The sequence below is a fragment of the Myotis yumanensis genome, unplaced genomic scaffold (genome assembly GCF_028538775.1).
Source record: "Myotis yumanensis isolate MYYU_CA2020_CCGP unplaced genomic scaffold, mMyoYum1.0.hap1 SCAF_23, whole genome shotgun sequence".
NCBI lineage: Eukaryota > Metazoa > Chordata > Mammalia > Chiroptera > Vespertilionidae > Myotis > Myotis yumanensis.
The window spans coordinates 12,394,769-12,538,947 of NW_027223774.1; the positions used below are offsets into that span (position 1 = coordinate 12,394,769).

Here is a 144,179-nt window from a genome sequence, read left to right on the forward strand (position 1 = left end):
AAAAATTTTAAAAGCCTGTCGACTACCCCCTGTTTTCTTGACCCATATTCCCAGTTATCAACACTGGATAATAGCAGGAGACAGCTGGGATAACGGTGGGAGACCCGGACCCTGCAGAGCGCAAGCTCCTCTAGCAGGACTCATGCACTAGCGCCGGGACCACGTACTGGCCAAAAAGTTTCCGCCCTGTGATCGGGTCCATGACACTATGCAGGGGCTATTGCCACTATCGGGTGCACCAACACTTGGAAGGCGGCTGAGTTTGTGGCAGGGGCAGCCCTTCCTATGGGTCTGGATCCTCTGTGGTGGCTCCGTTTTGTGGTCAGAATCTTTGGCAAGTTGCACCTGCTGCTTCATTGGGTGTCAGCACCTTCTGGAAAGTCCTGCTCTCCGAAGTGCACCGGAGCAGGTCACGTGGGTGCATCCTTACCTGGAGATTATGCCTGGTAAGACCCTGCCCGTGGCTTGGGGTGGGTATGGGGAAGGTGACAGAGAAATGAGAAGGGCAGTCTGGATGTCTAGGCCACTCATTTGGAGGAATCCTGCCTCTGTCGTCTAATCTCTAGAGGTTATTCAAATCCAATTCATGCCCTTGTCTGTGTTTCATCATCTCTTGGTTCCTCCTTGCAGCAAAAAGACGTTCTCCCGGAGAAAACATGAAAGAAGTTGAAGAAAGATATCCAAGAAAATCAACTTTGACTGAGGCAGCTTGGAGGAGAGGTGGGAGGTGTGTAAGGCCTGATATTTGGCTTTTCTTTTTGTAATGCAGGTGCCTGACTTAAGCTTTGATTGGGGAGGCTTCCACTTCAAAGAGGGCTGCCTGGAATAAACACGTCGCCAGCCACAACACTAAAGAACTGTCCCCCTCTTGCTTTAGGGATCTTGGTGGAATGTGTTAACTGACCATTTGGATTGACTGTTTTTTCCTCTTCCCTTACTTGAAATTCTTGCTCTTATGTTATAAATTCACCATAAAGAGTGAATCCTCAACAGCCTAGACCCCCAACCTTTACCCAAATAAAAGTAGTGTACAACTCCAAACCCATTCTCTCTCTCTCTCTTTTTCCCTCTGTCTCTCCCAGTGACCTGGCTGTCTGCCCCAGGTGTATTATGTAATTTCCAAGTTTTGAAAAAATATTTTCAAAGTTCTCTGGTGGTTATTACTGAAGGTAATCTTGCCGTCATAGGAAGAACCACAGGGCTGGTCTAATGGGTCGGGGATGCCTGTCACTACTTGAGCCAATTATGCAGAGACAGGGTTAAATCATATATGAGCATTCATTCCAATACCGCTGCCAGGATGGGAGAGCAGCAGGTCAACCACAAAATCTGCTCTGGCCCTCACACAAGCCAGCTGCTTATATAGGGTAGAGGAACAAAGATTACATGGGAAAGTAAGAATTACAGGCTTGAGACAGTAGACAAGGTATAATGGTTATAGGTTACAGGCATTGTGGGCTGGGGGGTGACAGAGGGCGGTGCTTGTGGGTGCATCCAGGCCTAGATTGTTTGATCTTTCCATAATGATAAGTAGTTCTCAGGAAAGGAGGATGGATTGCATTCCAGTGTTGGCTCCCATGTGCCGGAGCATATAACTCTCAGCCAGGATAGAATGTGCTTTCTCTAATCAGAACAGAACAATCATGGTTAACAAGGCATGACTAATATTTCTTATAATTATAGCTATTCCCACTGTCCATTTCTCCCCCTAACACAGTCACAACATTGGCTATCGACAGGGTGAGACCTATGAACAGGCAGGTCTCAGAATCTGTGTGTAGGTGAAGAAGCCTGGGATTAATGTTACAACTTCAAGGCCCATGTGCCCGATGCTTCAAAGACCAAAATTAGAAAGGTCAGAGTTTGGAATAAGGGAAGGTTTAATGATTAAGAAGGACCAGCTTGAGAGGATGGGGTGCCTTAGGGATTTCCTTAAATCCATCTTAAGAGAGCCTAGAATTCAAGGGAAGGGAGAATGGGCAGGGCAAGGGGTGTGTGATGACTGCAGACATCTGGGTGCCAACAGGGATCCAAGGAAGAGCAGGAAATCTCTAAATCTTTTTCCTCCAAGTCCTTTGATTCCTGCTGATCTGAGCCCCCCAAAACTTGAGGCTTCTGCAAATATCTGTCAAAAGCTCAAGCTTCCAGCAAAATTAGCATATCTCTAACAGAGCTATTTTTTTTAATTTATCTATTGAATTTTAGAGAGAGAGTAAGAGAGGAAAGTGGAGAGAGAAACATCAATTTGTTGTTCCACTTACTTATGCATTCATTGGTTGATTCTGACCAGGGATTGAAGCCGCAACCTAGACATATCAGGATGAAACTCTACCCAACTGAGCTACCCAACCAGGGCACTACAACAGGAGCTCTTTAGCATGAAGGCCCTGGGGAAAATACAGGCTAGAATTAATAGAGTCAGAGAGCGAACATCCACTCTGTTACATTAATATCTTGAGGGGCCTATGCTGATTGCCAGGTAATATTCCCAATGTGCTTTATTTTATAGTCGGCCCATTCTCTTAGGTATTGCTCCTTAGCTTTCTGTCACTCCATCCTCATTTACCACTCTCACTTGTAAGTTTTACTCAGTTTACTCGGGGGGGGGGGGGGGGAGGACCCTATATTGTGGGTGCCCATAAATTCTCCTTCTCCATGGATTATCGTTTGATGTTAAATGTTGATGGAATTTTGTTGCTCGTATATTTTTTCAGAATCTAACTTATTTAGAGATAAGCATGTATCATATCTGCTTATACTTCTCTATGCATCGTGTCCTAACATAAGAGATATGACAGACGCCAGCAGGCCTTGTTGGGCAAGGCTGGTTACTGAGTTCATTACACTTCACGTCACTAAGGGTCTGTGGGAAAGGGTCTCCACTCTCACAAGAACAGAGTATGAAGGTCTATGTTGTGAGGCTCATGGCTTTTGCCCTTAGAGACGATGCCCAGGAGAGGTCACTAAACGGTCCTGTGTCCAGCCATCGGGAAAGAAGTTTTCTGGCTGCTTACCGTCAACAGTAAAAGTAACAGACATTTGCATCTGGAACATTTGCCTCAAATGTGACACCTCTCATGGGAGGCGGTGGTCAGAGTGAGCACCTGAAAGGACAAAGAGTGGGACTCCGTTTTCTGCTCAAGTTTTTTAGAAACCTGAAATGGCCATTAAAAATGTTTATTAATTTAAAAGTTGTACGTAGTGTAACTACTTGTATGTGTGGTCAGTTGTTATTTGAGATAACTGAGTAAAACTTATAAGCAAAAGTGGTAAATGAGGATGGCGTGACAGAAAGCCAAAGAAGCATTGGCTAAGAGAATGGGCAGACTACAAAATAAAGCACACTGGGAAAATTAGCTGGCAATCAGCTTAGGTCCCTCAAAGGCGTTAATGTAATAGAATGAAATGTTCACTCTCTCTGACTGTTAATTCTAGCCTGCGTTTTACCCAGGACCTACATGCTAATAGCTCCGGCTAGATTGCCCTGGCTGGGTAGCTCAGTTGGTTAGAGTGTGATCCCGATATGCCAAAATTGCAGGTTCAACCAGTGAATTGTTTTCCCCACCCTCTGGATTGATTGTGGTAAGAGAGAAAAAAAACAAGTGGTCCAAATGGCCACTTAACACAATCCACCAAGATCCCTAAAATAAGAGGTGGGGCAGGCCAACACTCTAATCACTGAGCCAAACCAGCTGGAGCAAACCTGCAATTTTTGGCGTACAAGACAACGCTCTGACCAACTGAGCAACCCAATGTCATCAACTGCTTCTAAAGTTAATTATTTTTGATCTACCATTTCCCTATCTTTCTGGAAATATGTACACACACACACACACACACACACACACACATACACACACATGATGGCATTTTTATACACCAGTAATGAACAATCAGATAGAGAAACTGAAAAAAAAAAATCCCATTTATCATCCACTCATCTATTAATGGATACTCAGGCTGTTTCCAGATCTTAGCTATCATAAGTAACGCTGCAATGAACACAGGGGGTACATATATATTCTTTCTGATTGGTGTTTTGGGATTCTTAGGATATATTCCCAGAAGTGGAATCACTGGGTCAAACAAAAACAAACAAACAAAAAAAAATACCAGGTATAAACTTAACCAAGGAGGTAAAAGACCTATATGCAGAAAACTATAGGACATTGAAAAAGGAAATAGAAGAAGACACAAACCATTAGAAGCATATACTGCATTCATGGATTGGAACAATTAACATCATTAAAATATCCATACTATCCAGAGCAATCCACAGATTCAATGCAATCTCTATTAAAATTCAGCAATCTTGAGAAATAAGAACAAAGTTGGAGGGATCACAATACTAGATATCAAACTATACTACAAAGCCATTGTAATCAAAACAGCCTGGTATTGGCACAAGAACAGGCATATAGACCAATGGAATAGAGCAGAGACCTCAGATATCCATCCATGCCAATATGGTCAGTTAATATTTGACAAAGGAGATAAGAGTGGTTCGGAACGAAGGTTGTTCTGTAGTTTAGTTATAACTTTGATGTGGTTGTGAAAGGAGACAAGTACTACATTTACCTACGCCTCCATCTTGACCAGAAGTCCACTATCTCTTTAGTTGGTGCAATTGGAAGCTCCTAACTGAATAAAAGCAGCACAACAGGCTGAATTAATTGCCTAAACTCAGGCCTGTTATCTAGCTAAAGACCTTGACTGCAAATATACTGGTATACGCTGATACCTGCTATGCTTTTTGAGTAGCCCATGATTTGCCATGCTGTGGGAACAAAGAGGTTTCTTAACCTCCTCAGAGCAACCTATTACAAATGGACAACAGGTTGAGGAATCATTAAAGCCGTTCAACAACCAAAACAATGGACAATAATTATGATATCAGGCCACCCTGAATTGGATACTATGGAAGCTAATGGAAATCTACCAGCAGACAGAACTGCCCAGCAAGCAGCCCTGAATGATAAAGTTATCCCAGTGGTTCTCAACCTTCCTAATGCCGCGACCCTTTAATACAGTTCCTCATGTTGTGGTGACCCCCAACCATAAAATTATTTTCGTTGCTACTTCATAACTGTAATTTTGCTACTGTTATGAATCATAATGTAAATATCTGATATGCAGAATGTATTTTCATTATTACAAATTGAACATAATTAAAGCATAGTGATTAATCACAAAACCAATATGTAATTACATATGTGTTTTCCAATGGTCTTAGGTGAGCCCTGTGAAAGGGTCGTTCGACCTCCAAAGGGGTCTCGAACCACAGGTTGGCGACCCACAGGTTGAGAACCGCTGAGTTATCCAGATTAGCAAATATCTACCACACAGAACACATTTAAAAATCTTAAAACTTCAGGAAACTGCCACAGACAAAGAAAAATGGATATAGACACAAAAGGAGAAATTTTAACAGTAATTCACAATTGTGAATTGGACTCAATAAAAGACCTGCTGGGGCCACATAAACTGATGTCATGTGGACATACTATTGAAAACCTCCTCCCACATGGCCCTCAAAATGTATAGCGACAATTCTATTTGCCCTAAATAACTACCCTGAAAGCCCACCCATGGGTCCCAGGGGCATTTCCTTTACCCTTGGGGCTTCTGAGATATGGCAGATGGATTTTATCCGAAGGCCACCATCTCAGGGATGTAAATATGTATTTGTATTAAGTTGTATGCTCTCACGTTGGATGGAGGATTTCCTTTCAGGAGAGCAACAACACAAACTATAAAAGAATTTTTAATGAGAAAATAATCCCCATTTGGGAATTCTCTCTGAGTTACACAGTGATGGGAGGACTCATTTCACTGGACAAGTAATTGCATGTATTTGTGAAAGTTGGCCTATGCTGCAGCATTTTCATTGTATTTGTCACCTCTAATCCTCAGGATTGATGGACAAATCAATGAAACATTAAAGATCTAATGGACAAAGTTATCAGATGATCTTAATCTCTCCTGGCCCAAAGCCACCTCTCATCCCCGTATCTTCAGCCTGCAATCCACCCCTTTTGGGAGACATCAATGAACACCTTTTGAGATGATAATGGGTTGCCCTATGAGACTAGGTAATGGGACTTACCAGCTGACATTATTAAAAGGAGACATCTCCAACTATTGCCAAAGCTTGATAAAGTCACTGCGGGAAAATGCCCATTGGTAACCACTTCCTTTCACAACGAACTCCCAGGATGCAGATGCAAAGACTTGAAAGATCACCCACAGCAACCTGGAGATTTTGTTTATTTGGAGCTATCAAATAAAGATTCTCTACCCCCTTGTTGGAAGGGTGTATATCAGATATTATTAACCAATCCATTTGCAGCTAATTGAAAGGGTGTAAAATCATGGATTCATGTTTCTTATTTTAAAAAGGCACCCCGCCCAGAATGGTCAACAGTTCTTGTCTCCTATTACAAAGGACCAAGGAGCCGAAACCGGTTTGGCTCAGTGGATAGAGCGTCGGCCTGCGGACTGAAGGGTCCCAGGTTCGATTCCGGTCAAGGGCATGTACCTGGGTTGCGGGCACATCCCCGGTAGGAGATGTGCAGGAGGCAGCTGATCGATGTTTCTCTCTCATCGATGTTTCTAACTCTCTATCCCTCTCCCTTCCTCTCTGTAAAAAATCAATAAAATATATTTAAAAAAAAAAAAAAAACAAAGGACCAAGGAGATCTCTGAGGACAAGAGGAACAGGACATCTGGGTAATCAGCTATTACAAGATCCCCAACCAAACCTGCTGAAAGTCTAGATTTTAAGACTATTTATTACTTTTAGATTTTCTAATTTTAGATTTCTTTCTCATTGTATTTTGATATAGAGCTGTTGCTGTGAGACTTTGTTGGAATATATATATATATTGGAGGCCTGGTGCATGAAAATTCATGCACTTGGGGGGGGGGGGGAGAAGTCCCTCAGCCCAGCCTGCACCCTCTCACAGTCTGGGACCCCTCAGTGGATGTCCACCTGCTGTCTTAGGCCCACTCCCTGGGCAGTCAGACATCCCTTTGGCAGCCTGGGAGCCCTCGGGAGGTGTCTAACTAAGCTGTTAGTCGGACATCCTTAGGGCTGTGGCAGAGGCAGGAGAGGTTCCTGCCACTGCTGCTGTGCTGGCCAGCCATGAGCCGGCGTCTGGCTGAGCAGCGCCCCCCGTGTGGAAGCACACTGTCCACCAAGGGGCAGCTACTGCGTTGACCGTCTGCCCCCTGGTGGTCAGTGCGCATCACAGAGACCAGTGCTCTCCCGTCATTCTGCCTTGAAGGTAAATTTACTCTTTTATTATATAGGATGACATTCTAATCATTCATTATGACGATGACACTGATTCTTTACTACTTACCCTCTGGCTTTTTCCAACTAATTTTGTTATTTTTTTACTTACAGTAACATTCAATATTGTTCATTGAAGTTGCTAACTCCCTCTCACTTCATCTCTGAAATAAATTTTAAAAAATCATGAAGGTTACAAACATAGTTCTTTAATCAAAATTTAGAAATGCCCAATAAGGACATGAGACCATTTATAGTTTCTGGGGAGAAAATTACTCAGCTCACCCAGTTTCCAATCAGTATGTGACTTTACATTTCTACGGTTAAATGCTTTTGCCAAATATTTTGTGAGTAAATTTAAAAACACCTTTAAAGTATTTTCACTGAAAAACACTTTAGGGCAGTGGTTCTCAACCTTGGCTGCACATTAGAATCTCCTGGGAATCCTTTTAAAATCCTGATTTCTGGGCCTGATTCTCCGGAAATTCTGTTTCTTTGTTATGGGGTGGGAGCCACAACATTAGTAACAAAGAAACAGAATTTCCGGAGGATGAGGCCCAGAAATCAGGATTTTAAAAAGATTCCCAGGTGATTCTAATGTGCAGCCAAGGTTGAGAACCACTGCTCTAGTGTGAAAGTGCACACATGAAGCAAATAATTGGAAGCCAAAAGCAATGTTTCCCCCCCTGAAAAGTGGTGAGACATTTTTAAAGTCTACACTTCCAATATTTTATGTGTCCACTCTTAGAAGTGTACATATAATCTGATTTAAAATCAAGAACCCAAACCCCAGTCTGATGAGCCCTGAATGCTACTTAAACCCGCCTGACCCCAGGCCCTGCGCCATGCCCGCCCTCTGCACCAGCAAATCCGTGCGCGCCCCGACCACACACGGCCTTGCCACCCACTTTCCTGTCGCCTCTTTGAGGACGTTTCCACTGTCCACGTTCAGCCCAGCAGACGTGGAAGCCCGTCCCGAGGTCCTGGACTCTCCGAACTGCAGCGCACGGGGAAGGACCCGGGGTCACAGAAGCCCAGCTTCTAAGGAGGGGCCGGGTTGAGGGAGGACATTGGTGTCCAAGGCGGACCCCAAGGGCTGGGAGGAAAAGACGCCCCAGAGCCTGGAGGGTCTGGAACCGCCCAGCTTGGATGCAGGGTCTGCAGGCCTTGGGCAGGAAAAGAAACGCCCAGGACCCTGGACAGAGGCCCTCGGGGTCCCAGGATCTTCTCCAGGTGCATGAGCCACTGGAACCTGGGGCTTCCCTGGAGAGGAGGCCTGAGCGCCACCTGCCGCCAGCTGTGGAGACCCGCGCATGCGCACCACAGCGGAGGGCGCCCTCCCCACCCACTGCCAGTTCAGAACAAGATCATTCAGGTGGGAAAGTGCCCACTTCCACACACTCGTGCATTCACCCTGTGGTTGCGGTCAAGTTCCCGCCCACCGCAGGCCAACCACCTGCAGGAGCACTTTGTCCTGAAAGGATGTGGAGTCCCTGGACCAGGGGCCCATTTGGCCTCCGTTCCCTCAGACACAGTACTGAGCTGTGAGCAGGACTTGATCTGGGAGGAGCATCCGGGAGACACACGGAGCCTCTCCCCACCTGGGGCCTCCCTATACCTGCACCTGTAATTCATTCACCCCAGCGTCTCACCTCTGGCTTCCTGCTAAACGACATGCACCTGCGCACACAGGGCCCGGGCATGCAAGCAGAGATGGAAGCCCCGCCCTGTAGAGGATCCCTAGTTCTGCTGGATTGACTCTGAAGCCAACCGGGAGCAACGGACCACTGAACTCTGAGCGGAGGCCGGGTTGAATGAAAGCTCCATCGTGTTGTGCTTTGATGGAGGCCAACAGGAGAGTCTGTCTGAACAGCTCTCAGGATGAGGGACGCTTGCTGAGGGGGCCCTGCACCCATGTCCTCTGAATCCTCATGGCACTCAGCCCTGAGTGACCACAGTTCATCACCGGCTCTGTGAGAGGTGGAAGCTGAAGGCCAGGACATTCTCCAACTTACAGTCACCACCCTCCCTGGGTTCCCAGACCCAGACCCCAGCCAGGCCATGGGCCACCAAGCCGGGAACGTCCCTGTCCCCATCCACCTGGCTGTGCTGAGAATGAGGAGCTCCTGATCTGGCTGTACCGGCTGGGGCCCGATGTGCTCACACACACAGGCTAAAGTGAGCGTGGTCTAATGCTGTGTGACCAAGGACAGGTTTCTAAACACTAACATGATAATAAACACCAGAACCACAGGATTGATTCTAATTCTAGGGTGAACATGTATAGAAGGTAAAGGGCATAATGATATATATGGTTTGGGGAGAATCAGGTCAGTGGTGGGAAGAGGGATAAGGTAAGGGGTCCAAGGGAAGGAACAGGGGTGGGACTCAGACAGTGAAACCACAGAGAGTGGAGGGACTGACAGAGGGGCACGAGGAGGGTGAGGGATCAATGGGGAAAAGGATTAAAGAGGGCAGGAGAGAGATTGGGGCCTTGGAAAGTTGAAGAGGGTGAGGATCGGAAGAAAGAAGTAAAATGAGGAGGGGGATGGTGGAAAGTGAGAAAAAAGAGGAAAGGGATTGAAGTTGAGAAAGGGGAACTCTCAGATATTAAGAACATGTGTTCGGTGAGGGAGTGGGAGCAGAAAGGAGGCTGGAGAGGAGATGCAGACCCCAGGGAAAGAAGGAGGCCAGAGAGAGGGGCCCATGGAGGGCTCAGGCCTTGAGCCCCTTCCATGGAATGGAGAGAAAACCCGGGGCATCAGGCAGAGGGTCACAGGTAGTGACAGATGATAGCAGAGAGGCCAAGGCAGGGGAAGGGTAGAGGGCAGACAAAGAAAACCAAAATGAGGAGGGGTAGGTGGTTGGACGTGGTGAGACGCTGGGAGGCTGAGAGGTTGTGTGAAGGCAGGCCCAGGCTGATGTCAATAGTCACCTTGTCTTCCCCCAGAAGGTCATATAAAAGAGACGGGACTCTCCAGCAGTGACACAGGTACACTGGTGAGACACATGGTCACCGTCATCTCCAGGGTTGCCCACAAGATTGCAGACAGGCCAGAGGGTCTCGCTGGCATGGTGGCCAGCAGCAGCGTCGGAGGCAGGCAGGAGTGTCCTGCTGCACAGCTGAGGGGTGACGATGGCCAGGGCGGTACTGTCTTCCACTGTGCTGGGCTGCATATCTGGTGCTTTGGCCAGACGGGTCATGCTGTGCTGTCTGTTCCTAAAACATATAGATAGGAAGGTACTGACATCAGGCCAGGCCTTGAGATATGGTCTCATGGCCCCTTCCCAGCATGCTGTACTCTCTGTTCCTAGAACACATAGACAGGAAGATAGTCACTGTAATGATGCTGTACTGTGTTGGGAACTAAGGTTTTGTAACTTTGTAGTTTTGGCAAATAAAAACGCTGTAACTCCTGTAGTCTGCACTGCAGTTCAGCCTCTGCTTCAGCAGGGTGCTGTAACTGTAGTCAGCTGGCCAGCTTTATAAAGGCTCTTAAACTTAAATTCTGAGTCGGTGGTCTATCTCGCTGAGTGAACCCGTAACACCACTGGAAGATTGTCTTCTGTGAGCCAGTAGTGACAATAGCAAGTGGGAGGGCAATGGTGGAAGCTGGGGAGGGTGCCAGGAGGGTCTCTCCCACTGGATATTTTTTCCATTGATTTTTAGAGTGAATGGAAGGGGGGGGGGAGAGAGAGAGAGAGAGAGAGAGAGAGAGAGAGAGAGAGAGAGAAAGGGAGAGAGAAACATCACAATCTGTTGCCTCCTGCTGGGTCTGAGGATTAAACCTGCAACCCAGGTACATGCCCTACTGGGAATTGGACCCTCCACCCTTTGGTCAAGGGCCAATGCTCCAACCACTTGAAAACACTGGCCAGGGCTATGCAAATGTATTTCTACCTATAGTTCCACTGTGTCCCTACAGACTTTTCCTTGTTCTTGACAAAAACCTCCATTCTCCTGGCGAGGGGCGGGGGTCGGGGGGTGGGGAGGGGGCTTGCATTCAGTGCATCACATGTCTATTTAGAGAAACGAAGTCCTAATTTAATTAATTCATTTGCCAAGCTTGATTGCTCGCTGTGGCAAGGCTTTGTGTTACCTGGGGTTAGATAACATGCGACCAAAAGAGCTTGACATTTTCTTCTTTTTTCTTTTTTTTATCCTCATCCAAGAATATTTTTTCCATTAATTTTTAGAGAGTGGAAGGGTGCAGGGAGAGGGGAGAAAGAGAGAGAAACATGGACTTGAGAGCCAAACCAGCCAGGGTTCTTCTCCTATTTTCATAGAACTGTATTAAGACTAACTTGAGCCCGGCCAGCAAGGCTCAGTGGTTGATCGTCGACCTATGAAGAAGGTCATGGTTCTATTCCCAGGTCAGGACACGTGCCCACATTGCAGGCTCGATTCCCAGGAAGGGGTGTGCAGGAGGCAGCTGAGCAATGATTCTCTCTCATCATTGATGTTTCTTTCTCTCTCTCCCTTCCTCTCTAAAGTCAATAAAAAATATTTTTAAAAGAAAGGCTAACTTGAATGCCAAATAAATTGTTTCTTTTGGTTCTGGGAGGAGTGGCGGGGGGGGGAGGGGGCAAGGGCTTGTAATTCTGAATATGCATCTCTTGCGACTCAGAAGCATCTGTCAAGGACTTGAGAGCCACCCCTTTGAAATGTAATCATTAAAAAAGATCAGGCAATTATATTGGGATAACTTTGCAGGGTGACAGATTGTTACCAGACTTAGTGTGATGATCACATGGTAAGGTATATAAATGTCAAATCACTATATTGTACACGCAAACTAACATAATATTGTATGCCAACTATACTCGGTGGGATCCTAACTTCCCCGTCAGCTGACAAACACAGCCGGCCTCATATATTTACACTCGCCAGCCCCTTGAATTTTTTTCACATCCATGAATCCACTGCACCCCCCGCACATCCCACCCTGATTCTCCCTTTAATGGAGCTCGGCTTTCCCCCTACTGTCATCATTTACTGAATAAAATCTATTTTTGTCTCTTTCACTAATATCTTGCTGTGTCTACCTTTTGTTGTTGTTGTTTGTATTGTTAATCCTCACCAGAGGATATTTTTTTTCCCATTAATTTTCAAAGAGTGTAAGGGTTGGGGGAGAGAAAGAGAGAAATGTCACTCTAGCTGGTTTGGTTCAGTGGAGAGAGCCTGGGCCTGCAGAACAGAGGGTCCTGGGTTTGATTCCAGTCAAGGGCATGTACCTTGGTTGTAGGCTCCATCTGGTCCTGGGTGCTGATTAGGCTCCTGCGGGAGGCAACCAGTTGAGTTGTTTCACTCACATCCATGTTTCTCTCTGTCTTTCCCTCTCTCTTCCACTGTCCCTAAAAATCAGTGGGAAAATATCCTTGGGTGAGGATTAGCACACACACACACACACATGGAGAGAGAGAGAGAGAGAGAGAGAGAGAGAGAGAGAGAGAGAGAGAAATGTCGATATGAATGAGTCCTGATTGGGACCGCGGAGGATTGAACCAGCAATCTAGGTACATGCCCTTGACTAAGAATCGAATCCAAGACCCTTAGGTGCGCAGATTGATGCCCTAACCACTAAGTGACACTGGCCAGGGCATTAAAGACATTCTTGAATAACAATGTCCATTGGGGATCCTGGGATATCCCCAAACCACTCCCCCTCAGGGGTCCTTAAGGCAGAAAGGCACAAAAATCAGGGACAAGTAATAGGCTGCTTATTTCACCTGCTGTGAAGAAGCTGGAAAACAGCGAAATAATTCCAGCCTCACTCAACTGTTGAGGCGTTAAGCTGTCTACAGAAATATGTTCCTGTCCGAGTAAACCCCACAGAGACGCCATGTTCTTCTCCCAGCTCTCCCCTGCATCCTTCCATCCCGGAATACCCTCCGCTGGTAGAACTCCCAGCCCCTCAACGCCCTGTAACCCTGAGAATACTGGGCCCCCATCTCCAGCAGGTGAAATCCAGGGGCAGCTGGTACCCACTCCCAAGTGACACTCACAGAAGAAATAACACTTGAACCTTGGTCAGGTCCAAATTTCATGACATCACCAAGGACTCTTCTGTCCCCAAAAAAGGAAAGGACACAATTTACCAAACAATCTAGTTGCTCTGGGAGCACACTCCCCAGGATTCTCCGACGTATAGCAACGGAGCCAATGGGTTGGACCTGCAGGTGCTTCCCTTTGATTTGAAAAAGCCAAAGAGATCGACCACCATCCCCAAGGAACTTCCAGCGTCTCAGACTCCCCCAGATTCCCACTGAGGATGGAGAAATCAGAGAAAGCATAGCACCCTTCTGCCTAAGGACTTAAATAAGCTGCAAAACAATAACCTTCCTTCTAGTGGTCAACGAACTTCACAGATATTGAACATACATGGGACGCAAAGCTCCTTAAGGTAGAATAAGGGCCTTTATTCTTTATGTCCACTTCCCAAGATTCGCCAATATCATTTAAAACTGGAGCTATTTGAGAGGCTCAGCCCAGGATCCAAGATTTATGAGATGACAAACTCCTATTTCCCACTTCCAGTCCATGCAACACTCCCATTCTGGCCACTAAAAAGCCAAATGGAAAAGGATATTGGCTAGTCCAAGATCTGAGCTCTATCAATAAATCATCAAGCCCAGATTTCCCCTGGTGCCTCATGCTAACACCCCACCCCCACCCTTGTTGGTGAGCTCTCCCAACACTTGATATCGAACCGTCATCAATTTGTGTTCAGCTTTTTTTTTTTTTTTTAGTATTCCTGTCCATAAAGATTCCCAGTACATATGTACCTTCACCTGGGAAAATTAGCAATATACCTGGATTTTATGCCCCAAGACCCACTGGTGCCCCTGCCCTGTTCTTGCTCACCCTAAATTTAAATTTGAGGGACATACAATTTCCAGGAAACTCCACTTTAATCCAGTATGTGGACGACCTTGTCTTCTGTTCTGGCAGTTCTGACAGCTCACTTCTTGATCCAGAGTACATTCTTTTTTTAATTAAAAAATAAATCTTTATTATTAAAGTTGAAAGTATTATATATGTCCCCATTTCCCCACCCACTGACCCCTTCTAGCTCACCCCACACCCTGCCCCAGGTCTTCACCACCCTATTTTCTTTGTCCCTGGGTTATGCAAATGTGCAAACAAGTTCTTCAGTTGATCTCTTCCCACCCACCCACCCACCCCTGCCTTTCTGCTGAGATTCCAGTCTGTTCCATGCTTCTATGACTCTGAGTCTATTTTTGATCATCAGTTTATTTGGTTTATTAGATTCTACATATGAGTGAGATCATGTGATACTTGTCTTTCTCTCACTGGCTTATTTCACTTAGCATGATACTCTCCAGGTCCCTTCATGCTGTCTCAAAGGGTAAGAGATCCTTCTTTTTTTTTTTTTTACTGCTGCATAGTATTCCATGGTGTAAATGTACCACAGCTTTTTTATTCACTCATCTACTGACGGGCACTTGGGCTGTTTCCAAATGTTAGCTGTTATAACTTGTGCTGATGTGCAATTTGCTGGAGATGCATATATTCTTTCTGATTGGTGTTTCTGATTTCATAGGATATATTCCTAGAAGTGGGATCACTGAGTCAAATGGCAGTTCCATATTAAATTTTTTTTTATGAAACTCCATACTATTTTCCTTAATGGCTGCACCAGTCTGTATTCCCACCAGCAGTGCACTAGGGTTCCCCTTTCTCCACATCTTTGTCACCACTTGTCATTTGTTGATCTGTTGATGGTAGCCATTCTGACAGGTGTGAGGTGATACCTCATTGTCTTTTAATTTGCATCTCTCTGATGGTTAGTGACTTTGTTAGTGAACATGTTTTCATATGCTTCTTGGCCATCTGTATGTCCACTTTGGAAAAGTGTCTATTTCGGTGTTTTGCCCATTTAAAAAAAATACATTTTTATTGATTTCAGAGAGGAAGGGAGAGGAAAGAATGATAGAAACATCAATGATGAGAGAGAATCATTGACTGGCTGCCTCCCGCACGCTCCTTACTGGGAATCGAGCCCACAACCCAGGCATGTGCCCTTGACTGGAATCGAACCCAGGACCCTTCAGTCCACAGTGTGACGCTCTATCCACTGAGCCAAACTGACTGGGGCCCTTTGCCCATTTTTTAATTGGATTGTTTGTCTTCCTTTTGTTAAGTTGTATGAGTCCCTTACATATTTTAGATATTATCCTTTATCAGATGTATCATTACCATATGTTCTCTCATACAGTAGGTTCCCTTTTCATTTTGCTGGTGTTTTCTTTTGCTGTACAGAAACCTTTTATCATGATGTAGTCCCATGTCTTTATCTTCTCCTTAGTTTTTTTTGTTTTTTGTTTTGTTTTTTTGTTTTTTTGCCTTAAGAGATGTATCTGCAAACATATTGCTACAAGAGATGTCTGGGGTTTTGCTGCCTATGGTTTCTTGTAGGATTTTTATAATTTCACAACTTACATTTAAGTCTTTTATTAATTTTGAGTTTATTGTTGTGTATAGTTAAGTTGGTGGTCTAGTTTCATTTTTTTTTTGCATGTATCTGTCCAATTTTCCCAACAATACTTAGTGAAGAGACTGTCTTGACTCCACTGTATGTTCTTGCCTCCTTTGTTAAATATTAATTGAGTGTAATGAGTTGGGTCGATTTCCGGGATCTCTGTTCTGTTCCATTGATCTATATGCCTGTTCTTGTGCCAGTACCAGGCTGTTTTGATTGAAATGGTTTTGTAGTATAACTCCATATCTGGGAATTGTGATTCCTCCAACTTTGTTCTTGGGTACATTCTTAAGGCAATGGCAGCAAAGGGCCACAAGGGGGCTCTCACTCTGCATAAGAGCAGCAGGAATGCAGGTTACCATCTGCACTGACAGCTTCAGGCCTTTGGGGTAGAATAGGACTTTGATGTGTTGCAGTGATGGCGAACCTATGACACGCGTGTCAGAGGTGACACGCGAACTCATTTTTTCGGTTTATTTTTCTTTGTTAAATGGCATTTAAATATATAAAATAAATATCAAAAATATAAGTCTTTGTTTTACTATGGTTGCAAATATCAAAAAATTTCTATATGTGGCACGGCACCAGAGTTAAGTTAGGGTTTTTCAAAATGCTGGCACGCCGAGCTCAAAAGGTTCGCCATCACTGTGAGGGAAACAGAGGCTATTTGATAGCAGCTGGTACCCCAGTCAACAATGGACCCCAAACAGTAGGAATTTTGGAAGCACTGTTATTACCCCAGCAAATTGCCATTATCAAAACAGAGGGATGTGAAATAAATAACTCAGGGGAACCTCAGGGACATAAAGTGGTTACTAACTATGCCGAACTAGAAGCCTCATCCCCAACCACTTGAGAAATTCAAGTCGTTTCCAGACTTTGAGATTATAGCCTCAGGTCCCACTTTGAGGCCCCGGGCCCCTGGTGAGATTATTCACCTTCTGAGAGGAAACACGCTTTTTTTGGATGCCTCCCTACGGAATTAATAAAGGAGATCCTCGTGGCTTAAATAACTGAGGAAGAATTGGGTGGGGAAAGGCCAGATGTTTAATCCACTCGAATGGACTTGGGAAACACCGAGATGGCCACTGGGTGGCGCCCAAGATTATCTCCAGAGTCAGTGTGTACAATTAACATGACTTTTCACATAACATGCGGGATATTCTTTTTTTATATATATAATATATTTTATTGTTTTTTACAGAGAGGAAGGGAGGGGGATAGAGAGTTAGAAACATTGATGGGAGAGAAACATCGATCAGCTGCCTCCTGCACACCACTTACTGGGAATGTGCCCGCAACCAAGGTACATGCCCTTGATCGGAATCGAACCTGGGACCCTTCAGTCCGCAGGCTGAAGCTCTATCCACTGAGCCAAACCGGTTAGGGCCATGCAGGATATTCTTATCCCCAGTTTCATTTTCTGCGGCTTCAGTTACCCACAGTCAACTGTGATCCGAAAATATTGTGGAAAATTCCAGCAGTAAGCCATTTATAAGTTTTCAGTTGTGCAATGTTCTAAACAGTGTGATGAAATCTCATACTGTCCCACTCCTTCCCACCCAGGACCTGAATCCTCCCTTTGTCCAGTGACTCCACACTGTATACGCTACCCGCCTGTTAGCGACTTAGTGGCCGTCTTGGTTCTCAGATTGAATGTTGGGGTATCACAGGGCTTGTGTTCAAGTCACCCCTATTTTACTTACTAGCGGCCCCAAAGCACAAGATTAGTGATGCTGGTGATTCTGATAGGCCAATGAGAAGCCATAAAGTGCTTCCTTTAAGTGAAAAGGTGAACGTTTTCAACTTCATAAGCCAAGAAAAGGAAAATTATATGTTGAGATTCTTCAACCTGTGAAATTGTGAAGAAGGAAAAAGAAATTCACGCTGGTTTTGCTGTCGGACTTCAAACTGAAAAAGTTACAGCCAAGTGTGTGATAAGTGCTTGTTAAGATGGAAAAGGCATCAAATCTGTGGATGAAAGACATGAATGGGGGAGGGAGGGTAAGAGATCAGCCAAAGGACTTGTGTGCATGCAGATGAGCATAACCTATGGACACAGACAGGAGGGGGGTGAGGGCATGTGCTGGAGGGTGGGACCGTCTGGGGAGAGGTCAATGGGGCGGGGTGGGGGGGAAGGAGACTTATGTAACACTTTAAACAATAAAGAATTTAAATTTTAAAAAAAGACATGAATGGAAAACGTGTTTCTATTGACGACAACGTGGTGCTCCACAGAGCATAGGACTTAAACGTCACCTTCAGCAGGGACCTCCTGGAAGGAGTGACACCAAGCTATTTTCTGCCACTAAGGGATGGTCACACAGATTCAGGAATAAAGTGAAATTGAGAAATATAAACATTTCTGGAGAGGCTGTGCCTGCCGATGAAGTGGCCGCTGCCACGTTCCTGGCAGAGTTGAAGAAGTTGAAGAAGTTGATGAGGGCTCGGTACCATCCGTGGTTTCAGACATCCACTGGGGCTCCTGAAACGTATCCCCATGGGTACGGGAGGGGGACCGCTGTATTAGACCAAGACAAATGTTTGGATCTTTTAGCTTTTACTGACCTGAAGGGTTGCCAGTCACCTCATCCGCCAGATGAACATGAACCTAAAAAACCGTAAGGGCGGGACAGGACTGGAGGAGTTCCCCTGGGGCGCTTTCCTCACTGGCAAATAGACTTGGCCCAGTTACCAAAGGGCGAATACCCTTTCTCATGTTATCTCCTGTGAAATATCTCACTCTATAGTGCTTTACCCTTTTATTATATTTGTTTCACCTGTGAGGATAAAATAATGTATCAATGTATTTACATGCATGTTTTTTTTCCTTTCAAACTTGAGAGAGGCTCCATAAGAGCAGGCATCTTGTCTGTCTTATTTCCTGGTTTCCTTGTGCTTAAAACAATGCTGGGCACATAATAGGCACTTAAAAATATTTTTCTTTTTTTAATGTTATTTATTGTTTTGATAGAGAGATAGAGAGAAACATTGATTTGTTATTCCACTATGTATGTATTCATTGGCTGATTCTTATATGTGCCCTGACAGGGGATCAAACCCGGAACCTTGGCATATCCCAGCCAGGGGTAAGAATATATATTTTTAAAAATATTTTTATTGATTTCAGAGAGGAAGAGAGATAGAAACGATGATGAGAGAGAATCATTGATCAGCTGCCTCCTGCACTACTCCTACTGGGGATCGAGCCCACAACCTGGGCATGTGCCCTGACCAGGAGTTGAAACCAGGACCCTTTCAGTCTGTGGCCAATGCTCTATCCACTGAGCCAAACCGGCTAGGGCAAGAATATTTTTTGAACATATAACAAACAGAGAGAGAAGGGATAGAAGGAACATCAACATCTAACTTTCTAATTAAGAACTTACACCTGTCCCTGTGTTGCTTGTCACCAAAATCTATGTGCAGCTGAAGTCCTTCCTCTTGTCTGAAAGCTCAGGACTAGAAACTATTGATGTAGAAAGGGGAATAAGGAGGAGGAAGGCAATGGAGATTTCCATTTGACTTATTTCTCTGCTGGACTTGCGTAAACTGGGGGGAGGCAGGCTGAAGGTCCAACAGCCAGATTCCATGTGTGACCACAGCTGGCCAGAGGCCCTCCTCCATCACCCCCGCAGCCTGGGTGGGTCCTGAGTGTAGCCTCTGAATGGCCCCAGAGCAGCACCCGGGAGAACGGGGATGTCCCCTGCTCCTGCCTATTTGCAGGCACTGTGCCCTGAGGACTTCCTTCCGTGCTGGCACGTGGCCAAGACCAGCTGACTCTGCCACCCAATGCGAAAGTGCTCCTAAAAGACGCCAGAGGGAGGCTGATGCTGACAGTGAGTCAGGTACCAACACTGTAGGCCTTTCCCCCATGGAAGTGACTCCCCACTGTTGAGAATCTGGGACTAACCCTGCTTAGTGGTTCTGCTTGCTGGATTCATAGCTGAGTCACCTCCTTAATCACTTCACACAGGCCTTGAAAAGGAAACTTAAGGAAAACTTAACCCCCTAATCACATATAAGAAACTTAAAAACCCCTATTCACATAAGTATATGTATTCTAAGATTTAAAATATGTTTCAGATTAATTCAGGTGCTCTGTCAGAGTATAGGTCCCCCCTATCAGGTCCTGTGTCTCTTCTCAGCCCTTTATATGCATCCAGCCTTTTAATCATCTTGACTACCCCATGAGTTTAGGAATTGCAGGGTCCCCACTTTCCAGCTGGGGAAATGAGGCACTTAGAGGCTACAGTAACTGGCCCCAATTCACCTGGACCACCCTGCAGAATGTGACAGAGCTGGGATTTAAACCCAGGATGTGTTTGTGCCCAGAGTGGAGCCCTGACTACTGTGCTGTCCTGCTCAGGGCCTGATACCAGCACAGCAGCAGGCCCTGTCCTGCACAGCTACTCGGGCCTCTCTCTGACCCCGACACTAATACTGTGCCTGCACCGAGCAGACCTCTGTACCCATTTGCTCACTGCATGACTTATCTGTCTCCAGTTTTCAGATGGGAAATGCAGGCTTACATTTGACAAGCCCGTGGTCACACAGCTCCGCCAGGTTCCAAATCAGCTGCTGACCCTACAGTGCTCTGCACCGAGCCTCCCGCTGGGGCTTCCAGGTGCTCGTGACCAAGACACTCAGCAGGAAACAAACTGGCCCAGGAGTCTGCCTCTTCCTCTCTGTTTCTCTCTCATTCACTCGCTCACAATCTGTATCCTTCTCCCTCTTTAGTCATAGATGTTAGGTCACCGAAGGAGGAACACACAAGGCCAGAATGGAGAGGGATTGCGAATTTATTCGATCATCCACACACCAGGTGGCTGAGCCTGAATGGCTCCAGCACCCAGTGACGGGAGTCGGCGGCCTTTAAAAGACTTTTGGCGGGATTTTTTTCTGGATGGAGACTTCTTTATGCATAACTGGAGGGGGAGATAATGAAATGTGGTCACTACAAGTGAAATGTGGTCTGAGCAAAGGGAATGTCCATAGTGAAATGACCTGAAAAGCCAGTTCCCAGCGGGAGGGGTATCAATTCAATTGCTGGATCAAATCTAACATTCCAGCCTTTTTGTTTATGGAATAAGGACGAAGGTCATATCTTCTGTAATTGCTTCCTGCTGAGGTGGGACGTCAAGATCACAGGGGAATGGACTCTGATAGTAGTAGGCTGGATGAGGGTTGCAGCAGCATGATTTTCCCAAGAGACTGGTTGGTGAAGTCTCAAAAGTGGTCCTGTTGAGTGACTTGGGAGGTAAAAGCTGGTCCTGAGGCTGCCACAGCCTCACTTGTATACTTTCGCTGCTTTCCTAGGCCTGGAGCTAAAATACAACTGAGATCTTGATGTTATTTTTAGGGGGGAAAAGAGTAGGGGTCTCATTTGCCTCACTAGTGATATGAAAAGGGAGAGTAGGTTACCCTGGGGGTGAGGTTCTTGTTTTCCCAGTTTTGACCCTTGCTGGGCATCCACAGGTTTCTTGTAGGTCCTGAGACAGGATTTCAAAATAGGTAGAGCAGTGGTTAAGTCCCTATGGCAGTTCCAACCCCTGCTGTGATGCCCAGGGTTATTAGGAAAGGGATTATCTGGACTCCTCTTTTGTGTCAGACATGATGGGTTACGGGGACAGGTAAAGACTGATTATTGGGGGCTACATCTATATTGGGTGAAAGATGAGAGTACAGATTCCTGTGCAGCTGATGGAGAGACAGATGTATGTGTTTTCCCCACAGAAGAAGAAAAATCCCTGATCATGGAGACAAGCTGATAGGTGTAAGAAGAAGAGGTGGACTAAAGGGTATGAGGTTCCTTTTTCTAGTTCTGCACTCCAAGCTGAGAGGGTAGTCACCATGGCACTGCCAATAAGGGGTGACAGATGAGTGGTTGAGATTTTATTGCAGTGAAAGTGGGAGCAAATGCTAGAATGGGCTATTATCCAAGGGAAAAGAGAAAAGGAAGGAAAGGAGCAGTTGAGGCCAGGGGCCAGGATGGTTGGATAAGAAGTAAGACACTGCACTCAGACCAGCCAAATTTAGTACTTTAAATTTCCCGAGGTGATAATCTGCCACTCACTGGCTTAACTTCTTATTTTTACTGAACCTTAATCCATGCTGTTTTTACTTTTAAACCTTAAATTGCTGCACTAAAGACTTTTACTTTCTTTCAAGCAGAGCAACCATCTTACTTGCTGTCCAGGAAAATAGGTAGGAGAGAAACATGTTGGCCAATACTGCAATGCATACATCTCAAGTAAAAGTAACTTTCTTTTTACTTATGGTGTCTCATTAATGGTGAGATTTAATGCTTCAATAATAACTTTTAGTTTACTTGGTAAATAGTAGTGGAAGAGATTTTCACATTTCTTCTTTTTTTTCTTTTTTCTTCTTTTTAAGCTTAAATTTACTTCTAAATAGCATTCTTTTTGGCTAGTGCTCATTTGCATATATATGCAAATTTTACTTTGGACTTTACTAGAACCAGTTGCTCATAAAATATTGGCTTTTCACATGAATGAGTTTATACGAGACCTTGATTATATTGTGAAAAGCTAATTTATCAAGTAATTAAAGTATGCTCCTTTATTGAAAAGCAAAGTAAGCAAACCTATACATTTGACCCATTAAGTACAGACCCCCCCTCCCCGCCCCCGCCCCAGCCAATCTGAAGAGCAGGCTGGATGGTGGTCTGAGGCATTATGCACACTCTTATCTTAAAATTCTGCTGCTGAATATTCTGGTTTAGCTTAAGAAGGATCCAGCAACCTTGTCCTGCCAGGCTTGGAGACTGAAACCTCACTGTCTTGATCAGAGTAAACTGGCCCTTTTATATTTCTTGTAAACAGTTAACTTTAGAACTTATTTCTTTCTTTCAACATTTCTCGTTTCCTTCTCATCACATATGCAACCTTCACAAATTTCACACTTTTAAATTAGCCTTCAAACCTTCTTTCTACATCCTTCAAAAATGCATAACCATGCCTCAGACTTTCCATTAAGTATTTCTACTCTAATATTCTTTCTTTCTGTCATACCTTCAGCAACTTGTACAGACCATTTATTTCTTTTTTTCTTTAAAATATATTAGGATTCTTCACTCTTAGAAACCTTAATTTTTCAATGATAACCAAAAAGTAAACAGCCAACATTTCTTAGATTGACATTTAACAACACACTTCCTTTCAAGAAAATATACATTCAACAAAGTACAAGAGACCTTCTGTAATAAAAACTAAGAGCAGGCGAATTAAATTGTGTCTAGCAATCAATGTTTGAGTATTGTATACTATTTTAAAATATTTAGATGTTTATCATTTAACCCAGCAATGCTCCAGCTCCTCAGGGCAACTTCCATCCTCCCCACCTCCCACAGGAGCTGCAGGTGCAGGAACCACAAGGTGCTCTGGGGCTGGTTTATCTCCCCCCACATGGAGAACTATCCACCTCCCCAGCCTCACTCCTTGTGCCCTTGATGAGAGAAGAACCCTGACCCAGAGTAGAGAGAGGACACTTAGGCTGACTGAGGAGACACTGATCACTGTAGGCAGGGGGGAGGGGAGGCTTTAGGGGCAGAGAGAAGTTCCTGTGTAATCATTGCTCAGCACATTGCCACAGGAAATTCAGAAAGAACACATCTAACCTCACCAGAATCTAGGACATGTTTTTATCATTTGAAAACTATGAAATCCACCCATTTCCTCTCATATCTTAGGGTGCGTGCTTTTAGCCAGATGTTCCAAGGTTCCAGTAGGATGTCCAGGTTGTCCCTCATATGCTGCAGAAAATGAAAGAGATGGAGACTGAGCAGTTTCGGAGAGATGCAGACATGGAGAGGGATGGGGAGATGCAGGACTGGGACCCCTATCCAGTAGGGCCCCAGCCTCCAGAGTCCATCCCTGCCTTAGCCCCCTTGTCCTGTTGTCATCTTGAGTGAGGCAGGTCCTTACTTAGGACAGACTCTGGAGATGGGAGAGGTAGAGCACCGTGACTTCATGCCTAGAACCTTCAGTCTCACAACAAATCTCTTTTGGGGGCCAAACGACTCAGGACAGCAGAGCTCAAAGCAGGGCCAGAACGTGCAGCCGGGGCCACAGAGGTTGGTCCGGTTGAAGGACAGGATGGTGTCATGATCACAGCAATGCTCCGTGGGGTTGTACATCTGTTTCCCACATCTGGGTGCTTGCTGGCACAGCCACAGGCCGGAGTTCATGTGGGCCCCTGGAGACAAATTGCTGGTGACTTCAAGGAGAACCAGGCACTATCCCCATCCCCTGAATCAGGATCCTCTTTAAACCACTTCCCAAGGGCAGTCTCATCCCTCTTCATTCTTTCCACCCTGCACTCACCTGACTTTAAGCACAGGAGGAGGAGGAGGAAGGCTAATATGCTGTTGAAACCTGGAGAAGAAGGAAGGAGGGTTAAGGCCGAGGCTGGGGTTGTGGACCCCAGGGAGGGCAGGCCAGTGTGGAGAAGGCTTAGTTCCAGATTTGTTTTAAAGATTTGAGTTTGGGATCATCTCTACGTAGGGTCTAGTTCCTGACACAGGTAAGAGTCCAGAAATCTGGGCCTAAACATACTGGATCCCTTGAGGGGAGAGAATGGGGGGAGGGGGCACTCTTGGAACCATATGTTACAATTGTAAGAATGCAGTGAAGTTTCCCAGGTGGGAGAAAGGCAGAGCAGGTGTTAAAGGTATCAATAAAGTGATTTGGAAGGATGAAGGAAGCTGAGGTTAGAGGGGGGGAGAATTGGGGTGCATGGTTGCTTTTGGGGATATGATTTGGCTTGACTAGGTCTTGGAGTTGGAGCTCTCCTGTATTTCAGCTTCTGGGCACCATGACTGCAGATGAAGTTTGAGAGATGAAGTTCAAAAGGATAGACATGAATGTTTTTTATAGATGCAATAACATGACTATAATATAGGTTAAAGCATACGTTACTTAAAATGATACAGAGAAAGCATTTGACAAAATCTACATTTTCATACTTTTAAAAACCCCAACATAGAAGAAGCTACTAATAGAAAAGAACCTCCTCAACCTGATGAAGGGTATCCACAATAAAGCTCACAACATACCATACTAAATGGTGAAAGACTGAAGGCTCTCCCTTTAGCATCAAGAGCAGGACAAGTATGTCCACTCTCACCACTCTATTCAACAGAGCACTGGATGTTTAAGCCAGAGAAATTGGGCCAGAAAAGAAAGAGAGTGCACTCAAATTGGAAAAGAGGTAAAACTATTTCTATTTGCAAATGACATGATCTTGTATATTAAAAATTCTAGGGAAGCTACCAAGACCCAGCAGAACAAACTGAGAATGTCAGCAGGGTTGTAAGATACAAGATCAACATATAAAAATCAATTGTATACACTAGCAAAAACCATCTGAAAATAAAATTAAGAGAATAATTCTACTTATAATAGAATCAAAATTACATACTCGTGAATAAACTTAACAACAGAAGCGCAGACTTTGTAAACTGAGAACAACAGAACACTGTTGAAAGAAAGTGAAGAGAATACATAAACAAACTGGAATGCATCCATGTTCATAAATTGGAAGACTTCAGAAATCAACTAACTGATTCTAAAACTTGCATTGAAATACAGAGGACCTGAATTACTTCAGAGGATTGACCTTTTCCATTAAAATAGCAAGTTAACCAACTATAATTCAACAAAGAAATTGCTGCTCAACACAGACCCTTGAAGAGAAAACTAGGGATTGACCCATCTAAAGGTGAGCAACTGAAAATAAACAGGGAGAGGAGAAGGGAGGAAAGTGCAGAAGGTCCAGAGAAGCAGCCCTGCAGCTGGAATCTCATGGCTGGACCTGGAGAGGGAGGAAGCGGGATGTAGCAGGAATTCCCTTTGGCTGGGAGGAACAGAGAGCTGCAGGGGGCAGCCCAGCAGGGCTAGTGCCCAGCGAGCACACAGTGTCTGAGTTGCCTGACAGAGCACTGGGTTCTGCCATGTGGTTCTCCACAGTTGGCAGGTGGTGGTGTTCAGACAAAGAAATGGAACCACAGAGCTCTTGGACCCCCAGACTCTCCTCCCGTTACCGTTGGAGTTAGGCCTGGGAGCATATTACCTATAACCCATGAGCTATTGCAGTAGAACCGCTGTTTCCCTCTGTGACAGATCCCAAGGAGGAATGCTTGGGGTGGAACTCCACCACAGAGGTCAAGGGTCACCATTATGTTGAGGGCAAAACAAATCCCAGTCCCGTAGAGCAGGCTGTACTGTCTTACTCAAGTCTTGGAGGTCAAGACAGGTAGATCACAGAGGTAAATAAATAAATAAATAAATAAATGTTTAAAAAATAATAATAAAATAAAAATCTTTTGATTCCCCGCCATCTACTGGAAAACAGTAGAAAGACTTCTTCATTAACATAGATACAAATGTCTAGGGCAAAGAAGAACAGGAAGTACCATGAATAACTATGGTAACAAGGATGATCAGAAAGAAAATGAAAAATCCCCAGAAAGCAAGCTGGAACACATGGAAATATGTGATGTAAATGAGAGATTTCAAGTTTGCAATTCTGAAAATACTCAATGAGATGCGAGAAAATACAGACAGGCAATTCAAATGCACTCAGAAAACAAATCAGTGAACAAAACTAGTACCTTACCAAAGACATTGAAACTTTAAAAGAAAAAAAAACACACAAAAATCCTGGAAATTAAGCATGCCATTAAGGAGATTAAGAGTGAACTACCGCACATAGAAAACAGAGCCAACCAGATGGAGGGAGGAATTAGTGATATCGAAGATAGGAATCTAGAAATGGCACAAAGGGAAGAAGAGAGAGACCTGAGCATCAAGAAAAATGAAAGAGCTCTAGGAGAACTATCTGACTCCGTCAGAAAAGGCAATATTAGAATTATAGGCATGCAGAGCAGGAGGAAGGGGGCATGGAATGGAAAGACTATTCAAACAAACAGTGGATGAGAACTTTCCAAACCTATGGAAAGAAGCAAAGAGAACACCTAGTTATCTCAATTCAAAGAGGCCTTCTGCAAGGCACTTGGTATTAAAGCTGTTAAAAATTAATGACAAAGAAAAAATTCTCAAAGCAGCCAGGGGAAAGAAGGAAGTGACATATAAAGAAAAACCCATCAGTATTTCATCCAACTTCTCAGCAGAAACTCTACAAGCCAGAAGAGAGTGGGACCAATTCCAACATCTGAATGAGATAAATTACAGGCCATGAATAATATATCCAGCAAAATTATCCTTTAGATATGAAGGAAAAATAAGGATGTCCTCAGCCATACAGAAGCTGAGGGATTTTATCACTAGAAAACTTCCATTGCAGGAAATACTCAAGGGAGTTATTCTACCTGAAACAAAGAATGTAAGGTCACAACATCATGAGTAAGATCACCAAAAAACTTACTACATAAACAGGGATAATTTGTGACTACAAAAGCATAAAAGGGGGAGGGGGAAATAAAGGTCTGAACTGGCAAAGGGGGATGAAGATCAGATGCACTCAAAAGAAAAAAAGCTACAGTATAAATGCAGGTTTATCTTTTATAAACCTAATGTTAACCACATATAAAAATCCCCAAGCCAGGACACAGAGCTTAAAAAGGAGGAAACAGAGGAAAAAACTATAGAATATCACCAAACAAAAACAACAGAGAGAAAAATAAAGGAAAAGAACCAATGGAGGCATATAGCTACCAGAAAACAAAAGATAAAACAGCTATAGGGAAATCTTCATACATCAGTAACTACCCTAAATGTAAATGGTCTGGATTCAACAATAAAGAGGCACAGAGTAGCAGAATGGATCAAAAAAACAAAACCCCACCATATGCTGCCTATAAGAGACACATCTAAGGGGCAAAGACAAAGGCAGATTCAAAGTAAAAGGGTGGAAAATGAGTTTCAAAGAAAATAACATCCACAGAAAAGCAGGTGTAGTCATACTTATAGCTGACAAAACAGATTTCAAGATAGCAAGAGACAAAGATGGACACTTTAAAATAATAAAGGGGACACTACATCAAGAAAACGTAACACGTCTTAATATATATGTACCCAACCAGGGAACACTGAAATATATAAAACTACTACTCACAGAACTAAAGGGAGAACAGATCAAAACACAATCATAGTTGTGGAACTTAATACTCCATTGACAGCTCTAGAAAGATCAACCAAACTGAAAATCAACAAAGAAATATCGGCCTTGCCCTAGCTAGTTTGTCTCAGTGGATAGAGCGTTGGCCTGGAGACTGAGACGTCCTAGGTTCAATTCCAGTCAAGGGCACATGCCGGGATTGCGGACTCAATCCCCAGTAGGTCACATGCAGGAGTCAGCCAATCAATGATTCTCTCTCATCATTGATGTTTCTATCTCTCCCTCTCCCTTCTTCTCTGAAATCAACATATATATGAAATATCTGCCTTAAATGAAACACTAGACCAAATGGACATAATTGACATTTACAGAACCTTTCATCCCAGAACATCAAATTACATATTCTTCACCAGTGCACATGGAACATTCTCAAGGGTAGACCATATGTTGGGTCACAAAAGTAGCATCAACCAATTCAAGAAGATTGAAATTATACCCAGCATATCCTCTGACCACGATGCCTTGAAATTAGAAATCAACTGCAAACAGGAAGTAAAGAAACCCACAAATACGTAGAGATTAAATAACATACTATTTTTAAAAAATGCCTGGGTCAAAGAAGACATAAAAGATGAGATCAGAAGATATAGAAAAACAAATGAGAATGATAACACAACATATCAAAATCTCTGGGATGCAGTGAAAGCAGTAATAAGAGGAAGTTGATATCATTACAGGCCTATCTCAAGAAACAAGAGAAATCCCAAGTAAACAACCTAACATCATATCTAAAGAAATAGAAAAAGAAGAACAAAAGCAACCCTAAGTCAGCAGAAGAAAGGAAATAATAAAAATTAGAGCAGAATTAAATAAAATAGAGAACCAAAAGACTATACAAAAAAATCAGTTAAACAAAGAGCTGGTTTTTTGAAAAGACTAATAAAATTGACAAACTCCGGGCTAAACTCACTAAGGAAAAAAGGGAAAAGATCCATGTAAATAAAATCAGAAATGAGAGAGAAGTCCCCAGAGACATCACAGATATACAAAGGACAATACTAGAATATTATGAAAAACTATATGCCACCAAATTCAATAACCTAGAAGGAATGGATAAGTTCCTAGATATATGTAAACTTCCTAGACTAAATCATGAGGAATTGGAAAATCTAAATAGACTGATCAGCAGTGAGGAAATTGATACAACCATAAAAAACCTCCCCCAAAATAAAAATCCAAGACCAGATGGCTTCCCCAGTGAATTCTAGCAAGCATTCAAAGAAGATTTAAAACCTATCTTTCCTAAACTCTTCCAAAAATTGAAGAAGAAGCAATACATCCTAACACTTTCTATGAGGCCAATATAACCCGGATACCAAAAGTTGGCAAAGATAACACAAAAATAGAAAGCTACAGACCAATATCTCTGATTAATAGAGCTGCAAAAATCCTAAACAAAATATTAGTAAAGTGAATACAATACTACATCAAAAAAATTATACATCGAACCAAGATGGCAGTATAGGTAAACACCTATACTTGCTGCCTCTCACAACCACATCAAAATTACAACTAAAAGGCAAAACATCTACCACCCAGAACCGTAGGAAAGCTGGCTGAGTGGAAGTTCCACAACTAGAGAGGTGAAGAAAGCACATTGAGACTGGTAGGAGGTGCAGAGGCACAGAGAGTGCTGGCACCTGGATGTGCTGCTCTTTTAACCAGGAGGGAGATACAAGCTCCCACTTGCTCTGAACTCCAGTTCCAGGCGAGACTCTGGGGGACCCAGACACATACAGGGAGAAACTGAACTTTCTGGCATCAGGACAGGAACGCGAGGGCGGCTTTCTCCCAGAGGTGTTCGCAGTGATCATTGCTCCTGCACAGGGGCGTGGGACGCGGAGACCCGGGGACCTCTCCAGTGCAGGGCTGACTGGCAGCCATTGTTGTTTGCTCCATCCTGGTGATTCACAGAGACCCCGCCCCACCCAATTTACAAGCCCACCCAAGCTGTGTGCATCTGCTTTTGTATATGAATGGCCTGTCCTTTCTGTGCCTAAAACCTGGCATACTGCAGCTGGGTCAGAGAGCCCTAGAGCTTCCAAAAGAAGGCCCACGGCCCAGCAGCACTGGCCTTGCTTCACAGTGGGCCTCGTCTGGGCACTTCCAAACCCCATACAATGAGGAGGAATCTGCAGATCTCTCTGTAGCTCCTGCTGGGCTACCCCAGACAATGGCTGACCTTGCACGTCCTTGGAGATCCAAGAGCCAGTGTACCCAGTGGTCAGTGTGAGACCATACCGGATTACAACTCTTCGCATTCATAAGAGACACACACAAGAGGCAGAAATAGTGAGCACCAAAGCCCCAGTGAAGCAAGTCCTGCCCCATAAGGGTGTCTCCAGACAGTGGTTCTCAACCTTCCTACTGCCGCAACCCTTTAATACAGTTTCTCATGTTGTGGTGACCCCCAACCATAAAATTATTTTCATTGTTACTTCATAACTGTAATTTTGCTACTATTATGAATCATAATATAAATATCTGATATGCAGGATGTATTTTCATTGTTCACAACCCATGGGTTGAGAACCACTGCTCCAGCACAACAGATCTTCCAGTGTAGACACAGCTGGTCATCACAGCCAGTTGGCCTGAAAGTCAATTCCTCCCAATGATATCAACAGCAATAAAGGGTTAAATACAACAAGACTGTGGACACAACCCACAAAGGGGTACACCAAGAACATCCACCTCAGGTGACTGGGGAGGCTGAGACACTGGGCCATATAGGACACCTATCACACAAGACCACTCTATCAACTTAAGGAGACTTAACTACCCAGTACGCAGAAACAAACACAGGGAAACAGCCAAGATGCAGATGAAAGAAATGGATGAAAGCAAAATACTGCATATAGAGTTCAAAACCACGGTTATAAGGTTACTCAAGAATCTTCTAGAAACCTCTGAGAAATTTAGTGAGAGCCTCAAGGATATGGAAAAGGACCAATCAGAAATTAAGCATACACTGACTGAAATAAAGAATAATATACAGAGATCCAACAGCAGACTAGAGGATCCCAAGAATCAAGTCAAAGAATTGAAATAGGAAGAAGCAAAAAACAACCAACTGGAAAAGAAAAAAGAAAAAAGAATCCAAAAATATAAAGATAGTATAAGAGCCTCTGGGACAACTTCAAATGCAGCAACATCCGAATTATGGGGATACCAGAAGAAGAGAGAGAGCAAGATATTGAAAACCTATTTGAAGAAATAATGACAGAAAACTTCCCCTACCTGGTGAAAGAAATAGGCTTAAAAGTCCAAGAAGCACAGAGAACCCCAAACAAGAGGAATCCAAAGAGGACCACACCAAGACACATCATAATTAAAATGCCAAGGGCAAAAGACAAAGAGAGAATCTTAAAAGCAGCAAGAGAAAACAGGTAGCTGCTTACAAGGGAGTAACCATACGACTATCAGCTGATTTCTCAACAGAAACTATGCAGGCCAGAAGGGAGTGGCAAGAAATATTCAAAGGGATGAATAGCAATGACCAAGAACCAAGATTACTCTACCCAGCAAAGCTATCATTTAGAATTGAAGATCAGATAAAGAGCTTCACAGACAAGAAAAAGATAAAAGAGTTCATCACCACCAAACCAGTATTATATGAAAAGCTGAAGGGTATTCTCTAAGAAGAGGATGAAGAAGAAAACGGTAAAGATAAAATAAGTATGAACAACAAAGTGACAACAAATACATATCTATCAACAAGTGAATCTAAAAATCAAATGAATAAAAAACCTGATGAATAGAAGAAACTGGCGAATGTAAATGAATCAGGGGCATAGAAAGGGAGCGGACTGACAATTCTCGGTGTGGGGGAAGAAGGTGTGGGGGGGTACAGGAAGAGATTGGACAAAGAGCTTACACCTATAGATGAGGACAGTGAGGGGGGCAAGGCCTGGAGTCGGGTGGGAACCCGGTGGAGAGGACCTATGCGGGGGAGAGGAACATCTGTAATAAATCTGAACAATAAAGATTTTTTTAAAAATAAAACATCATGAACAAGTGGGATTCATTCCAGGAGCACAAGGGTGGTTCAACATATGCAAATCAATCAATGTAACACATCCCATTAACAAAAGAAAGAAGAAAAATTGTATGATCTTATTAATCGGTCAGAAAAAGCATTTGATAAGATACAACATCCATTTATGATTAAAACACTCAATAAATAGGAATAGAAGCAAAGTACCTCAACATAATAAAGGCTATCTATGATAAACCCTCAGCTAATATCATACTCGGTGGTAAAAAAAAAAAAAAAAAAAAACTGAGAGCTTTTCCTCTAAGATCAAGAATAAGACACGGATGTCCACTTTTACCATTCTTATTAAATATAGTTCTGGGAGTCCTAGCCAGAGCAATAAAGCAAGAGAAAGAAATAAAAGGCCTACAAATAGGGAAGGAAGAAGTAAAACTGTCACTTTTTTCAGACGACATGATTCTGTATATAGAAACCCTAAAGACTCCACCAAAAAAGCTATTAGAAACAATAAATAAATATAGTCAAGTTCAGGATACAAAATCAATGTGCAAAAATCCATTGCCTTCCTGTATACTAACAACAAAACTTTAGAAAAAGAAGAGAAAATATACAATTCCTTTTGCAATTGCAACCAAAAGAACAAGATACTTAGGAATAAACTTAAGAAAGAATGTGAAAGACCTACATATTGAAAATTACAAAGCATTATTAAAAGAGATTGAAAAAGACACAACAAAATGGAAATATATCCGGTGTTCATGAATTGGAAGAATCAACATAGTTAAAATGGCCATGTTACCCAGAGCAATATACAGATTTAATGCAATCTCTATCAAAATCCCAATGTCATTTTTTAAAAGAAATAGAATGATAAATCATCAGATTTGCATGAAACCACAAAAGACCTTGAGTAGCCAAGGCAATCCTGAGAAAAAATAATGAAGCTGGAGGTATCATGCTACCTATCTTCAAATTATACTACAGAGCTACAATAATCAAAACAGCATGGTATTGGCAGAGAAACAGACACACACACACACACACACACACACACACATATGCACGCACACACACACACACACATATGCACGCACACACACACACACACACACACACACATCAATGGAACAGAATAGAGAGCCCAGCTATAAAACCTCATGTATAAGGGCAGATAATTTTTTTCAGAGAAGCCAGAAACACCCAATGGAGTAAAGATAGTCTCTTCAATAAACGGTGCTGGGAAAACTAGAAAGCCACATGCAAAAGAATGAAACTGGATTACGGTTTGTCCCTTTGTACAAAAATTAATTCAAAATAGATCAAAGACCTAAATATAAGACCCCAAACAATAAGTTACATAGAAGAAAATATTGGAACCAAACTTATGGGCCTTGGTCATAGAGAACATTTTATGAACTTGACTCCAAAGGCAAGGGAAGTAGAGGCAAAAATAAATGAATGGGAAGAGCTGAGATTCTGAAATTTGCAGGTTGGGGGAGAGATTGCAGTGCAGTAAGACATGTCACAAGGGTTGTTAGGGAGTAGGTAGCCAATAACTGAGTAAGAAAGAGAATGAAGTTTGGGGTTCAGAGGTACACTACAGGTGTGATAACACATACGCTAGACTTGGGGCTGGTGCCCTCTTACCAAAGCTTCTGAGCACCATGGTTCATGATGACCCTCCAGAGTAGTTGATGGCAGAGCAGCAGGAGGACTGGATGTGGGACCGTATACTGTGACTTATATACGCACCCACATTACACACCTCACATTACAACAGAAGGGCAGGGCTGCCAGAAAGGAGGGACCTGAAGAGTCATAGTTGCATTAAAGAAACACTACATCAATGTTTTAACAAAATGTTTCTGAACCAGTTTCAACTGATTTCTATTTCCCATATATCTCAAAGTCTTGGGGTGAATACTACTTAGGAATCTTTCCAAGTAGACAAGGATTCTTTTTTTTTTTAGGCAAGGATTCTTTAGCACATCACCCACCAAATGCTGCCTCGTCCTAGACTTCCCACACTTCTCATAGACAATCCACATTCAGACCCGCACTGTCTATAATTCTTCTGAGTCTTTTAGGGGAAATTATGAAGTTGCAGTGTGATTTAGAAGGAGAGCAGGGGCTGCATAAACCCCGGTAGGGAGAATAAAAAAGGAACAGACATAGGATAGACCCTCTGGAATTCATAAAACTGACTGAAAGAGCACCTTGTAGAGTGCCCGGTCCAAAGAAAGGCTCCATCCATGATTCTCACTGTTCTTGTATTATCATCACTGTTGTTGTCACGAGATAATAAGTGGGTTATTCCATGGCCCCTCTGTTCTCTGCTGCCCGCCCCCTCCCATGTCACAGTGAATAGGTTGGGAAGGTGAAAGAGAGGAGGCAGAGACTTTCAGACCTGGCAAAGCTCATGGTTAGTGGAGGGACCCCCTCCCCTTAAGTGTGTGTGCGGTACTTCCGTATGAGTGGTCCATGCATTCACGTATGTCAGCCCTCCTCTCTTAATTTGGCAGGTGTCTGTGTGGGTTGGTATATGTGTTGGCAGGTTTCCCAAATGTGTCCTCCCGCCCATGCACCTGACAGGAGTCCCACCTGTGGAGACCAACCTCCCATTTACACAGCACAACTGCTGGGGGCAAATACCTGGAGGGACTACATTCCTGCTTCCTAAGTCAATTAGCTTGGTGCTTCATTCATAATTCTCAACCTATATGTAAGGAATTCCTGACTAAAATTTAAAGCCCTTGATAAACAGTACAACTGGCTATGAAGCAAAATCATAAGGGTATTACTAGAGGACTTCACGTCTGTATAATTAAATTGTCTACATAGAAATCCCACAGAAGCTGCTGTTGAGCCAGAGGCATGGGACAGATTGAGCCAGTCAATCACAAGACAACAGCCTTTTTTAGATTTAGACCAACCTGCACCCTCTCCAATCCAGGACCCCTTGGGTGATATCTGGCTGCCAGTTTAGGCTAGGATCAGGCATAAGCCAGCAGTCAGACATCCCTCTCACAATCCTGGACTGCTGGCTCCTAATCGCTCACCTGCCTGCCTTCCTGGTTGCCTTTAACTGCTCCCCCCCTGCGCTGGCCTGGTTGCCCCCAACTGCCCCCCCTTGCTGGCCTAGTACTCCCAACTGCAAACCCCCCCCCCGCTGGCCTGGTCACCCCTAACTGCCCCCCCCCATTGGCCTGGTTGCCTCTTACTGCCTCACCCCCCGACAGCCTGGTTGCCCTCAACTCCCCCACCTGCTGGCCTGGTCACCCCATCTGCACCCCCACTGGCCAGGTCACCCCTCATGGCCCGCCCCCCACCAGCCTAGTCACCCCATGCAGCCTGCTTGTTCGGTTGTTTGGTCATTCCTCACTAACCTCCCTACCAGCCTAGTCATAGGCAGCTATCTTGTGAAGGCATGAGGGTTAATTTGCATATTACCTCTTTATTATATAGGATTATTTAAAGCTATGAAGGGGCCACAGCTAGAAACTGGTAACAGCATTGGACTCAGGAGTGCAAATGGGATGGAGGTCAAAGAGGAGATGGAAACTTATTTTTCATTAGGAAAAAAAAAAAAGAAAGCATGTTCTGGAAGTTTTACTGTATATTTGCATGTCTCTGAAAATTTAAAAAGAATCCAGGTTGGGCCAATAACCAGGAGAGTCACCACACGCCATGCTCAGCAGGATGACCGAGGTGAGCAGGAGTGCTGTGAGGCAGATAGAGTGGGTCCTTGTGCTCTATCACAGGGGGAAAGAAAAGGTGGGATAGAATCCAGGATGGGAGGTGGGAGAAGGAGCTGCCTGACCTGATCCCTGATGAGGTAACTTTTTCAGGTGAAGGGCGGAGGGCTGCAAGCAGAGATTGCAGGAGCCCGGCTTGGAAGCCTGTTGGGGAATTGCAGGAGAGGCTGTTGGGCAGGGGATGGAGGCCAGTGCTGCTGCCCACAGAGCTGCAGAGGGGAGAGCAGGGCAGGTCATGTAGCCTTGGTGGGCAAGGTAGGGAGTTGGGGTTTCATCCTGGAGACACCCAATGGTTTGAATCCAGATCATGTTGCTGATACACTGCAGTGTCCGCCCTCACACTTGGGACTGTTAGTCATCACAGCACCAAGGCAGTGGTTCCCTGTATCACCCATCCACTCCCTATTATTATCTCAATCGTTCACTTGTCTCTCTGTTACAATATTGTTTGTTGGTGTTGATGAGAGATTCCATGCGTTTCTTGCATTTCTGCTCGTCTTGGAGTGAAGCACTGACTGTTTTCTCCTCCGCCCTCTTTCCAAGGAAGTTTGTACAGTGAACAGCCGTGGCAGGTGGAGAGTGTGTCCCTCCAGAGCACCGGGTAGATGTGTTCAGCGTCCTGTGTAACAGTGACAAGGTCTTCCTCCAGGACAAGGCCAGGCAGGCTTGCTGCCCGATGTGAAACATTCACATTTCCTCACTTTGTGGACGGTCTCCTGTAATGCAACCCACTGTGTGTGCTGGCATCCCCTGGACCTCCTCCCTCGCCGTGTGGGAACTGGGACTTGGGGGACAGGTGCAAATTTGGAGACTCTGGTTACTCTCTGTTGCTGTGATAGGAAACTGTCTTTTGTCTCTGACCCAGAATTCTGTGTCTTCTGGGAGAAGTCATGAAACTATGGCAGCATACAATTAATATCTCAGTCCCTTCCCAGTTCCTGAGGGCTCATTTAAGTTTCTCTTTACTCATTGCCTTTATTTATTCTTTGTTTCTGAAAGGACTCCAGTAGGCACTATATAGCTATTTCTTGTCACAGATGAAAGACACTTACGTAAAAGTGACTTTGCTTTATTTACAAAATTATAATGAGTACTTTTTATTGAGATATAATTTATGCCATTTTATTTTATTTTATTTTATTTTATAGAGAATGGAATGGAGGGGGGTAAGGGAGAGAGAGAGAGAGAGAGAGAGAGAGAGAGAGAGAGAAACTTGGATGTGAGTGACCTGGGCCAAGGACTGAACCTGCAACACAGACATTGCCCTCCACTGGGAATTGAATCCATGACCCTTCAGCCAGGGCGTGTTTACCACTTTAAAGTATACGATTCAATGATATTTTTGCTGACTACATTAAACACTTCTAAATGACATAATGAGACTCCCCAGGAACATGGTCTGGGTGGAGACAATTCCCACCGGGCGATGGGAAGAGGTCCAGGTGACCCCACCCAGAGGGTTTCATTACAGGAGAAGAACCACCAAGTTAGGAGACCTGAACCTTTCTTCATCGTGTCAACTTTATTGACTCAATCACGGAGAGACTCTTTGTATTCTCCTCGGAAGGCATCCAGCCTAGACTGAACACTAGACCCGTCTGCAGCGATGGGCGTGCGCTTTATCTGCACTGTCCAGTGTGGTAGCCACCAGACACATGAGGCTTGTTGTGGACAAAACAGTGGTGCTGTAACAAATCACAAATTCCTAACTGGACAGATCATGATGGCTAGTCCCGCCCCAGGCCTGTTACTTCTTTAGCTCTGTCCATTGTTCTTGTACATCTGCTTAACATGCCTTTAAGGTACCAGAAGTAACACTACTTGAAGGCACAGCCGCCCTTAAGAAAGCACATAATCTTCCTAATTATCCTGTCATCCCATCCCCGCCTTGCTCTCACCCACGTCCATGTGATCTTCCTTACAGTCCCTCCTTAATTTCAGCTGCATACCAGAAGCTGCAAAACGTATTCTCTGGAGTCTTTGAGGCCTTGCTCCCCAGCATATGTTGTCAGTTTGGCTCAAATAAACTCTATATAAAATTATCTACATGTTTGGATGTTTCTTATGTGGACACTGTTAAACACTTAAAATGTGGTTTGTAAAACTGAGACACTGAACTTTGCATTTTGTTTAATTTTAATTCACTTAAAGGTAGCACGTGTGCAGTGGCCGCCGTATTGGACACCATGCTCCTGAGACAGACATTGCTGCCTCAAGAGAGCCCAGGATGCTGACGCCCCCGGGTCCCCAAGGTCACCTCACCTAGAAAACATTGCAGAGCTATGGCCTGGAGTCAGCAGGACCTGGGAGAGCCCTGGGTTTCAGAAACTCACTCTTGGTTCCACTTGCTCTGGCTTTTCCAGGTCTATCACTTCCAAGCTGCAGCTGAACCTGTCCCAGGGGATCCAAGCATTGGTCTCAGTCAGAGGGAGCTCTCCAATGGGACTGAGCCCTGGACAAGCTGAAGCAAGCCTTCTTTCGGGTCGTACCCGGGATGGACATGGCCCCTGAGTGAAAATTGTGCATGGTGAAGGTGGGGAGGGGAGTCTGAGAGCCTGTGAGAAGTTTGCAGAGCACAATGTGTGATTAAACCAATTTATCTTCATGGGCATGCAGACACCAGCTGTCACTCAATGTTCCAATCTGCTGACCTGGAATTTCATATTTATCTTGAGTGAGTGACCACTCCCAGTCTCAGGATGTAAAATGATAAATACATGGGGAGCTTGGTTCCTCCCTCCATTGTGCAAACTCTAATTGAAATATTGGGTTTAGCAACACCAATTGGAATCTTTGGTGTTGAATAAGCTCTGTGAGAGTGCAGAATCTCTGAGGGAAGGCAGGAGAGGGTGGGTGGGTGGGTGGGTAAGAGGTAATCAATCAAAGACCTTTTATGCATATATGCATAACCCCTGGACACAGACAATAGGGTGGTGAAGGCCTGGGTGGGGCGGGAGTGGGTTGGAGGGGACCAGTTGGGGGGAAATAGGATATATGTAATACTTTCAACAATAAAGATTTATTTTTTAAAAATTTCTGTGAAACTCACAGGCAAATCTGAGTGATGATGTAGATGGTAGACACATCGTGGGAGAGCCCTAGGGCGAGGCGAGAGTGCAATCTTACTTTCCAAATGTGAAAACCATATTCACTCCCCCACATGCTCATCTGTAGCATGACCTTGCCGCTCCCATCAACAGATGGAGTCTCATTCTCCTCCCTTTGATTCTGCATGAGCTCCAATGACTCACTTTCCCAGTAAGTGTGGCACAAGTGGTGCTGGGTGATAAGATTACATTGTGTTTATCTTTTTCCCTTGGGACAGCCCTCTGGATGCTGCCCCTTGAGACGCTCCCACTCAGACCCCACCACCAGTAGGTAAGTGCCCAGGGCTCAGGGAGAGGCCAGGTCTCAGTGTTCTGGCTGAGTCCCAGCTGCTGGACGCATTTGAGTCGTCTTAGCCCAGGTGCCAGACACCTGCTCAGTGAGCCTCCGGATGATTCCAGCACCAGCCTTGGGGTCACCCAGCCTTCACAACTTCTCAGCTAAGGCCCAGAGACGTGGGAGCAGGGACACTTCTTTTCCTCTGTGTCCTGTCCAAGCTCCTGACCCACATGATCCATGAAAACCCTGAAGTGGTGGTTTTTGCCACTACATTTGTGGTGGTATCTTATGAAGCAACATGTCACTAGAACAGACATGGGCATATGGCCATGAGGAGCTGCTAAAACAGAGACAAAAGCCACATGGTGTTGGCTTGGGGATGGGGGCAGGGCAGACACTGGAAAATCCTAGAGAAAGTTTAAGGAATCTGGAAGGGCCTCAGATCAACTCTGGGTGCAAGCTGGGAGGACAGGGGGAAAGTTTTATGGCCTCTGAGAGAAAGTAACTCGTATAGTGGCAGAAAGTTTGACAGCACTGATACCTGAGGTGATATTTAAAATAGTAAATATACTGAATAAGCTGCTAGATTTAAGAATATTTCTAGCTCAAGCCGGTTTGACTCAATAGATAGAGTGTCCATCCTTGGACTGAAGAGTGGAGGGTTAGATTCCAGTAAAGGGCATGTACCTGGGTTGCAGGCTCAATCCCTGGTACATTTCACATGTCTGTTCTAGTGACATGTTGCTTCTTTCACATCAATGTGTCTCTCCCCCTCCTTTTCACTCTCTCTAAAAATCAATGAAAAAAAATATCCTTGCGTGAGGATTCACAACAAAAAGACTATTACCAGACAGAATACTAAATGTACCCAGTGGTTTCTTTTAGCCACATGTGATCAGAATAGGGATATGAGAGGTAGAAAAGAGAAAATATCCAGTTTCCCAGCAAATTTTAGAATTAACAGGACTTGCTGAGTACACACACACACACACACACACACACACACACACACACACACAGACGTTTCTCAGTTCCCACCTCTCCAAATAATAAGATTCTCAAATTAAAAAAACAGAATCTTGGCAAAGATCAAATCCAGAGTAAGGCTGTTAGATTCCCTTTAAGACCTCAGAAATATCCAGGGCGATGCCGTCACACAAAGCCTTTCAGCAGAGCATTATGCCCTCTCTATCTCAAGGTCAGTCTCCCAGATGCCGCCACGTAAATTAAAGGGCATCTGAGAATCTGAAGGTAACGGAATATCAAAGAAATATACACTGTGGGTTTTTTATTAATAAATCTTTATTGTTCAGATTATTATAGTTGTTCCTCTTTTTTCCCCCAATAGCTTCCCTCCACTCAGTTCCCACCCCACCCCATGACCTTACTCCCCATTGTCCTCGTCCATAGGTGTACGATTTTTGTCCAGTCTCTTCCTGCACCCCCCCCCATGCCCCTTTCCCCCCATGTGTTTGATTCTATTACATTCACCAGTTTATTCTGTTCATCAGATTTTTTATTCATTTGATTTTTAGATTCACTTGTTGATAGATATGTATTTGTTGTCACTTTGTTGTTCATAATTTTTTATCTTTACCTTTTTCTTCTTCATCCTTTTCTTAGAGAATACCCTTCAGCATTTCATATAATACTGGTTTGGTAGTGATGAACTCCTTTAGCTTTTTCTTGTCTGTGAAGCTCTTTATCTGACCTTCAATTTAAATGATAGCTTTGCTGGTAGAGTAATCTTGGTTCTAGGTCATTGCTATTCATCCCTTTGAATATTTCTTGCCACTCCCTTCTGGAATGCATGGTTTCTGTTGAGAAATCAGCTGAAAGTCGTATGGGTACTCCCTTGTAGGTAACTAATTGTTTACTCTTGCTGCTTTTAAGATTCTCTCTTTGTCTTTTGCCCTTGGCATTTTAATTATGATGTATCTTGGTGTGATCCTCTTTGGATTTCTCTTGTTTGGGGTTCTCTGATCTTCCTGGACTTGTAAGTCTATTTCTTTCACCAGGTAGGGGAAGTTTTCTGTCCTAATTTCTTCAAATAGGTTTTCAATATCTTGCTCTCTCTCTTCTTATGGCACCCCCATAATTCAGATGTTGGTACGCTTGAAGTTGTCCCAGAGGCTCCTTACACTATCTTCGTATTTTTTAATTCTTTTTTCTTTTTGCTTTTCTGGTTGGGTGTTCTTTGCTTCTTCGTATTTCAAATCTTTGAATTGATTCTTGGGATCCTCTAGTCTACTGTTGAATCCCTGTATATTATTCTTTATTTCAGTCAGTGTATGCTTAATTTCTGACTGGTCCTTTTCCATTTTTTATTTTTTTTTTTGGCATGTTCACTAAGATCCTTGAGGATCTCATTAAGTTCCTCAGAGGTTTCTAGAAGATTCTTGAGTAACTTCATAACTGTAGTTTTGAACTCTATATTTCTTTCATTTGAGACATGTTTCTTTGTCTCTGCATTTTGGCTGTTTCCCTGTGTTTGTTTCTATGTATTGGGTAGCTGCTAAGTCTCCTTGAGTTGATAGAGTGGCCCTGTGTAGTAGGTGTCCTATAGGGCCCAATAGCTCAGCCCCCCCATTCACCTGAGGTGAACACTCTTGGTGCACCCCTTTGTGGGCTGTGTGCACAGTCTTGTTGTAGTTGAGCCTTGCCTGCTGTTGATATCACTGGGAGGAATTGACGTCAAGGCCAATTGGCTGTGAGGACCAGCTGTGTCTACAGTGAAAGAGCTGCTGTGCAGGAGACACCCTTATGGGGCAGCACTTGCTTCAGTGGACCTTTGGTGCTCACTGAGTCTGCCCCTTGAGTGGGTCTCTTATGGATATGAAGAGTTGTGGTCTCACACTGATCACTGGGTACACTGGCTCTTGGATCTCCAAGGAGGTGCAAAGTCAACCACTGCCTGAGACCGCCCAGCAGGAGCTACAGAGAGATCTGCAGATTCCTCCTCTTTGTATTGGGTTTGCAAGTGCCCAGAGGAGGCCCAGCTGTGAAGCAAGGCAGGCTACTGCTGGTGCAGGCCTTGGGCCTTCTTTTGAAAACTTTGGGGCTCCTTGACCCAGCTCCAGGTTTGTTTGAGAGGTTTTAGGCTGAGAAAGGACAGGCCATTCATATGCAAAAGCTGCTGCACACAGCTTGGATGGGGTTGTAAACTGGGTAGCATGGGGTCTCAGGGAATCTCCAGGGGAGAGCAAACAGCAATGGCTGCCAGTCAGCCCTGCACCAGGGAGGTCTCTGCACAGGAACAGTGACCACTGCGAGCATCTCCATCTGGAAGAAAGCTTCCCCCGCGTTCCTGCCCTGATGCCAGACAGTCCAGTTTCTCCCCATAGGTGTCTGGGTGCCCCAGAGTCTCGCCCAGCACTGGAGCTCAGAGCAAGTGGGGGCTTGTATCTCTCTCCAGATTAAAAAAAGCAGCCCCCCCCCCGCCCGGGTGCCAACCTTTTCCATGCCTCCGCACTTCCTACCAGTCTCAATGCACTTTCTTCACCTCTCTAGTTGTGGAACTTCCACTCAGCCAGCTTTCCCGTGGTTCTAGATGATAGTTGTTATGTATTTTAGTTGTAATTATGATATGCTTGTGGGAGGCAGCAGGTACAGGCGTTTACCTATGCCACCATCTTGGTTCTCTACAGGACATATGTAATACTTTCAACAATAAGGATTTTTTTAGAAAGAAAGAAATGGACTCAATTTGGATCATACGGCATACTCCAGAGCCCCCTTTTTCCATGGGATCTGTGAATGTGTTTTCTTTATTGGATACTTACAGGTCCAACATCAGGATGGCTGTTAATTCACTGAGCTTGAAGAGGACATTGAGCTCTGGGAGGTTAAGTCATTGGACAAAATCCCCCTTGTAAGTGGTGGAGTCAGACCCCTGAAATCATGGGAGAGAATTATGAGCATATTATGTAAAACTATGAAGGTTCCACAGCTAGAAACTGGTAACAGCATTGGGCTCATGAATGCAAATAGGATGGAGATCAAAGAGGAAAGGGAGAATTTTATTTCTCATTAAAAAAACACGTGCTGGATGTTTTGCCTTATATACGCATGTTTTTTAAAATGAATGTAGGTTCTGTGGGTCAGGAAGACCTCTTAGAGGGGGACACATGAATGCTGAGGCTTTTGGAGTGACCTAGGGAAAGAGAATTTCAGACAAGAGAAATAACAGGAGCGAAAACCCTGAGGCAGAGGGAAACTGATCATATAGTAGAACAGACAGAGGCATTGAGGCTGGGGCGAGAAGGAGGGACGTGGGAGGGACAGTCAGAAACTTACATCCCTCAGGATGTGGACCTGCTGTGGGTCAGAATAGTCAGCAACTCTGAGGACTTGCTGGGTTCTGTGTCTGTTCTCAGCCCTTCATATGCATCCAACCTTTTCATCATCTCAACTACCCCATGAGTTTAGGGATTGCAGGGTCCCTGCTTTCCAGCTGGGGAAAAGAGGCACTTAGAGGCTATAGTAAATGGACTAAATTCACCTGGACCATCCTGGCAGAATCTGACAGAGCTGGGATTTGAACCCAGGATGTGTTTGGACCCAGAGTGAAGCCCTGACTACTGTGCTGTCCTGCTCAGGGCCTGATACCAGCACAACAGCAGGCCCTGTCCCGAACAGTGACTCGGTCCTCTCTCTGACCCCGACACTAATACTGTGCCTGCACCGAGCAGACCTCTGTACCCATTTGCTCACTGCATGACTCATTCGTCTCCAGTTTTCAGATGGGAAATGCAGGCTTACATTTGACAAGCCCGTGGTGTCATAGCCCCGCCAGGTTCCAAATCAGCTGCTGACCCTGCAGTGCTCTGCACCGAGCCTCCCACTGGGGCTTCCAGGTGCTCGTGACCAAGACACTCAGCAGGAAACAAACTGGCCCAGGAGTCTGCCTCTTCCTCTCTGTTTCTCTCTCATTCACTCACTCACAATCTGTATGCCTCTCCCTCTAATCACAGACATCAGGCATCAAAAGAATGACAAGAAAAAAGAATGACAAGAAGTGTTGGGAGCTGGGAGTGCGGGGCAGAGAGCGCAGGCTCAGGACAAGAAACTAGCCCATCACAGTGAGGCAGAGGCTCTCTCCCTCCTCTCCTCTCCAGCCCCTCAGGGCAGCTTCCACCCTCCTCACCTCCCATAGCAGCTGCAGGTGCAGGAAACATGAAGTGGCTCTGGGGCTGGGTCATCTCCCCCCACAAGGAGGATTATCCACCTCCCCATCCTCACTCCTTGTCCCCTTGATGAGAGAAGAACCCTGACCCAGAGGAGAGAGAGGATACTTAGGCTGACTGAGGAGACACTGATTGCTGTGGGCAGAGGGGGCTTTAGAAGCAGAGAGAAGTTCCTGTGTAATCATTGCTCAGCAAGTTGCCACATGAATTCAGAAAGAACACATCTAACCTCACCAGAATCTAGGACATGGTTTTATCATTTGAAAACCATACCACACACCCATTTCTTCTTATATGTTAGGGTGCGTGCTTCTAGCCAGATGTTTCAAGTTTCCAGGAAGATGGCTGGGTTGTCCCTCATGAGCTGCAGATAATGAGAGAGACAGAGACCGAGCACTTTAGGAGAGATGCAGACATGGAGAGGGATGGGGAGGTACAGGTCTGAGACCCCCACCCAGGAGGGTCCCAACCACCAGAGTCCATCCCTGCCTTAGCCCCTTGTCCTGTTGTCACCTGAGTGAGGCAGGGTCCTTACTTGGGACAGACTCTGGAGATGGGAGAGGTAGAGCACCGTGACTTCATCCCCAGAACCTTCAGTCTCACAACAAATCTCTTCTGGGGGCCAAACGACTCGGGACAGCAGAGCTCAAAGCAGGGCCAGAACGTGCAGCCGGGGCCACAGAGGCGGGTCCGGTTCAGGGGCAGGATGGTGTCATGATCACAGCATTGCTCCGTGGGGTTGTACATCCGGTGCCCACATCTGGGTGCTTGCTGGCACAGCCACAGGCCTGAGGTGATGTGGGCCCCTGGACAGAAATTGCTGGTGAGCCCTGGATGGTGCGGCCCACACACCAAAGCGTCTTGGGTTCAATTCCTGGTCAAGGGTGCATACCTGGGTTGCAGTTTGATCCTTGTCAGGTTCAAATCAGCCTACTGACCCTACAGTGCTCTGCACCAAGCCTCCCACTGGGGCTTCCAGATGTTCCAGTCAGGGCAGATGTGGGAGGAAACCAATCAATGTGTCTCTCTCACATTGATGTCTCTCTCTCTCTCTCTCTCTCTCTCTCCCCTATCTTTCCCTTCTTCCCTCCCTTTCCCTCTCTCTAAAGATTAATGAAAAAATACCCTTGAGCAATGATTAACAACAGCAACAACAATGAAAAGGAAATACCTGGTGAGTTCAGGGAGGACCAGGCATTATCCTCAAACCCCAAATCAGGAGCCTTCTGTGAACCACAATCCTACTTCCCAAGGCAGCCTCATCCCTCTTCATTCTTCCCCACCCTGCACTCACCTGTATCTGCCTTTGACCAGTGGAGGAGGAGAACGACGAATATGCCGATGGAACCTGGAGGAGATGGGAGGAGGGTTCAGGCTGAGGCAGGAATTGTGGAATTTAGGAAGGGCAGGCCAGTGTGGGGAAGGCTTAGTTCTGCTCTGAAGGTTTGGTTTGGGGTCATCTCTGCATAGGTTCTAGTTCCTGACACAGGCAGGAGTCCAGACTGCTGGGCCTGAGCAGCCCAGACACTTTGAGGGGAGAGAATTCAGGGAAACTCATGGAACCATAGCTTAGGATTCTAAGAATGCAGTGAAGTGTACCAATTGGGAGAAGGGCAGAGCGGGTATTAAAGTTATCAGTAAGGTGATAGGAAGGAGGAAGGAAGCTGAGGTTAGATTGACAGGAGGAACTTGAGCACACATTTGCTCTGGGGACGTGATTGGGCTTGAATAGGTTTGGAGCTGGAGTTTTCCTGTATTTAAGCTCCGGGCACTGTGAAGGTGGACAAAGTTTGAGAGATGAAGGAGATGTAAAAGAGGCTGGGACATGAAGGTTGTTGAAAGGTGCAATCACATGACTACAATATAGGAAAACCATATGATTATCTAAAACGATACAGAAAAATAAGCATTTCACAAAATCTACACTTTCATAATTTAAAAGCAACAACAAAGAACAAGCTATTAATAGAAGAGAACTTCCTCAGTCCGATAAAGGGTATCCACACTAAAGCTCAAAAGGTATCACCCTTAATGGTGAAAGACTGAATGCTCTCCCTTTAGCATCAAGAGCAGGACAAGTATGTCCACTCTCACCACTCTATCTGCTACATTGTAAATCAGAAGACACCTTAATCAACAAGCCAAATTTATTTGGAGTCCTTTTCATTTCGCTAGCGCTAGCGGGCCCAGAGGAAATCTTGCTTCTCAAATTCTTGGGCCCAATATGGTGGAAGTCTTTCTTATTTATATGTTTTTCAGCTCTTTGTCTTCCAAATTTGGAACAAGACTTCTGGACCTTCTGAGAAAAAGTCCTGTGTGCTGGGACAGGGCCGTGAGACCATCTCTCAAGGCCTGGCCTGGCGCCAGCACTGACAACTCTGTCAGGGGCATATTTTATGGCCTCTCTGTTATGGGGAGTGGTCTTATTTTCCCTATTATTTAAGCAAGCAAATGTTTACGAAGCCAGAATAGTAGGGTTAAAATTTTAAACAACAGTTTTTACCTAAGATGGAGGTTACTATGCTTCATATTCAACATAGCACTGGATGGTTAAGCCAGATAAATTAGGCCAGAAAATAAATAAAGTGCATTCAGATTAGAAAAGAAATAAAACTATTTCTATTTGCCAATGACATGATCTTGTATGTTAAAAATTCTAAAGAAGCTACCAAGTCCCAACAGAATGAACTGAGAAAGTCAGCAAAGGTGTAAGATATATGATCAACATATAAAAATCACTTGTATACACTAGCGAAGACCATCTGAAAATGAAATTTAAAAAAATAATTTAACTTACAATAGACCAAAAATAAAATTATCATGAAGAAATTTACCAAAAGAATTGAAAACTTTGTACACTAAAAACAAAACATTGCTAAAAAGGAATTGGGAAGATGGTGTAAGTGGATCTCAGAATCTAACTGGAAATAGAACTAAATTGGAGAATATTCACCCAGAAATACCTGTTGAAGAGTGGCTGAAGATGAGACTTTTAAACAAGGAAGGACAGAAACCACCTCGAGACTGGTAGGAAGGCTGGGGATTCTGAGAGGTGCTGGCCAAGCTCTCAGGTGTGATGGGTTAAGGGTGAAAAGGGTCCCCCCAGAGAAGAGAGAGGCCAGGACCCCAGGCAAAGTCAGCCACAGCTGTCCATGCAACAACCAGCAGTGTTTCTATCAGCCAGAGAGCTGACCTGCCTAGAGTCAAATCCACTTTTTTAAAGGACTGGCACACAGGATTTTATTCCCAGACACTTACCCTGGTTTCAGCTGAGTAGGCAGTGTAGACTGGAGTGAGGAGAGACTAAGGTGGAAGGAGTTGGAAAGAGTGGCAGAACCTGTGCCGAGTCATCCCTCCATGTATTGCAACAGCCATTTATCCTGAGAAACACAAGCGCCTCCCGAGAGTGGAAGCTGGGAGGGGGCGTTGGTGGGTGGGTTGGCAAATACACCTGCCTCCACCCTTCATACTCAGCCCACCCACTAGAAACCAGCTCACCCCACACTGCACCAAAACCCAGATAAGGGCTCAGCAGCTCAGGAAGCATCATGGGCTGGTTATGGGCCAAAGACATCCCCTTATATTCCCAGGAATGCACTTATGCACTTCCCTCTGACAGGAGAACTGCTAGAAACTCCAGTGGTGGCTTCAGGCAGACTCAACTGGCCTGTGGGAGGCAACCAATCAATTTGTCTCTCTCACATTGATGTTCCTTCCTCTCTCTCTCTCTCTCTCTCTCTTTCTCTCTCTCTCTCTCTCTCTCTCTCTCTCTCTCTCTCTCTCTCTCTCTCAAGCTTTTTATCATTCTTTGACCAACCGAAGTCCTAGGGAAGGTCTCAGGGGAGAGTCTCAACAGAATATTCATGAGCTTTTCAGGTGCATCCTTCAATGTGCTGATTCACCAAAATGTGTGTATAGAAGAGGCCAGGGTTATTTTCTGGTTAGTTTTATTTTTTAAGAACATTATTGAAGAGGGACTGTAATTGAGGCTGATCTGCCTCAGCACAGGCTAGAACGTGTAAACCCTTTACTCCTGCTTGTCCTTGGTTAGGGAAATTAAAATCTTGTGATTTATTAGCTGGCTATAAATTGCTCAAATTCTGGTCAAGGGCATGTACCTTGGTTGTGGGCATATCCCCAGTAGGGGGTGTGCAGGAGGCAGCTGATTGATGTTTCTAACTCTCTATCCCTCTTCCTTCCTCTCTGTAAAAAATCAATAAAATATATTTTTTAAAAAGTAATCATAGTCTTAAATATAAGAGCTAAAGCTATACAACTCTTAGGAGAAAACAATGGAGTAAATCGTAAGTACTGTGGTTTAAGCAGTGTTTTTTTAGATATGGCATCAAAAGCACAAGAGACGAAAAAATAGGCCTTATAAAAATTAAAAATCTATGTACTGCAAACCCTGGCCAGGTAGCTCAGCTTGTTGGAGTGTCATCCAGATATGCCAAGGCTGTGGGTTCAATCCTCAGTCAGGGCACATGCAAGAATCAATCCATGAATGCGAAAATAGATGGAACAACAAATCAATGTTTCTCTCTCTCTCTCTCTCTCTCTCTCTCTCTCTCTCTCTAAATTAAACAAAAATATGCGCTGCAAACAGTAATATCAAGGACATGGAAAGACAATCCATGTATTGAGAAAAATATTTTCAATCATACATACGATGAGGGTTAGATATCCAGAATATACTTAAGAATTCTTAAAACTAAGAGTTTTCTTTTTTAATATATTTTTATTCATTTTTTACAGAGAGGAAGGGAGAGGGATAGAGAGTTAGAAACATCGATGAAAGAGAAACATTGATCAGTTGCCTCCTGCACACCCCCTACTGGGGATGTGCCCGCAACCAAGGTACATGCCCTTGACCAGAATCAAACCTGGAACCCTTCAGTCCACAGGCCAACACTCTATCCACTGAGCCAAACCGGTTAGGGCTAAGAGTTTTCTTTAATAAAAAGACAAATAATCTAATTTAAAAGTAGAAAAGCACCTGAATAGACATTTTTTCCAATAAGGATATACAAATGACCAGTAAGCACATGAAAAAAAGCTGCACATTATTAGTCATTAATGGAATGCAAATAAGAACTACAGCTCACAGTGACTTTGAGATTGACTCTGGATAGGGGTCCAGGAGACTGGACTTGACAGATGAGGAAATGCAGGGTAAGCTCTAGGAAGAGTTAAGAGTTTAAAATTTGCAGGTCAAGAGAGAGATTGTGATAAAGTCACAGATAACATGGGGGTGATGAAGAGGTGGAAAGCCAGGAGGTAAATAGAAGAGAGCATTATATCTAAGGTTCCAAGGTACATTAGGGGTGTGATAGATAACACATAAGCTACACTTAGGGCTGGTGCCCTCTTACCAAAGATTCTGGGCACCATGGTTCTTGATGACCCTCCAGAGCAGTTGATGGCAGAGCAGCAGGAGGACTGGTTCCTGGGACCGTAGACTGGGACCTTTATAGACTTGTGAAGTGCACCTCACATTACAACAGAGACACAGTGCTGACAAAAAGGGAGGGGCATGAAGAAACATCATTATGCGCAAGAAGAAAAGAACGCGTCAAAACTTTAATAAAATGTTCCTGAACCAGTTCCATTGGATTTCTGCTTCCCAAGATACTGTTAAACTCAGTATCTTTCCAAGATACTGCTAAACCCACTTTGGTTTAGATCGATTTCTTTGAACACTGTCCAGGGGAAGCCCTGTTTACAAAGACCCCTTAGCACATCACCCACCAAAGGCGGGCTTGTCCTAGACTTCCCACATTTCTCACACAAATCCACCTCCAGACCTACACTGTCTACAATTCTTCAGAGATTGTTTTCTTTAAAAAAAAAAAAAAAACATTTATTGTTGAGAGTATTACAAAAGTCCCCTTCCCACACCACTCCCATTGCTCTCCCACTTGGTTCCCACCCCACCCCAGGCCTTTACTACCCTGCTGTCTGTGTCCACAGGTAATGCATATATGCATATCAATTCTTTGGTTAATCTCTTCTGGGTCCCCCTTTCCTCTGAGATTCATCAGCTCTTCCATGGTTCCGTGCCTCTGGTTCTATTTTTTTTTCTTCAGAGAGGAAGGGAGAGGAAGAGAGAAATAGAAACATCAATGATGAGAGAGAATCATTGATTGGCTACCTCCTGCACACCCCCACCAGGGCTCGAGTCCATAACCCCGGGCATGTGCCCTGACCAGCAACCAATCCATGACCTTCTGGTTCATAGGTTGATGCTCAACCACTGAGCCATACCAGCTGGGCTCTGGTTCTATTTTATTCATCAGTTTATTTTGTCCATTAGCTTCCTTGTTCATTTATTTTTATTTTTAGATTCAGTTGTTGATAGGTATGCATTTATTACCATTTTATTGTTCATACTTTTTATCTTTTATTTCATCTTCTCTTTACAGAAGACCCTTTAACATTTCATGTAATATATTTTTGGTGTTAATGAACTCCTTTAACTTTTCCTTGCCTGGGAAGCTGTTTATCTGACCTTCAATTCTAAATGACAGCTTTGCTAGGTAGAGTAATCTTGGTTGTAGGCCCCAGGTTCCTTTCAAGATGCTGCCTAATGCTGAAGCTCAAAGTGAGTGAGTGTGAGTGAGTCCGTGTACCGACCCTTTAAGAGGAACTGACTGGGACTCTCCCAGCCTCTGTGTCACTCAGCCATACTCCCCAGGGGATTTTACAGCCAGAAAGTATGGGGACTTCTCTTTCTGGCACTGAAGCCTTGGGCTGGAGGTCTGGTGTGGGGCAGGGAACCCTCACTCCTGAGGGAAACCTCCATGTCCAAGATATCCCTCCCAATTTTAAACTGCCACATGTGGGTGTGGGACCAGCTGGTCCCATGATTCTGCTCCGAGTCTGCCCCTCCTGCCAGGCTTGATGTGCTTCTCTTTTAATTCCCTACTTGTAGTACTTCCACTCAGCTAGTTCAGGTGGTTCTGTATTTCAGTTGTAAATTTTGATGAGTACCACATTTATCTATGCTGCCATAATGACTGGAACTCTTCAGAGTTTTTTAGGGAAAATTATGAAGTTGCAGCATGATCTAGAAGAAGAGCAGGGGCCGATGGAACCCTGGTAGGGAGAATGAAATGTGAATAGAGAGATGCAGGATAGAGACCTCCGAAATTCATAGAACTGACTGAAAGAGAGCCTAGTCCAAAGAAAGGCTCTATCCATGTTTCTCACTATTATTTCACTAGAGGCCTGGTGCACAAATCCCTGCACATTGGAAGGAAATTAATTAGAAGAAATATTTTAGAGACCAGGAAGGGACCTCAGGAGGTTAAAATTTTTTACAAAAAAATTCTCTATAGGTTTGGACATTTATGTCCACACTATTGAACATTTGAAAAGTGGTTCATGAAATGAAGACACTGAATTTTTCATTTTGTTTAATTTTAATTCATTGAAAAGTGGCATGTGTGCAGGGGCTGCCATATTGGATTCATGCTCCTGAGAGAGACACACTGCCTCAGATGCTGACCATCCCCAGGTCCCCAAGTTCGCCTCACCTGGAAAACACTTCTGAGCTACGGCCTGGAGTCAGCAGGTCCTGGGTACCCTGGGTTCCAGGAACTTGCTCTTGGTTCCAATCGCTCTGGCTCTTCCCAGGGTTACTGTTTCCAAGCTGAGGCTAAACCTGTCCCAGGTGATTCTAGCATGAGGTGCACCTGGCTCAGAGCTCACAGCCTCAAAGGGCTTCTGGTTTCCTTCTCCTAATGCAGTGGATCTCAACCTTGGCTGCACATTAGCATCACCTGGGAATCTCTTTAAAATCCTGATTTCTGGGCCTCATCGTCCTGAAATTCTGTTTCTTTGTTACTAATGAAAAAAAACCCGCGCATCCAGTTGCAGCCTGCCTGGCGCGTGACTGTGTACCTCTGTTTTTGGCGCTCTGTAACTCCTACTCAGTCTCACTGCACTTCTTTCTTTCCTTCCAGTTGTAGATCTCCCACTGGGCCAACTTCCCCATGGTTCTGAATGGTGGTTGTTTTTCTTATAGTTGGTAGTTTCAATGATGTTGTGATAGGCAGCACCCACAGGTCTACTCCCTACGCCGCCATCTTGGTTCTCTGTTGTTCATAATTTTTATCTTTAACTTTTTCTTCTTCCTCTTCTTAAAGAATACCCTTCAGCATTTCATATAACGCTGGTTTGGTGGTGATGAACTCCTTTAGCTTTTTCTTACCTGTGAAGCTTTTTATCTGACCTTCAATTCTGAATGATAGCTTTGCTGGTAGAGTAATCCTGGTTCTAGGTTCTTGCTATTCATCCCTTTGAATATTTCTTGCCACTCCCTTCTGGAATGCATGGTTTCTGTTGAGAAATCAGCTGCAAGTCGTATGGGTACTCCTTTGTAGGAAACTCACTGGTTTTTCTCTTGCTGCTTTTAAGATTCTCTCTTTGTCTTTTGCCCTTGGCATTTTAATTATGATGTGTCTTGGTGTGATCCTCTTTGGATTTCTCTTGTTTGTGGTTCTCTGATCTTCCTGGACTTGTAAGTCTATTTCTTTCACCAGGTAGGGGAAGTTTTCTGTCCTAATTTCTTCAAATGGGTTTTCAATATCTTGCTCTCTCTCTTCTTATGGCACCCCCATAATTCAGATGTTGGTATGCTTGAAGTTGTCCCAGAGGCTCCTTACACTATCTTCATATTTTTGGATTCTTTTTTCTTTTTGCTCTTCTGGTTGGGTGTTTTTTGCTTCTTCGTATTTCAAATCTTTGAATTGATTCTTGGTATCCTCTAGTCTACTGTTGAATCCTTGTATATTATTCTTTATTTCAGTCAGTGTATGCTTAATTTCTGACTGGTCCTTTTCCATATTTTTTTTTTTTGGCATGCTCACTAAGATCCTTGAAGGTCTCATTAAGTTCCTCAGAGGTTTCTAGAAGATTCTTGAGTAACTTTATTACTGTAGTTTTGAACTCTATATTTCTTTCACTTGTGACATGTTTCTTTGTCTCTGCATTTTGGCTATTTCCCTGTGTTTGTTTCTATGTATTGGGTAGCTGCTAAGTCTCTTTGAGTTGATAGAGTGGCCCTGTGTAGTAGATGTCCTATAGGGCCCAGTAGCTCAGCCTCCCCAGTCACCTGAGGTGAACACTCTTGGTGCACCCCTTTGTGGGCTGTGTGCACAGTCTTGCTGTAGTTGAGCCTTGCCTGCTGTTGATATCACTGGGAGGAATTGACCTCAAGGCCAATTGGCTGTGAGGACCAGCTGTGTCTACAATGAAAGAGCTGCTGTGCAGGAGACACCCTTATGGGGCAGGACTTGCTTCAGTGGACCTTTGGTGCTCACTGAGTCTGCCCCTTGAGTGTGTCTCTTATGGATGTGAAGAGTTGTGGTCTCACACTGATCACTGGGTACACTGGCTCTTGGATCTCCAAGGAGGTGTAAAGTCAACCACTGCCTGAGGCCACCCAGCAGGAGCTACAGAGAGATCTGCAGATTCCTCCTCTTTGTATTGGGTTTGCAAGTACCCAGAGGAGGCCCAGCTGTGAAGCAAGGCAGGCTACTGCTGGTGCAGGCCTTGGGCTTTCTTTTGAAAACTTTGGGGCTCCTTGACCCAGCTCCAGGTTTGTTTGAGAGGTTTTAGGCTGAGAAAGGACAGGCCATTCATATGCAAAAGCTGCTGCACACAGCTTGGATGGGGTTGTAAACTGGGTAGCATGTGGTCTCAGGGAATCTCCAGGGCAGAGCAAACAGCAATGGCTGCCAGTCAGCCCTGCACCAGGGAGGTCTCTGCACAGGAACAGTGACCACTGCAAGCATCTCCATCTGGAAGAAAGCTTCCCCCGCGTTCCTGCCCTGATGCCAGACAGTCCAGTTTTTCCCCGTATGTGTCTGGGTGCCCCAAGAGTCTCGCCCGGCACTGGAGCTCAGAGCAAGTGGGGGCTTGTATCTCCCTCCAGATTAAAAAAAAGCAGCCCCTCCGGGTGCCAACCTTTTCCATGCCTCCGCACTTCCTACCAGTCTCAATGCACTTTCTGCACCTGTCTAGTTGTGGAACTTCCACTCAGCCAGCTTTCCCGTGGTTCTAGATGATAGTTGTTATGTATTTTAGTTGTAATTATGATATGCTTGTGGGAGGCAGCAAGTACAGGTATTTACCTATGCCGCCATCTTGGTTCTCTACAGGACATATGTAATACTTTCAACAATAAGGATTTTTTTAGAAAGAAAGAAATGGACTCAATTTGGATCATAAGGCATACCCCAGAGCCCCCAATTTCCATGGGATCTGTGAATGTGTTTTCTTTATTGGATACTTACAGGTCCAACATCAGGAGGGCTGTTAATTCACTGAGCTTGAAGAGGACATTGAGCTCTGGGAGGTTAAGTCATTGGACAAAATCCCCCTTGTAAGTGGTGGAGTCAGACCCCTGAAATCATGGGAGAGAATTATGAGCATATTATGTAAAACTATGAAGGTTCCACAGCTAGAAACTGGTAACAGCATTGGGCTCATGAATGCAAATAGGATGGAGATCAAAGAGGAAAGGGAGAATTTTATTTCTCATTAAAAAAACACATGCTGGATGTTTTGCCTTATATACGCATGTGTTTTAAAATGAATGTATGTTCTGTGGGTCAGGAAGACCACTTAGAGGGGGACACATGAATGCTGAGGCTTTTGGAGTGACCTAGGGAAAGAGAATTTCAGACAAGAGAAATAACAGGAGTGAAAACCCTGAGGCAGAGGGAAACTGACCATATAGTAGAACAGACAGAGGCATTGAGGCTGGGACGAGACGGAGGGACGTGGGAGGGACAGTCAGAAACTTACATCCCTCAGGATGTGGACCTGCTGGGGGTCAGAATCGTCAGCAACTCTGAGGACTTGCTGGGTTCTGTGTCTGTTCTCAGCCCTTCATATGCATCCAACCTTTTCATCATCTCAACTACCCCATGAGTTTAGGGATTGCAGGGTCCCTGCTTTCCAGCTGGAGAAATGAGGCACTTAGAGGCTATAGTAACTGGCCCAAATTCACCTGGACCACGCTGGCAGCATCTGACAGAGCTGGGATTTGAACCCAGGTTGTGTTTCGGCTCTAAGTGAAGCCCTGACTACTGTGCTGTCCTGTTCAGGGCCTGATACCAGCACAGCAGCAGGCCTAGTCCCACACAGCGACTCGGTCCTCTCTCTGACCCCGACACTAATACTGTGCCTGCACCGAGCAGACCTCTGTACCCATCTGCTCACTGCATGACTTAATTCATCTCCAGTTTTCAGATGGGAAATGCAGGCTTACATTTGACAAGCCCGTGGTGTCATAGCCCCACCAGGTTCCAAATCAGCGGCTGACCCTGCAGTGCTCTGCACCCAGCCTCCCACTGGGACTTCCAGGTGCTCGTGACCAAGACACTCAGCAGGAAACAAACTGGCCCAGGAGTCTGCCTCTTCCTCTCTGTTTCTCACTCATTCACTCACTTACAATCTGTATGTCTCTCCCTCTAATCACATCAGGCCATCAAAAGAATGACAAGAAAACGAATGACAGGAAGTGTTAGGAGCTGGGAGTGAGGGGCAGAGAGTGTAGGCTCAGGACAAGAAACTAGCCCATCACAGTGAGGCAGAGGCTCTCTCCCTCCTCTCCAGCCCCTCAGGGCAGCTTCCACCCTCCCCACCTCCCATAGGAGCTGCAGGTGCAGGAACCACAAGGTGGCTCTGGGGCTGGGTTGTCTACACCTCACAGAAAGGAATATCCCCCTCCACATCCTCACGCCTTGCCCACTTGTTGAGAGAAGAACCCTGACCCAGAGGAGAGAGAGGACACTTAGACTGACTGAGGAGACACTGATCGCTGTGGGCAGGGTGGGCTTTAGGAGCAGAGAGAAGTCCTATGTAATCATTTCTCAGCAAGTAGCCACGGGAAGTTCCGAAAGAACACATCTAACCGCACCAGATACTAGGAAATGTTTTCATGATTTAAAAACCATGCCACACACCCATTTTTCCTCATATCCTAGATTGTGGCCTTTTGGCCTGTGTTCCCAACTTTCAGGAGGATGGCTAGATTGTCCCTCATAAGCTGCAGAAAGTGATAGAGACAGAGACTGACTATTTAACAAGGAGAAAGCTGGGGAGATGCAGGACTGGGATCCCCACTCAGGAGGGCTCCAACCATCAGAGTCCTTCCCTGCCACAATCCCCACTTCCTGTTGTCACCTGAGTGAGGTAGGGTCCTTACCTGGGATAGACCTTGGTGATGGGAGAGGTAGGGCACCGAGATGTCTTGCCCATAACCTTCAACTTTCATCAAACCTGGTCTGGGGGCCTGACGACTCAGGACAGCAGAGCTCAAGTCAGGGCCAGAATGTGCAGTTGGGGCCACAGAGGTGGGTCCGGTTGAAGGGCAGGATGGTGTCATCATCACAGCATTGCTCCAAGGGATTGTATATCCGGTGCCCACACCTGGGTGCTCGCTGGCACAGCCACAGGTCAGCGTTCATGTGGGCCCCTGGAGAGAAATTGCTGGTGACTTCAAGGAGAACCAGACACTATCTCCATGCCCTGAATCAGGGGCCTCTTTAAAACCACTTCCCAAGGGTAGCTTCATCCCTCTTCATTTTCCCCAACCCGACACTCACCTGTACCTGACTTTGAGCACTGGAAAAGGAGGAAGACTAATATGCAGATGAAACCTGGAGAAGAAGGAAGGAGGGTTAAGGCTGAGGATGGGATTGTGGACCTCAGGGAGGGCAGGCTAGTGTGGGGAAGCCTAGTTTCACATTTGTTTTAAAGGTTTGGATTTGGGGTTATCTCTGCATAGGGTCTAGTTCCTGACACAGGTAGGAGTCCAGAAAGCTGGACCTGGGCAGCCTGGACCCTATAAAGGGAAAGAATTGGGGGAAATTCTTTGAACCATAGCTTAGAATTCTAAGAATGCAGTGAAGTTTCCCAGTTGGGAGAAGGTCGGAACAGGTATTAAAGATATCAATAAAGTGACTTGGAAGGAGAAAGGAAACTGAGGTTAGACGGCGGGGGGGGGGGGGGGGGGGGGGTGGAGGTGGAATTTGGGTGCATGATTGCTTTGGGGAATATAATTGGGTTTGAGTAAGATCTTGGAGTTGGAGCTCTCCTGTATTTCAACTACTGGGCAACATGACTTCAGATAAAGTTTGAGAGATAAAGGACATGTTCAAAAGAATAGAACATAAATGTTTTTTTATAGATGCAACTAGAGGCCCGGTGCACAAAAATTTGTGCACTCGGGGGGGGGGAAGAGGGGGTCCCTCAGCCCGGCCTGTGCCCTCTCGCAGTCTGGGACCCCTCGGGAGATAACGACCTGCTGGCTTAGGCCTGCTCCTGGGTGGCAGAGGGCAAGCCCAGTCCCTAGGTGCAGCCCCTGGTCGGGCTCAGAGCAGGGCTGATTGGGGAGTTGGGGCAGCGCCCCCTGTCATGCACAGAGCAGGGTGGATTGGGAAGTTGCGATGCCACCCTCAGTCACGCTCAGGGTAGGGCTGATTGGGGGGTTGGGGCACCGCCCCCTGTCACACTCAAGGCAGGTTCAATGGGGAGGTTGCGGCGCCACCCCCTGTGATGCACAGAGCAGGGCCAATCAGGGGGTTGGGGCGCTGCCCCCTGTCACTCACAGAGCAGGGCCCATCAGGGGGTTGGGGCACTGCCCCCTGTCACTCACAGAGCAGGGCCAATCAGGGGGTTGGGGCACTGCCCCCCCCCATCAGGCACAGAGCAGGGCCCATCAGGGGGTTGGGGAGCTCCCCCTCTCATGCACAGAGCAGGGCCCATCAGGGGGTTGGGGAGCTCCCCCCTGTCACGCACAGAGTAGGGCGAGTAGGGCCGATAGGGGAGTTAGGGCACCGCCCCCTGTCACCCACAGAGCAGGGCCAATCAGGGGGTTGGGGCGCCACCACTGTCACACTCAGGGCAGGGCCGATGGGGAGGTTATGGCTCTACCCCGTCACACACAGAGCAGAGCCCGTGGGGGGGGGGGGTGGCACCACCCCCTGTCACACACAGAGCAGGGCTGATCAGGGGGTTGGGACGCCACACACTGTCACACACAGAGCCGCAGGGCGATCAGGGGGTTTGGGCGCTGCCCCCTGTCACGCTGATCCGGTGCCAGGAGGCATATTACCCTTTTACTATATAGGATAGAGGCCTGGGGGCCGGCTGGTTTGCCCTGAAGGGTGTCCTGGATCAGGGTGGGGGTCCCCACTGGGGTGCCTGGCCAGCCTGCATGAGGGGATGATGGCTGTTTGCAGCTGGTCACACACCCTTCAGGGTGGGGGTCCCCACTGGGGTGCCTGGCCAGTTTGGGTGAGGGGCTGAGGGCTGCTTTCAGGCTAGGGGTTTTGACTGAAGCTCCCAACCACTCCTTTTTTTTTCTTTTTTTTTTTTCTTCTGGGCCAGCTTTAGCTCTGGCTCTAGCTCTGAGGCTTCCGCTGCTGGTTTGTTTGCCGTTCTGTAATCGAAACAATGTATAACTTCAGCTCTGAGATCCCAGCCGGCTATATTTGTTAGAATGTTTCAAACTGCCAGCTCAGAGGCCGGCCGCGCAGGCGGGGAACGTTGGAATCTGCAGTCACGGGAGCAAGCAAGCCTCATGTTCGCTTCCAGCTGCCTGGCTGCCGGCCGCCATCTTGGCTGACAGTTAATTTGCATAAGGATACACTGATTAGCCAATCGGAAGGGTAGCGGTCATACGCCAATTACCATTTTTCTCTTTTATTAGTGTAGATAATATGACTATAATATAGGAGAAAACATGATTATCTAAAATGATACAGAAAAAGCATTTGACAAAATCTACACTTTCATAATTTTAAAAAACCCAACAAAGACAAGCTATTAATGATAGAGAACTTCCTCAGCCCAATAAAGGGTATCCAACCTGATATCAAATTGTATTACAAAGCTACTGTTCTCAAAACTGCCTGGTATTGGCACAAGAACAGACATATAGATCAATGGAATAGAATAGAGAGCCCAGAAATCGGCCCGAATCAATATGCTCAATTAATATTTGACAAAGGAGGCAAGAACATACAATGGAGTCAAGATAGCCTCTTCAATAAATGGTGTTGAGAAACTTGGACAGATACATGCAAGAAAATGAAACTAGACCACCAACTTACACCATACACAAAAATAAACTCAAAATGCATAAAGGACTTAAATTTACGACAGGAAACCATAAAAATTCTAGAATAATCCAAAGGCAACAAAATCTCAGACATATGCCGAAGCAATTTCTTCACTGATACAGCTCCTAGGGCACTTGAAACTAAATATAAAATGAACAAATGGGACTACATCAAAATAAAAAGCTTCTGCGCAGCAAAAGAAACCATCAACAAAACAACAAGAAAGCCCACTGTGTGGGAAAACATATTTGCCAAGTCATATCTGATAAGGGACTAATCTCCAAAATTTATAGGGAACTCATAAAACTTAATAAAAGGAAGATAAACAATCCAATCAAAAAATGGGCAAAGGACCTAAATAGACACCTTTCAAAAGAGGACATTCAGAAAGCCAAGAGACATATGAAAACATGCTCAAAGTCACTAGTCATCCGAGAGATGCAAATCAAAACAACAATGAGGTACCATCTCATACCTGTCAGACTGGCTATCATCAACAAGTCAACAAACGACAAGTGCTGGAGAGGATGTGGAGAAAAGGGAACACTCGTGCACTGCTGGTGGGAATGCAGACTGGTGCAGCCACTATGGAAGACAGTATGGAGTTTCCTCAAAAAACTAAAAATGGAACTCCCTTTTGACCCTGTGATCCCACTTCTAGGAATATATCCCAAGAAACCAGAAACACCAATCAGAAAGGATATGTGCACCCATATGTTCATAGCAGCACAATTCACCATAGCTAAGATCTAGAAACAGCCTAAGTGCCCATCAGTAGATGAATGGATTAGAAAACTGTGGTACATCTACATAATGGAATACTATGCTGCTGTAAAAAAGAAGGAACTCTTCCAACTGCATGGATGGAACTGGAGAGCATTATGCTAAGTGAAATAAGCCAGTCAATGAAGGAAAAATACCACATGATCTCACTCATTCATGGATAATAAAGACCATTATAAACTTATGAACAAAAATAGATACAGAGGCAGAGCTGCCTCAAACAGACTGTCAAACTGCAGCAGGAAGGTTGGGGAGGGTAGGGGGGCAGAAAGGGGGGTGGGTAAGAGATCAACTGAAAGACTTGTATGCATGCATATAAGCATAACCAATGGACATAAGACACTGGGGAGTAGGGGAGGCCAGGGGATTGTCAAGGGTGGGGGAAAAAAGGAGACATATGTAATACCCTTTGTAATACTTCAAGCAATAAAAATAAATAAATAAAATAAAGGGTATCCACAATAAAGCTCACAACGTATCACACTTAATGGTGAAAGACTGAATGCTCTCTCTTTAGCATTAAGAGCAGGACAAGTATGTCCACTCTCATCACTCTATTCAACATAGCACTGGATGTTTAAGCCAGATAAATTAGGCCAGAAAAGGAATAAAGTGCATTCAGATTGTAAAAGAAGTAAAACTATTTCTATTTGTAAATGACATGATCTTGTATATTAAAAATTCTAAGAAAGCTACCAACACCCTACATAACTAACTGACAAAGTCAGCAAGGTTGTGAGATAGAAAATCAACATATAAAAATCAATTGTATACACTGCCAAAGACCATCTGAAAATGAAATTATGAAAATAATTCTACTTATAATAGACCAAAATTAAGGACTCATGAATAAATTTAACAAAAGTGTAAACTTTGTACATTAAAATAAGCACAACATTGTTGAAAGTGAATCAAATACATAAATAAACTGAAATACATCCATGTTCATAGACTGGAAGACCCCAGAAATTAACAATCTGATCCTACAACTTGCATTGAAATGCAAAGGACCTGAGTTACTTCAAAGGAATGGCAGCAGGAAAGAGAACTTGACCTCTCCCCCTGAAATGTCAACAGGTTAGCCAACTATAATTCAACAACGAAATCCCTGCTCAACACAGACCCATGCCTGAGGGACCCATGCATTGGAACATCTAAAGGTGGGCAACCAGGAATAAACAGGGAAACGAGAAGGGAGAAAAGCGCAGAACGCACAGAGAAGCCCTGCAGCTGAGACCTTGTGGCTCAACTGGGAGAGGGAGGAAGTGGCGGTAGCAGATGCTTCCTTCTGGTGGAAGGGGGAACGGGACAGCCCAGCAGGGCCAGCGGCAAGGGAGCAGTGTCTGAGTCTGCAGTTGCCTGACAAAACGCTGGGTTCTGCTATATGGCTTTCCACTGTTGGCAGGGTGGTGGTGTTTCAAGGAAATGGAACCACAGAGCCCTGCTGCCAATTGGACTCCTCAAACTCACCTCCCATTGCCCTTGGACTCGGGTCTAGGAGCATATCTATAAACCAAGAGCTATTGTAGTAGAACTGCTGTTTTCCTCTGTGAGTATTCCCCAGGAGGGGTACTTGAGGTCGGGGTCACCATTACAGTGAGGACAAAACAAACCCCACCCCCAAGTAGAGCTGCTGCACTGTCTTACAGAAGCTGTGGAAGTCAAAACTGGTAGATCACAGAGGTAAAAAATCTTATAATTCAGCTCCATCTACTAGAAAATAGTAGAAAGACCTCTTCATTAATATAGATAATATGAATGTCTAGGCCTGTGGTCAGCAAACTGCTGCTTGCGAGCCACATGCGGCTCTTTGGCCCCTTGAGTGTGGCTCTTCCTAAGCCTTAGGAGTACCCTAATTAAGTTAATAACAATGTACCTGTGGGGAGCCGGCACAGCCATGGCATACTCAGCCCCAGGGCATCTTATGTGCCATGCCAGCTCAGCCTGGTTCAGTGACCCTGTGTCGGGGGGTGAAAGGATTGAGAAAAGACAGACAAGAGAATGAAAGCTGGGTCTCAGTGGGACACTGCTCCCTGATGAGGAGACAACGCCAGCACCCACAAGCTGTGTCTTTATTTTATAGCAGATGCCACAAGGCAAAGTAGGGGCGTGATCACGTTGTTTACAGCATTCTCGTGAGTTCCAACCTCACTTCACTACATGCACCTGAACTCTATCACAAGGCACGTGGGGCCACGTGTTCGGACCATAGGTTCAAGCTTACAACTATAGCTGTTGGCTATAATTGTGCTGGGAGGGCCCTGCCCTCCAGCTGGGACTTGCACATGGCAATGAGAGGACCCTGTCCTTTCATTAGTCCGAGGCTTGAACCTGACCAGAACACTGTACCCGCGCCCCATATGTATTTACCTATATAGTTTAAGTTTAAAAAATTTGGCTCTCAAAAGAAATTTCAGTCGTTGTACTGTTGATATTTGGCTCTGTTGACTAATGAGTTTGCCGACCACTGGTCTAGGCAAAGGAGAACAAACACCATGAATAACCATGGTAATAAGAATGACCAGAAAGAAAATGAAAAACCCAAGAAAGCAAGCTGGAGCACATGGAAATATGTAATATAAATGACAGAGATTTCAAGATTGCAGTTCTGAAAATACTCAACAAGATGCAAGAAAATGCAGACAGAAAATTCAATGCACTCAGAAAACAAATCGATGAACAAAATGAGTACTTTACCAAAGAGATTGAAATTTTAAAAAAGAACCAATCAGAAATCCTGGAAATGAAGCATGAATTAGGAGATTAAGAGTGAATCACTAACAATAAGAAAGACCACTGCGTGGGAGAACATATTTGCCAATGTTATCTCAGATAAGGGTTTAATCTCCAACATTTACAGGAAACTCATACAACTTAACAAAAGGAAGATAAACAATTCAATCCAAAAATGGGCAAAGGACCTAAATAGATACTTTCAAAAGAAGACATACAGAAGGGACATATGAAAACATGTTCCAAGTCACTAATCATCCGAGAGATGCAAATCAAAACAACAATGAGGTACCATCTCACATCTATCAGAATGGCTATCATCAACAAATCGACAAACGATAAGTGCTGGCCAGGATGTGGGAAAAAAAAAAAAAGGAACCCTTGTGCACTGCTAGTGGGTATGCAGACTGGTGCAGTAACTGTGGAAAACAGTATAGAGTTTCCTCAAAAAGTTAACAATGGAACTCCCATTGGACCCCGTAATTCTACTTCTAGGAATATATCCCAAGAAATCAGAAACACCAATCAGAAAGGATATATGCACTCCTATGTTCACAGAGGCACAATTCACCATAGCTAAGATTTGGAAACAGTCTAAGTGCCATCAGCAGATAAGTGGTTTAAAAAACTGTGGTACGCCCTAACTGGTTTGGCTCAGTGGATAGAGCATTGGCCTGCAGACTGAAGGGTCCCAGGTTCGATTCCAGTCAAGGGCATGTACCTTGGTTGCAGGCACATCCCCAGTGGGGGGTATGGAGGAGGCAGCTGATCGATGTTTCTCTCACATTGATATTTCTAACTCTCTATCCCTCTCCGTTCCTCTCTGTAAAAAATCAATAAAATATATTTTTTTAAAAAACAAAACAAAACTGTGGTACATCTACACAATGGAATACTACCCTGCTGTAAAAAGGAAGGAACTTTTACCATTGCAATAGCATGGATAGACCTGGAGAGCATTATGCTAAACGAAACAAGCCAGTCGGAGAAAGATAAATATCACATGATCTCACTCATTTGTGGAGTATAATGAACAACATAAACTGATGAACAAAAATAGATCCAGAGACAGAGAAACACTAAACAGACCATCAAACACCAAAGGGAAGGCAGAGGACCGGGAAGAGTGGGGCAGCAGTGTGTGTGTAAGAGATCAACCAAAGGACTTGTATGCATGCATATTAGCATAACCAATGGACACAGACATTGGGGCGGTGGGGGCTTGTCCTGGGTGGTGGGAGTGGCCAGGGAGGAGTGGGGGGAGGGGGAAGAGACATATGTAATACTTTAAACAATATAAATAAATAAATAAATAAATAAATAAATAAATAAATAAGAGTGAACTACTGAGCATATAACACAGAGCCAACCAGATGGAGGAAAGAATTAGTGATATTGAAGATAGGAATCAATAAATGACACAGAGGGAAGGAAAGAGAGACCTGAGCATAAAGAAAATGAAAGAACTCTATGAGAACTATCTGACTCCATCAGAAAAAGCAATATTATAATTATAGGCATTCTGGAGGAGAAAAAGAGGGAGCATGAAACAGACAGTCTATCCAAATAAATAGTGGATGAGAACTTCCAAAACCTATGGAAAGAACTAGATCGTTGAATCCAAGAAGCAAGCAGAACACCTAGTTACCTCAATCCAAAGAAGCCCTCTGCAAGGCACTTGGTATTGAAGCTGTCAAAAATTAATGACAAAGAAAAACTTCTCAAAGCAGCCAGGGGAAAGAAGAAAGTGACCTGTAAAGAAAAACCCATCAGAATTTCTTCCAACTTCTCAGCAGAAACTCTACAAGCCAGAAGAGAGTGGAAGCAAATATCCAAATGTCTGAAAGAGATAAATTACCAGCCATGAATAATATATTCAGTGACATTATCCTTTAAATATTAAGAAGAAATAAAGATGTTCCAAAACATACAGAAACAGAGGGATTTATCACCAGAAAACTTCCATCGCAAGAAATACTCAAGGGAGTTAGTCTACCTGAAACAAAGAACATAAGGTCACAACATCATGAGTAAGATCACCAAAAATCTTACAACATAAACAGGGATAATTTGTGACAACCAAAACATAGGAGGGGGTAAAGGTCTGAACTGTCAAAGGATAATGAAGATCAGATGTACTCAAAAGAAGAAGAAAAAAAAACTACAGTATATATGCAACTTAGAAAAATCTCCAAACCAGGACACGTAGCTTTAAAAAAGAGAAACACAGGAAAGAACTATGGAATAACACCAACCAAACACAATAGAAAGAAACGCAAAGGAAAAGAACCAATGGAGGCACAGAGCTACCAGAGAACAAAAGATAAAATGGCTACAGGAAATTCTCATACATCACAATTACCCTAAGTATAAATAGTCTGAATTCACCAATAAAGAGGCATAGGGTAGCAGAGTGGATCAAAAAAACAAAACCAACCATATGCTGCCTATAAGAGACACATCTAAGGGGCAAAAACAAAAGCAGATTCAGAGTAAAAGGATGGAAAATGATTCTCAAAGGAAATAACATCCACAGAAAAGCAGGTGTAGCCGTACTTATATCTGACAAACAGATTTCAAGATAGCAAGAGACAAAGATGGACACTTTATAATGATAAAGGGGACACTACATTAAAAAAAATAACACTTCTTAATATATATGCACCCAACCAGGGAACACCAAAATATATAAAACAGCTACTGACAGAATTAAAGAGATAAACAGATCAAAACACAATCATAGTTGAAGACCTCAATATTCCATTGACAGCTTTAGACAGATCAACCAAACAGAAAGTCAATTAAGAAATATGAGCCTTGCCTGACCGGTTTGGCTCAGTGGATGGAGCATCTGCCTGCGGACTGACGGGTCCCGGGTTTGATTCCAATCAAGGGCATGTACCTTGGTTGCAGGCACATCCCCAGTAGGGGGTGTGCAGGAGGCAGCTCGTCGATGTTTCTTTCTCATTGATGTTTCTAACTCTCTATCCCTCTCCCTTCCTCTCTATAAAAAATAAATAAAATATATTTTTTAAAAAAGAAAAGAAATATCAGCCTTAAATGAAACACTAGACCAAATGGATATAATTTTTTTTTGTTTTTTTTTTGTTTTTTTTTGTTTTTGTTTTTGTTTTTTTTATTGCTTAAAGCATTACAAAGGGTATTACATATGTGTCCTTTTTTCCCCCCCACCCTTGACAAGCCCCTGCCCTCCCTTACCCCCCAGTGTCTTATGTCCATTAGTTATGGTTATATGGATGCATACAAGTCCTTCGGTTGATCTCTTACTCCCCTCCCTCCTGTCCCCCAACCCTCCCTGGCCTTACCACTGAAGTCCGACAATCGGTTTGAGGCAGCTCTGCCACTGTATTTATTATTGTTCAAAAGTTTGTAATGGTCTTAATTATCCATGAAAGAGTGAGATCATGTGGTATTTTTCCTTCATTGACTGGCTTGTTTCACTTAGCATAATGCTCTCCAGTTCCATCCATGCTGTTGCAAATGGTAAGAGTTCCTTCTTTTTAACAGCAGCATAGTATTCCATCGTGTAGATGTACCACAGTTTTCTAATCCACCAAATGGATATAATTAACATTTACAGAAGCTTTCATCCCAGAACATCAGATTATACATTCTTCTCCAGTGCACATGGAACATTTTCAAGGATAGATCATATATTGGATTGCAAAACTAGCATCATCAAATTTAAGAAGTTTGAAATTATACCATGCATATTCTCTGACCATTGTGTATTGAAATTAGAAGTCAACTGAAAAAAGGAACTAAAGAAACCAACAAATACATGGAAATTTAACAACATACTACTAGAAAATGACTGGGTCAAAGAAGAAATAAAAAATGAGATCAAAAGATAGAGACAAATGAGAATGACAATACAACATATCAAAACTTCTGGGATACAGCAAAAGCAATAATAAGAGGTAAGTTTATATCATTACAGGCCTACCTCAAGAAACAAGAGAAATCTCAAGTAAACAACCTACATCACATCTTAAAGAAACAGGGAAAGAAGAACAAAAGCAACCCAAAGTCAGCAGAAGAGAGGAACTAATAAAAATTAGAACAGAATTGAATGAAATAGAGAACAAAAAGACTATATAGCCGTAACCAGTTTGGCTCAGTGGATAGAGCATTGGCCTGCGGACGCAAGGGTCCCAGGTTCGATTCTGGCCAAGGGCATATATCTTGGTTGCGGGCACATCCCCAGTGTGGGGTGTGCAGGAGGCAGCTGATTGATGCTTCTCTCTCATCTATGTTTCTAACTCTCTATCCCTCTCCCTTCCTCTCTGTAAAAAAGCAATAAAATACATTTTTTTTAAAAAAGACTATATAAAAAGTTAATAAAACATGAGCTGATTCTGTGAAAAGATTAATGAAATTGACAAACCCCTGGCTAGACTCACTAAGGAAAACGGGGTAAACACCCATATAAACAAAATCAGACATCACAGATATGCAAAGGACAATACTAGACTATTATAAAAGACTATATGCCGCCAAATTCAATAATCTAAAAGAAATGGATAAGTTCCTAGAAATATGTAACTTTCCTAGACTAAATCATAAAGAATTGGAAAATATAAACAAACCAATCAGCAGTGAGGACATTGAAACTACCATCAAAAACCTCCAAAAAAATAAAAGTCCAGGATCAGATGGATTCTCCAGTGAATTCTAGCAAACATTCAAAGAAGATTTAAAACCTATCCTTCTCAAACTCTTTCAAAAAACTGAAGAAAAGGTAATACTCCCTAACATTCTATGAGGCCAATATAACCATTATATCAACACCTGGCAACAATGACACACAAAAAGAAAAGTACAGACCAATATCTCTGATTAATACAGATGCAAAAATCCTAAACAAAATACTAGCAAATCAAATACAACAGTACATCAAAAAAATAATACATCATGATCAAGTGGGGTTCATTCCAGGGACACAAGGATGGTTCAACATATGCAAATCAATCAATATAGTACACCACAGTATGCAAAAGAAAGGATATATGCACCCCTATGTTCATAGTGGCACAATTCACCATAGCTAAGATTTGGAAACAGCCTAAGTGCCCATCAGCAGATGAGTGGATTAAAAAACTGTGGTACATCTACACAAGGGAATACTATGCTGCGGTAAAAAAGAAGGAATTCTTACCATTTGCAACAGCATGGATGGAACTGGAAAGCATTATGCTAAGTGAAATAAGCCACTCAGAGAAAGATAAATATCAGATGATCTCGCTCATCTGTGGAATATAATGAACATAAACTGATGAACAAAAACAGATCCAGAGAAAGAGAAGCAATGATCAGACCATCATTGCTTCTATCAGAGGAAGGTAGGGGAAGGTGGGGTAAGAGGGAGGGCTGACATACGTGAATGCATGGACCACTCATACGGAAGTACCGCACACACACTTAAGGGGAGGGAGTCCCTCCACTAACCATGAGCTTTACCAGGTCTGAAAGTCTCTGCCTTCTCTTTCACCTTCCCAACCTATTCACTGTGACATGGCGCGGGGGGGGGGGGGGGGGGGGGGGGGGGGGGGATGGGGACGAGGGGGACAGAGAACAGAGGGGCCATGGAATAACCTTCCTATCAGAGGAAGGTAGGGGAAGGTGGGGTAAGAGGGAGAGATCAACCAAAGGACTTGTATGCATGCATATGAGCAGAGTCATGGTTACATGTTTTAAAAAAAAAAAAAAACCCACATCAATGATTTAATGGTGGTCTGAACCAGTTCTAACTGAGTGTCAGATTACAGTATCTCAAATCCTCGAGACAAATACTATCTTAGAAACTACCCAAGTTGTGACATCTTTCTGTGAATACTGATGAAGGGGAAACCCAGTTAGTAAAGATTCATTGGCATATAACCCACCAAACTCTGGATTTCCCACAGTTCTCACACAATCCACTTCAGACCTACACTGTCTACAATTCCTCAGAGTTTATAGTGGAAATAATGACGTTGCAGCATGATTTAGAAGGAGAGCAGGGGCTGCAGGAATCCTGGTAGAGAGAATAAAAAAAGTCACAGATAGATGTAGATAGAGATCTCTGGGATTCATAAAACCAACTGAAAGAGCACCTTGTAGAGTGCCTGGTCCAAAGCAAGGCTCCATCCATGATTCTCACTGTTATTGTATTATCATCACTGCTATTGCCACGAGATAAGTGGGTTATTCCATGGCCCCTCTGTTCTCTGTCCCCCTCGTCCCCATCACCCCCCCCCCCCCCCCCCCCCCGCCATGTCACAGTGAATAGGTTGGGAAGGTGAAAGAGAAGGCAGAGACTTTCAGACCTGGTAAAGCTCATGGTTAGTGGAGGGACTCCCTCCCCTTAAGTGTGTGTGCGGTACTTCCGTATGAGTGGTCCATGCATTCACGTATGTCAGCCCTCCTCTCTTAATTTGGCAGGTGTCTGTGTGGATTGGTATATGTGTTGGCAGGTTTCCTTGATGTGTCCTCCTGCCCATCCACCTGATGAGCTCCCACCTGTGGAGACTCGCCTCCCATTTACACAGCACAGCTGCTGGAAACACAAACCCAGAGGGCCTACATTCCTGCTTCCTAAGCTCTTAAATTAGCTTGGCACTTCATTCCTAATTCTCAACCGACAAGCAAGGAATTCCTGACTAAAATAGAAAGCCCTCAATAAATAGTACAACTGACTATGAAACAAAATCACAAAGAGTATTCATGTCTGTGTAATTAAATTGTCTACATAGAAATCCATGGAAGCTACTGTCAAGCCAGAGGCATGGCTGATAGATTCAGTCAGTCACAAAACAGTATGCCCTTTTTAGATTCAGACAGTTTAATACTTACATAGACAATGAAAGTAAGTCTAGTCCCCGGTGCCAGCTGCCTCTGTCCCTTGCACAGGGCGACGTCAAAGGGGTCAGGTGACTGCAGCAGGGATGACAGGACCCTGTTGCTGAGGAGAGAATGCCATCTGTATCTAAGCATTTTTGAAGCCTGCAGCTCAACCCCAGTGCCAGGAGGTAGAAGCCTCAACCTCATCATCACCGGGAGAAAGCAAGGAGAAACGCTCTTAGGACAGATTCCCTGAAGGATAGAGAAGCAGTGAGAACAGCGTTGTGGCAGCTCTTCCTAAGCCTCCCTGTCCCGGGAGGATTAGAGTGTCCTGTCAAATCCTGACTTATATGTTGACACTTGAAAGTACCAGGAAACTGAAGCCAACTCCCTAAATCTCCTTTTAAAAAATTCCTGCAAGTGCCCTAACCGGTTTGGCTCAGTGGATAGAGCGTCGGCCTGCGGACTGAAGGGTCCCAGGTTTGATTCCGGTCAAGGGCATGTACCTTGGTTGCAAGCACATCCCCAGTGGGAGGCATATAGGAGGCAGCTGATGGATGTTTCTTTCTCATCGATGTTTCTAACTCTCTATCCCTCTCCCTTCCTCTCTATAAAAAATCAATAAAATATATATTTTTTTAAAAAATAAATAAATAATTTTTAAAAATTCCTGGAAGTAATCATTGAAATTGAAAGGTTGTAGGATGCAAAGTAAACACACATCAAATTAAAAAGCTTCTGCACAGCAGAAGAAAACATCAACAAAATGAAAAGGGATCTCACTGTATGGGAGAACACATTTGTCAATGATTCTTCTGATAAGGAGTCAATTTCCAAAATATATAAAGAACTTAAGCAACTCAACAACGGGAAGACAAACAACCCAATTAAAAACTGGGCGAAGGACCTGGTAGACACTTCTCCAAAGAGGACATACAGATGGCCAAAAGACATATGAAAAAATGCTCAACATCAATAATCATCAGATGCAAATTAAAACCACATGGAGTTATCACCTCCCACCTGTTGGAATGACTACCATCAATAAAACAACAAATAAGTGCTGGCAAGGATTCGGAGAACAGGGAACCTTGTGCAGTGTTGGTGGGAATGCAGACTGGTGCAGCCACTGTGGAAAGCAGTATGGAATTTCCTCAAAAAAGTAAACATGAACTGCCTTTTGACCCAGCAATCCCACTCCTGGAAAATATTTGAAGAGACACTAATTTGAAAGAATATAAACACCCCTATGTTCATTGCAGCATTATTTGCAATAGCCAAGATCAGGAAACACCCCAAGTGCCCATCAGTAGGTGAGTGGATAAAAAACTGTGGTACATTTACACAATGGAATACTACTCAACCATTAAAAAACACATACACACAAGGAAATCTTACCTTTTGTGACAGCATGGATGGACCAGGAGATTATTATGCTAAGTGAAATAAGCCAATCAGAGAAAGACAAGTACCATATGATCTCATTTATATGTGAAATCTAATGAACAAAATTAACTGACAAATAAAGACAGACTCATTAATACAGCAAACAGACTGAAAAAGGTGGAGGGATTAAGAAACACACACACACACACACACACACACACATACACACACACAAACACACACATACACACACACATACACACACACACACAATAACATATACACACACACCTATATTGCATTGTGTTCACCACCCCAAGTCACATCTTCTTCCATCACCATTTATCTTCCCTTTATCTTCTTCTCACCTCCACCCACCCATCACCATACTGTCTGTGTCTATGAGTTTGGGGGGAGTTTTTATGCTTAATTTCTTCACCTTTTTCACCCAGCCCCCCCCAAAACCCCTTTCCTCTGACAGCTGTCATTCTGTTTTCTGTATCTATGCGTCTGTTTCTATTTTGTTAGTTAGTCTATTTTGTCCACTAGATTCCACATATAAGTGAAATCATATGGTACTTGTCTCTCTCTAGCTGGCTTATTTCACTTAGCATAATCATCTCCAGATTTATCCATACTGTCACAAAAGATAAGATTTGCTTCTTTTTTATAGCTGAGTAGTATTCCATTGTGTAAATGTACCACAGCTTGCCCTGGACCATGTTGCTAAGTGGTTAGAGTGTCACCCCCAAGCACCAAGGGGTCCCGGGTTGGATTCCTGGTCAGGCATACGTACCTGGGTTTCAGATTTGATCCCTTGCCCTGGTCAGGAGGCAATCAATCCATTATGTCTCTCTCACATCGATGTTTCTCTCTCTTTTATTCCCTCTAAAAATCAATGGAAAAAATATCATCGGGTGAGTATTAACAAAATAGAAAGCCCTTGATAAAAAATAAATATACCCACAGCTTTTAATCCACTCATCTACTTAGAGCAGTGGTTCTCAAACTGTGGGTTGCAACCCCTTTGGGAGTCAAACAACACTTTCACAGGGGTCACCTATATACATCCTGCATATCAGATATTTACATTACGATTCATAACAGTAACAAAATTACAGTTATGAAGTAGCAGCGAAAATAATTATATGGTTGGGGGTCACCACAACATGAGGAATTGTATTAAAGGGTCGCAGCATTAGGAAGGTTGAGAACCACTGACTTAGAGGCACATGGGTTGTTTCCAAAATCTTGGCTATCCTATATAATAAAAGCCCAGCAACCGAACAGTGGAACGACCAGGACAATCAGAACAACTGGTCAACCAGTCACTGTGTTGCTCACTGACCACCCGGAGGCAGACGCTCAATGCACTGGTGGTCAGTGCTCTCCCACAGTGGGAGCATCGCTCAGCTGACCGCAGCAGGTGCAGCCACTAGACTGACCCCACCAGTGCACGAATCCCGTGCACCAGGCCTCTAGTTGCAAATAATGCTGCAATGAACACAGGGGTCCTTACCATATTTTCCCGTGTATAAGACAATCCCATGTGTAAGACACCTCCCACTTTTCCAACCCCAAATTAAGAAATCAATATCTTAAACATTTTGCTGGTTTTCCTCTTAAGGTCTTCTCCTTTTTTTTTGGCATCTTAAGGAGTTATTCTTCCTGTTTTCTCCACTGTCTGATCATACACTCAATGGGAGGAGGTCCAAATTGTCTCTCTCTCTCTGCAGCTCTACCAGTATGTCCATGCTCTTTGGCATAGCTGATTACATTCAGTTTGAAATTTTCAGAGTCAACAATCACTTACCGGTATTTATCTTCTTATTTTTTGACATCTTCATGGCCTCAGAAGACTTCAATCCCTATTGCATCTGCGCACTCTCTATCTCCATATCCAATTATAGCATCAACTGACGTCAGTAACAATAAGGCTCATGATTGGAGGAAGCCTGTTTGACAAGGTATAGGCAGCTACACACCGAGGGCTCCCTCCTCTGCTGACTTCCAGACATCCCTCGATTTTCAGTCTAACGATTTTAGAAAAAAAATAGTGTTATGTTATACCTTAAATACGGTATATTCTTTCAAATTAGTGTTTTGGGTTTCTTCAGATATATTCCCAGAAATGGAATCACTGGGTCATAAAGCAGTTCCTTCTTTATTATTTTATTTGTTGGTTTTAGAGAAAGAGGGAGAGGGAGAGAGAGAGAGAGAGAGAGAGAGAGAGAGAGAGAGAGAGAGACTTTGATCTGTTGTTCCACCCATCCATGCATTCACTGGTTCATTCATGTATATGCCCCAACCAAGGATCAAATCTGCAGAACTGGAATATCAGGATGATGTTCCCACCGACTAAGCTACCCCACCAGGGCTCCATTTTTAATTTTTTGAGGTAACTCCATACGGCTTTCACAGTAGCTGCACCAATCTGCACTCCCACCAACAGTACACAAAGCTTCCCTTTTCTCCACATCCTAACCAAAACTTGTTATTTGGTAATTTATTGTTGATAGCCATTCTGACAAGTGTGAGGTGAGATCTCATTGTGGCTTTACTTTGCATTTCTCTGATGATTAGCGACATTGAGCATCTTTTCATATGTCTATTGGCCATCTGTACGTGTTCTTTGGGGAAGTGTCTATTCAGGTCCTTTGCCCATTTTATAGTTAGATTGTTTGTTTTGGTATTATATTGTATGAGTTCTTTATAAATTTTGGCTATTAATTCCTCATCAGATGTATCATTGGCTAGTATGTTCTCCCATTCAGTGGGTTGTCTTTCATTTTGTTGATGGTTTCTTTTGCTGTGCAAAAACATTTTAGTTTGATGTAGTTCTATTTGTTTATTTTTTTCTTTGTCTTTACTGTATTTGTGTTGATTTCAGAGAGGAAGGGAGAGGGAGAAAGAGGTAGAAACATCAATGATGAGAGAAAATCATTAATCGATTGCCTCTTGCACACCCCCTACTGGTGATTGAGCCCACAACCTGGGCATGTGTCCAGACTGGGAATTGAACTGTGATCTCCTGGTTCATAGATCAATACTCAACCACTGAGCACACTGGCCTAGCTGTCTATTTTTTATTTTTTTTTCTTGCCTGGGAGGTATATTAGAAAAAATAGTACTATGAGAAATGTTCAAGATATGCATATGTTTTCTTCTAGGATTTTTATGGTTTTGAGTCTAACATTTAAGTCTTTAATCCATTTGAGTTTATTTTTTATATGGTGTAAGAAGGTGGTCTGGTTTCTTTTTCTTTCCCTTTCTTTTTTTTCTTTTCTCTTCTTTTTTCTCTTTCTTTCTTTCTTTCTTTCTTTTTTTGAATATATCTGTCCAATTTTCCCAACATCATTTATTGAATAGACTATCTTTATGCTATTGTATGTTCCTGTCTCCTTTGTCAAATATTAACTGATCATAATGGTGTGGGTTCTTTTCTTGGCTCTCTATTCTCTCCCATTGATCTATACTTCTGGGGGTTTTGCCAATACCATGCTGTTTTGATTACTATGGCCTTGTACTAGTATAGTTTGATGTCAGTTAGCATGGTTCCTCCAACTTTGTTTCTCTTTGTGAAGGTTCCTGTAGATATTCAGGATCTTTTGTGGTTCCATGTACATTTTTTAAAAATATCTTTTCATCTATTTTAGAGAGAAAAACAGGGAGAGGGAGAGAAACATCGATCGGCTGCCTCTGATATGTGCACCCTGACCAATCCAGGACCAAACCCAAAACCTGGGCATATGCCCTGACCAGGAATCAAAACAGCAAACTTTTGGTGTAGGGGATGACACTCAACCAACTGAATCCCACAGGCCAGGGCCCATATACATTTTTTGAAGTATTGGTTCTAGTTCTGTGAAATATGCCATTGATATCTTGATAGGAATTGCATTGAATCCATAGATTGCTTTGTATAGTATGAACATTTTAATGATGTTAATTCTCCCTATCCATGAACACAGTACATGTTTCCACTTATTTGTATCTCCTTCAGTTTCTTTCTTCAGTGTCTTATAATTTTCCAAGTGCATGCCTTTTACATCCTTGGATAATTTATTCCTAGGTTTTTTTATATAAATGTAAATGGAATTGCTTTTAGTTCTGCTTTCTAATAGTTTATTATTGGCATATAGAAATGCAACTGATTTCTGGATATTTATTTTGTATCCTGCTACTTTACTGAATTCATTTACCAGTTCTAGTAGTTTTTTGGTGGAATTTTAGGATTCTCTGTGTACAGTATCATATCATCTGCAAAAAAATGACAGTTTTAGTTCTTCCTTTCCAATTTGGATGCCTTTATTTCTTCTTATTGTCTGATTGCTGTGTCTAGAACTTTGAGTACTATGATGAATAAGCGGTGAAAGTGAATATCCCTATCTTGTTCCTGATCTGAAGGAAAATGGTTTTAGCTTTTGCCCATTGAGTATGATGTTGGCTTTAAGTTTGTCATATGTGGCTTTTATTGAGTTGATGTATATTCCCTCTATTCCCACTTTGCTGAGAGTTTTTTAATCACAAATTGGCGCTGAATTGTATCACGTGTTTCTTCTGCATCTATTGATATGATCATGTGATTTTTATCCTTCATTTTGTTTATGCGATGTATCACATTTATTGATTTGTAAATATTGTACCAAGCTTTCACCCCTGGAATAAATCCCACTTGATCATGGTGTATGATCTTTTTTTAATATATTTTATTGATTTTTTACAGAGAGGAAGGGAGAGAGCTAGAGAGTCAGAAACATCGATCAGCTGCCTCCTGCACATCCCCTACTGGGGATAGGCCCGCAACCAAGGTACATGCCCTTGACCGGAATCGAACCTGGGACCCCTGAGTCCGCAAGCCAACACTCTATCCACTGAGCCAAACCGGTTAGGGCGGTGTATGATCTTTTTAATGTATTGCTGGATCTGGTTTGTTATATTTTATTGAGGATTTAGCATCAATGTTCATCAGAGATATTAGCCTATAATTTCCTTTCTTTGTATTGTCTTTATCTGGTTTTGGAATTAGGATAATGCCAGCCTCATAAAATAAGCTTGGAAGTCTTCTCCACTCTTGAATAATTTGAGAAGGATAGGTGTTAGTTCTTCTTTCAATGTGTGGTAAAATTCACCTGTGAAGGACTTTTTGTTTGTTGGGAGTTTTTTTATTACTGCTTCAATTTCACTAATTGTAATCTGTCTATTCCTATTTTCTGGGGGGTTTTCTGATTAAGTTTTGAAAAATTGTATGTTTCTAGGAATGTATCCATTTCATTCAGATTGTCCAATTTGTTGGCATATAATTACTCACAATATTTTCTTACAATCCTTTGATGTCAGTTGTTACTTCTCTTTCATTTCTGATTTTATTTATTTTGATCTTCTCTTTTAGTCTTAATGAGTCTGGTTAAATTTTTTCTGATTTTTATTAATTCCTTTCTTCAACTCACTTTGGGCTTTGCTTATTGTTCTAGTTCCTTTAAGTGTAAAGTTAGATTCTTTATTTGATATTTTTCTTGTTTCTTGAGATAGGCTTGTAATGCTATGAATTTCTCTCTTAGGACTGCTTTCACTGTGCCCCATAGATTTTGGCTTGTGTTCTATTTTCATTTATTTCAAGGGATCTTTTGATTTCTCCCTTGATCTCATTTTTAATTCAATCATTGTTTCATAAGGTGTTATTTTTGCCTCCATATATTTGTGTGTTTTTAGTTTTATTCTTGCCATTGGTTTCTAGTTCATACCATTACAATAAGAAAAGATGCTTGATATAATTTCAGTCTTCTTAAATTTACTTAGACTTGCTTTGTGTCCTAACATGTGGTCTATCCTAGAAAATGTTCTGTGTGCACTTGAAAAGAATGTATGTTCTGCTGCTTTGGGGTGAAGTGTTCTGAAGATACCAATTAAATCATCTGATTTAGTGTATCATTTAAAGCTGCTGTTTTCTTGTTGATTTTCTATCTGGAAGATCTATACATTGATGTCCTTGAGGTATTAAAAATCCCTACTATGACTGTATTACTGTTGTTCTCTCCCTTTATTCCATCAAGATTTGCTTTAGCGGGCACATCCCCAGTGGGGAGTGTGCAGGAGGCAGCTGATCGATGTTTCTCTCTCATCGATGTTTCTAACTCTCTATTTCTCTCCCTTCCTCTCTGTAAAAAATCAATAAAATATATTTTTTAAAAAAGATTTGCTTTATATATTTAGATGCTCCTATGTTGGGTGCAAAAATGTTTATAAGGTTTAGATCTTCCTGTTGGATTATTCCCTTTATCATTAAGTAGTCTCATTTTTTAAAAAAAAAAATATTGATTTTAGAGAGAGAGGTAGGGAGAGGGAGGCCCTGTGAAGGGAGGGCTCTGCACTAGTCAGGCATGTGAGGAAAACATGGCTCCTGTCCTAGAACCACACAACTCAGCGTGTCCCAAATTATCCCAGAATCCCAATTTCAGCAGGGCAGGACCACCTGGAGTTAGGAGGAGGTGGCTAGTGGATCTCCCATGAAGGGGAATTGCCCATCAGGCTTTGGGGAAGGCGAAGGGACTTGCCCCTGCCCCAAAGCTGCACAACTCAGTCTGGCCTGGATTCTACCAGAACTCAGCAAGGTGGAGCCACCAGGAGTCAGGAGGGTGGGGCTGATGGGAGCCCTGAAAGTGGGACTCATGGATCTCCTATGAGGGGCAGGTGCCAATCAGGTTCATAGGAAAGTGGGGGGAATTGCCCCTGCCTCAAAGCCACAAAACTCAGTCACTAACACTCCCTGAGTCTTCCCAGACCACTATACCCTAGCCCAGGCAGCTGACTCTTCAGCAAGGTGTAAATTCCACAGGGTGGGCAAGAGGGAGCCCAGATGGTAGGGCTATTGCTTTTCCCAACTGATGCTATATGGAAAGGAGTGCTCCATCCAAGAGAGATGGCATCTGTGATGTGGTAGAGTGACTCGACACAGGGGTCCTATGGGCTGTCCTTTCAACTCTCTCCCCAGAACTACAGACCCCAGTCTCTCCTCACACAACTCTACTCCTCTCTGTCCTCCCTCTGCCAAAGCCCAGGGTGAGTGGCTGCAAAGGAGATTTTGTGCATTTGCCCTTTAAGATGACACCTGTGTCTCTAGCATACACTTGTCTCTCCCTGGCAAACAGAATCCCCATTGGTTTTCACAGCCAGATGTTATGTGGGTGCCTCTTCCCCCAACGTTGGTGCTCTGGGCTGGGGAGCCCGGCTTGGGATTGAAACCCCACACTTCACAGGGGGAACCCCCACACTTGAGATATTCCTCTGGAATCTCAGCCACCCATTGGAGCAGGGGCAGCCCTTTTCTCGTCTCTGCCCTTCCTACCAGCCTCAATATGGCTTCTTCTATAAATCTTTGGTTATAAGACTTCTCTTCAGCTAGTCTTCATTTGGTTATTCATGTTGCTTGCTCCATATTTTAGTTGTAATTCTATTTTGGTCCTGGGAAGGGGTAACATCACCTATTTTACCACCATCTTGGATCTCTTCTATTACTTTTGTTTTTAATCACCAAGGATTATTTTTTTTGTTTTTTGTTCCTCAATTACTATTTACATTCAATATTATTCTGTATTAGTTTCATATGTACAACAAAGTGGTTAGAAAATCATGTACCAGTACTTTACAATGTGCCCCACACACACACACACACACTGCTTCAAGTACCCACGGGCCTCCCTACACATTTATCATGATATTATTTACTATACCAGAAGTTCAGTGCATGAAATTTGTGCACTGGGGGGGGGGGGGGGCCGAGGATCCACTCAGCCCAGCCTGTGCCTTCTCACAGTCCAAGAGCCCTGCATGATGGTAGGCCCCGCCCACCAAGCCAGGGCTCTGCGATAGTTTGCCCTGCAGAGGGAGGCCCCGCCCCCCCACCGCAGCCCACTGGTCAGAAGCCTGGGCCTCCCTCTTTGGGGCAATCGGGAAGCTCCCCATCCCACCAGCTTCTGACCTGGGCCTCCCTCTGCAGGGCAATCACGGAGCGATGGTGGGGGGGCCTCCCAACCAATTGCATCACACCCGCCTCGGCTGGTCTGGCGCCAGTGGGTGTCATAGTGTGGTCATCCAGACAGTCGTTCCGCTGTTCGGCTGTTTGGTCAATTTGTATATCACACTTTTATTATTATAGATTCCCTTACCTTTTGTGACAGTACGGATGGACCTAGTGGGTATTATGCTAAGTGAAATAAATCAGATAGAGAAAGACAAATGCCATATGATTTCAATTATATGTGGAATCTAATGAACAAAATAAACAAAAAAAATAGAAACAAACTCATAGATACAGAGAACAGACTGATGATTGTCAGAGGGCAGGGGGAGATGGATGAAAGGGGAAGGGATTAAGCAGTACAAATTGTTACAGAATAGTCACAGAATTAGAGAATTTCTTAATGAGTTTTCAGATAAGGAAAGTGTAGGTGAGGCACTCCTTGACTGACTTTCCCACGGACTCCACCCAAAGGTGTATCTGGGAAGATCCCCATTCTGTTGAAGAATGCTAAATATTTTGGTGCAATGATTTTGTAAACCACAGTACTTTTGTTTGATAATATTCTCTGTAGAGTTTCTACATTCTATTATATAGGGTACTTGTTTATAGCACTGTTTCTCAATTAAAGGTTTTCTATCTTACGTCATTTCTTTTATGGGAAAGTATCTCCTACTTTGCTAATTGCTCTCACTTATCAAGGCCAGCCTTAGTCGTGATGCCCTCACACAGGTTCTCATTCAGCTTTACCCCAGGTGTGACAGGGATTGCCATCCTTCCTGAGTCTGGAAGCTGGAAATTTACAGAGGAAAAGAAATTTTTTTAAAGATTCATTCCATTATCAGAATATTGATTTCCAATGAAGAAAGGGAAAAAGAAAGAATGAAAGAAAAAACCAACAACAGAGAACCTAAAATAGCATGGGCTTTTCAGATCCGGCTCTTCTAGGAGGTTTGGCAGTCACATCATTCAGGAGAAGGAAGATCAGAGGATAGAAAGCATGGCCACGGATCTGGGGTAGTGTTGGGGGCAGAAGTAGAATATTGGAAACTAACTATAATTATAAGAAATATTAATCATGCTATGTCAACCGTGATTGTTGTTTTCTGATTAGAGAAAGCATGTTTTCACCTCGCTGGGAGTTATATGCCCGGGGACACAGGAGCTAACGACAGAAAGCAGTCCATCCTCCTGTCCCGAGAACTGCCTTTCATTATGGAAAGATTTACAACCTTGTGGCTGAACCAATCTAGTCCCAGAGGCACCTGCTCTTTACAACCTCCAGCCCCTATTTCCTGTAATCTGGTCCCGGGGTTCTCAGAGGCGCCCCCGCCTTCTGTGATACACCCACCCCCCACCCCGAGCCTGCATGACTTGTAACGTGTAATGATCATCCCATGCCCACTTTCCTATACTGTATCTGTAATCCCTGCTTCCCCATGTAATCTTTGTTCTTCTACCCAATATGAGCAGCTGGCTTATGGGGGGGCTGCGGAGCAGATTTTGTGGATGCCCTGCTGCTCTCCCATGCTGCCGGCAGGATTGGAATAAAAACTCACATAAGATTCAACCCTGTCTCTGCCTAATTGGCTCAAGTAGTGACAGGCACCCCAGACACACTGGCTGTCTGGTTTCAGTAGGAGAAGAATGCTGGTTTTCCTAATCAGCATTCTTCATCTACCACAAGCATGGGAAGCACCACTGGCACTCCCTATTCTCAGAAAAGTTTATCAGCTGATTTGTAATGGTGCATTGGCTCATCAGAATAATTTCTACATTAATAAACCAGGCCAGATGTTTCAATACTGGAGATAATAATTCAAGATTGTTCACCAATAGAGAATAGCTAATGATGGGTTACTACTAGGACACATGTAGTGCAAAATTATTGAGACAGAAATGAGATGACAAGGGGAAAAATTAATCAGAGCTTATTTTCACATAAATAAGCCAAACCAGCTAGGGCTGGAGAACTGTACTTTAATGCCTTTGTTAAACATTTGTATATAGCAACCTATGGAATAAAAATGCATAGTATACTAGTATTTCCAAATAATCATAGTGGAGAAAAAGGCGTGTGTGTACACACACACACACACACACACACACACAATGATCTATTCAGGAAAAGTAAGTATATTTTAAAAAATAAAACAGGGAAAATCACACTATATGGAAAGCATATTTTTTATGATGAGAGAGAGAGAGAGAGAGAGAGAGAGAAAGAGAGAGAGAGAGAAAGTGAGTGTGTGGGGTGGGGGGACATAGATTTGTTGTTCCACTTACTTATGCATTCATGGGTTGATTCTTGTATGTACCCTGAGTGGGGATCAAACCTGCAACCTTGGCCTATCAGGACAATGCTCTAACCAACTAACCTACCTACCTGGCCAGGGCCTATTTTACTCTTTTTGATGCAATTATAAATGAGATTGTTTTCTTGATTTCTTGTCCTAATAGTTTGCTGTTAGTGTATAGAAACACAACTGATTTTGTGTATTGATTTTGTATCCTGCAACTTTACTAAATGTGTTCATTAGTTCTAACATTTTTTGCTGGGGCCTTTAAAATTTTCTATATATAATACCAGCTCATTGAAAATAGAGGCAGTTTTCCTTTCTTTCTGATTTGGATGCCTTTTATTTCTTTTTCTTTCCTAATTGTTCTGACTAGCATTGTGGTCGGTTAGACAGAGATGAGCAAAACAAGGATGATAGGCCAAGTACAGAAACTCACCATGCCAGGAAGTCCTGGGTGCCTAGCAAGGGGCAAAATGGGGAAAACAAGAACCTTGCCCCCCAGGGCTGTTAGGTCTGATCAAATAATTTAATCAATATCCCCTCCCCTGGAAACTGGCCTTTAGACCACTACACAATGGACATTTCACTTGCTAAGACCATTATCCTTCCCCTCCGGACCTTCTTAGAATCTGGACCAGTCCAGAGAATTCTCCACCTAGGAAAAGCCGGCCTAGAGTCCTTTAAAATCTCTGACTCGCCGTCCCTGTTTGCTGGAGCCATTTGGGGGCTCAGCCCACCTGGTATCCAGATGACCTAATAAATTTATAGTCCCTTACCCTTTTTGGCCTCATGCATTCCTCCTTTGGTGACCCTAACATTTGGTGTGGAAACCCAGGAGGGTTCCACAGGGAAGGGGAGCCTTCACCCTGGCTTTGGTCACCCCGAGTTTGCTACTCAGAGAGCAGTAGGCAGCGGCAGCTTGTCCTGGGCTTCCTCCGAATCCTACTCTAGTGACATGGTCACTGACCTCAATTAATCCTCCCCTCTCTTACGGGCCCTCCCAAACCAGCCAGGGAGGACCCCAGATCAGGAACCTCTTCTCCATTGCTGACCCTTCATCCCACACCAGCCAATCTTCTCTAGGTGAGTGATGTTCAACAATTTCCCTCACCTGAAGTCTTCTGCCCACACTCTCACTGACTTTTCAAAAGTCCTAGGGCTAGGCCAGAAGACTCCTCAGCTGATTGGCTTTGGGTCCTTCTGGATTGGGGACGCCCAGTCCAGAGGATCACCCCTCATTTTTCGTGGTGATTTGTTTAGCAGCGGGGACACCTGCCCTAAACAACCACCTTTGGATGTGTGGTCTGTCACTCACTCTTCTCTCATGGGCCACGCTACACACCCTCTGCACACTCATGGGGGAGGTCATGCCCAACCACCTCATTTTCTTTTGTAACACTGTTTGGCCACAATATAAACTAGATGGTAAGTCTCAATGGCCTGAAAATGACACTTTCAGTGTTAACATATTGCATGATTTAGATAAGAGCTGTCAGCGCAATGGAAAATAGTCAGAGATTCCTTATATCCAGACCTTTTTCACTTTCAGTGCCAATCCTCTCTCTCAGTCCTGCTCTACCCATCAGATCCTACTCCTTCACACAAAACATCATACCCCTCACATTTCTCATTCTGAATCTACTTTTGACCCAGAAGACCACTAACCTCCATCCCTTCCTCACCTGTAGTAGATTCCCAAAACCCAGACCCTCCTAACTGGCAACCAACTTCTCCCCTAGCCTCTGAGAGTCCGAATTCTGAGAATGTGAGTTCCAAAACAGCCTTTTCCCACCTAACACTGGCTCTCAGGTCACCCAAAGACCACCTTCCTCAACATCCACTTCTATTCCCACACCCATTCTACCCCTGTGGGAGGTAGCAGGAACTGAGGGTATTGTCCGGATACACATTCCATTTTCCAGGTCTGACTTCACACAGATTAAGAGGCGTTTTGGGTCTTTCTCCACCAACCTGGCCACCTTTACCAAGGAATTTGAGTATCTGACCCAGTCCTATGACCTGACCTGGCACGACATCTAGGTCACTCTGTCCTCCTCTCTAATGCCAGAGGAAAAGGAGGGTGTTTGGCTAATAGCTCAAGACCATGCCAATGCCCTCCATAGACACTCAGTGGCCAACCTGGTTGGCACTGACACAGTCCCCCAAACTGACCCAAGATGGGACTATCAGGTTATTTCTCCAGGGTGCCAGCTCTGTAGCCATATAATCACCTGAACTCAAAAAGGCTGCCCAGCCCTAGCTGGTCTGGATAGAGCGTTGGCCTGCAGACTGAAGGTCTCCGTGTTTGATTCTGGTCAAGGGCACCCTGCTGAGGTTGTGTTCTCCAAGAGGTCCAGGCAGAATCTGGGACAGACTCAATTGTGTGGCTCCAGGAGAGGGGCCATTTTTCCCTCCCATGCCTGACCAGGACAGCCTGGTCAATTTGGGCCTGATAAACTCTGCTGGCCTCCCCCTGACAATTCCCTGAGACTCCCCTCACCACAAAGATCTATGGGTACCTGGCGGGTGGGAGCTAGCCTTGGTATAAATACTCAGACCCAACACTGGAACCAAGTTGGAATCTGTATTAATCTGCTAAACACCACTCGCCACTACCTGGTCACTCACTGAGAACCTACCTCATGCAGCTTGACGTCCCACCAGAGGCTCCTTTAGTGACTGAACCTGAAAGCCACTGGCAGGTGGAGGAGGATCTCAGGGTGGCTTAGGTCTTTTGCTGACCTGGCGCTCGGTTCAGTGCTAGAGGAAGCAGGCCTTGGTGCACAGTTGACCATTCCCATGCAAACGCAGGCCCAGAAGAGGCTGCCACAAACTGTATCGCTTTGTAACTCCAAACGGTTGCCCAGGGCCAGTCACAGGCAGTGTCTGATATTCACATTCACCAGAGTCCTTCCCCAAAAGCCCCAGAACTAATACCATCAATGGCCAGCTTCAGACATCAGAGCAGGATCCAATTAGCTCCACAAGGGACACATAAACAGGGAGATCCCTGCAGGCAGCAGACCCTGCTGAGATGAATTCTGCTTCAAGGGGTCGGCAACCACACGGCAGCTCCTACATTGTGGTCAGGGGTTGATCCTCATGATCATCCAGCCTGAGGTTGGGCCCCCCACACAGATGGGCCAACAGCAAACGAAATTCAATTCCAACAGGAGGGATCACATAACCCACACAAGGGATGCTCTGGAGCACTCCGTCAGGATGATCAAAGAGCCTGCGACACTGGGTACCACAGGACACCTACCACATAAGGCCACACTACAAAGACCGAGATATAACAGATCTACTTAATACATAAAAACAAACATACTTTGTTTGTAGAGAGGCAGCCAAACTGGGGAGATAAGGAAACATGCCCCCAAATGAAAGAACAGGAGAAATCTCAAAAAAAAAAAAAAAAAAGAACTAAATGAAATGGAAACAAGCAATCTACCAGACTGGAAGTTCAAAAAAATGGAACTAGATTACTTTCTTACACCACACACAAGAACAAACTCAAAATGGATTAAAGACCTAAATGCAAGACTTGAAACCATAAAACTCCTAGAAGAAAACAGAGGCAGTAAACTCCCAGACCTTTCTCTTAGTAATATTTTTTTCTGTTGTATCTCCTCTGGCAAGGGAAACAAAAGGAAGAGTAAACAAATGGGACTAAAAAGTTTTTGCATCAGCAAAATAAAAAGACACTTCACTGAATGGGAGAACATGTTCGCCAATGATACATCTGATAAGGGGTTAGTATCCGAAACTTATGAAGCACTCATGCAACTAAACACCAAAAAAAATCCTATTAAAAAAAAAATGGGCATGCCATAACTGGTTTGGCTCAGTGGATAGAGCGTCGGCCTGCGGACTGAAGGGTCCCAGGTTCGATTCCGGTCAAGGGCATGTACTGTGGTTGCGGGCACATCCCCCGTGGGGGGTGTGCAGGAAGCAGCTGATCGATGTTTCTCTCTCATCGATGTTTCTGACTCTCTGTTCCTCTCCCTTCCTCTCTGTAAAAAATCAATAAAATACATTTTTTTTAAAAAAATGGGCAAAGGACCTGAAGAGACCCTTCTCCAAAGACGACATACAGATGGCCAATAGACATATAAAAAGACGCTCAATGATACTAATCATCAGAGAAATACAAATTAAAACCACAATGAGATACCACCTCACACCTGTCAGGATGGCTATCATCAATAAAACAACAAATAACTACTGTTGGTGAGGATGTGGATTGGTACACCTGGAAGACAGTATGGAGGTTTCTCAAAAAATTAAAAATGGAATGCCTTATGACCCAGTGATTCCATTCCTGGTTATATAGCCGAAGAAACCGAAATCACTCATTCAAAAGAATACATGCAACACTATGTTATTGCGGTGTTATTTACAATAGCCTAGCTATGGAAGCAACCCAAGTGCCCAAAAATAGATGAGCGGATTAAAAAAAAGCAGAGGTACATATATACAATGAAATATTACCGGCCATAAAAAAGAATAAAACCTTACCATTTGAGACAGCATGAATAGACAGCAGTGATGGCAAACCTTTTGAGCTCGGCGTGTTAGCAATTTGAAAAACCCTAACTTAACTCTGGTGCCGTGTCACATATAGAAATTTTTTGATATTTGCAACCATAGTAAAACAAAGATTTATATTTTTGATATTTATTTTATATATTTAAATGCCATTTAACAAAGAAAAATCAACCAAAAAAAAAATGAGTTCGCGTGTCGCCTCCGATACGCGTGTCATAGGTTCGCCATCACTGAGAGAGTAGTACGCTGAGTGAAATAAGTCAGTCAGAGAAAGACAAATACCATATGATTTCACTTATATGTGGAATCTAACGAACAATATAAATGAGCAAACAGACCCATAGATACAGAAAACAGCCTGATGGTTGCTTGCCAGTTGGGAGAGGGGTTGGAGGACTGAGTGAAAGGGTGAAGGGATTGAGAAGTACACATTGGTAGTTACAAAATAGTCATGGGGATATAAAGTGCATCATAGGAAATATAGTTAATAATATTGTAAATTACTATGTATGGTACCAGGTCGGTACTGGAAATATCAGGGGGAACACTTTTTAAAGTACATTATTGCCTAATCACTATGCTGTATACCTGGAACTAATGCAAAATAACATTTAATGTCAACTGTAATTGAAAAACACAACTAAATTTTTTTTTAACGATAGATGAAGCAGAAAAAGCCTATTGGAGGCATTTTTAAAAGTACTTGGGCGCCATCTACTGTGCAAATGATGTAAGCACAATGAAAGACTTTTCCATAGCTGCATCAAGAAGGTGTGCAGATTTTGCTCTCTCTTTCATAAATTTCTTTCTTCTCTATTTATGGTTTTCCCGACTTCTTCGGGGGATTTCAATTTTATTTCAATGCATCAGTTTACCTTCCTTCTATCTTCCTTTCTTTCTCACTCTCCGTGTCCCTCCATCCCTCCTTTTCTTCCTTCTTCTTGTAACACTCAGTCCTGTGGTGCTCCTGTCACATGCCCTGCTTGGCGTTCCTCACGTGATGTGAACTGATTTCCATGGACCTTGGGTCTCTGGCAATAAACCAGCAGGTGAGGGGGGGATGGAGGAAGCACCCAGGACTTTGAAGACAGTCTCAGGAACATGTCTCTTTCTGAGTTTCCCTCCAATGTGTCTTTCAACTTTTCCATGTAGGCATCAGGTCGCTTTTCTTTATTTTGTTTGCAATGACCAGTTTGGGTTCTTTCGACTTTTCTAGAACATATTTTTAGAATAGTTGGTGCTAAGGCATCCCAAACTTTAACTCTGCTCAAAGGTTGTGTAGCCATTCTATATCCCACTTTCTATTCTCAGACGGCCAACTTGCATGCAATGTTTATTTACTATCTGCCTAAAAAGTACTGTAGCTGGTTGTGCCATATGTATGTAAAAAAAATACAGGGGGGGGGGGGCTGGCTAGTGTTGTTCACTGGTTAGAGCATTGGCCCCACGCACAGAAGGGTTGCCAGTTCGATTCCTGGTCAAGGGCACCTACCTGAGCTGCACATTCGATCCCTGCCCTAGCAGGGGTATGTGCGGTAGGCAACCAATCAATGTGTCTCTTTCACGTCGATGTTTCTCTGTTTCTCTCTCTCTCTCTCCCTTCCTCCCTCCCTCGAACCTTCTCTTCCACTCTCTCTAAAAAGCAATGAAAAAAGTATCCTCGGGTGAGGATTAACAAAAGAAATTAAAATACAGGGGGAAAGTTTGTATAGGAAATTCAAACTGTACTGCATGTTTCTCTTTAAATTGTATAGACTTCGCTTATGTCAGGGACTCTTTTGCTAAATTTATGAGGTTCTCTGACATCCGAAGGTGTGACTATTTACAATATACTTTAGGTCCTTCTTCTAGCTAGGAAGCTGTTTTAAAGGAACAGTGTGGGGAGCTGGCACAGCCATGGCATACTCAGCCCCAGGGCGCCTTACGTGCCGTGCCAGCTCAGCCTGGTTCAATGACCCTGCGTCGGGGGGTGAAAGGATTGAGAAAAGACAGACAAGAGAATGAAATCTGGGTCTCGGTGGGACACTGCTCCCTGATGAGGAGACAGCGCCAATGCCACAAGCCGTGTCTTTAGTTTATAGCAGATGCCACGAGGTCAAGCAAAGGCGTGATCACGTTGTTTACAGCATTCTCATGAGTTCCAACCTCACTCAACTATATGCACCTGAACTCTAGCACAAGGCACGTGGGGTTACGTGTTTGGACCATAGGTTCAAGCTTACAACCACAGCCGCTGGCTATGATTGTGCTGGGAGGGCACTGCCCTTCCAGCTGGGACTTTGCACGTGGCAATGAGAGGACTCTGTCCTTTCATTAGTCCGAGGCTTGAAACCGGCCAAAACACTGTAGCCGCGCCCCACAGAACAGTTTAAATTTCCCAGGTGCTAATGAGCAATGGAAACTGTAGCAGGCTGGCCACACTGGAATTTAAGATTTTATCATTTGACACCTGGTCAAATTAAGATAAGGATGAATAGTTCCCATCTGGCAAAGTTCTTATCAGCCCAGTGAAACTACTTCCATTTCAGCAGAGACAATGCCTGACTATTGTCCTTTGATAATGTTTAGGCAGTATTATAGGGGATGATTGAAGCCATTGAAATCCAGATATCTTTCATTTTAATATAAAATGTATATAGTCCAATTAGGTTTATAAGGAAGTTGTTTGATAGATATAGACATATATATATTTAAACTTGACTTTTAAATTTTCCTGTATCCGTATGCCATTTATCTTGGCCTTAGATAAGCATTTAGCACTTGAAAGTCTCCGAAAATCAGATAGGAGTTCTACTGAACTTGAGAGACTTATGTCCTTTATTTCTAACACTGTTTGGAAAGGGGGGTTTTTTTTGTTGTTGTTTTTACTAATTTTAAAATAATTTTGAAAGGGAGAGAGAGAAAAACATCCCTGACATCCAGGAGCTGGCCTGGATCTCCCAGCCAGGCCTTGGTGTTCTATGATGAACATCAACAGTGTCACAGAACATCCGCATCAGGCAAGGCCACTCTCGCTGTGATGGAAAAGGGCAAAAATCAGGCCACTCTGGAATCAAGTCTACACAAAAACATAAGCGTTGTCCAAACCATAAAAACAGCCAAACATCTCCTGTCTTCGCTAAGATGAGCGACTGCTGCTTCCTTACCAATCACAGCTTTAACCTCACTCTAGTCTTACCTCCTTCGAATAATAAAAACACTCAGTCACAGAATTATCTCAGCTTCCTGACAGCATCCAACTCAGAGAAAATTCCCACTTCCTTAAACCCTCCTCAAAATGATCTATCATAAGCCCAAATCTTATATAGTAAGTCCTTTCTAACAGCCTCTCTCTTAGACACCCCACAGCTCCCATGGTGTGCAGTCCCCATCACTGCATCCAGCAATAGACTTACCTTGTTCAGTCACAGCTGTGCTTCTGGCCACCGTTGGGTGGATGATGTTGATAAAAGGAGGCACCTTTCTCAACTCCTCCCACATAAATTCACACCGATCCTTGAGAGATAAGCAGCTGCAGCTTAGTCATTGCTTTAGCATTAAGAAAGTTTGCAACAGCCGTAACCGGTTTGGCTCAGTGGATAGACTGTCAGCCTGCAGACTCAAGGGTCCCAGGTTTGATTCTGGTCAAGGGCATGTACCTTGGTTGAGGGCACATCCCCAGTAGGGGGGGGGTGCAGGAGGCAGCTGATCGATGTTTCTCTCTCATCAATGTTTCTAACTCTCTATCCCTCTTCCTTCCTCTCTGTAAAAAATCAATAAAATATATTTTTTAAAAAAAGAAAGTTTGCAACATGATCAGGAGGTTTTAGAATCTTATTCAAAACTCTCCATTTTCAATTCACTCAACTTAACAGTACTTGAGAAAAACTAATTGAAGGATGGGAAAATTACCACCCTCACAAGCAAGCTGGTGACGGTTAGGGAGGTCTTCTTCTGGGGCATATTTCCCTTCCCTGAGTCATAACCACTAGTTTGGGTCATAGTCTGGATAGAGGATTTACGAGCTAGTCCACTCCCAGGGGAGGCACTTACAGTCCAAGGATATTTTGCCTTATACGTACTTCCATTTTGTTATGCACTCATTTTGTAATAGTTGGTCTCCTAAAGATGTGGGAAAGGCCGGTCTCGACACTCCAATCTTCCCGCTGGCCCTAAAAGTCTCTCTTTACACCTTGACTTAGCTTACTTGTGTATTCCTGTGGGACTTCCCTATTTCTTATAAGGGAAAGAAAGAACCAGACACTCAGAAGCAACTTCAGGGTGTTCGGCCAACCAATAGGGTGTTCTTTCACCTCCTCACCAGAGGGAGGCTCCCTGTGCTAACACAAGGCAACTCTCGTAGGCTATAAGTGCCCACCCGACATTGAACCTGTCCAGGCTCTTTTCTAGTTCACTCGCTGTGCCGTGGGGGAGGGCGGGGGGGGAACGTGTGGCCATTTGGGCCTTCATTTTAGAGGAAAAAAACACTTTAACTGAAAATGAAACTATAGAGATCTATTTCTGCAGAAGAGAGCTTTTAGCTCTTCTCCTCCCCTAATGATAGTGATGGTGACTGCTTTTATTAACATACTAGTGGCCCGGTGCACAAAATTTGTGCACATTAAAAGGGAATTAGTTAGAGGAAATATTTTAATGTTCCTATTTGCCCTTTCTCTATAATAGAAGTGTCAGAGATGAAAGGAAATAAGAAAAATGTATATGAAAATAATATATGGATGTATTAATAAATAAACAATAACAAAATGATATAACAACAACAAACACATGATATGAAAACAACAAAAACACTCCGGCGGCAGGCACCCCCCTCCCCCCCCCCTCCCCCCGGGGCTGAGGGGACTGGGCACTGCCATCTTTGTGAGGATGTGGTGGTCAATTAGCAAATTCCCTCTTTATTATATAGGATGATTGACGTATAACATTGTATGAGTTTAAGATATTCAGTGTTGATTTGATACAGTTACTTATCGCAGTATGATTACCACTGTAGCATTAGCTAACACCTCTATCATGTCACAGAATTATCATTTCTTTTTGTAGTGGAACAATTAAGATCTAGTTGTTGTTTTTTATTATTTAAAGTATTACAAATAGTAGTACATATATCTCCTTTTTCCCCCATTGACCTCCCCCTGGCCTTCCCTTTCGCCCAGCACATGCCCTCACCCGCTCACCTCCCCAGTATCTGTGTCCATTGGTTACCCTTATATGCATGCATACAAGTCCTTCAGTTGATCTTTTACCCTTCCCCCAACCCTCCCCTGCCTTCCCGCCACAGTTTGACAGTCTGTTCGATGCTTCTTTGTCTGTGTATCTATTTTTGTTCTTCAGTTTAGGATGTTCATTATATTCCACAAATGAGTGGCATCATGTGATATTTATCTTTCTCTGACTGGCTTATTTTGCTTAGCATAATGCTCTCCAGTTCCATCCATGCTGTTGCAAATGGTAAGAATTCCTTCTTTTTTACCGCAGCGTAATAATCCATTGTGTAGGTGTACCTCAGTTTGCTAACCCAGTCATCTGCTGATGGGCATTTAAGCTGTTTCCAAATCTTAGCTATGGTGAATTGTGCCTCTATGAACATAGGGTTGCATATATCCTTTCTCGTTGGTGTTTCTGTTTTCTTGGGTTATATAATTAGAAGTGGTATTATTGGGTCAAATGGCAGTTCTATTTTTAGTTTTTTGAGGAAATGCCATACTGTTTTCCACAGTGACTGCACCAGTCTGCATTCCCACCAGCAGTGCACAAGTGTTCCTTTTTCTCCACGTCCTCTCCAGCACTTGTCGTTTGTTGGTTTGTTGATAGAGCCAATCTGACAGGTGTGAGATGGTACCTCATTGTTGTTTTGATTTGCATCTCTCAGATGATTAGTGACTTTGAGCACATTTTCATATGTCTCCTGGCCTTCTGTCTGTCCTTTTTCAAAACATGTCTATTTAGGTCCTTTGCCTATTTTTTTGACTGGATTGTTTATCTTCCTTTTATTAAGTTGTATGAGTTCCCTATAAATTTTGGAGATTAAACCCTTATGGGAGATAACATTGGCAAATATGTTCTCTCCTGCAGTGGGCTTTCTTGTTGTTTTGTTGGTGGTTTCTTTTGCTGTGCAGAAGCTCTGTATTTTGATGTAGTCCCATTTGTTTATTTTCTTAGTCTCCATTGCCCTAGGTCCTAGGAGCTGTATCAGTGAAGACATTGCTACAACAAATGTCTGCTATTTTGCTGCCTATGTCTTCTTCTAAGATTTTTATGGTTTCCCGTCTTACGTTTAAGTCCTTTATCCATTTTGAGTTTATTTTTGTGTATGGTGTAAGTTGGTAGTCTAGTTTCATGTTTTTGCATGTATCTGTCCAATTCTTCCATTTATTGAAGAGACTGTCTTGACTCCATTGTATGCTCTTGCCACCTTTGTGAAATATTAATTGAGCATAATGGCTTGTGTCGATTTTTGGTTTCTCTGTTCTGTTCCACTGGTCTATATGTCTGTTCTTGTGCCAGTACCAGGCAGTTTTGAGAACTGTGGATTTGTATTATAGTTTTATATCTGGTATTGTGATCCCTCCAACTTTGTTCTTCTTTCTCAGGGTTGCTGTGGCTATTCAGGGCCTCAATTTATTCCAGATGAATTTTTGGAGAGTTTGTTCTAGGTCTTTGAAATATGCTGTTGGTGTTTTAATGGGGAGTACATTGAATCTGTAAATTGCTTTGGGTAGTATGAACATTTTAATTATGTTGATTCTACCAACCATCAACATGGTATATTCTTCCATTTGTTTATGTTTTCCTCTATCTCTTTTTTTCAGCGTCCTATAGTTTTCTGAGTACAAGTCTTTCACCTCCTTAGTTAAGTTTATTCCTAGGTATCTTTTTTTTTTTTTTTTAGTTTCTCTTTCTGTGAGTTCATTATTGGTGTATAAAAAAGCCATAGACTTCTGGGTGTTAATTTTCTATCCTGCTACATTGGCAAATTCATTTATTACATCTAGTAGTTTTTTGATGGAGTCTTTAGGGTTTTCTATGTACAATATCATGTCATCTGTGGATAATGACAATTTTACTTCTTCTTTTTTTATTTGGATGCCTTTTATTTCTTCTTCTTGTCGGATTGCTATGGCTAGCACTTCCAGCACTATGTCGAACAGGAGTGGTGAGAGTGGGCATCCCTGTCTTTTTCCTGTTCTTAGTTTTGCCCATTGAGTATAATGTTAGCTATAGGTTTGTCATATAAGGCTTATATTATGTTGAGGTATGATCCCTCTATTCCCACTTAGCTGAGAGTTTTTCTCAGGAAAGGGTGTTGGATTTTGTCAATGCTTTTTCTGCATCAATGGATATGATTATATAGTTTTTATCTCTCAATTTGTTTATGTGGTGTATCACGTTTATTGTGGATATTGTACCATTCTTGCATCCCTGGAATAAATCCCACTTGGTCATGATGTATGATTTTTCTAATGTAATGCTGGATCCAATTTGCTAGAATTTTTTTGAGGATTTTTAGCATCTATGTTCATCAGGGATATTAGCTTGCAATTTTTTTTTTTTTTGTAGTGTCTTTATTTTGTTTCGGGATTAGGGTAATGCTGGCTTCATGGAAAGAGCTTGGAAGTGTGCCTTCCTCTTGAATTTTTTGGAATAATCTGAGGATAGATTTTAGTTCTTTTCTGAATGTTTGGTAAAACTCCCCTGTGAAGCCATCCGGTCCAGGGATTTTGTTTGTTGGAAGTTTTTTTTATTACTGCTTCAATTTCATCACTACTTATTGGCCTATTCAGGTTCTTTGATTCCTCTTGATTGAGTTTTGGAAGGGTGTGTTTTTCTAGGAATATGTCCATTTCGTTGAGGTTGTTCAGTTTGTTGAAGTAGAGTTGTAGTATTTTTTTACAATCCTTTTTTATATCTTTGGAGTTGGTTGTTACTTCACCTCTTTCATTTCTGATTTTGTTTATTTGGGTCCTCTCCCTTTGTTTATTGGTGAGGCTGGCTAGAGGTTCATCAATCTTGTTTATACTTTCAAATAACCAGCTCTTGGTTTCATTGATCTCTCGGGGTTTTTTTTTTCTCTATGGCATTTATTTCTGCTCTAATCTTTATTATTTCCTTCCTTCTGCTCACACTAAGCTTTTCTTGTTGCTCTCTTTCTAATTTTTCAAGTTGCAGGGTTAGATAATTTATTATCATTTTTCTTGTTTTTTGATGTAGACCTGTAGAGCTATGAACTTCCCTCTTAGAACTGCTTTCACTGTGTCCCATAGATATTGGATTGTTGTGTTTTCATTGTCAGTTGTTTCCAGGATGTTTTTTATTTCTTTTTTGATCTCTTTGGTAACTCAATCATTGTTTAATAGTATGCTAATCCACCTCCAAATGTTTGAATTTTTGTGATTGTTTTTATTGTAGTTGATTTCTAATTTTATGCCATTGTGATCTGAGAGGATGCTTGGTATGGTTTCAATCTTCTTGAATTTGGAGAGACTTTGCCTGTGTCCCAATATCTTTGAAAATGTCACATGGGTGCTTGAGAAGAATGTATATTCTGTATCTTTGGGGTGGAATGTTCTGAAGATGTTGATTTAGTCCATCTGATCTAGTGAGTCGTTTAGGATTGCGGTTTCTTTGCTGATTTTTTGTCTAGAGGATTTATCCAGTGATGTTAATGGGATATTAAAGTCTCCTGCTATGATTGTATTGCTGTCGATCTCTCCCCTGATATCTTCCAGAAGTTTTTTTATGTATTTGGGTGCTCCTATATTGGGTGCATATATGTTTACCAGAGTTATATCCTCTTGTTGTATCAATCACTTTAGAATTATGAATTGGCCTTCCTCGTCTCTTATTATGGTCTTCACTTTGAGGCCTAATTTGTCAGATATAAGTATTGCTACCTCAGCTTTTTTTTTTTAATTTCCATTTGCCTGAAAGATATTTTTCCATCCCTTCACTTTCAGTCTGTGTGAGGCCCTTGTTCTAAGGTGGGTCTCTTATAAACAGCATATATATAGGTCATGTTTTCTTATCCATTCAGTCACTCAATGTCTTTTGATTGGAGCATTTAAGCTGTTTACATTTAGCATTATTATTGATAAATACTTGTTTGTAGCCATTTCTATTCTTTATGCCTGTGTTCCTGCTTCTCTTTCTATTTCTTCTTTTTACAACATTCCCTTTAGCATTTCTTGCATTGCTGGCTTGGTAGTGATAAACTCCCTTATCCTTTTTTTGTCTGCGAAGCTCCTGATTTCACCTTCAATTTTGATTGATAGCCTTGCTGGATAAAGTATTGTTGGATTCAGTCCTTTGTTTTGCATCACTTTGTATACTTATTCCATTCCCTTCTGGCTTGATGTGTTTCTGTTGAGAAATCATTTGATAATCTGATAGGGGATCCTTTGTAGGTAACTCTCTGTCTCTCTCTTGCAGTCTTTAAGATTCTCTCTTTGTTGTTAACATTTGTCATTGTAATTATGACATGTCTTGGTGTAGGTCTTTTAGGGTTCATCTTGCTTGGGACTCTCTGTACTTGTGTGACTTTTTTCTTCCCCATATCTGGAAAGTTTTCTGTCATTATTTCTTCAGATATATTCCCTAATCCTGGCTGCTCTTCTTGTCCTTCTGGCACCCCTATTATATGTATGTTACTTCATTTCATGTTGTCCCAAAGCTCCCTTAGGCTTTCCTCCTGCTTTTTAATTTTTTTCAGTTGCTGTTCAGATGGACTTGTTTCTCTGCCTTATCTTCTAACTCATTAATTCGATCCTCTGCTTCTTCTAGTCCACTGTTGAAACCTTCCATCGCATTTTTTTATTGTAGCTACATCACTTTTGATTTCTTCCTGATTTTTGCATAGGTTGTTGATTTTCTCATCCATCCAGTTTATGAACTGTACGACCATTACTCTGAATTCTTTTTCTGACATATTGCATGCCTCAGTTTCACTTATCTCCTTTTTTGGTGATTTCTCTTTTTCTTTCCTTTTGGGGTTGTTTCATTGTCTCCACATTCTAGCTATCACCAGGAGGTCCAAGTGCCAAGTTGTGGGGGCCTGAGCCATGTGCAGCAGGAGCATCATGCCACCTGAGTGTCACTGAAGAGCTCAGACACCAAGATGTGTGGCTGCTGTGGTCAGCAAGAGCCGTGCACGCCAAGAATCAGAGTCCCTGCATGCCTGTGCCAAGAATTGGAGTCACTGGCACTTGGTGTGGCTGTGCATGCACACTTAGAATCAGGGTCCCCGCATGCCCATGCTGAGAAACAGAGTCCCCAAGCACGTGCCGGGAATCAGAGTCTCCGTGTGCGCTCGTCAATAATCAAAGTCCCTGGCCTGCTAGGGGGGAAGGGTTGCACAGCCTCCCAGTGTCAGCAGGAAGCCTGCTCGCACTCCACTGGTTGTGCAGGCCTTATGCTGCTGCAGAGGGCTGGAGGGGTGGGGGATGTGCTCTGTGACTCAGAGAAATCTGCAGCCAGGATTTCTGGAATCTCAATGTCCCTGGGTCTGAAGCTGTGGTAGCTGGTCTTTGTCCAGAGTGGCTGTAGTGTCCTGGTTTGTGTCTGAGGCCAGTCTGGGTGGTGGTGAGGCTAGAATCCTAGTCACAGCAGTTCTGCCCTTCAAGATGGCTTGGTTTCTGTGCCAGCGTCGGCCGCCTGGGAGTGTATGCAGTGGCAGTGGGGTCTCACAGTCTAAGATTGTCCGATCCGCCAGCTCCCAAAAGTCCTGCAGGATCTAACTGTCCCTAGCTCACACACACACTCACCACACATGTATACACACTGCTCTTTCGCTCCCTTACTCTCTCTCCCTGCCGTCTTGCCAGTCGCCATCTTCCGAGACCAAGATCTAGTCTTTTAGCAACTTTGATGTTTATAATACTACTAGAGACCCGGTGCACAAAAATTTGTGCACTCGGGGGGGAAGGAGGGGGGTCCCTCAGCCTGGCCTGTGCCCTCTCGCAGTCTGGGACCCCTCGGGAGATAACGGCCTGCTGGCTTAGGCCTGCTCCCGGGTGGCAGAGGGCAGGCCCAATCCCTAGGTGCAGCCCCTGGTCAGGCTCAGAGCAGGGCCGATTGGGGAGTTGGGGCGCCGTCCCATCATGCACAGAGCAGGGCGGATCGGGAGGTTGTGATGCCACCCTCAGTCACGCTCAGGGTAGGGCTGATTGGGGGGTTGGGGCACCGCCCCCTATCACACTCAAGGCAGGGTCAATGGGGAGGTTGCGGCACCACCCCCTGTGATGCACAGAGCAGGGCCCATCAGGGGGTTGGGGCGCTGCCCCCTGTCACTCACAGAGCAGGGCCCATCAGGGGGGTTGGGGCTCCGTTCCCTGTCACACACAGAGCAGGGCCCATCAGGGGGTTGGGGAGCTCCCCCCTGTCACGCACAGAGCAGGGCCCATCAGGGGGTTGAGGAGCTCCCCCCTGTCACACACAGAGCAGGACGGATCAGGGGGTTGGGGCGCTTGCACCCTGTCACACTCAGGGCAGGGCCAATGGGGAGGTTATGGCTCTACCCTGTCACACACAGAGCAAGGCCCATGGAGGGGGGTTGGGGCGCCACCCTCTATCACCCACAGAGCAGGGCCGATCAGGGGAATGGGACGCCACCACTGTCACACTCGGGGCAGGGCCTATGGAGAGGTTATGGCTCTACCCTGTCACACACAGAGCAGGGCACATGGGGGCGGGGGGGGGGGGGTTGGGGCGCCACACCTTGTCACACACAGAGCAGGGCCAATCAGGGGATTAGGGAGCTCCCCCCTATCAGACACAGAGCAGGGCTGATCGGGGGTTGGGGCGCCTTTCCCTGTCCCGAACAGAGCAGGGTGGATAGGGAGGTTGTGGCCCCACCCCCTGTCACACACAGAGCCGCAGGGCGATCAGGGGTTTTGGGCGCTGCCCCCTGTCACACTGATCCCAGTGCCGGGAGCCTCGCTGCTCCACTGATCCCGGTGCTGGGAGGCATATTACCCTTTTACTATATAGAATAGAGGCCTGGTGCATGGGTAGGGGCTGGCTGGTTTGCCCTGAAGTGTGTTCTGGATCAGGGTGGGGGTACCCACTGGGGTGCCTGGCAAGTCTGGCTGAGGGGCTGAGGGCTGTTTTCCGGGTGGCGAGTGACTAAAGCTCCCAACCGCTCCTGTTTTCTTCTTTTTTTTTAATTCTGGGCCAGCTTTAGCTCTGAGGCCTCGCTGCTGAAAACATGGACACAATGTTTCAGTCCAGCTGGGTTTCAGTCCGCCAGTTTCTGGGGTTTTGTTTACCTTCTTATTTGCAACATAGTACATAGTTGCTTAGAGTTGCAACTGAGAGGCTGGCAAGTGAGGCGGGGAACGTTGGAGTCCGCAGCAAGCAAGCAAACCTCATGCTTGCTTCAGTGCCTGGCTGCTGGCCGCCATCTTGGCTGACAGTTAATTTGCATATACTCACTGATTAGCCAATGAAAAGGGTAACGGTCGTATACTAATTACCATGTTTCTCTTTTATTAGTGTAGATTTTTGAAATACAGCATTCCAGCTCTAGCTGGTTTGGCTCAGTGGATAGAGCCTATACCCATGGACTGAGATTCCTGGGTTTGATTGGGGTCAAAGGCACATACCTTGGTTGCAGGTGTACAAGGCATGTGGCACCAGGATCAGTTGCCGTAAGCCTGAAATCGTGACTACCCCAGGAAAAGAGAACTTTTGCCTGAAAAGTTATAAATATAAGTCCCTGAACCCTGATGAGATGCACAGGAGGAGGGAAGAAGGACTGCAGATTCGTAAGCAGAAAGGAGAAGAGCAGTTAGTCAAGCGAAGAAATTTCGCTACAGCAGAAGAAGAAACAGAAGAGGAAGTTATGTCAGATGGAGGCTTCCATGAGGCTCAGATTAATAATATGGAAATGGCACCAGGTGGTGTCATTACTTCTGACACGATTGAAATGATATTTTCCAATAGCCCAGAGCAGCAACTTTCAGCAACGCAGAAATTCAGAAAACTGCTTTCAAAAGAACCTAATCCTCCTATTGATGAAGTCATCAGCACACCAGGAGTAGTGGCCAGGTTTCTAGAGTTCCTCAAATGAAAAGAGAATCAGCTTGGGTATTGACAAATATTGCTTCGGGAAATTCTCATCAGACCCGGATTGTAATTCAGCTAGGAGCTATGCCTATCTTCCTAGAGTTGCTCAGCTCAGTTTGAAGTAGTCTAAAAGCAGGCAGTCTGGGCTCTTGGCAACACTGCTGGAGATAGACTATGTGCAGGGACTATGTCTTAGACGACAACATGCTTCCCCTCTCTTGCAGTTATTTTCAAAGGAAAACTGCCTGGCTATGACCTGGAATGCTGTGTGGGCTTTGTCTAATCTCTGTAGAGGGAAAAGTCCACCTCCAGAATTTGCAAAGGTTTCCCCCTTTCTGAATGTGTTTTCCTGGTTGCTATTTGTCAGTGATGCTGATGCCTGTTGGGCCCTCTCAAATCTATCTGATGGACCTAATGATAAAATTCAAGCAGTCATTGATGCAGGGATGTGTAGACTTGTGGAGTTGCTGATGCATAATGATTACAAAGTGGTTTCTTCTGCTTTGTGGGTCATGGGAAACATTGTCACAGGGGATGATATTCAGACACAGGTAATTTTTAATTGCTCCACTCAGCAGAGTTTATTGCATTTGCTGAGTAGCCCAAATGAATCAATCAGGAACTAGGACTCAGAGCCAGACTGTGATAGATGGCAACATTTTCCCAGCCCTCATTAGTATATTAAAAACTGCTGAGTTTCGGACAAGGTGAGAAGCTGCTTGGGCCATCACAAATGCAACTTCTGGAGGATCAGCTGAACAGATCGTAGAACTGGGTTGTATCGAGCCACTCTATGATCTCCTTGTGGTCATGGACCCTAAGATTGTACAGGTTGCCCTAAATGGCTTGGAAAAATATCCTGAGGCTTCGCGAGAACAAGAAGCCAAAAGAAATGGCACTGGCATTAATCCTTACTGTGCTTTGACTGAAAAAGCTTATGGTCTGGATAAAACTGAGTGCCTACAGAGGCATGAAAACCAGGATATCTACCAGAAGGCCTTTGATCTTATTGAGCATTACTTCGGTACTGAGGATGAGGACAGCAGCATTGCACCCCAGGTTGACCTTAGCCAGCCGTATGTCTTCCAGCAGTGTGAGGCTCCTATGGAAGGCTTCCAGCTTTGAGGCACTACACTGCTTTCATGTTCCTGTGTCAGACCAGAGTCACGTCCTCTTGTGGAGCCCACGGTCCTCATGGAGCTGACTTCTGAAATGTTTTCCATAATACTGTTTGCACTCACTTGCTTGCCTTGCACACCTGCTCTCTTACACACATCTGGAAAACCTCTGGCTTTCTGTGGTGGGATATCCTTCTAAGGAAAGAGTAACCAGAACGACCCACTCTTAAGGAAAATCCCTCGGCTTTGGAGATCTGCACTTCTATATTCTAAGAGTCATGGAAAATGTACATATTCATGTGGCTTTCTTACTTTGTGGCAGAAAAAAAGAGGACTCCTCCTAATTCCCTTTTAAGTGGGGGAAAAAATACTGACATTAAAAAGATGACTAAAACTTTATCTTGAGTTTCACACAACTGCTTGCAACAAGGGAGATGTTTAGACCTGTTATGTACTTCAGAGTACTTCTCATGCGTTCTTCCACAGTGAACCCTGCTGGCTTTTTTTTTTTTTAATTTGCATTAAATTCTAACTGAGATTGGATGGTTCTCTTTACTCTATTGGCGCCTTTTTTCACAGATCTTCAAGTTAAACCATCTGCTCTCTCACCTTCAGCCTTCAGTGAATGTGCGTTCTAGTTGTCAGGAAAGCTGAAGAATTAACACTGATTCTCTCACGTGATACTGATTTGAAGATTTTTACTTCTTGTGTGAATTTTGGGACACCCTGTATTTTGGTAAATGTTGGGGGCCTAAGCTGTTCACGCTTTATGGTGAATTTATAACATAAGAGCAAGAATTTCAAGGAAGGGAAGAGGATAAGCAGTATTTTTTTCCCCACTTAAAAGGGAATTAGGAAGAGTCCTCTTTTTTTCTGCCACAAAATAAGAAAGCCACATGAATATGTACATAAAATAAAAATAAAAACCTCCAATTTTCCCAACTTAACCAGCGTGATTAGAGGCTGTGTTTCTGCATTTAAGCAGGTGTTTCAGGCTTTGTGGTCCTGATAAGGTCCTCATTAAATTTTAATGTTCACCCTTGGTGCTTTTTCCCTCTGTGATTGGCAGAGAATGCGTACTTTTAAAGGTTACTTAGGGACTTTTTCTTTCTTTTTAATTGGGTGCAGCTTGATTTTAATGTGTGCATGCTGCATATATGAATATATGTTCCCTTTAATGTGTCATCCTTATCTTGAACAAATAACTATCTTCTCAACATGACCTATTTAACCCAAATAAGGGCAGTGATCTTTTTTATATAACCTAGTTATTCCCTCCCTAAATCATATCATTTCACATCCTCCTAGTTAGTATGGCCCAGTTGAAGTTGCCTTCCTCCTTGTCATCAAATAAAAACGGTTTCTGCCTTCTGGCTCATTTAATGATGACTGCAGTCTGTACCTGCAAAAGGCGCTTCTAGTACTGTCTTAGTGATCTACACTTGAGCTTGGACTAGAACAAAAAAAATAAGTTTAATTACCCAGAGAACTGCAACTGAACATACGACTTCTTGGTGGTAGTTGGCCATCTTGACTCAATGTTGGGACACACTATCAGAGGAGACTTATGTTTGTTAGCGTGCGATTCAAAATGAATTCTGAAGGAAAAGTTGCTCATTTCTGTTTTAGAGAATACCCTTTTAATCCTCTTTAATCTTGTCCTCTTCTAGAATTTATTTTAACCCCACAGTGTAAGTAATTGGAAGTTCCCCTGATAAGCTATTTATACATCTCTGGTAAATCCTGCTCAACGTTAGGGATAATCAGAGCTCTCATACCTCATCATGTTGTCATTTAAGCAGTCAACTTATGTGACCTGGTTTAGATTTTTTTAAAAATCCACTTCATTTAAGGTAGAAAGGTAACAAAAACAATGGACATTTAGCCAAGCCTGTGACACTGTCTTCACATCTAGCTTGTAGTTGTGTCTGTGCTCTGGATGGATACCATCTGATGTTTGTGTGTCATTGGTGGAGCAGCCACTGCAAAACTAGTCAACTCTCACTTTTTTAAAAATATATTTTATTGATTTTTTTTTACAGAGAGGAAGGGAGAGAGACAGAGAGTTAGAAACATCGATGAGAGAGAAACATCCATCAGCTGCCTCCTGCACACTCCCCACTGGGGATGTGCCCGCAACCAAGGTACATGCCCTTGACTGGAATCGAACCTGGGACCCTTCAGTCCGCAGGCCGGCGCTCTATCCACTGAGCCAAACCGGTTAGGGCTCAACTCTCATTTATAGCTGTTAATTTTTCTAGTGCTGCTTTGTGCTGAAAGCACATTTTAGTTTACTGCACTTGACCTGTAAAAGACTTTGATTCTTTGGAATTTTAGGGACAAGTTAGGTGGTTAATTTAAAGAAAAACTTTCAGTGTTGCCTTGCCATCACATTAAAATATAACTTCTTTCAGAAGGGTAATAGAAGCATGATTCATAGTAAAAATCTTGGTTTTAGCTTTGAAAAATAAATAAGTAAATAAATAAATAATAAAAATCAATAGATAAAAATTGTTTTAAAAAATAGCTCTGCTAGAGTTATGCTAATTTTGCTTGAACCTTCCTATAGAGCAGTGGTTCTCAACCTTCTGGCCCTTTAAATACAGTTCCTCATGTGACCCAACCGTAAAATTATTCTCGTTGCTACTTCATAACTGTAATGTTGCTACTGTTATGAATCGTCATGTAAATATCTGATATGCAGGATGGTCTTAGGCGAACCCTGTGAAAGGGTCATTCGACCGCCAAAGGGGTCGAGACCCACAGATTGAAAACCACTGCTATAGAGCCTTGCAGAAGCCTCAAGTTTGGGGTCTCAGATGAGCAGGGGTCAAAGGACAAGGAGGAAAGAGATTTAGAAATTTCTTGCTCTTCCTTGGATCCCTGTTGGCACCCAGATGTCTGCAGTCATCACCCTCCCCTTGCCCCGTCCATTCTCCCTTCCCTTGAATTCTGAGCCCTCTTAAGATGGATTTAAGGAAGCCCCAAAGGCACCCCGTCTTCTCAAGCTGGTCCTTCTTAATCATTAAACCTTCCCTTACTCCAAACTCTGACCTTTTGAATTTTGGTCTTTGAAGCATCGGGCACATGGGCCTTGAAGTTGTAGCAATGATCCCAGGCTTCTTCACCTATACACAGACTCTGAGACCTGCCTGTTCATAGGTCTCACCCTGTCGATAGCCAATGTTGTGACTGTGTTAGGGGGAGAAATGGACAGTGGGGAATAGCTATGGTTATAAGAAATATTAGTCATGCCTTGTTAACCATGATTGTTCTGTTCTGATTAGAGAAAACACATTCTATCCTGGCTGAGAGTTGTATGCCCTGGCACATGGGAGCCAGCACTGGAATGCAGTCCATCCTCCTTTCCTGAGAACTACCTATCATTATGGAAAGATCAAACAATCTTGACCTGGAGGTACCCACAAGCACCCACCCCCCCCGCCCGTGTAACTCCCCAGCCCACATTGCCTGTAACCTTTAACCATTATCCCTTACCTACTTTCTCATGCCCGTAATTCTTACTTTCCCATGGAATCTTTGTTCCTCTATCTTATATAAGCAGCTAGCTTGTGGGAGGGGCAGAGCAGATTTTTCTGAGCGACCTGCTGCTCTCCCATCCTGGCAGCGGTATTGGAATGAATGCTCATATATGATTCGACCTTGTCTCTGCTTAATTGGCTGAAGTAGTGACAGGCAGCCCCGACCCATTGGACCAGCCCTTGTGGTTCTTCCTATGATGGCAAGACACCCTTCAATAATAACCACCAGAGAACTTTGAAAATAGTTTTTCAAAACTTGGAAATTATATAACACACCTGGGGCACACAGCCAGGTCCCTGGGAGAGACAAAAAAAAAAGAGAGAGAGAGAGTGGGTTTGGAGTTGTACAGTACTTTCAAAGGGTGTCCCAAAATTCACGCAAGAAGTAATTTTGATAGAAAACACAGGTTTATAGTAAAAAATTGTAAATTTTTTATTGATTCATAAAGTATAGGGTTATGTAAGGAATAGCATATCAGGTAAATGGCCTCCACAGCTTTGCTGGCACGTACACACTCTTTTGTTGTTGCCTGAGCAGCCACATTTTCGAAGAAGAATGGTCCGATGATGCTTCCAGCCCAAAATCTGCACCAAACAGTGACACGTTGTGGATGCATTTGTTTCTCGACAATCACTCGTGGGTTTTCTGAACCCCGAATGTGACCATTTTGTCGATTAACCAAGCCATCAAGATGAAAATGAGACAGAACCTGGCTGGAGAACCTGGCTGGAGAACCTGAATAGAGAACCTTGCTATGCTGATCAACTGAATGCTGTCTCCGGGTCAACCTTTGGAATAGAAATTGACAGGATTAAAATCAACTGGTATAAGGACCTGACGGGATTATGGCGGTCCTATCTGCCAACTCGGAAGTGGCGGCTGCCTCCGGAGGCTCTCAAGACGGCGACCTCTCTGGGTTCCAACACCTACAACAGGCAGAACTGGGAGGATGCGGACTTCCCCATCCTGTGCCAGGCGTGTCTTGGAAAAAAACCGTATATCCGAATGACCAAAGAAAAGTACAGGAAGGAATGCAAAGTCTGTGCCAGGCCATTCACAGTGTTTCGCTGGTGCCCCGGAGTCCTTTAATAAGCTAATTGTCAATGGCCGTCGACTTCATGTGAAATGAGGTGTGCCAAACCTGTAGTAAATTGAAGAATGTCGCCCTGGCCGGTTTTGCTCAGTGGATAGAGCGTCAGCCTGCGGACTGAAGGATCCCCGGTTCGATTCCAGCCAAGGGCACATGCCCGGGTTGCGGGCTCGGTCCCCAGTGGGGGGCGTGCAGGAGGCAGCCGATTGGTGATTCTCTCTCACCATTGATGTTTCTATCTCTCTCTCCTTCTCCCTTCCTCTCTGAAATCAATAAAGAAATATATATATTTTTTTTTTAAATTGAAGAAAGTCTGTCAGACTTGCCTCTTGGATCTGGAGTATGGCCTGCCCATCCAGGTTCGTGATGCAGGGCTGTCTTTTAAGGATGACATGCCAAAATCAGATGTCAACAAAGAGTACTGCACACAGAATATGGAGAGGGAGATTTCTAACTCTGATGGAACATGGCCAGTTGGCATACTGGGGAAAGCCACAAGAAGTAATTACGCAAGAAGTAATTTGATATGTTGCTCAAACTGGCCCGGACCACACCCTACTACCAAAGGAATCGAGCCCACACTTGCTCCTTCTGGGTGAAAGAAAAATGTAATAGAGGAGACGAATGTCCATACAGACATGAGAAGCCTACAGATCCAGATGACCCCCTTGCTGATCAGAACATTAAAGGCTGATATTATGGAATCAATGACCCTGTGGCAGATAAGCTTCTAAAGCGGGCTTCAACAATGCCTCGTTTGGACCCGCCAGAGGACAAGACTATCACCACACTATATGTTGGTGGTCTGGGCGATACCATTACTGAGACAGACCTAAGAAATCATTTCTACCAGTTTGGAGAGATTCGGATGATCACCGTGGTGCAGAGACAGCAATGTGCCTTCATCCAGTTTGCCACAAAGGCAGGCTGCTGAAGTGGCTGCGGAGAAGTCCTTTAATAAGCTAATTGTCAATGGCCGTCGACTTCATGTGAAATGGGGAAGGTCCCAAGCAGCCCGAGGAAAAGAAAAAGAGAAAGACGGAACCACAGACTCTGGCATCAAGCTGGAGCCTGTTCCAGGCCTGCCAGGAGCTCTTCCCCCTCCTCCTGCAGCAGAGGAAGAAGCCTCTGCCAACTACTTCAACCTGTCCCCCCAGTGGCCCTCCAGCTGTGGTGAACATCGCCCTGCCGCCACCCCCTGGGATTGTCCCACCCCTATCCCCAGGTTTTGGGCCACATATGTTCCACCTAATGGGACCACCTCCTCCTTTCATGAGGGCTCCAGGACCAATCCGCTATCCTTCTCAGGACCCTCAGAGAATGGGAGCTCATACTGGGAAACACAGCAGCCCCTAGTACATTATCACCATTCTGGGGCTCTACAGAAGACAGGGCCCTTAAAAATCCCAGTAAACGAATCTTGGAATAAATATATTTTTCCTTCCTTTGTAGTTTACCATAGTAGCTGAATGTGTTCAGATGCGGGCAGTCAGAAAACAATAGCCATGCTTTGATTGATGGACCTCAAATAAGCTGCCATCGACACATCTGGTTACTATAACGTTACTAATAAAACTTAATGCCTGTTCCCCTTCTATGGGGAGCCAGCAGTGGGGTGAGTTGGAATATCCAATGGAGTTTCCATCCCAATTATATGTTCATTTTGTATTATTTTTTTTGGAGGGGGAGGGGGGCATTAACCTGCGGAAAGAATCTTTCGACCGTTTTTTATGTCCATTAGGTATTTTCCTTTTTATCATCTAAAAAAGATTACTAGTACTAATCATTGTAGTGGCCTAAGTGTGATTTAACACTTCTGAAGTCGCGTCCTCAGAAAGACAAGTGGAATCCAGCAGGCAGCTCTGCCCAGGTCTCTTCTTAACCTCGCCTTCCCTCATTGATGGCTAAAGGAATCTGGCTGATGGTTGTACTTCTCTACGCTACCAAAAGAGACAACAATAAAAATTACTTTGTATTCCTTTTGGATGGAGACAAATGTCATGAAGCTGTGTATCATTGAAGAAACCCGGTGTCTGGGATGAAATTAAAGAACTCCCTGTAAACACTTTAATAGACTGAAACGAAAAGCTTTGGAGTGTATTTGAATGGAAGACTTGTGACCTCGGCTGGAACTTTGGTCTTCAGCATTCACCTTTGTGTGTCTCATTTTAATTCCCCGCTCTGGGCAGGGAACTCTGTTTGGTCTTAGAATGTTTGGATATAACTGGATTGTAGATGGTAAAGCATAATTTGATGTTGTGTTGTGTTTTATTTTTTTGTTTTTAAAAAATTAAAATGGGTAAATTTTCCAATTAAAAAAATAAAAATTTAAATCAACTGGTATAAATACAGATGTAACAAGACAATAAAACACAGAACCTGGCTGGAGAACCTAGCGAGAAAACCTTGCCATGCTGATCAACTGGAAAAAAAAAAAAAAAGGATGAAAATGAGCCTCATCGAAATTCAGCCACATTTATGCAAAACGGTCATGGAAAATTTCAACAAAAGTGTGCGTATGTGCCAGCAAAGCCATGGAGGCCATGTACCCAATATGCTATTCCATACATAACCCTGTACTGTATACTTTATGAATCAATAAAAAAATTACAATTTTTATTATAAACCTGTTTTTTCTGTCAAAATTACTTCTTGCGTGAATTTTGGGACACCCTTTATTCTGGTAAAGGTTGGGGGCCTAAGCTGTTCACTCTTTATGGTGAATTTATAACATAAGAGCAAGAATTTCAAGGAAGGGGAGAGGATAAGCCAATTATTTCAAATGGTCAATTAACACATTCCACCAAGATCCCTAAAACAAGAAGGGGCAGCTCTTAAGTGTTGTGGCTGGTGGCGTGTTTATTCCAGGCAGCCCTCTTTGAAGTGGGAGCCTCCCCAGTCAAAGCTTAAGTCAGGCACCTGCATTACAAAAAGAAAAGCCAAATATCAGGCCTTACACACCTCCCGGCCTCTCTCTCCAAGCTGCCTCAGTCAAAGTTGATTTTCCTGGATATCTTTCTTCAACTTCGTTCATGTTTTCTCCGGGAGAACATCTTTTTGCTGCAAGGAGGGACCAAGAGATGATGAAACATAGACAAGGGCATGAATAGGATTTGAATAACCTCTAGAGATTAGATGACAGAGGCAGGATTCCTCCAAATGAGTGGTCTAGACATCCAGACTGCCCTTCTCATTTCTCCATCACCTCCCCCATACCCACCCCAAGCCAGGGGCAGGGTCTTACTGGGCCTAATCCCCAGGTAAAAACGCACCCATGTGACCTGCTCTGGTGCACCTCAGAGAGCAGGACTCTCCTGAAGGTGCCTGACACCCAGTGAGGCAGCAGCTGCAACTTGCCAAAGCTTCCAGGCAGCCAAACGGAGCCACCACAGAGGATCCAGACCCATAGGAGGGGCTGCCCCAGCCACAAACTCAGCCGCCTTCCAAGTGTTGGTGCGCCCGATAGTGGCAATAGCCCCTGAATAGTGACATGGACCCGATCACAGGGACAGACACTTTTTGGCCAGTACGTGGTCCCTGTGTGAGTCCTGCTGGAGGCACTTGCGCTCTGCAGGGTCCGAGCCTCCCACCGTCATCCCAGCTGTCTCCTGTTATCATCCAGTGTTGATAACTGGGAATCCTGGGTCAAGAAAACAGGGGGTGGTTGGCAGGCTTTTTTTAAAAAATATATTTGTATTGATTTCAAAGAGGAAGGGAGGGGGAAAGAGAAATTGAAACATCAATGATGAAAGAGAATCATTGATCAGCTGCCTCCTGCATGCCCCCTACTGGGTATGAGGCCACAACCTGGGTGGTGCTCTTGACCGGAATCCAACCCGGGGACCCTTCAGTCCATAAGCTGACACTCTATCCACTGAGCCAAACCAGGTAGGGTGGTCGACCAGCTTTTTGAGAGACAGTTCAAAAGTAATACTGTGCAATATCAGATCCATTTTAAACTCACCCTTCACTCACAATTGAATGTTATGATAAAAAAAAAAACAACAGTTAGGATGTAGAGGGTCCATTGAAGCCTTATTAAATATGACAGGTCCTGCCCTGGCCGGTGTGACTCGGTTGGAGCAGCATTCGATATTCAGAAAGGTCACATACCCTGGTCAGGGCACATACCCAGGTTTCGGGTTCAGTCCCCCATCGGACTGTGTATGGGAGACCACCAATCAATGTTTCTCTCTCTATTTTTTTAATTTCCTTATTGATTAAGTTATTACATAGGTGTACTTATTCCCACATTACCCCTTCATTCCCCCCCCCCTCCACTCATGCCCTCACCCCCCTGTTGTCTGTGTCCATTGGTTAGGCCTATATGCATGCATATAAGTCCTTGGGTTGATCTCTCCCCCTTGCCCCTACCTTCCCCTACCTTCCCTCTGAGGTTTGACAGTCTGATCAATGTTTTTCTGTCTCTGGATCTGTTTTTGTTCAACAGTTTATGTTGTTCATTATATTCCATAAATGAGTGAGATCATGTGATATTTATCTTTCTCTGACTGGCTTATTTCACTTAGCATAATGCCCTCCAGTTCCATCCATGCTGTTGCAAATGGTAAGAACTCCTTTTTTATAGCAGCATAGTATTCCATTGTGTAGATGTACCACAGTTTTTTAATCCACTCATCTACTGATGGGCACTTAGGCTGTTTCCAAATCTTAGCTTTGGTGAATTGTGCTGCTATGAACATAGGGGTGCATATATCCTTTCTAATTGGTGTTTCTAGTTTCTTGGGATACATTCCTAGAAGTGGGATCACTGGGTCAAATGGGAGTTCCATTTTAAACTTTTTAAGGAAACTCCTTACTGTCTTCCACAGTGGTTGCACCAGTCTGCATTCCCACCAGCAATGCATGAGAGTTCCTTTTTCTCCACATCCTCACCAGCACTTGTCACTTGTTGATTTGTTGATGATAGCCATTCTGACAGGTGTGAGATGGTACTGCATTGTCGTTTTGATTTGCATCTCTCGGATGATTAGTGACTTTGAGCATGTTTTCATATGTCTCTTGGCCTTTCTTCTGTCTTCTTTCGAAAAGTATTTATATAGGTCCGTTGCCCATTTTTTGATTGGGTTGTTTATCTTCCTTTTGTTAAGTTGCATGAGTTCCCTGTAAATGTTGGAGATTAAACCTTTATCGGTGATAACATTGGCAAATATGTTCTCTCATGCAGTGGGCTTTCTTGTTGTTTTGTTGATGGTTTCCTTTGCTGTGCAAAAGCTTTTTATTTTGATGTAGTTCCATTTGTTTATTTTCTCTTTAGTTTCCATTGCCCTAGGAGCAGTATCAGTGAAGATATTGCTTCGGCATATGTCTGAGATTTTGCTGCCTGTGGATTCCTCTAGTATTTTTATGGTTTCCCGTCTTATGTTTAAGTCCTTTATCCATTTTGAGTTTATTTTTGTATGTGGTGTAAGTTGGTGGTCTAGTTTCATTTTTTTTTTGCATGTATCTGTCCAATTTTACCAACACCATTTATTAAAGAGGCTGTCTTGACTCCATTGTATGTTCATGCCTCCCTTGTCGAATATTAATTGAGCATAGTGGTTTAGGTCGATTTCTGGGTTCCCTATTCATCAATGTTTCTGGCTCTTTATGGGGAGCTGATATAGGGTTAAGCCTCGGACTGACCTGTTGGTAAAGTCACAAACAATTCCCAGCTTAGAGGGCACAGTCCTCTTAAGCATAATTAGGCTTGACCTTATGAGGCTCTCTAGATCTTATCTGGGAAGCTAATGCGCTGAGGGAAGTGCAGGAAGTGGCCAAAACAAGTGAAACTCACAAGAACTGTGTAACTATGGAAACCACTATCTTGTTTACCTCTCCCTATAAAATAAAGGCTCAGCTTGCCTCAGGATCTTTTCTCTGTGGCCTCAGCCAGGCACAGGGAAGATCCACGGAGACTAAGGAAAGCTAGAGAGTTCTGAACGCTGTCTCCGTGTAAAACATTCTTCGCCGACTCCGTCCACACCTTTGGGGAACCCCTGGACCTGCTGGGACTGGACCTCAACAGCTCTTTCCCCATCTCCCTTCCTCTCTCTCCAAAATCAGTGAAAGCCTGTCCTTATGTTACCGGAGTGGGTGTGGGCCAGGCTGTGGGGAAGCCCAAGTAGCTGGGCGGGTCTGCCTAGGGCCCACCAGTAGTGTGTGGGTTTTTGACTTGTTGTAGGAAAGATTTCACAAGAGGAGTCCAAGTGGCTTTTGTAAGTATGTTTATTAAAGCCGGGGACAGTGAAACAACCAGAGGGCTTAAGGTAGGGGAAGCAAGAAGGAGGACATGTCAGAGAAAAGGGGGCCTTGGAGACAGGTTCAGGGGTTAGCCCGGATGGAGCTGCTGCCGCCCACTGCTCCCCTGGTTGTAAGTCTTGTGGGGTCCCTTAGAGTTTAGGAGAAAAAAGAAGAGGACAGGTCCTGTGATGCCTCATTTGATAAGACAGGTCCTGGTGGTTTACATTAGACTTGTTAAGCCAAATCCATGGTAGATTTGGGGGAAAGAGTTCACAACAAGGATTAGCCCCTTCTCTGTGGTAAACTGGCCTCAAGTGATCTTCTCAGCTGCCAGGCTGTGAGGAAGCCCACGGAGCCACGTGGAGAGGAACGAAGGCCCAGGCCAAATGCCGGGACACAGCTCCCAGAGGACACCCAGCTCCAGCTTCCCAGGCACATGAATGAGCCATTCTGGAAGCAAGTCCTCCAGGCCTAGTCAAGCCACCCCAGCTAGTGCTGTGAGAAGGAGAAATGAGCCTTCCCACACTGTGTAACTGTGAGGAGAATATGATTGCTGTTTTTTAAGCCATGAATTATAACAAAGAAGAAAGATGCTTTGTAATTATGTTCTGTGAATCATGCTTTTTCAGAAAAAGTGATTCTATCTAAATCCGACAATCTTGCTTCTCATTACAGAATGTGCTTTCAGTCATTCTGACCAAATCTTTGTATCTTTAAAGATTTTACTGTGCAGAACAGAAACTGAGATTGTGACTCTATGATCTACTGTTTGGGATCCTGGGTGTAGAAGGAAGGGTGCTGTCAGAGTGTAAGGATGCTTGCCGAATCTCTAACAGTGGCCCCAACATGAGTCTCTCTCAGGAAAGTTGCAGTCTGCACAGACTGGGTGGAGAATGCCTGTAATGGCTACTGGTTGGGTCTCTGGCAATTTTTCTGGGCCACATATGGTGGGTAAGAGCTATGGCACCCTGTTCTGAGAATCCATCACATCCTCAGAGTCAGTCTGCCTTTGTGCGTGGTAAATGGGAACATGGGCCCCTTCACATGCTCCAACTCCCCCTCCCACCCGGTGGGAAATACAGTGAAGGCCATCAGTGAGGGGACTGTGAAACCTTGGCCAGCTCTTCGGTCAAGAAACCAGTGTTTTGATCTCACACAGCTTTCGCATGTCCCCTCTTTCTGCATGACCTGTTTTCTTCTGTTTTTATAAAACCTTGTGCTGCTGGGGAATTTGCACAACCGTGGGAAACATCTCCAGAAATAACATCTCTGATAAACATGACTCTCTTGTTTGGAAGGTTTGGAGTTGTTGCCAGGTTCACTGAAGGCCATTAAAAAGGTAGAACTGAAACTCTGGGTCCACCTGGCTCATGCTCTTGTTACATCAGACAATGAATTTGTACATAGGTTCAGTTTTATTGTGTTTTCTGTTTACATATGACTCAGCGCATCTTACACAGCCTGCTTCACAGTTCCCCTCCTAGTGCTGTTTCTGATGGAACACTCTAACATGTGCATAAAAATATGTGCAAGATTATTTATTGCAACATTTTTAGGGTAAAACTGAATAATTGGGAACAACTCATGTGACTTTCAAAGAAGACAAATGAAATAAATTACAATTTCTTCATAAAATGGAAATTTAGAAATCTAGGCAGCCGTAAGAAACATTGGTAAGTGCCCTAGCTGGTTTGGTTCAGTGGATAGAGCGTCAGCCTGCAGACTGAAGGGTCCTGGGTTCGATTCCAGTCAAGGGCACATGCTTGGGTTGCAGTGGGGGCCATGCAGGAGGCAGCCAATCAATGATTCTCTCTCATCATTGATATTTCTATCTCTCTTTCTCTCTTCCTCTCTAAAATCAATAAAAAATATATTTTTTAAAAAAAGAAATATTGGTGAGCTTTTTGGACTTCAAAGAGATGTCTTGGTGGAACTGAAATGGGTTAGAAAGACATATAGGTCCCAGTTCTTGGATGAAGGTGCGTTGCAAATGAATAGGTCCTGAGGCGGAGAGGGTGATAGATACCCGAGTCATCAGAAGTTCTTTCTCTTTATGGTACACATTGGCTCAGGCTATAATAACGAGAACCTATGCTAATATTATCCTATTTTTTTAAAGAGAAAAGTATGGCCTACATGTACCCATATTTATATGCATATCTACACTAATAAAAGAGAAACATGGTAATTAGCATACGACCACTACCCTTCCCATTGGCTAATCAGCATATCCTTATGCAAATTAACTGTCAGTCAAGATGGCGGCCGCCAGCCAGGCAGCTGGAAGCGAACATGAAGCTTGCTTGCTCCAGGGACTGCAGACTCCAACGTTCCCAGCCTAACTTGCCGGCCTCTCAGCTGCAACTCTAAGTAACTATGTAACAAATATAGAAGCTAAACAAAACCCCAGAAACCGGCTTTCAGTCAGCCCCGGACCACAACATTGTACCGATGTTTTCAGCAGCGAGGCCTCAGAGCTAAAGCTGGCCCAGAATAAAAAAAGAAAAAGAAAAGAAAACAAGGAGTGGTTGGGAGCTTTTAGTCACCTGCCAGCCGGAAAACAGCCCTCAGCCCCTCAGTCAGACTGGCCAAGCACCCCAGTGGGGAACCCCACCCTGATCCAGGACACCCTTCAGGGCAAACCAGCCAGCCCCCACCCATGCACCAGGCCTCTATCCTATATAGTAAAAGGGTAATATGCCTCCCGGCACCGGGATCAGCATGACAGGGGGCAGCGCCTAAACCCCCTGATCGCCCTGCAGCTCTGTGTGTGACAGGGGAAGGCGCCCCAACCCCCTGATCAGCCCTGCTCTGTGCCTGATAGGGGGGAGCTCCCCAATCCCCTGATCGCCCTGCGGCTCTGTGTGTGACAGGGGGCGGGACCACAACCTCCCTATCCGCCCTGCTCTGTTCCTGACAGGGGAAGGTGCCCCAACCCCCTGATCGGCCCTGCTCTGTGTGTGACAGGGTGCAGGGCCCCAACCCCCCCACCCCACGGGCCCTGCTCTGTGTGTGACAGGGTAGAGCCATAACCTCTCCATCAGCCCTGCCCCGAGTGTGACAGTGGTGGCGCCCCAACCCCCCTGATGGGCCCTGCTCTGTGAGTGACAGGGGGCAGCGCCCCAACCCCCTGATTGGCCCTGCTCTGTGAGTGACAGGGGGCAACGCCCCAACCCCCTGATCGGCCCTGCTCTGTGGGTGATAGAGGGTGGCGCCCCAACCCTCCTCCACGGGCCTTGCTCTGTGTGTAACAGGGTAGAGCCATAACCTCCCCATTGGCCCTGCCCTGAGTGTGACAGGGTGCAGCGCCCCAACCCCCTTATCCGCCCTGCTCTGTGTGTGACAGGGGGCGGTGCCCCAGCTCCCCTATCGGCCCTACTCTGTGAGTGACAGGGAGGAGCTCCTCAACCCCCTGATGGGCCCTGCTCTGTGCGTGACAGGGGGTGGCACCGCAACCTCCCCATCGACCCTGCCTTGAGTGTGACAGGGCGCGGTGCCCCAACCCCCCAATCAGCCCTACCCTGAGCGTGACTGAGGGTGGCATCACAACCTCTCGATCCGCCCTGCTCTGTGCATGATGGGGCGGCGCCCCAACTCCCCAATTGGCCCTGCTCTGAGCCTGACCAGGGGCTGCACCTAGGGATTGGGCCTGCCCTCTGCCACCCTGGAGCAGGCCTAAGCCAGCAGGTTGTTATCTCCCGAGGGGTCCCAGACTGCGAGAGGGCACAGGCCGGGCTGGGGGGCCCCTCTCCTCCACCCCCACCCCGAGTGCACAAATTTTTGTGCACCGGGCCTCTAGTAAATATATAACATTTATAGAAAAATGTAAGCTGTATTCTGTAAAGACAGTTACCATTGGGGAGGGGAAGTGATGTAACAAATATTGTCAACTCTCACTGTGTAATCTCTAGTTCTCAACAGATGAAACAGTTTTCAATAAAATATATCCTGTTGTCTGTATTGTCATTTTAAGCAACATCAGAAGATTGGGATAGACCTAAGGTAGATGGAGAAAAGGTGACAGGAGGGAAGAGTCACAGAGGGTGGAGAGAGACAGAGCAAAACTCCTCAGCAACGGAGAGTCCAGGTGGAGAGAAGTCGGGGACAGGGCGGCAGATCTTGTTGTTGGCATTGGCACTGTCAGTGGCTGGCCTGCCTCTGGATGGTGCAGAACGAAGCTCTCCAAGCCCCCTCTGTCTGGGGACAGTCCATGGCAACAGGTCTTCTCAGTCCAGGGGGCTTCCCCCTGACCCCCTGACCTGAGCAGAGCTGACTGGACAGCTCTCCCACTTCCCACCTACAACCTGGAGCTGGGACTCCACATGTCCCTCCAGCCAGAATCTGAGAGCAGAGGGGAAATATGTTCCTTCATCCTAGTCACCGGTGAGACCAACCCTGGCATGAGGATCCACTTGTCTTGGGTGGAACCGAAGTGGGTTAGACAGACTTGTAGGTCCCAGTTCTTGGATGAAGGTGCAAATGAATGGGCCCTGAGGCTGAGAGGGTGATAGATACCCGAGTCACCGGAAGTTCTTTGTCTTTATGGCACACATTGGCTCAGGCTACAATCACAAGATTCTAATGCTCATTGTCTGGAGTCTTTCCAAACAGTGTCACAGCAGGAAGGCCATGAGCAAGACTGCCTAGCCAGGAATGGAAGGTGAAGTTACTCAGAGAAATTCTCTCTCTAGATGCCATCACCCTCCTATCAGGCTTCAAATCTCTCCACTTCAAAACGCACACCCAGACGTGTTCCCTGACTGGGGATCAAAACCGGCTAGGGGGCTGGGATAGAAAAGGACCTCCGGAGAGTATGGGGGGGTGAGATATGTTGGGCTGATGATGTTAGACTTGGGGCTGGGGTCCTCCTTCCCCAAGGTGCAGTTCCTTGGTCACCGTGGCTTTGCAGAAGCCTCGAGGGGAGTGCGTGGAAAAGTGTCTGAGAATCTGAAATGGCTCCTTTATTGCAGCTTAAAGGCCCACGTGTGATTCTGGGAGGGTTTCTGGGTGACCTCAGTCATATCAGAGAATTCCCAATTTCCAAGTCACTCTGATGAGAACCGGACTGGACAGGAGTGGCTGGGTCGGGCATTCCATCAAACTATGCCTGGCCCACGCACAACTTTCAGGGGACACTGTGTGTTCAGGGGCCTGAGTCTGCTCAGCTACCTCTTCCTTGGTGTGTTTGCACACCCTAACAGACCCTGTTAGATACACTTACACTGCGTGATGCTCCTGGTGTTTCTGTCCATGAGCACATGGCATGACACGTGTGTCAATTTGTGAGACTCTTAGAAGAGTGCCTTCCTCCTGGTAAAACCTTATCAGTGATTGCTAAGCATTAGAAAATAATCTTTTCATAGCTATAACTTTCCAACATTTAAAAATATATTCGCCCTAGCCGGTTTGGCTCAATGGATAGAGCATCAGCCCTCGGGTTGAAGGGTCCCGGGTTTGATTCCGGCCAAGGGCACGTACCTTGGTTGCAGTTTCCCGGCCCTGGTCAGGGCACGTGCAGGAGGCAACCAATAGATGTGTCTCTCTCACATCAATGTTTCTCTCTATCTCTCCCCCTCCCTTCCACTCTCAATGGAAAAAATATCCTTGGTTGAGGATTAACAAAAAAATAAAATAAAAATATATCCTGGTATGCTCTATGTCAATGAGGTGTCTAAATTGCAATCAGGATAAACACACTCTGGGCAATTTAGTTAGGAAGTAAATGTATTAAAGGGCTGTAGAGGAGCGTCAGTGTTGACTGGGAGGATGGAGAAATGGCACACAGCTAAGCAGCCCTGACTCTTTTTGAAACCAAGTTGCTGATCAGAAAATTGGAGAAACGGTTGTCATAATGCGTGTGCCTGAAATGGGTCTTCCTGCATTTGCCACCGGCAGCAGCACTGCGTTCTCTGGCCCTGAGTGCCATCCTGAAGCCACCTTAGGTCTGTGCCTGCAGCCCACACTAGTCAAAGGCAGAATGGGCACATCAGGTTAGCTGAGCTTGAGTCACCTGCCAGCACCCTATCATCAAGGGGTTTGGGATAAAGAATTCTGGCATTTCAGCTATGGCCTCACCAAGTCTCATAAGGTCAGGTATCCCCAGACATAGAAAAGCGTTCATATCTTTCCTATGGGATCTTGTGCTCCAGAGAACAGAAAGGGGTAGGGACAGGTGCTCATGGAGCGAATGCCAGAGCCTCGAATATTAAATTCCCAGGGGCATTGCTTCCTGTGTACAGATGGGCAGCCTTAATGCTGGCAGCACAGACAGCCTGTTTTTTCCCATGGTTCAGAGGAGAAGAGAGGGTTTTGTACTGGAGAAGGGAGAGCAGAGCTGTGACCTGTCAGTGGGAGTAAGAGTCATGCATGTTAGGTCTCTTCTCCATCCAGCACCCAGAGGGGTCCTTCATGTGGGTAGCACTGCCCTCTGCACTTATCACCCCGGGTGCCTTCCCATCACACTTGGCAGAGAATCCCAGATCCTCATCATGGCAACAGGAACCCATGTGACTTCATCACCTGCTCCATTCTTCTCAGCACACTCCTCTCCCCGTCACAGTCTTCTTCATGTCTCAAGCACATAAATTCTGCTTCCTTCAAGATTTACCACTTACCTTCTCCTCGGTCCCTCCTCCAGAGACCTGTCCACCTCTCTGCTCCATAGTATTCCATCCTCTACTCTGATGTCACCTCTGCAGAGAGGCCTTTGCTGACCACTGTGTCTGAAATAGCCCCCATCCCCATCCCTCCTGATCCCTCCTACCACTCTGACATATTTTTGCTTGTTTTCCTCGTTTTTGTGACATACTATATATGTATTTGCTTGGTTTTGCTCTGCATACACCAAGAACTAATGTTCTATGATGGCAGGAGCTTTATTTTGTTCACAGCTGTATCTTCAGAACTATGGACAGTACCCAGCACAGAGCAGGCCTTTAGTCATTTTCTGCTGAAATAAATGGGAGTGGTGGGAGGGAGGATGCAGGGGGAGTAAGGAGGTCCTAATATATGGTGACTGAAGAAGATTTGCCTTTGGGTGGAGGGCACACAGTATAATATACATACTTGTAACATAGAAACCCACACCTGAAACCTATATGGTGATGGAAGGAGTCTTGACTTCGGATGATGAACACACAATACATATACAGATAACGTATTATAGAATTGTACACTGGAAACCTATATAATTTTATTAACCAAAGTCACTCCAATAAATTCAATTTTTTTTAAAAAAAAAGGCTTAAAAGTGGAAATGGGAGATTATGAGCATTTCGAAGGCTTTATGATGTTGTCTTTAAGGCACATCTGTTACATCTTGCTTCCGGACAAATTCCTCTCTGTAGCCAGTGCAGGGTCTGGAGCTCTGAGCACAGAAGTGGCCAGGACGCCCAATCAACACACCTGCGCAGTCCGGGCCATCCTTAGCTGGGCAGCTGAGGCCTGACCTGGAAGCCAAATATCCTCTTGGCACCACAGGGGCAACCTGGAATAACCTTTCCTTGAGGGACATTTTCACCAGAGACCCAGATGGAGGCACCCCCTCTGCCATGTCTGAGAATCTCTCCTGGTTCCTGAGCTATTTTAGTTTTAAACTTCTGGAAAATTGCATCTCCCCTGGATTCATTTTTTCCATGGGATCCAATTCTTCCTCAGGTGCTTCACCCTTGCTCATGATAATCTCTGATTCATCTTCTGTGTCTGAAACTTCAGGTGTGACCTCATCTTCTGTTTCTATGACGATTTCAAATTCTGGAAAAAGGAAGCTGTGGTCTGGAACTGCATTGTCCAAATTATCTGGTTGTACAAGCCTGCTTATGTCCAGAGCCTACTTGGGGGCCTGCACAGCCACAAACCCTGCAGAGATGAGCCACAGACCTGATGGGGAAAGACACGGATCTCCCATCTCTGGGAAAGGACACTCAGAAGGTGGCTCATATGAGTACAAGTCCTTTTTCCTAGGTGGCTGATTTGTAAAAATTCGCAGGCTCACTCAACACCGAGGCCACTCGTGGCCCCAGAAGAGGAGCAGGCTGAGATGGAGGCTAGGGGGAGCAGGGGCGTGTACAGCTGGAGAGGGTAAGCCAGTCCTTAAGGTGAGGGAAAATTCCAGACACCTTGTCTGGAACTACTGGTCTCTCCGCCCTCCTGCCTGCGCCACCCTGTGAATACCGCTCCACCACTCCAGGGCACACGCCCAGATTTAATGATCTGAGTTACATCATCATAGATTAATTTTGCCTGTTTTGAACGACCAATGTGAACCACACAGTATGTTCTCTTCAGTGTTGGCTTTATTCATGGAACACGATGTCTGAGAGACACAGTATCTATGTGTGAAGCAGCAGATCGTGTTTGTCGCTGGGGAGCATTCGTTCCACTTAGTGAACTTACCACTATCTACCTGTCTGTCTACCACTGATGGATACGTGAGCTGTTCACAGTTTGGGACTGGAACGAATGGGGCTTCTCTGAACATTCCCGTACATGCCCTTTTGATGAATCCAATATTACAAGTATATTTTAATTAATGGAGGGAGGAATCAAGCTTCCCATGTATTTATCATTCCAGACCCTGGGACTGGGAGCGGTCACCTCCTCTAAGTAAATATGAAATTCCAGGCCAGCAGATTGGGACCTTGAGTGGCAGCTGGCATCTGCATGCCCATCAGGATAAGCTGATTTAATCACTCCGTTGTGCTCTGCACTTCTCACAGACTCTCCTACCACCCCACCCCACCCCACCCACCACCACCACCACCACCACCTTCACCGTGCACATTTCACTCAGGTGACAAATCCACCCTGGGTACAACCCAAAAGAAGGCTTGCTTCAGTTGTCCATGGTTCCATCCGATTGGCAGAGGTCCCTTTGAATGAGACCAATGCTCAGAACCACACCAATCAGGGCAAAAAATAGCCCATAATAGAAGGAAGTCTCACCTGTCTGAACACATCGCTGCATAATCCACAGGTGAGTGAGGAGATCCAGGCGCACTGGTGAGTTGTAATTTGGACTAGTTACCACAGACACCTGTGGGAACCTACGTCTGTTTATCTCAAGAGCTGTGCCAGGGCTTCTTTCTCTGAGGATTCTTCATGTTGAAAAGTAAAAAAGGCCAGCCAGGCCAGTGTGGCTCAGTGGTTGAGCATCAACCCAGGAACCCGGAGGTCACGGTTTTGATCCCCAGTCAGGGAACATGTCTGGGTTGCAGGCTGGATCCCTATTAGAGGGTGTGCAGGATGCAGCTAATCAATGATTCTCATCATTGATGTTTCTCTCTCTCCCCCTCTCTGAAATTAATAAAAACATAAATCACTTTTTAAAAGTAAATAAGTTATTAAAATCTTGGTTTATTTTAAATACCCACATTTAAAAATTGGGGTGACTAGCTCTAGCTCAGAAATGCCCTGCCATATTGGGGCTGCTTAAAGGGTTTACAAAATTATGAAAATAGTGCCCTTCACGGGGAGTTGGATGGTAATGGGACAAGTGCACGGTTGTAGGATGGCCTTGGTCCATCTGTCAGCTCTCTCCATAATGGTGGTAGTCACCTCTTAGGAGAAGGAAACCAGTTGATCCCTTTGAGGTCTGAGCCAGGTGAACCTCATGCCTAGATGATCTGGGACAGGTTCAGCCTCAGCTTGGAAACAATAACCCTGGGAAGAACCAGAGCAATTGGAACCAAGAGCAAGTTCCTGGAATCCAGGGCTCTCCCAGGACCTGCTGACTCCAGGCCATAGCTCAGCAATGTTTTCCAGGTGAGGCGACCTTGGGGAACCTGGGGACGGTCAGCATCCTGAGGGTCAGCATCCAGCAGTGTCTCTCTCAGGAGCATGGTATCCAATATGGCAGCCCCTGCACACACACTGCTTTTAAGTGAATTAAAATTAAACAAAATGAAAAATTCAGTGTCTCAGTTTCATGAATCACATTTCAAGTGTTTAACAGTGTCGACATAAGAAACATCCAAACATGTAGAGAATTTTATATAAAAGTTTATTTGAGCCAAACTGATGACATATACTGGGGAGCAAGACCTCAAACACTCTGGAGAATACGTTTTGCAGCCACTTGTATGCAGCTGAAATTAAGCAGTGAATGTAAGGAAGATTACGTGGAGGTGGGAGAAAGCAAGGGGGGATGGGATGACAGGATAATTAGGAAGATAATATGCTTTCTTAAGGGTGGTTGTGCCTTCAAGTAGTGTTACTTCTGGCATCTTAAATGTTGTGGGGAAGCACAGGACTTAGTTGGAAAGTCTGTGAGGAGGATTCTCCAAAAGGTCGGGGGCCACTAGGGAGACCTTGCCGAAGGCAGCAGCCTCTGCCTTGACTTTTCCATACAAGTCCAAGCCCCCGGGTGTTTTGCTGGAATCTCTATGTTTAGTCTTTAAACACGACCTCCTAGAAGCATGTGCTTTCTCAAGGATACTTACCCTGCTGATAGTATCTAGAGCAGCAGTTCTCAACCTGTGGGTCACGACACCTTTGGGGGTCGAACAACCCTTTCACAGGGGTCGCCTAAATACATCCTGCATATCAGATATTTACATTACAATTCATAACAGTGGCAACATTACAGATATGAAGTAGCAACGAAAATATTTTTATGGTTAGGGGTCACCATAACATGAGGAACTGTATTAAAGGGTTGCGGCATTAGGAAGGTTGAGAACCACTGATCTAGAGGTTAATTTTAGTTCAAGCTGTTGTTACAATAAAAGCCCAAGGAGGCAGGCAGTCGAGCTGTTTTGGTGCCTCCTGCCAAGCATCCCCTTAGCCTTCTCTTTCACAGAAACCTGTGTCAGAGTAATCCATTCATCCATTGCTCAGGGTCTGCTGGTCAGTCCCGGCAAAAAGTGTTTTAACCAGATGCACAAGAACAATGGACCGGTCTAAAGAAGTTACAGGCCTGGGGTGGGACTACCCACCACAGTTAGGAATTTGTGATTTATTATAGCACCACTTTTTTGTCCACAATAGTTTCATGTGTCTGGTGGACAGTGCAGATAAAATGCATACCCATCACTGCAGAAAGATCTAGTGGGCCGTCTAGTCTAGATGCCTTCAGAGGCGAATACAAAAAGAGTCTCAGTGGGGAGAAAACCAAGATGGCGGCATAGGTAAACACTGGAGTTTGCTGCCTCGAACAACCACTTCAAAAATACAACTAAAAGACGGAACAGACATCATCCAGAACCACAGGAAGGCTGGCTGAATGGAAATTCTACATCTAGAAGGAAAGAGAAAAGCATACCAAGACTCAGAGGAGGCGCAGTACAGAAGTAAAATACTAAGGTGTGGAGGTGCATGTGGAGTGGGCTGGTGGCTGAGGGCGCGGTTGTTGTTTTCAATCGGGAGGTAGTCTCAGGCTCTGAGCTCCAGTTCCGGGCGAGTCTCTAGGGACCCAGACTCATATGGGAGAGGCAGGACTGTCTGGCATCAGTCAGATTTGAGGGCAGCTTTCTCTCCGAGGGGCTTGCAGTGATTACCGGGACACTGAGAAGCAGAGCCTCTGAGGGCAAGACTGAGAGCAGCCATAACTGCTAGCCCCGCCCTGTTGATCCCATGGGACCTGCCCCGCCCAAGCCCTGCAGGGAGGCTTTTGCTGGATAGCCTCAGGCAAAGGCTAGATTAGCACCTCCCTAGAGATCCAGGAGACAGGAAGCCCAGAGGTCAGAGTGGGACCATCCAGTTTGCAGCTCCCTGGAAACATAAAGGACACACTCAGGGGGCAGACTCAGTGAGCACCAAAGCCCCACTGAAGCAAGTCTTGCCCCAGAGGGGTGTCTCCAGCACAGAAGTTCTCCCACTGCAGACACAGCTGATTCTCACAGCCAATTGGCCTGGAGGTCAATTCCTTCCAGTGATAACTACAACAATCAAGGCTTAACTACAACAAGACTGTGCACAAAGCCCACAAGGGGGTGCACCAAGAGTGTCCTCCTCAGGTAATTGGGGAGGCTGAACCACTGGGCCCTAGAGGACACTCAGCACAGAAAACCACTTTATCAACACAGGGAAGCATAAAAAAAGCCTAGACAAAGAAACAGGACACAAATGACAGAAATGGAGGAAAGCAAACTGCTGGATATAGAGTTCAAAACCACACTTTTAAGGTCTTTAAAAAACTGTCTAGAAGCCGCCGATAAATTTAGTAAGACTCTCAAAAAGACTGGTGAGACTGCCGATAAATATAGTGAGATCCTCAAGAAATCTAGTGAGACCCTCGATATTGTGATAAAGAACCAACTAGAAATTAAGCATACACTGACTGAAATAAAGAATAATAGACAGACTCCCAACAGCAGACCAGAGGATCACAAGAATCAAGTCAACAATTTGAAATACGAAGAAGCAAAAAACACCCAACCAGAAAAGCAAATGCAAAAAGAATCCAAAAATACGAAGATAGTGTAAGAAGCCTCTGGGACAGCTTCAAGCGTACCAACATCCAAATTATAGGGGTGCCAGAAGAAGAGAGAGAGCAAGATATTGAAAACCTATTTGAAGAAATAATGACAGAAAACTTCCCCTACCTGGTGAAAGAAATAGACTTCCAAGTCCAGGAAGCACATAGAACCCCAAACAAAAGGAATCCAAAGAGGACCACACCAAGACACATCATAATTAAAATGCCAAGAGCAAAAGACAAAGAGAGAATCTTAAAAGCAGCAAGACAAAGAAAGTCAGTTACCTACAAGGGAGTACCCATACGACTGTCAGCTGATTTCTCAACAGAAACTATCCAGGCCAGAAGGGAATGGCAAGAAATATTCAAAGTGATGAACAGCAAGAACCTACAACCAAGATTACTTTATCCAGCAAAGCTATCATTCAGAAGTGAAGGTCAGATAAAGAGCTTCACAGATAAGGAAAAGCTAAAGGAGTTCACCACCACCAAACCAGTATTATATGAAATGCTGAAAGGTATCCTTTTAGAAGAGGAAGACGAAGAAAAAGGTAAAGATACAAATTATGAACAACAAATACACATCTATCAACAAGTGAATCTAAAAATCAAGTGAATAAATAATCTGATGAACAGTATGAACTGGTGATTATAATAGAATCAGGGACATAGAAAGGGAATGGACTGACTATTCTTGGGCGGGGGGAAGGGGTGTGGGGGGATGGGGGAAGAGACTGGACAAAAATCGTGCACCTATGGATGAGGACAGTGGGTGGGGATTGAGGGTGGAGGGTGGGGCGGGAACTGGGTGGAGGGGAGTTATGGTTGGAAAAAAGAGGAACCAATGTAATAATCTGAACAATAAAGACTTAATTAAAAAGAAAGTCTCAGTGACTGAGTCAATAAAGTTGACACAATGAAGAAAGGTTCCCGTTTCCCAACTTGGTGGTTCTTCTTGTAATGAAACCCTCTGTGTGTGATTCACCTGGACCTCTTCCCATCACCCGGTGGGAATTGTCTCCACCCACACCATGTTCTTGGGGAGTCTCAGTATATCCTTTAGACGTGTTTAATGTAGTCAGCAAAAATATCATTGAATCATATATTTTAAAGTGGTAAACATTATGATGCGTAAATTATATCTCAATAAAAAGTACTTGGTCTATGGACAGCTGAGTTTTTTCAGAAACACGTGGTCTGCTTTTAAAAAGTATTCACTTCGCCCTAACCAGTTTGGCTCAGTGGATAGAGCGTCGGCCTGCGGACTCAAGAGTCCCAGGTTCAATTCCGGTCAAAGGCATGTACCTTGGTTGGGGGCACATCCCCAGTAGGGAGTGTGCAGGAGGCAACTGATCAATGTTTCTCTCTCATCGATGTTTCTAACTCTCTATCACTCTTCCTTCCTCTCTGTAAAAAAAAAAAAAAGTACTTGGTATAAATTTTGTAAATAAAGCAAAATCACTTATATGTAATATATATATATATATATATATATATATATATATATATATATATATCAGTACAGTACCTGCAGAAGTCCTTTTGGAAAGAAAGAATAAATAAAGGCAAGAAATAAACACATATTTATTTTATTTATTTTTTAATCCTCACCTGAGGATTTTTTCCATTGAGTTTTAGAGAGAAGGAAAGATAGAAAGAAATATCGATGTGAAAGAAACACATCAATTGATTGCCTCCTGACCAGGGAGGAGCCTGCAAATGAGGTATGTGCCCTTGACCAGAATAGAACTCGGGACCCTTCAGTCCACACTCTATCCACTGAACTAAACCAGCTAGGGTGAAATAAAAACATAATTTTTTTTCCATCTAAGTTTCCTTTTATTTTGAAATTGAGATAGTGGAATGAAGTGGTTCATGGCTGACACTGGAGTGCTCAGCCAGCAAAAGAACAAACTCCACAAAAGTGTGAGCCAGCTGCTCTGCCTCCCCCGCATCCCACTCCCCAGACAAAGTCAAGACCAGATCAAAGGGTGGGAGAAAGGGTACAATCAAAATCCAGGTGGTGACGGCTGGCTAATTTCCAGCAAAGTACAATTTCCAACGTGGCCCCATTTACAGAAGGGGGTCGAGTAATCACAAACTCGAGTCCCTGCTCCAACTCCCCCCACCCGCCCCCCATGATTCGCATTCATAACAATACATTTTTCACTGTCCTGAGTAAGAGATCTCTCTCATATACCCATTCACTCTGCCTCAGGGGAGGGACTCTTTTGATTTATTTTGGTTTCTGGGACCAAGATCAAGATGCTGGAGACGGGAGAATCCAAATGGTGGCAGATATTTATTCATGATGCTAACTCATTATCTGCTGAAATCCATCTTACCTTTCTATTGCAGTGGGTTATGTACAACTTACAGAAGTGTTATAAGTGTCCCACCCGCAACCCCCACAGGGGAAAATGGTAAATCAAGACCTAAGCACTCGCCCTGACCGGTTTGGCTCAGTGGATAGAGCGTCGGCCTATGGACTCAGGGGTCTGAGGTTCGATTCTGGTCAAGGGCACGTACCTGGGTTGCAGGCACATATCCAGTGGGGAGTGCAAAGCCTTAGTTCTTGCTGAGAGTGACTGGAAGTCACCTGGTGGGGTGGGTTGGGGGTGGGGTAACAGATGAGAAGCCTGGGAAGGACTCTCAGGCAGGAATGGGGTGTGGGGGACAGGGGCAGGCCAGGGGCCCCGATGTGAAAGCTCTACCTGTTTGAGTATCGTGTCATCTTAAACGAGTGGAGAAATTCACCAAAGAGTGAAACTTATTTGTGGGGGAAAAGAAAGAGAAAAGTTTGGGGAATTAAAATCATCCAGCAGATACTGGAAAATGTCTCCCTCTTTTTTTTTTTTACTTTTTAAAATTTTTTGGAAAGTGGGGAATACCGAAGATGGCGGCGATATAGGCAGACGCGTCCCAGGTCTTGTCCCGGAGCAAACGGAGTAAGCAGCTGAAACTAATAACACCCACCCCGAATTGGCAAATTTACTCAGCTGGTGAGACGGCTTGCAGCCTGGAAGGGCAGACCTCCCCTGGAAAGGTTAAAAACCAGGGATCTGGGCAGGAAAGTTTGCCAGACCTGAGCCCAGAGGGTCGGAGGGAGACCGCATGGCAGACAGCCGCGTCTCTTGGGACAGACACAGACCCTGACCAGGGTAAGGAGTTCCGCGGGTTTGCTGGCGCCAGGAGATTTGAGATTTGGATTTTGTGACTGCGGAGAACTGAGACTAAAGGGGGCATCCTGAGGAACTGATCAGACCATGCAGTGCCCATAAGAGAGGAGCGTTTCCCAGACCGCAGATCCAAGCAACAGCAGCCCCCTGAGCACCGCAGCCTCCTGATCACCACAGCCTCCTGATCACCACACCCTCTGTCTGTGGAACAGCAACTGTACGTGAAGCCTCCCCCCACCAGCCAGAAGAGCCAACACAGCTGTGAACAACACCCACCAGAGGAGCTGCTGCCAACTGGAAAGCAGCTGCTACCGCAACCATCTGAGCAGCAACCACAACCCAAGGAGCCCCTGCAACCCAGGGAGCAGCCACTGAACATCTCAACATCTACATATGTCAGCGAGATCAAACATGGGTAGGCAAAGAAACCCCCAAAGGAAAGAAAAGGAGGACTCGCCAGAAAAGCAGCTAAGTGAGACAGAGATATGCAACATGACGGAAAAAGAATTCAGAATAAGGTTCCTAGAGTACATGCACCACATGTTCAAGAAGCAAGAAGAAACAGATGAAAAACTCAACTACATATGCAAGAAGCTAGAAGAAACAGATGAAAAAATCAACAACTTAAGTAAGTCCCAAGAAGAAATGAAGAGTGACATAGCTTCAATAAAAAACTCCATTGAAAGTATCAACAGTAGACTGGGAGAAGCGGAGGACCGAATTAGTGAATTAGAAGACAAGGAAGCAAAACACACTCAAACTGTACGGCAAATGGAGAAAAAAATTAAAAGACAGGAGGAGAGCCTAAGGGAGCTTTGGGACAACATGAAACGAAACAACATACGAATAATAGGGGTGCCAGAACAACAGAAAGATGAACATGGATTAGAAAACCTATTCGAAGAAATAATATCAGAAAACTTCCCTGAGGCGGGGAAGAAAAAAGTCACACAAGCCCAGAGAGTTCCAAACAAGGTGAACCCGAAAAGACCCACACCAAGACACATCATAATTACCATGGCAAATGTTCAGGATAAAGAGAGAATCTTACAGGCTGCAAGAGAGAGACGGAAAGTAACATACAAGGGATCTCCCATTAGATTATCAAATGATTTCTCAACAGAAACACATCAGGCCAGAAAAGAATGGACGGAAATCTACAAAGTGATGCAAAGCAAAGGACTGAATCCAAGAATACTCTATCCAGCAAGGCTATCATTCAAAATTGAAGGGGAAATAAGAAGCTTCACAGACAAAAAAGGGCTAAGGGAGTTTATCACCACCAAGCCAGCCATGCAAGAAATGCTAAAGGGACTGGTGTAAAAAGAAGAAATATCAAGCTCAGAAAGAAAACAGCCACATACACACACAAAAAAAAGAAATGGCTACAAACAAATACCTTTCAATAATAACTTTAAATGTAAATGGACTAAATGCTCCAACCAAAAGACATCGAGTGGCTGAATGGATAAAAAAACATGACCCATACATCTGCTGTCTACAAGAGACCCACCTCATTAGAAGGGACTCACACAGACTGAAAGTGAAGGGATGGAAAAATATCTTTCACGCAAATGGAAAGGAAAAGAAAGCTGGGGTAGCAATACTTATATCTGACAAAATACATCTCAAAGTGAAGGCCATAACCAGAGATAAGGAAGGCCACTTCATAATACTAAAGGGATCAATACAAGAAGAAGGTATAACCCTGGTAAACATATATGCACCCAATGCAGGAGCACCCACATACATAAGAAAACTTCTGGAAGATATCAGGGGAGAGATCGACAACAATACAATCATAGTAGGGGACTTTAATACACCACTGACATCACTGGATAAATCCGCTAGACAAAAACTCAGCAAAGAAACAGCAATCCTAAATGACTCACTAGATCAGATGGACTTAATTGACATCTTCAGAACACTTCACCCCACAGCTGCGGAATATACATTCCTCTCAGGTGCTCATGGGACATATTCAAAAATAGACCACATATTGGGTCACAAGCAAAGTCTCCACAAATTCAAGAAGATTGAAATCATAAAAAGCTTCTTCGCAGACCACGATGGCATAATGTTAGAAATAAACTACAATAAAAACAACCCAAAATACTCAAACACTTGGAAGCTGAATAGCATGTTATTAAATATTGATTGGGTTACCGATGACATCAAAGAAGAAATTAAAAACATCCTGGACACTAATGACAATGAAAACACAACAATCCAAAACCTCTGGGACACAATGAAAGCAGTCCTGAGAGGAAAGTTTATAGCTCTACAGGCCTATCTCAAAAAACAAGAAAAAATGGTAGTCAATCATCTAACTCTACAACTCAAAGAATTAGAAAGAGAGCAACAAGAAAACCCCAGAGTGAGCAGAAGGAAGGAGATAATAAAGATTAGAGCAGAAATCAATGAAATAGAGACCAAAAAAACAATACAGAAAATCAATGAAACCAAGAGCTGGTTCTTTGAAAGGATAAACAAGATTGACAAACCCCTAGCCAGGCTCACCAAGAAGCAAAGAGAGAGGTCCCAAATAAACCAAATCAGAAATGATAGAGGCGAAATAACAACAGACCCCACAGAAATACAAATGATTGTTAAACAATACTACGAGCAACTCTACTCCAACAAACTGGACAACCTGGAGGAAATGGACAAATTCCTAGAAAAATACAACATTCCAAAACTCAATCAGGAAGAATCTAAAAACCTCAATAGGCCAATAACTATGGAAGAAATTGAAGCAGTCATCAGAAAGCTTCCAGCAAACAAAAGCCCAGGGCCAGACGGCTTCACAGGGGAGTTCTACCAAACATTCAAGGAAGAACTAAAACCTACCCTCCTCAGACTACTACAAAAAATTCAAGAGGAAGGAACGCTTCCAAGCTCATTCTATGAAGCCAGCATCACCCTAATACCAAAACCAGGTAAAGACATCACAATGAAAGAGAATTACAGGCCAATATCCCTCATGAACATAGATGCCAAAATCCTCAACAAAATCTTAGCAAATCGGATCCAGCAGTAAATCAGAAGGATCATACACCATGACCAAGTAGGATTCATCCCAGAGATGCAAGGATGGTACAACATCCGTAAATCAATAAATGTGATACATCACATAAACAAATTGAAAGAAAAAAACCACATGGTCATATCAATTGATGCAGAAAAAGCATTCGACAAAATCCAACACCCATTTTTGATAAAAACTCTCAGAAAGGTGGGAATAGAAGGATCATACCTCAACATAATAAAAGCCATATATGACAGGCCCACAGCCAACATCATACTCAATGGACAAAAACTAACACCATTTCCCCTAAGAACAGGAACAAGACAGGGATGCCCACTCTCACCACTCCTGTTCAACATAGTACTGGAAGTATTAGCCATTGCAATTAGGCAAGAAGAAGGAATAAAAGGCATCCAAATTGGAAAAGAGGAAGTAAAACTGTCCTTATTTGCAGATGACATGATATTATACATACAAAACCCTAGAGACTCCATCAAAAAGCTACTAGACTTAATACATGAATTTGGCAATGTAGCAGGATACAAAATTAACCCCAAGAAATCTGAGGCATTTCTATACACCAATAGTGAACTTTCAGAAAGGGAGATCAGAAAAACAATCCCATTTACCATCGCACCAAAAAAATTAAGATACCTAGGAATAAACTTAACTAAAGAGGTTAAAGACCTCTACTCAGAAAACTACAGGACGTTGAAAAAAGAGATAGAGGAAGACATAAACAGATGGAAGAACATACCATGTTCTTGGATTGGTAGAATCAACATCATTAAAATGTCCATACTACCCAAAGCAATCTATACATTCAACGCACTTCCCATTAAAATACCAATGGCCTTCTTCACAGATCTAGAACAAACTCTCCAAAAATTCATCTGGAATAGAAAAAGACCCCGAATAGCTGCAACGATCCTGAGAAAGAACAAAGTAGGTGGGATCTCAATGCCAGATATCAAGCTGTATTACAAAGCCACTGTTCTCAAAACTGCCTGGTACTGGCACAAGAACAGACATATAGATCAGTGGAATAGAATAGAGAGTCCAGAAATTAGCCCAAACCAATATGCTCAATTAATTTTTGACAAAGGAGGCATGAACATACAATGGAGCCAAGATAGTCTCTTCAATAAATGGTGTTGGGAAAATTGGACAGATATATGCAAGAAAATGAAACTAGACCACCAACTTACACCATACACAAGAATAAACTCAAAATGGATAAAGGACTTAAATGTACGACAGGAAACCATAAAAATTCTAGAAGAATACAAAGGCAACAAAATCTCAGACATATGCCAAAACAATTTCTTCACTGATACAGCTCCTAGGGCAGTTGAAACTAAAGAGAAACTGAACAAATGGGACTACATCAAAATAAAAAGCTTCTGCACAGCAAAAGAAACCATCAACAAAACAACAAGAAAACCCACCTCGTGGGAAAACATATTTGCCAACGTCATATCTGATAAGGGCTTAATCTCCAAAATTTATAGGGAACTCATACAACTCAACAAAAAGAAGATAAACAATCCAATCAAAAAATGGGCAAAGGATCTAAATAGACACCTTTCAAAAGAGGACATTCAGAAAGCCAAGAGACATATGAAAACATGCTCAAAGTCACTAATCATCCGAGAGATGCAAATCAAAACAACAATGAGGTACCATCTCACACCTGTCAGAATGGCCATCATCAACAAATCAACAAACGACAAGTGCTGGAGAGGATGTGGAGAAAAAGGAACACTTGTGCACTGCTGGTGGGAATGCAGACTGGTGCAGCCACTATGGAAGGCAGTATGGAGGTTCCTCAAAAAATTGGAAATGGAACTCCCATTTGACCCTGTGATCCCACTTCTAGGAATATATCCCAAGAAACCAGAAACACCAATCATAAAGGATATATGCACCCAGATGTTCATAGCAGCACAATTCACCATAGCTAAGATCTGGAAACAGCCTAAGTGCCCATCAGTAGATGAATGGATTAGAAAACTGTGGTACATCTACACGATGGAATACTATGCTGCTGTTAAAAAGAAGGAACTCCTACCATTTGCAACATCATGGATGGAACTGGAGAGCATTATGCTAAGTGAAACAAGCCAGTCAATGAAGGAAAAATACCACATGATCTCACTCATTCATGGATAATAAAGACCATTACAAACTTTTGAACAATAATAGATACAGAGGCAGAGCTGCCTCAAACTGATTGTCAAACTGCAGTGGGAAGGCCAGAGAGAGTTGGGGGGCAGGAGGGAGGGGAGTAAGAGATCAACCGAAGGACTTGTATGCATGCATATAAGCATAACTAATGGACATAAGACACTGGGGGGTAAGGGAGGGTAGGGGTTTGTCAAGGGGGGGGGGGGAAAGGATACTTATGTAATACCCTTTGTAATACTTTAAGCGAAAAAGAAAAAAAAAGAATATTTTAAATTCTTCAAAATAGCCATTTGTGCCTATAAATTAAAAAAAAAAAAAAAGAAGCTTTAAACAAAAAAATTTTTTGGAAAGTGTTTTTAAGGTAATATTTTTCTTTTCTTTTGGAAAAAGAAATCTTTTCCCACCCACCGCCCCCCCCCCCAACCTAAGCAAGTGGAGTTGCCACTACCTAATTTTTCTCTATTGTCTTCCTAAGAGGTAGATGAAACAAAAGTGAAATCGGGGCTTCTAGGAGGAGGTCCATTCATTACAGGGTGGGGAGGGGCTGGGATGGCCCAGTGGAACCCCCAGACTACACAGACACCTGAGAGACCAGAGGACCTGGCCCTCAGACTCTCAGGACAAAGGATCCCGCTCCACCTCTTTCCCTTCTACAGCCACTGTCTCCATGGAGACAGACAAGCGGATGCAGTGGAGATGGAGCATCTCAAAGAAACCCATCTCAAAGAAGAGGTCTTTGCTCCGGCTGCCCCAGGATTCTAGGCCACACCCCAGATCTCACCTCCAGCCAGCTCCCCTCCTCTCCTCATCCTCTGGACCAGTGGTCGGCAAACTCATTAGTCAACAGAGCTAAATATCAACAGTACAACAATTGAAATTTCTTTTGAGAGCCAGATTTTTTAAACTTAAACTATATAGGTAGGTGCATTGGTATTAACTTCATTAGGGTACTCCTAAGGCTTAGGAAGAGCCACACTCAAGGGGCCAAAGAGACTCATGTGGCTCGCGAGCCACAGTTTGCCGACCACGGCTCTGGTCCAACAAAGAAATAGCTGGTGAGAGGGACAAGCTGGAGGGAAAGGGGGGGGAAACATGGGACCCCAGGGCAAAGAAGGCAGAAAGGGGGTACCTCATGGTCAGCCCTCCCAACCCAATTGGTATGAGTGGGGGATGCTGGCAGGCCTGCCTGCTCAAGGACAAACCGTTTGTGGCACAGGCCTTAGCTCACTCCTCTGGCTGGGATTCCCACCCCATTCCTGAGTCCCTGCCCTGGGTTCCAACCTTACAGTAAGGACTGAGGTAGTTAATCCATTTATACCCATAGCACAGAATCACCTGTGATGCCTCAAAACACACGCTCCCAGGAGCTTCCTGCCAGTTCATTTAAGAAAAAAAATTTTCTTCCTTTTGTCTTGTCAGTCCAAACTCAACCACACTAAGGCACCAGTGGTGCTGTCAGACTCTGCCCCCAAGGAGGGCCAAGTGAGGGTTGGGGCTGTGGCCCTCGCCCTCCAAATACACCTTCGGTCATGAGGCCTCCTGTCCCGCACCCCACAGAGAAGCCTGGTGCATCCAAAGGAAAGAAACTGAAGTTCTCAGCTGGTGTTGGTCTCAGTCTGAATACAACAGAAGATGTTCTGCATCTAAACCAAGTGTCTGGAAGGGAAATGACTTTATGTCCCCCGGCACTGAGGATTTTTCTCCCATCTTCCTGCAGTGGCTGCGTCAGGCTATGCTGTTCTCCTTCTACCAGTTAAAAACACATTTAAATGATCTGTCAGAAACTGGGAAGGGACTGCGATATTAACTCTACTGCACCCTGCTGTAGTTTCAGTGGCTTCTCCCAGAAGACACAGAATTCTGGGTCGGAGACAAAGGACAGTTTCCTATCACGGCAACAGAGAGTAACCTGAGTCTCCAAATTTGCACCTGTCCCCCAAGTCCCAGTTCCCACAGAGGGAGGGAAGAGGTCCAGGGGATGCCAGCACACACAGTGGGTTGCATTACAGGAGATCGTCCACAAAGTGAGGAAATGTGAATGTTTCACATCGGGCAGCAAGCCTGCCTGGCCTTGTCCTGGAGGAAGACCTTGTCACTGTTACACAGGACGCTGAACACATCTACCCTGTGCTCTGGAGGGACACACTCTCCACCTGCCACGGCTGTTCACTGTACAACAAGCATGTCAAGCTCATGCAACGAATATTTTTACAGCCCAGCCAATATAATGGTATGTAAGAAACATTTTAATAAAAATTTTGTAACTTAATTTTTATAATATCCTGTTATACATAATCTATATATACACTGGTGGCCAGATTATTATGACCGGCCAGATTATTATGACCACTCCATCAGTACTTTGTTGTACTGATCATAATAATCTGGCCGGTCATAATAATCTCTCCACTCAGTGTATATAAAAGCCTAAGCAATCATTAGAACTGAACGACCAGAATGACTGGTCCCTATGACCTGCACTGACCACCAGGGGGCAGATGCTTAACACAGGAGCTTCCCCTGGCCTGCAGGCCCCCATTGCCCAATCGGGGCCAGGCCTCGGGCTGGGACGGGGGAACGGGGGGGGGGGGGGGGGGGGAGGGGGTGGCAGACAGGGGCAGCAAGGGAAGAAGGAGGGGGAGATGTGGGGAACCTGATTGGTCCTGATTGCTGGCCAGTTTAGGGACCCCACCCATGCAGAAATTTCGTGCACCAGGCCTCTAGTTATTAATAACAAACTACAAGGTTTGCTAATGATTGATTATTATAATTGTGTTGCATTCATTTCCCTTACACACCTTACACACAGGCGCACCATTTCTCTCCACTAATACTAGCAACGAATATTTTAGCAGCTGATTGCCACGTCATTAGTCTTGGACTGACTTGTTTGGTGTGGGCAACAGGAAATATTTCGTTTTCGGAGAACAGGAAAAATAGGTTTATTTGCGTTATGCTTATTAATTTGTGCAGTGATTCAGTGTCTGTCTGGTGAGTTAATGTTCAAGAAAAAATATTAATTTTTATTAAGTGTTCTATTATTTTATGTTAATGATTACTCATTTGTTTCAGCCCTTTGTACTTAGCATGTCTCTATCGAAATCAAGTGGTAGTAAAAATAAACAAAAAATTGCTGACGAACAGCAAAATTTCCAGGAAAAGTGGGAATTGGAGTATTTTTGCTGTGAAGTAAAAAATAAAATAATCTGCTTGATATGTAATAATGCTATTAGTGTACCAAAGTTATACAACATTAATCGTCACTATGAACAACATAAATCAAAATATGATCATTATGAGGGATTAATGACACAAGAAAAGTTGAAAGAGCTCAAGTTGGGACTGAAAAAAACAACAGTTCATGGTTACTAAAGTATCACAAGAAAATGAAGCGGCGGTGCATGCAAGCTACGTCTTGTCGGAGTTGATAGCTAAACCCTTGAAACCTTTTACTAATTAAAGCTGCAGAAATTCTTTGTCCTGGAAATGTGAAGTGTTTTCAAACAATCTTTGTCTTGAAATCCAGTTGCAGAAAGAGTTACTGATTTGGCCGACAATTTAGGTATTCAGATCAAAGCAAAATCATCTAGTTTCGAAGTTTTTCCCCTTGCCTGTGAGGAGAGTACAGACATTGGAGACTTAGCTCAATTAGCCGTGTTTCTTCGTGCTTGTGACACAGATTTCAACATGTTTAAGGAATTATTGGAACTAGTACCGGTGCATAACACTAGTACAGGACAAGATATCTCTAATTGTGTTTTTAAACTTCTGCAAAAATACAATCTACCTCTCTCAAAATTAACTTCTGTAGCTACAGATGGAGCTCCTTCGATGACCAGAAAAAACAATGGTTTTGTGGCATTACTGCAAAAAACAGTGAAATTTATGACGAATCCAAGATTCATCTTACGCATTGCATTATACATCCAGAAGTATTATGTGCAAGGGACTAAACATGGATAATGTGTTGACAACCAATCAAAAAAATTATCAACTTTATAAAACCTCAAAATTTAAATCAGTGACAGTTCTCTGCTTTCTTAAGTGAATTAGCAAATATTCTGACTTGTCCTACTATGCCGAGGTACGTTGGCTATCCTGCTCCAAGGTTCTTAAACGATTCTGGGACTTGAAAGAAGAAATATGTCAGTTATTAATAACTAAAAATCAAGACACAAGCCTGTTTTTTTGAGACAATATGATTGCAAGATTTAACAAAATACTCGTGGTTGATATAACAAAACACTTATACGATTTAAACTTAAAACTGCAAGAAAAAAAGGAGACATATGTACTACACTTTGTAATACTTTAAATAAAAAATAAACAAACAAATAAATAAATAACTGCAAGGAAAAGATCAGATTATTACAAACATGTGTGACCAAGTCAAAGCATTCAAATGTAAGCTAGTTCTTTGGGGGAAAAGGGTTGAAAAATGAAGATTTAATGCACTTTCCGACATGCAACATGAATAAATCAAGTCTAGGTGAAACTGCACCTGTAACAAAAATACGCAGGAAAAAATTTTTAAGCCTTAGAACTGAATTTGAAACAAGGTTTGCAGACTTTAAATTTTTGGAAGACAAGTTTTCCTAGTTTTCTTTAATATTTTCAATAAATATAGAATCAGTTCTAATCAAATGCAAATGGAGGTCATTGAGGTCCAGTGTGATTCAGATTTGAAGGCAAAATTCAGTGAAGTTGGTGTGCCTGAATTTTACAAGTATTTACCTGCCAGGTTTGAAAATACTCGAAAATTCGCATATGAAATTATTTCCGTGTTTGGAAGTACTTATCCTGAGAGCAGTTATTTACAATTATAAAAGGAAATAAGTCTCCTGTCAGATCCAGAATTACTGACGTTCACCTTGGTCAGTTTTGAAAGTGATCACTGCGAACAAGATTTCCCCCAAAGTAGGAGCGATAGTAGCAGAGAAGAGAGGCCAAGTGTCAGGAAGAAACATTAATTTTATCATTGCTCTTGTTCTTTTTTTTTTATACTATACTTTGCGAAATAAACCTACGTCTCTATGAAAATTGAAGCTTTTATTTTTTTTGCGGCCCACATAAACTTAAACCTTATTTGGCCCGTGTTAGCCTTTGAGTTTGACATGCTTGCTGTACAAACATCCTTGAAAAGAAGGTGGGAGAAAAAACAGTCAGTGCTTCAGTGCAAGACGAGCAGAAATGCAAGAAACGCATGGAATCTCTCACCCACACCATCAAACAATATTGTAAGAGAGAGACAAGTGAACGATTGAGATAGTAACAGGGAGCGGACGTGTGATCCAGGGAACCACTGCCTTGCTGCTGTGATGACTGACAGCCCCGAGTGTGAGGGCGGACACTTCAGTGTCACAGGAATGTGACCTCATTTGGAATTTCCGGCTGGAAATCTTTGGGGGCTCCCCACTGCCTCAGGGATGAAACCCCAACTCCCTAGCGTGCCCAGCAAGGTGGCATGACCTGCCCTGCTCCCCCCTCTGCAGCTCCTACAGCAGCGCTGGCCACCATATCCCCGCCCAACAGCCTCTCCTACAGTTCCCCAACAGGCTTCCAAGCCTGGCCCCTGCGTGTCTCTGCTTGCAGCCCTCCGCCCTTCACCTGAAAAAGTTACTTCATCAGGGTTCAGCTGGGGCAGCTCCTCCTCCCACCTCCCATCCTGCTTCCTCCCAGTTCCCCCTTCTCCCCTCCCCCCGCCCCCATAATAGAGAATGAGAACCCACTCTGTCTGCCCACAGCACTCCTAGTCACCGCTGTCATCCTGCTGATCATGCCAGGAGGTAACTCTCCTGGATACTTGCCCAACCTGGATTCTTTCTAAAATTTCAGAGACATGCATAAATAAGGCAAAACTTCCAGCACATGTTGTTTTTTTTTTAAGGAAAAATAAAACTCTCCCTTTCCTCTTCGACCTCCATCCCACTAGCACTTGTCCAACGCTGTTACCAGTTTCTAGCTGTGGCCCCTTCATAGTTCTAAGTATCCGACCATCTGGGTAATGGTGTCAAGTAGCAACACCTGGCTTCCTCTCCCTAGCGATGACTAGCCTCATGTGGAAACATTTCACACTGTAACCAAATGTCTGTGAAGCGTTTTCCTGTGCCTCACCTCATTTGAGCCTCACAGAAGTCCGGGAGTAGGTAGATAGGAGACTCGGCGGAATCCTATTTTCTTTTCATTAGCCTGAAAACGGAGATTTAGAAACTTGACCCAACTGAAAAGAGGGAACAAATGGTGGACCTTGAAAATGACTTCAGGTTTTCTCACTGCGCAGGTTTTCTCACTGCGCAGAATATAGTCAAACGCTGCTGCAGTTAAATATTTCACCCTTTGTTCTCCCTGTGTGATCTACAATAATAATCTGCTTCATGTTGATATTTACTGCTGTGTTTCTGACAATTCCCTGAAAGAGAAGTTGGGGTGCTTCACTGGGCTGGAAAACGTTTAGCTACATCAGAAAGCAGGTCTAATTAAGCAAGTTAGTTCTATATCTATGAAAGGCTAAGTTGACTTGCGCATGCACGATACATATAAAGCTTTTGCTGGCACCAATCGCACGCATGTGTTTTGATCTGTCATTGTCAATGGTGACTCTGGTTGTTTTTGTTGACATTCTGAAGCTGAAAGAAAGCAGCCGCGTTGCATGGAAGTAACAATGGTGATTAAATATGATCATAATAGTGATCTGAGTAGATATAATTATCCCTGCGTAACCGAAGTTGTCGTCATATTCAGAAACAAAGATGGAGAACCTCCTTTTGAAAGGGACTTGTTCATTCATTGTAAACCAGTTCCCGATAATCCGAATGCCACTAAAATGAAACAAATCAGTATCCTGTTTCCTACATTAGATGCAATGACGTATCCTATTCTTTTCCCACATGCTGAAAAGACTGGGGAACAGATATTGCATTAAGACTCAGAGACGAGACGGTCTCCGGCGCCAGCTACGCCGCTGCCGCTGTCACTATGGCCCATTACAAAGCCGCCGACTCGAAGCGCGAGCAGTTCCGGAGGTACTTGGAGAAGTCAGGAGTGCTGGACACGCTGACCAAGGTATTGGTAGCCTTATATGAAGAACCAGAGAAACCTAATAGTGCTTTGGACTTTTTAAAGCATCACTTAGGAGCTGCTACCCCAGAAAATCCAGAAATAGAGCTGCTTCATCTAGAATTGGCAGAAATGAAAGAGAAATATGAAGCTATTGTAGAAGAAAAAAAAAAACTGAAAGCAAAGCTTGCTCAGTATGAACCACCTCAGGAGGAGAAGCGTGCTGAATAGGATTCTTCTCAGTTGAAAAGACACTGAAAAATGTTTTGTAAGACTTGAATAGTTTGTATAGTATATAATCTTTTCTGAACAGATGCTATAGAACTTTTATATATATATATATGTTAAATTCACCTATCACACTTTAACTGTTATAAACACATATTCTTATAATCACCAATAAAAACTCAATATTATCTTCTTTGGGTCTTAAAAGCAGGAGTATGCAAAGTGAATCCTGAAAAAAATCTAAATACAGCCATCTAATTCATTACCTTAAAAGACATTCTGTTTACTAGTCTGACTAGGAATGATGGTACTGGTTGTATTTTAGCTGAGGAAGGTTAGCATGGAACTGTTCCTTGGTTTAGTTCAGGATATGAGCACAGGTACAGTCATTCTTTAAAACGAAGATGACATTGTTTATATTCTCCGTAGGCAGCTGGAGAGATCTGTGTGACATGAGATGCTTTTGCATGGGTTCTAATGAATCTTTTGCTCGTTTATATAATGCGGAATAAATAACTCTTCTTTGTCACCACTTTGCCTTAGATAACTGTGTGTGCCAGTTTCAACTCTGACACCACGTTTTCCTTCTATGCATTCATGCCCTATTTGATAATGTTGCCTTGCTTGCTACTTGCACATTGGCTTTCCTGTGCTGATTTTCAATTTGCTATAATAGCAGTTACCCTGTTGTAACTTAATATAACATTAAACAGGATCACACTGTTCCCCTGCCTTACTAAGTTGCTCAGTTGAGCACAGAACAGAGGCAATATAAAATGCTGGGTTCATTCACAAGCTGGGATGAGAAGGAGAATAAGCCATATATAGAGGAAAATTATAGTTTGCTGGTATAATTATATAGTGCTTTTTTTCTCTCAAAATATTCTTCTAGCCTTGAATTCATTTTATCTTCATTATCCCTGTGAAGTAGGTAGGGCAAGTATGAGGGGAGATTGGGTGCTGAATTTTTAGGCCAAAGACTGATATTAATACAAATTATTTACTAGCTATAGAACCTTGGGTACATCAGTTAACTGCTCTGAAATTCACTTTCCACATCTGTTACTTGAGAATAATATCTGTGCTGCCTACCTCACAGGGTTGTTGTGAGGGTCAAGTGGAATGTATGTGAAAGATTTGTAAATGGTAAAGCACTATATTCTTGTTCAAAAAAAAAAAAAAGACTCAGAGACGACTGTAAAATCCACAATAATACTAAATGCAACGGATGATGCCAAAAAGAAAAAAATTCCCATCGAATTTCTTAAAAGTATTACTCCTTCAGGAATGCCATGTCATAAATTAGAATTGAAAGTAGGTGCAATCATCATGCTACTGAGAAATTTTAATAGTAAATTGGGTCTCTGGAATGGTACTAGATTTATTATCAAAAGATTGTGACCTAACATAATCTAAGCTGAAGTATTAACAGGATCTGCGGAGGAGAGGTTGTTCTGATTCCAAGAATTGATTTGTCCCCATCTGACACCAGCCTCAGTGTTAGAATAAGTTTAATCAATTTATCAGTCATTGTTTTTACCAATGTTGTTTTTATATCATGTTTTTGTTGTTGTTATATCATGTTGTTATTGTTTATTAATCAATTTATATATTACTTTCATATACGTTTTACTAATTTTCTTTCATCTCTGACACTTGTATTACAGAGAAAGGAAGAATAGTGATATTAAAATATTTCTTCTAATTAATTTCCTTCCAATGTGCATGAATTCATGCACTGGGACTAGTATGCTCATAATTTCCTTCCATGACATCAGGGGTCTGACTGAACCACTTATAAGCAGGATTTTGTCCAATAACTTAACCTCCCAGAGCTCAGTGTCCTCTTCAAGCTCAGTGAAATACCAGCCCTCCTGATGTTAGGACTGTAAGTATCCAATAAAGAAAACACATGCACAGATACCATGGGAACTGGGGGCTGGAGGCATGTTCCTTATGATCCAAATGGAGTCCATTTCTGGAAATAAGTTGCATAGAAATGTTTCCAAACACAGGAACTTGGATCCTATCTACACTAATAAAAGAGAAACATGGTAATTGGCGTACGACTGCTACCCTTTTCATTGGCTAATCAGTAAGTATATGCAAATTAACTGTCAGCCAAGACGGCAGTTGATTTGCATATACCGGCTCTGAGCGAAGACTGAAGACAACATGGAAGCCAAGGGCTATAGAAGGGAGCAAAGTAGAGGCCGCGGACACAGTAAAGGAGCCAAGGCTGCAGAGGCAGGAGGCAGGAGGGGAAACCAGGCAGCAGCGGCTAGGGGGCAGGTTGGGAAATCCCAGCAGCAGCGTATGGGGGCGGATTGGGAAAACCCACCAAGACAGAGCGGCTGGGGGAGGGTTGGGCATACCTACCCAGCCACAGCGGCTGGGGGTGGATTGGAAAAACCCAGCAGCAGTGGCTGTGGGCAGGTTGGGCAAACCCACCCAGCTGCAGAGGCTAGGGGCGGGTTGGGCAAACCCACCAAGACGGAGCGGCTGGGGGAGGGTTGGGCATACCTACCCAGCCACAGCGGCTGGGGGAGGATGGAAAAACCCAGCAGCAGTGGCTGCATGCAGGTTGGGCATACCCACCAAGCCTGAGCGGCTGGGAGCGGGTTGGGCAAACCCACCAAGATGGAGCAGCTGGGGGCGGGTTGGGCAAACCCACCAAGATGGAGCAGCTGGGGGCGGGTTGGGCAAACCCACCAAGATGGAGCAGCTGGGGGCGGGTTGGGCAAACCAACCAAGATTGAGCAGCTGGGGGCGGGTTGGGCAAACCCAGCAGCAGCGGCTGGGGGCCGGTTGGGCAAACCCACCCAGCAGCAGCGGCTGGGGGCGGGTTGCGCAAACCCACCAAGCTGGAGCGGCTGGGGGCGGGAGCGAAGCCCGCCTCAGCGGGTTTTGCTCCCTTCTCTGCTTTCCTCCAGCCACAGTGAGCCCTATTCTTGCAGGAATCTTCCTGCAACGGGCCTCTAGCTTTTTATATATATTTGTATTGATTTCAGAGAGGAAGTGAGAGGGAGAGAGAGGTAGAAACATCAATGATGACAGAGAATCATACATACCCCACACTGGGGATTGAGCCTGCAACCCAGGCATCTGCCCTGACTGGGAATTGAACCTGTGACCTCCTGGTTCATAGGTTGACACTCAACCATTGAGCCACACCAGCCAACTATGCTCACCAGGTACAAACAAGCACCAGACACAATCCAGTATTCACATTTCCAACATTCAGATTTCCTAACTTTTCAGATCCTATTAACTGGGGAAAAAAATAATGATTCATATCTAGCTGATTTAACAATCTCAAGTAATTGCCTCCAAATATCACCAAAAATACTCTAAAAAAAGTCTAAGATTCCAGGGAGAAACCAAGATGGCAGCATAGGTAAACACCGGAAATTGCTGCCTCCCACAACCACTTCAAAACTACAACTAAAGACAAAACAGACATCACCCAGAACCACAGGAAGGCTGGCTGAGTGGAAATTCTACAACTAGAAGGAAAGAGAAAAGCACACTGCGACTCAGAGGAGGTGCGGGAGTAAAGTGCAGAGGTACGGAGGCGCGTGCACAGAAAGGGCTGGCAACGAAGGACACCAGTGTCTTTTTCAATCGGGAGGGAGTCTCAAGCTCCTTATGGCCCTGACTCCAGTTCCGGGCGAGTCTCTGGGGACCCAGACTCATATGGGGAGAAACTGGACTGTCTGGCAGCGGGCAGAACTCGAGGGCAGCTTTCTCAGAGGTGCTTGCAGCGATTACCGGGACACTGAGACTCGGGGCCTCTTAGGGCAGGACTGAGGACCAGCCATAGCTGTTTGCTCCACCCTGTTGATTCCTTGAGACCCCGCCCCACCCAAGCTGCGTGCGAGCAGAGGCTTTTGCATATGAATGGGCTGGCACTTTGAGATCTAAAATTACCTAACAAACTGCAGCTGGGTCAGAGAGAACCAGAACATCCAAAAGAAGGCCCAAGGCCCCATAGCAGCTTGCATTGCTTCACAGCTGGGCCTCATTTGAGCACCTCCAAACCCCAAACAAGGAAGAAGAATCTGCAGATCTATCCGTAGCTCCTGCTGGGTAGGCTCAGGCAGAGGCTAAATTAGCACCTCCTTAGAGATCCAAGAGCCCGTGTACCCAGTGGTCAGATTGGGACCATCCAGATTACAACTCCTCAGATCCATAAGGGACACACTCAGAGGGCAGACTCAGTGAGCACCAAAGCCCCACTGAAGCAAGTCTTGCCCCAGAACGGTGTCTCCAGCTCAGAAGTTCTCCCACTGCAGACACAGCTGATTCTCACAGCTAATTGACCTTGAGGTCAATTCCTCCCAGTGATACCAACAACAATCAAGGCTTAACTACAATAAGACTGTGCACACAACCCACAAAGGGGTGCACCAAGAGTGTCCACCTCAGGTAATTGGGGAAGCTGAGCCACTGGGCCCTATAGGACATCTAGCACAGAAAGCCACTCTATCAACACAGGGAAGCAGCCAAAATGCGGAGACAAAGAAACAGGTCACAAACGACAGAAATGGAGGAAAGCAAACTACTGGATATAGAGTTCAAAACCATGGTTATAAGGTTTTTCAAGAATTTTCTAGAAACCGCTGATAAATTTAGTGAAACCCTCGAGGATATGAAAAAGGACCAATTAGAAATTAAGCATACACTGACTGAAATAAAGAATAATATACAGAGATCCAACAGCAGACAAGAGGATCCCAAGAATCAAGTCAAAGATTTGAAATATGAAGAAGCAAAAAACACCCAACTGGAAAAGCAAAAAGAAAAAAGAATCCAAAATTATGAAGATAGTGGTAAGGAGCCTCTGGGACAGCTTCAAGCGTACCAACATCTGAATTATAGGGGTGCCAGAAGAAGGGAGAGAGCAAAATATTGAAAACCTATTTAAAGAAATAATGACAGAAAACTTGCCCTACCTGGTGAAAGAAATAGACTTACAAGTCCAGGAAGCACAGAGAACCCCAA

The 144,179-nt window shown here is 44.1% G+C and overlaps 1 protein-coding gene and 4 pseudogenes across 6 annotated transcripts; 3 read left to right on the plus strand and 2 right to left on the minus strand.

Annotated features, from left to right (window-relative positions):
• Nucleotides 1-22,475: 22,475 nt before the first annotated feature.
• On the minus strand, nucleotides 22,476-78,803 carry LOC139000361 (insulin growth factor-like family member 3). 6 transcript variants are annotated; one of them, XR_011469566.1, is made up of 13 exons: nucleotides 72,975-78,803; nucleotides 69,788-69,896; nucleotides 56,897-56,950; nucleotides 56,497-56,766; nucleotides 54,578-54,687; nucleotides 50,230-50,359; nucleotides 49,652-49,793; nucleotides 47,538-47,692; nucleotides 45,574-45,627; nucleotides 44,815-45,171; nucleotides 42,876-44,643; nucleotides 24,144-24,194; nucleotides 22,476-24,015 (listed from the first exon to the last, which is right to left on the minus strand). XR_011469566.1 is itself a non-coding variant. In XM_070402592.1 (12 exons), the coding sequence occupies exons 7-10, from the start codon at nucleotides 49,668-49,670 to the stop codon at nucleotides 44,637-44,639; spliced, it is 351 nt and encodes a 116-aa protein (XP_070258693.1). In that variant the 5' UTR covers nucleotides 49,671-49,793; nucleotides 50,230-50,359; nucleotides 54,578-54,687; nucleotides 56,497-56,766; nucleotides 56,897-56,950; nucleotides 69,788-69,896; nucleotides 72,975-78,799; the 3' UTR covers nucleotides 22,476-24,015; nucleotides 24,144-24,194; nucleotides 42,876-44,636. The 6 variants fall into 6 exon arrangements, 1 of the variants encoding a protein (XP_070258693.1); XR_011469569.1 differs by lacking the exon at nucleotides 54,578-54,687 and having other exon boundaries at nucleotides 44,815-45,085; XR_011469568.1 differs by lacking the exon at nucleotides 50,230-50,359 and having other exon boundaries at nucleotides 44,815-45,085.
• Nucleotides 78,804-98,465: 19,662 nt separating this feature from the next.
• LOC138999821 (importin subunit alpha-5-like) lies at nucleotides 98,466-100,213 on the plus strand (annotated as a pseudogene).
• Nucleotides 100,214-103,594: 3,381 nt separating this feature from the next.
• Nucleotides 103,595-106,331, plus strand: LOC138999822 (pre-mRNA-splicing factor RBM22-like; annotated as a pseudogene).
• A 12,175-nt stretch (nucleotides 106,332-118,506) lies between these two features.
• On the minus strand, nucleotides 118,507-119,864 carry LOC138999823 (programmed cell death protein 2 pseudogene; annotated as a pseudogene).
• An 18,969-nt stretch (nucleotides 119,865-138,833) lies between these two features.
• Nucleotides 138,834-139,339, plus strand: LOC138999698 (c-Myc-binding protein pseudogene; annotated as a pseudogene).
• Nucleotides 139,340-144,179: the final 4,840 nt, after the last annotated feature.

Bases quoted from the DNA above. Each gene is read 5' to 3' on its own strand.
- LOC139000361 (XM_070402592.1), bottom strand. The intron at 45,086-45,573 runs GTGAGTGCAGGG...ATTTCTGTCCAG, and splicing joins CTGGTCAAAGGCAGATACAG to GGGCCCACATCACCTCAGGC.